At 43.1% G+C, this 143,378-nt stretch overlaps 2 protein-coding genes and 1 non-coding gene across 7 annotated transcripts; all 3 read left to right on the forward strand.

Moving 5' to 3' along the window:
• The first annotated feature begins 2,097 nt into the window (after positions 1-2,097).
• Positions 2,098-78,285, forward strand: TOPAZ1 (testis and ovary specific TOPAZ 1). 2 transcript variants are annotated; one of them, XM_078151201.1, is made up of 20 exons: positions 2,098-2,824; positions 3,185-5,642; positions 25,270-25,337; positions 28,546-28,673; positions 30,861-30,925; positions 36,888-37,027; positions 38,726-38,811; positions 39,539-39,667; positions 44,669-44,732; positions 52,699-52,850; positions 53,070-53,162; positions 57,879-57,994; positions 60,013-60,079; positions 62,099-62,273; positions 62,853-62,953; positions 65,207-65,372; positions 72,075-72,239; positions 74,321-74,524; positions 75,028-75,211; positions 77,991-78,285. In XM_078151201.1, exons 1-20 carry the CDS (start codon positions 2,254-2,256, stop codon positions 78,202-78,204), a joined length of 5,346 nt encoding a protein of 1,781 aa, XP_078007327.1. In that variant the 5' UTR covers positions 2,098-2,253; the 3' UTR covers positions 78,205-78,285. The 2 variants fall into 2 exon arrangements, with proteins under 2 accessions (XP_078007327.1, XP_078007328.1); XM_078151202.1 differs by lacking the exons at positions 2,098-2,824; positions 25,270-25,337; positions 28,546-28,673; positions 30,861-30,925 and having other exon boundaries at positions 3,192-5,642.
• Positions 78,286-84,361: 6,076 nt separating this feature from the next.
• TCAIM (T cell activation inhibitor, mitochondrial) lies at positions 84,362-121,190 on the forward strand. 4 transcript variants are annotated; one of them, XM_020993343.2, is made up of 11 exons: positions 84,362-84,523; positions 90,879-90,951; positions 92,886-93,021; positions 94,339-94,492; positions 96,641-96,893; positions 109,804-109,926; positions 113,075-113,172; positions 113,477-113,568; positions 117,656-117,888; positions 118,227-118,358; positions 119,220-121,190. In XM_020993343.2, the coding sequence occupies exons 2-11, from the start codon at positions 90,923-90,925 to the stop codon at positions 119,443-119,445; spliced, it is 1,476 nt and encodes a 491-aa protein (XP_020849002.1). In that variant the 5' UTR covers positions 84,362-84,523; positions 90,879-90,922; the 3' UTR covers positions 119,446-121,190. The 4 variants fall into 4 exon arrangements, with proteins under 4 accessions (XP_020849002.1, XP_020849000.1, XP_020848999.1 ...); XM_020993341.2 differs by having other exon boundaries at positions 84,438-84,523; positions 118,233-118,358; XM_020993340.2 differs by lacking the exon at positions 84,362-84,523 and adding an exon at positions 85,154-85,345.
• Positions 121,191-136,471: 15,281 nt separating this feature from the next.
• On the forward strand, positions 136,472-136,601 carry LOC144455212 (U6atac minor spliceosomal RNA). Its single transcript, XR_013483928.1, has one exon. It is a non-coding gene; the product is annotated as a U6atac minor spliceosomal RNA (small nuclear RNA).
• Positions 136,602-143,378: the final 6,777 nt, after the last annotated feature.

The following is a 143,378-nucleotide window of genomic DNA, read 5'->3' on the forward strand; positions in this document are numbered from 1 at the left end:
GTAAGAATAAATTTTTTAAAGTATAAAAAATATCTTCTATTCCCCCCTCCTCATAATGGAGAAAAAAATTATGATTTTGGCAATTTGTGACTAATTATGTTTGGCAAAATCCAGGAATTCTGTATGACTCAAACTGGTTAAAGAATATGAGCACTAACTGCTCAACATTACAATAGCTTCTTTATCTTTCACATTCAAGTCCAAGATGGCCTATGTAGGTCCAAATAAAGACGTGTGCATTAACGAACGCTTTTAATATTTAGCAAACATTCATTAAGTGCTTACTTTTCACAGCAGTGTTTGGGGCTAGATGGGGAGTTGGGACAGAAAGGAAATGCAAATTAAGATAGTTTCTGCCTTGACCAACTTCTTCCAGAGGATGTAATTAGACATACACAGCTCATAATTTATATTTTAATTAAATGCACAAGGGCTATGAAATCAGATAAGGTAGGAATTTCATTAAGTCTGGAGGATCAGGGAAGGGATTCATGGAGGAAATTACATTTGACTTGGTCTTAAAGCATGATTTGAACCTTTCTTTTTTTCCTTTTTAAGGCAATTGGAGTTAAGTGACTTGCCCAGGGTCACAGAGCTAGTAAGTGTCAAGTGTTTGGTCTGAAGTTGGATTTGAATTCAGGTCCTCCTGACTTCAGGGCCAGCACTCTATCCACTGTGCCACCCAGCTGCCCCGATTTGAACCGTTCTAGGTGGGGATGTTGGAGACGGAATGAGAAGGCACGGTGCATGTTGTGCAGTTTGGCTAGGGTGCAAAATAAGTGAGAGATGAAGTGTGAGAAGGCTGCAAAGGCAGATCAGAGTCTGCTTTTAAAAAGCAGGCCAAGATATCTGAACTTTGAGGAGCCAGTGAAGGAAGAGAAGAGTCACCTTAGTGGTAATAATTCAAGACCCCGATTTTGTTTTGCTGGTTTCTTTAGAATGGGGGTTGGGGAGCTTGAGTTTGCGGACCATGAAATGAGATGGTAGCAATGTCCCGAAGAGGGTGGTCCGAGGCGCCAGACCAAGGGTGCACAGGTGCTAGGCGGTTCCCCCGCCTGGCCTGGCGGGCGGGCTGGCTGCGAATCGAGGGAGCCCTCCCACAGTGGCCCCCATGCTCCTTTGCAAAGTGGGAGGGCCTTGGGGGGGGAGGGCTTGTGGAGAAGGCCTTAGCCGGCGCTAGGGGTGGTGCAAAAGGAGCCCATGAAGGCCGCTGGACGGCAGTGGGCACAGGTGAGGCTGCTCAGCACCAGCTCATCCCGGACTCCGCTGTTAGGGCGTGACTCCCTCCGGCAAGGACTGGTGGCCGGGAAGTGGAGAGCGTGGGGAGTGGGTTCCCCAGGGCGGGAAGAAACGAGCATTTATTAAGCGTGCAGAGGCCTGTGCAGGTGCCCGGAAGATGGAAGACTGCCAGGGTGAGTGCGGGACTCCAGGAGCTCTGGGCAGGAACGGCCAGGAGGGACAATGGAGGTCAGCCAGGACCAAGCTCTCCGGGGGCCAGCCCGAGGTCCGAAGGACCCGGATGGCGGCGGGCGAGGAGTGAGGGTGCGTTCAGGGCGGAGCCTCGGCACTGTCCACCTGCCAGCCCCCTGCGGGGTCCAGCCTGGAGAAGGTGGGGGAGGGGCTGAGATGCCCTAGGACCGAGAGAGCCGGACTGGCGCAAAGGCTCCTGGGGACGCCCGGGGCCTGGCTTCCCGTGCTAAGCCAGATGAGAGTCCGTGCGTGTGGCCTCGGGCACACTCGGGCGCTTAATAAATGCTTATGGATGGATTCTGGGCCTCAGTTTCCACCTCTGTCCAAGGAGAGGGGCAAATTGGGTAAGAGATACAGTGTCTTCTCGGCTGGGGCTCCCGCCCTGGCCTCGCTTTCGCTCGGGAAGCCGCCTGACTGACAGGCCTCCCTCCCGCACCCCCCCCTCTACTCCACCCCCATCCCCCACCCCGCCTCCTCCCGCTGCGGCCTCGATTTCGCTTCGGAGGCCTCAGGACAGAGGGGGCTCCCTCCCTCCTTCCCGCCCCCCTCCCCCCCCCTGCGCTGGCCTCGCTTTGGCTCAGAAGGCCACCTCACAGCCCGGGGTCCCCCGGCCAGGCTGGCGGGGCAGGGGGTGCCGCGCGTCACTTCCGCTTCCCACTGCCTCGGCCTCGGGGTGTGAGGAGCACGAGTGGCGCGCGCAGGAGTGAGGCTGGCGCGAGGCCGCGGCTTCGGCAGACGAAGCCGCCACGTCGAGGCGGAGGCTGCTTGAGGGCGCGGCGGACTATGCCGCGGTTACGGTCGCGGGGTTCGGGACCCGCACGGCCGGGCGACGACGGCGGCAGCGAAGAGGCCGAGCGGGAGTCGGCGTCGGGCCGCCGCCTGTGCACTCGGGCCTCGGCCTCGTCGGCAGGGCCCGGCTCGGAGCCTGCCTCGGCCAAGCAGGACTGGAGGCGGCGGCAGGCCCGGGAGGCCGTGGCGGCGGCGGCCGAAGCCGAGGAGGAGGCGGTGCCGCTGCGGAAGCGCGGCCGCAGGCCCGGCACCAGGGAGGCCCCGCCCGCCGCGGAGCAGCCGCAGCACCGGGAGCGCGGGCCTGGCCGAGGCCGCGGCCGGAGGGGGCCGGCCGCCGCCCTGCCCGCGGGGCCCTGCGGAGCCGGGGATGAGGCGTCGGGCGAGCAGAGCCTCAGTGACGGGGCGGGCGAGGAGAGGAAGGAGAGGACGCGGTGCCGGCGGAGCCGGAATCTCGGGCGCGCCGGGTCGGGCGCGGCCCCCCGGGCCTCGGAGCGGAAGTCGCCGAGCCCGGGCCAGGGGGAGGCCCGGGCCGCGGCCTGCCCTAAGCCGAAGGCGAAGGAGAAAGGTGGGGTCCCCTCGGAACGCTGCCTCCTCCTCCCCATTGTGCAGAGGAGGAAACCGAGCCTGAGAACTTGGGTCAGGGTCCGGGGGGGGGGCGGCGGCGGGGGGGGGGTTCTGCGACGGGATGCGTCCGGGCTAGGGTGCTCCTCCGGGCTGTACCCGCACCTTGGAAGCAGACTTTAACCAGAATGTCCCAGAGCCCTCTTGTAGAGGGAAGTGGGCTCCGTGAGTCAAAGTTGGCCTTTTTTAAAATACTGATCTCAATTCAGCCTCCCCTTTTTTTTTTGATATTGTTACATAATCCTTTAAGTTGAAAATTAACCTCTTTAAAAGCCATCTGAAATGTGTTTTGTTTTTTATTTAGTAAAGAAAAAAAATAAAGAAGGTTCAAGTGGAAAAGGTGAACTTCAGCCAGCGACTGACTTGAATTTGCCTTGTGATTGTAGCATGAAGGAATCATTAATCAGTTCTGAATCTTTTCAGACAGTGGAGTCCAGTGCGTTTAAAAGCATGACTTTAATGCAGACTTTGGGCAAGGAAGATTTGGTACAGTGTAATAAAAGAAAAATTAGAAACGTAAAACCTAAAGGTTTAGAAAAACCATCTCCCAAAGTAACTGAAAAGAAGGATGTACAGAGTATTCTAGCCGAGTTCCAAGATGGGCTGTGTAGGGAGAGCTCCAGGTATTCTCATGACAGCCTGTCACCTACAGTAGAGACATGTCCAGTGATTAAAGGTGACTGTAATTGCCAGCCCTTTTTGAAGGATTGTCGTGATGAAAGGAAACTTGCTTATAAAAGTGGCGACCATGTGCATGTAGCAGAGAATGAGGAGAAGAGTGATGTGAATGGTCCCCCTCATCTTCTAAGTGAAGAAGATATCGTGGGAGTGAAGAAAGTGTTGCTAGAAGGGAACAAAGAAGGATTATGCCGTAATAGAAATAATGGCACATTTTCTTGTTTTCAAAATACAAAAAACAAACACTCCAAAGAAGTAAAAAGAGGAGTTGGGAGAAAACCCAGGAAAAGGATGAGATTGTCTGAAAAAATGGATGAAACAGTCACCGAGATAAGTTTCCCAAATGTGGATAACAAATCAGATGGATTATGGTTGCAAGCAAAGCAAATGTTCACAGAAAGTAAAGATACTTCAGAGTTTAAAACAAGTTCAGTTCTTTTAAGAAAGGGTTCCTCTATAGTAGATAATTCTGTTAGTCCTCAGGAAGTCACTGAAGAGAAGACTCACAAGAAGATGAGTGCAAGACACCATGCAAATGATGCATTTGAACCCTATGGTAGAAAAGAAAGAAATAAGACTATTCCAGAGCCCCTTGACCATAAAAGCACAAAGCCATGTGAACACCTTAAGTTGGTGAAGAGCCCCATAGTGAAACTATCTCAAGATGTATTTGATGTTCCTGATTACCATTGTGTTGAAAAGAAAGCCTCAGAAGACTTAAAAAGTGAAACTGAAGAATTAAAATTAGGCTGTAGAAGAACAGTGCCAATGACTGGCAAAAGAATTTGGCCTTGTTATTCATGTGCTAGGACATCTGTTTGGTCTCATAAGAAGGGTGTCTTAATTGAATCAAATGCCTTTCCTTCTGGGTCTCAAGAAAGTTTATGTCAAGATAATTCTGATAGGCTGCTTCTAAGTAATGAACTCTTAGCTGATAATTCTAAATTAATGTTACACAGTTTTGTTACAGAAGCAAAGAAAGCACCTTCAAGTAAAGAAAAAGTGGACATAGAAGCAGGTTTTTTGCCTTCTGTTACTGCACTAACGTCTCCTTCAATGGATATAGAGGAGCATATAAACAGCAGTAACAAAAAAGGGAAGTCAGAAGGTCTGAGTAGAATTGAATCAGAGGTGACTTCTAATGGTGGTGAAAATTCTCATTTAACTGATATGACCGTACACTTGGCAGTGAATCCAAGAAAAGATAAAGGAATTTCAGCAAAACTTAATCTGTCTACTTCTCAAAATAATCAGGATGTAAACAATGTTGCAGGCAAAATTATGAGTAGGAAAACGGCTCTTGCCCAACACACACTTGCAGTGCCAAATTTAGTGAAAATGCTAAACACCAGGCGACTGACAAACTTTAAAATTCCTTTGCTCAAGAATAAGACGGAATCCAAAAAGGAGGTAAATGTTAAATCAGAGAAGGAAGCCTATAGTCCCCTAGAGCTCCTTGACAATTTCTCTGCAGCAGAGATTAGACAGAATAGGATGAAAGAAATTGACAGTACAGTAAATACAGATTCACAGTCTCTGTGCATCCCTGCTGGCGTGCCACTAATACAAGCCAATCCTGATGAGATCTGCAGCAAAAACTCTAGTACTGTTTCTCGGAGCTTCTTGAAACAAGCTAAAACCAACCCATCTAACCAGCTTTCTGAGGCTATCACAGATGCTATACCTCCTACCTCTGAAAAGAATGATTTTTCTTCCGATTCTGGTTGTACAAAGAAAAGCACTACATGCTCACCTTCCAGGGAACCTCACTTGTTTGATTCTTTTATTTCATCTGGAGAAGTTGGTCAGGAAGTATCCAGAAAAAGCTTTGCAGAAATTAAAGTTGAATTTCCAGATATACTTCAAGCTTATGAAAATGATGTCCTTGTAATTGATGTAATTCAGGATGATCCAGAACTCTTTGGAGTTGAAGGGGAACGTTTATTTACTTCAGGTGACGCTTTTAAAAACCAGGAACTTAATGCTGCTGAAGACTGCCAAGAGATCGATTTAAAGCCTATGAAACTGCCAGTGAAAAGAGAGCCAAGCAATGACTCTAGGTTTGCCTGTCAGCATGGAAAGAGGTACCATTTTAGTTGCAAAATATTGTAGAAGTTCAGGGTTTTTCTTTTCTACTTTTTTAGGTTATGCTAATGTGTTTACAATTACCAATGAGCTGGGTGGTATGTATTGGGTTTTTGTTGCGGGTTTTTTTTGGGTGGTTTTTTTTTATGTTTTTCCCCCAGACCTTTAATATAATGTCAGATCGCTGCACTGAGCCTAGGAAAGAATTATGATAAAAGCAAAGTAGAAGTAAAGGTTTATCTGAATCTTAGAAATCAGGTTAGCTAAAGATATCAAGTATACATATGATAGAAAACCTTTTTTCGATTATGCAGTTGCTGCATTTGGAGAAGTTTTACAAATCAGTAGTGAATATTAAAATTGTTTATGTGGTTAATAGAAAAAATGTTAAGCACTAATAGCAAGTAGGGTTCCCAATGTACTTTAAACTGCTATCCTTTTTGATGCTTCTGAACTAATACATTTCTTTTCCTGAAAAGTGCCTTCTCCCTTGACACTTAACTTTTGTTGTTGGTTTTTCAAATATTTAATGTTCGTGAAGTGGCTTTTCAGTGGGGAAAAGCCATTTATGTTAAGGGACAGGTTCTATCACCTATTTTGCTTTAATCCATTAAGTGAATTGAGCTTAATATTCTGTATTTAGCATAGATAAAAGTATGAAAACAGATGGAGGTATGGAGTTATATTATAGACTTTATGTAGAATTAATGTATTTGAAGCCTGCACTTACTGTGGTGAATTATTTCTCTTTACTTACTGCCCCATAGATTTCCTAGGAGGTCAAATTTAATAAATACTCCACTTTAAGTAAACATAATTATGGTGAACTTTCTCATTTTCTGAACAGAATGTTGACTTCATTAAGCCTAACACATGGTAGTAAGTAGACGCACAGAAATGTTAGGTACAAATATATCTCATATTCTTAACTAAGTACTGACTTTGAGTTGCTTCTCTGCTCTAGAGTTCAGGTTAGAAAACAGCACCTAGATGCCTAGCACTGTTCTTACCAAGGATGTGTATCTAATAGATGTTTGAATTTCATTGAAAACTACAGGTACGGTATAATCCTAATCTTTAAGATTTAAACAACTTTTTTTAGTTGTTACTGCATTCTGAAGATCGTAGAGTTAGAAAGGACCTTACAAATGACCTAGTCCAACCTCCTTATTTTAGAGACTGAGAGGCTGATTTGCCCAAAGTCACATGTAAGAGGTAGGAAAGCCAAAATTTGAAAGCAGATCTTTCCCATCTTTAGTGCTTTTTTTATACTAGAGTATTTTGCGTCAATTCTGAGAAAGCCCATGAGCGTAGTGAATTTTAAAGACAGTTTTGAGTGAACTGTCATCTCTTAATGATGTAGTGTAAAATATGGAAATAATCTCACATTGACTGCATTTTACTAAAATACGTCATACTTCATGCCTTAGGAGAATTCTCCTAAGTTGGACTGCCCCACCCCCCTTTAAAAAACACCTGGTTGTCAACCTGCATTATATTAGGAAAAGTACTTTTTCTGTATGTCAATAAGTTAAATTATTTCAGTGGTGTTTTCTAATGGTAATCCCAAAACAAAATTCCATACATTCAAATGCATTTCCCTAGCTATTACCCAGCATAAAAACTGTGTAACAAACTACATCTCCTATTTTTGGTGGTTGAGGGAAACTGGGGTTTGAAGAGTTAATTTTGTAGAGGAGAAAAGCATTAGCCTCTCTCTCCCTGCCTAAATTACTGTACTGTGCAGTATTCCTATTTTAGATAGTCATGTTATAAGTGTAAAACTAGGTGTGTGAGCATTATGTTAACCTACCCTGGACAGTTACCCTAGCTGTCAGGTAGTCATTTCATTTTTAGTGTTCAGCAATTCAGTTTCTTAATGATTTGAAAGTACAAAATTTTTATTTCTAATTGCATTTAAATTGAATGGTGCTTCTTTTGTTTCCTTCCCAGGCTCTGAGTTTTGTATTGGCCTAATCGTGACATTAGTTAGTAGAAATAGTGTAGCAGGAATACCTAATTGTCTTGTAAGGGAAGCTTACTAGATGGGGATGATCAGTTTCCCTGCTATTCAGATACCTGCCAGCATGTACAACTTCATATTGTGTCTTTTTTATTGTTGCTTGTGTTGAATTTTTTTCTTGTGTAAATCCTTGGACTTAGAATTAAAGAAGAGATAATATTGACTATTTTTAAACAGGTCTTTTATTTCCACACTAGTGTTTTTTTCCCAACTTTATTTTATTTTACTTTTCTTAAAAAATGCATGGTATGGTATTTATAATAACTTATGTTTTGAGGTAGAAAAAAAAACTGAATGATCCAATGTTACAGCTGTTGCAGTCTTTGTTTAAGCATTCTTTCTTGGTTTTGTGGATTGCTCTTTCAGTCCAGCTTTATTCGATGTAACCTCAGTTGGTTGTAGGGCAGCTAGGTGGTATTGTGGATAGAGTGCTGGGCCTTGAGTCAGCCACTTGCTAGCTCTTTGACCCTGGGCAAGTCACTTAACCCTTTTTGCCTCAGTTTTCTTATCTGTAAAATGAGCTGGAGAAGAAAATGGCAAACTACTTCAGTTTCTTTGCCAAGAAATTTTGCTAAATGTGGTTACAAAGAGTTGGACATGACTGAAAAAGGACATGACCGGTTTTACTAGAATCTGCTTAGTTAGGAGTACTAACATTTCATCAAAAAATCTATACATTTGTTTAGTACATATTTTAAGGGGATTTTGAAAATATCAAATACTTCAAAGTCATCAAATTGTGTCAACCTGCTAGGTTCTCATTGTAGTTTCTATGGTATTATTTAATTGCAAGACTCTTCAGATTTTTAATATCTGCCCTTTAAAACTGTTCATTATTATCATGGCCAAATCTCACATTTTTTTGTATTGTGAGTTAATATTCTTCATCCTCATTAGTGTAGTCTGCAGTTTCTTTGCCTTTTTTTTTTTAAAGCCCTTTGCTAACTTTATTTGATCCAGGTGAAACTCTTGATTTTCTCAAGAATGGATTAATAGCATTTACTGACCTAATAGTATATAAATGCTAATTTCTGATTTTTGTAAATGTAGTAAGCACCTTTAGTTTTGGTCTTAATATGAGTGACTAAAGTAGATGATTATCGGGCTTTATCGTTTCATAGACATCATGAAGATGCCTCTCCCTCCAAGCAAAGAAGGAGAGATAAGGGGGAGAAATTCAAACAAGAGCTTACTTGGCTGAGCTGTAGTGTCAGATTTCCTCAGTAAGAGCAGACATTCTCACTCCTGGCTCAGATAGGTGCCTTAGTTCCTTGCTACTTTACACCTATAGATACAGGCAAAGGAGCCCTATCTTCCTGGCAATAGAGAAGAAGGCTTCTAGGACCCAGATTATGAGGGAGACCGAATCAGAATTTGAGATGTGGAAGAGACCTCTGTAGTCATCTGATCCAGCCTACATGATAACTGATGTGAGTTGTTGTCCATCCTCTGCTTGAAGAGCCTCCAGGAGTTGAAACCTGCCACTTTTTGATGCAGCCCATTCACCTTTTGAGAAGCTGTAATTTGCTTCTAGTTCTACCTCCTGGGGCCAAACAGAACGAGTCTAATCCCTCTGTATAACAGCCCTTCGGGTCCTTAAAGATAGCTACCATGTCACCCTCTGTCTTCTCCAGACCAACTGATCCTCATCTGACATGGTCTCAAAATCCTGTAGCATCCTCCTTACCTTCCTGTAGATACATCATCCTGGAGGTGCTCTTCAGCGGCGGTACCCAGAACTGAACGGTGCCAAAGTGGGTCTGAAGGGCAGAGTGCAGCGGTGCTGTCGCCTCCCTGCTCCTGGAAGCTGTGCTCTTCATGCAACTTCATTGACTGTCTCCCATCACACTACATCCACAGAACCCTCAAGATCACTTTTAGACAACCTATTGTCCAAGCATGCCTCACCCTTCTTAGACTTTTTAACGTTGTTTTTTTTATCCAGGTTAATATTTTGCATTTATCATGTTATTTGGTTCAGCTCTGTGCTCTAGCCCGTCGAGATCTCTCCTCCAGTAGTGTTAGCTATCTCACTCCACTTAGTATGATTCGTAAGGTGTTAGCACAGAGATGAGCACAGATCCTTGGAGGCACTGTACTGGAGACCTACCAGATTAACATCGAGCTATTAACGATGACTTGAGTCTGGCCGTCAGACCAGTTCTGAGTCCATTACATCATCTGTCCAGTATACCCCCTTCTCTACTCTGACACTGCTACCACTTTGGTTCAGGCTCTTGTCACCCCATTACCATGTAGCCCACAGCTTTACATCATCTCCACAGGTATAGTGTGAGACCTGTCTCATAAATGGATTAATAGATGGTGGTGTCCCAGCACCATAGGTAAAGAAGTCCCAAGGTAGTATAGTGTTGAGACCATTTCACTTGGGGAACATGAATGCTTTGCCCTTCTGAATCGGAGACATCTAGCTAGGCCGCATCAATGATATCATAATGGGCTTGTTTTTCTTGCCATTAACATTCTTTCCATGCAGTCATGTTGCGACTCTTCTTATAAGGAGAGTAGTTTCTGCTGCTAGAAATTCAGACATCTGCTTTGGAAGTAATGACACTTGGGTAGGACAAAAGATATAATACAGTGTGTGCTGTGTCTGTGTGTAATAGTAAGGTGTACCACATACTATATGGTGTAATTTTGGGTTGAAAAGTTATTCAGCCTACCAAACTACCCTCTAGAGTTTGCAGTGATCTTATTCCAGATGTCTGCTTTGACCCTCCTTCCCCCAGAAATATGGCAGATGTTAATCAGAGTCTGAATTGAAAGGGTACTTATGCCAACTGATCAATACCTGCCCAGAAATCTCTTATATATAGACTTTTCCTGGAATACTTCCAGTGAGGAGAAATCTACTAGTCCTTTGGGCAGCCCATTTCACTTTTGTACATCTGTGACTATTGGGAAACTTCTTTACCTCAAGGATGATTTTTATCCATTGCTCCTAATGCTACAGTTGGGGCTAAGGGAAACAAGCCTGTTTCTTCTCCCACAAGACAATCTTCCAAATACTTGAAGGTATTTTATCGTGTTTCTCCTTCCCTTATTCGTTTTTTTTTTTCAAGGCTAAACATCCCGAGTTCTTTCAGCCAGTTCTTCAGAGATGTGACTTTGAGAGCTTTCACAGTCCTGGTTGCCCTCCTCTACTTATCCTTGCCCTTCTTAAAATAGGCTATAAACTAGATGCAGTATTTCAGTGTGCTGATATCTACAGCATTCTACTAATCTTGGTCTAGTAACTTGCCCCCCCCCAAAAAAAAGGAAGTTGGCTTAGTTCCCCATGAAGTATTGCAGCATTTCTTGTATGTGCTCCCTTCTCTCCTGCTGCTACCCCCACTCAATTACAGGCCTGCCAGTGGATCTGCCTGCCCCAAGTTTCTCCCCACTCCAACCCACCTCTGTTCAGACACTGTAGTGGTCTTCCTGAAGCACAGGTCTGACCAGGTCACTCCTTAACTCAAGCTCTAGTGACTCCCTCTTCCCTCTAGGATTAAATACTACAATCTCCTTTGTTGGGCATTTAAAGCCCTTTACAACCTGGGACCAACCTACTTTTTGAGGCTTCTTTCACTTTGCTCCTCTTCAGTCCTCGGTGGTCTAGCCAGATGGGCTGTGTGTGTGTGTTGGGCAATTGGGGTTAAGTGACTTGCCCAGGGTCACACAGCTAATATGTGTCAAGTGTTTGGTCTGAGGGCATATTTGAACTCGGGTCCTCCTGACTTCAGGACTGGTGCTCTATAAAATGGGATCATTTCACTGGTCCTTTCACATAGCACTCCATCTCCCACTCCCCAAACCCTGGGGATACACCCTTATCGCCTTCTTTCAATGCTTCCCTCAAGCTTGGAGAAAATTGGTTTCCCTCTTGCCCAGAGACGAGCAGTCAGGCAAGGGTTACGATGAATGAGGATATGTAGGTTCTATTATTTCTCTACCCCCCAATTATTGTGGAATAATTAGATCACCAGCTGTCATAAATATAAGGGAGATAGAACAAATATTATTGCTCCTCTGATACAGATCAGGAACCTGAGGGGAAAATGTAAGATGATATGCCTGAGGTCTTAAGAGTTAAGGGGGGGGGGGGAGAAGATAAGGGAAGACCGAGACTTTGATTATATTTGATCTTTTATTTTGAGGATCCTTCTTTTTCTAAGTTAAATTCATACTTGGGGAAAGGGAAGGGGGAAGCATTTATGAAATGCCTACTGTGTGCCAGGCTCTGTACCAAGCATTTTACAGATATGATCTCATTTGATCTTCACAATAGCCATGAAGTAGGTCCTATTGTTATCACCATTTTACAGTTGAGGAGACTGAGGCAGAAGTTACTGGCTTGCCCAGGGTCTCACAGTACCAGTCTGAGGCCAAATTTAAGCTCTGGTCTCAGTGTCTCCAGGCAGCCAAATTCTTTACCCACACTTTGTGTGTAGGTAGTGGGAAATGAAACTGGAGAAGAAGGTTAGGGGCAAATGATAGAGGCTTGCATTTAACTAGCCAGCTAAGGACTTTGACACTTGCTCGGTTAGCAGTGGGGCACTCCTGAAAGAGTTCTGAGCTGATCTGGGGGCCAGTGCATAAGACAGTTTGAAGAAGGGAGACTGAAGGCAGTTGAGTTTAAAAGAATATTACAGTGGCCCATAGCAAGAGGTAAAGAGGGCCTGGGAAATGGAAAAGGAGAGAAAGGCAGAAAAGCGTTGGTGGAGTGGCCACTGTGGCCAGCCCAGGATTCAAATGGGAATTGCATTTATAGACAACCTGGCCAAATAAGAGTAAGACAGCCCTGTTAGGTACAGCTTTCTGGACGGGGATGAGCCATGGCCATATCATAGGCAGATGAGATTAGCCGTAAGGAGAATGGAAAGGAAGTGCATGTGGCCGTGTGCTGACTCTCCAGTAATGCAGAGGACAAGGTGATGGGATCAAAAGGCATACTTCCCAGTGGCTGCCGCCTCTCCCAACCAAGAAGACCAGTAGCACTGGAAACAGGGTCAGTAGGACTGAGTCAGCACAAAGCGTGCATCTAAATCTTGAAGGAAGCCAGGGCAACTAAAGAGGCGGAGGTCAGGAGGTAGAGCATTCCAGGCTTGGGAAACAGCTGCTGTGGAACAGCCAGTACAAAGGTACACGGATGGGAAGTGGAGTAGTGTGTGTTAGGGACAGCAGATAGGTCTATGAGGCTGAACTGGAGGGTTTGTGATGGCGAATAAAGTACGAGACTGAAATGGTAAGGGGCAAAGTTCTGAAAGTAACAGGGCCATTAGAATTTACCGAATGATTCTGTGTGTGATGAGTGAAATGTGGTCTGACCTGTCCTTTAGGAAAATCACTTTGACAGCAGAGCAGAGGCTGGCCTGGAATTGAGAGACCTATTAGAAGGCTCTTTCAGTAGTCACCAGAAGAGCTTATGGGGCTCTGAGGGCAATGGAGGTGAATGGAATAAGGGAGACCCTACGTGAGCGATGTTGTAACTGATTGTATGCGTACAGTGAGTGAAAGCAAGGAGTTGAGGATGATGCCAACTTTGTGGGCCTGGGTGACTGGGAAGGTGCTAGAACCCTCAACAGAAATAAAGAAACAATACTCCAGGACCCACAGCAGTAATGAGGAAGCACACTTCACTGGGCATTAGTCTTAGAAATGTGAACTAAGACCTAGGCCCTACTGTCCTAGGAGCTTATGGTCTAGTGGGAGGAGAAAGACAAGCCCAAAAGAACTCAAGTGAGAATTGTAATTAGTGCCTACAAGAAATCTGAGTGGGGCTGTTTGGGGTATGGAGGTAGCGCCTGAGCTGGGGCTTAAAGGAAAGCAAGCTGAGGATGTTGGGGGAAAATGTTCCAGGCATGAAAGACAGTGTGCAAAGGTACAGAAAGAAGAAAAAGGTGAGGCATGATTAGGCTTCAGGAAGTAGCTGTTTTTATCTGGGAACAAAGTGAATAAGGAGGTTTTATAATTGGGAGCCCTAGAACTCTCCAGCAGGTAGTTGAAAATGTAGTTTTCAATTTAGTGTCATCTACAAAGATGGCAACAGTTGGGAATGACTTTGCAAAGGACTTGACTTGCAAAGAGAGCACTGGGGGAGAGAAGAGTGTAGGGAAGAGGTCGAATGAGGTTTGAGTGTATTTGTAGAAAGGTGGGAAGGAGGCAGAAGACAGAAAGGGAGCATAGACTCGTTTTGGGCTTTGTCTTTTCTTGGTCTGGATATATTAAAAAAAAAAAAACACCTTCTCTCTCCCAATGGGAAACTGGAAAGAACCTAGACCAGAGTCATACAGCATCAGCAGGCATCGGCTGGGCTGCAGTGAGATCCCAGAGCCATTGGAGTAACTGTAGAGTCGTTGTTCCAAAGCACTCGCTGCCAAGGGGTGGCTTCAGAAACAGTTTGCTGATGTCAAGAAAAAAGCCACTGTTGTTTTAAACTGTAAATATGGCATCTGAGAACAGACAGCTAACTGTTGGACTTGGGGTTTAACTCCATCTCTGGGTTTGTCTCAGCGTTCAGGTGGGTCGTGAGGGCCTGTTTGTGAAAACGCTTTCTTTTTGCTTATACTTCCTTTGGTATAGATTCAGATTTTATCTGTTTTTATTGCCTGTCCATCGCATGTTCACTGATCTAGGGAAAACCACATTCTATCTGTTCTCCACCCTTTGATGATATAACGTGTGTGCCATGATTGTATAAAAAACATGCTCTTTGTAGTGCATGACCAGTGAGTATTTAACACTAGTCTTGACAGTAAGGAAAAGTTGATGGTTTTGTTGAGTGTCTTCATAGGAAAAACATTTCTGGATTTTACTCAGCCAGCTGGGTGTTAGCTCAAACTGAACTTCCCCCAAGTCATTCATCCTGTCTCTGCACTATTTTCCCCTTCACACAGACTCAAACCCCAGAGTAATCAATCAGTCAGTAGACATTTATTGTTTTTCAGATCTCTCCATTTAGAGATATTGGAGTGGTTGGCCATTTCCTCCTCCAACTTATTTTTACACATGAAGAAACTGAGGCAAACAGGGTGAAGTGACTTGCCCAGAGTCACACAGCTAGTAAGTGTTTGAGGCTAGATTTGAACTCATGAGCACGAGTCTTCCTGACTCCGGGCGCAGTACTCCAGCCATGACGCCACCTATGCCGCATGCAGGACTGAGTGCTAGAACCCTGAGTTTGTGGTAAGAATCTGGCTTCGAACCCTGGCCCTGCTGTTTCCTTTCTGTAGGACCCTTGATCTGTCTCGCCACCTTTCTAGACCTGTTTCCTCGTTGTGTATATGTTCTGTAAAATCCCTTCCAGCTACAACATGATCCCTGTTACCACCCATGGGGTTTGAACCCTATCCAGTCAAGAATCCCATCACAGTTTTTCTCCTTCCATTTCCGTTTTGATCTTTCCTCTCCATTTTTGCTACCTAGTCTTATCACCTCACACTCAGATTACTCTAATAGCTTTCTGAATGGTCTCCTTGACTCCAATTCATCCAGCAGATGAAACATGTTCAATATGTTGTTTCCCTCACAGTCCTTCACAGGCGTCCCATAGAAAACCTCAGCGAGAAGGTGTCTGCTGTCTGTCCGCTGCCTTGGATTCTTCTGTGGGTTTTCACATCTAGATTTGCCCCACATTCCCTGGGCCTTCCCATTTTCTGGAGCTGGAAGAGCTGTTATATTGTGCCTGTCATCTGGGTGTCTAGTATTTGGCCTCGGTTTTAGGAGGACTTTACAAAGCCCTTTCATCAAACACAGAGTATGAGCATTTTATAGTGGAGAACCCTGGCACTCGGAAAGATTAAGTGACTTAGTACAGATCACTTAGCTGTTGAGGCTGAGCTGGTGCTTAACTTGTTCAGGCCAGATATTTCCGGGTGTTACTCTGCCTTCTCTTAATGAAAAAGGTGAACCCAGCACCTTGTGGAGCCTGCTTGGGTTACATCGGCATCTTTCAGTGGCCATAGATTTCATTTCTCTTTATTCATTAGAACCCAAGCTCTGCAGTTTGACTCTGCTAAAACTTTTCTTCGTCAGCTTTGTTCATTTGTTGAGCAGAAAAGACTATCCTAGATTTAATGAATGATGAAGTTTTCCCAGGGATCTGGCTCCTGTGTCTGACCCTCCAGGCACATGCTCTTTTCCTTTCCCCTGCTCCTCCTCTTTCACTGCCCACTGGTCTGCTCACTGCTACATGGTCAGGCACATTTGTGTCTCTTGCTGTGACTTTGCTCATATTCTTTGGACCTTGAATGACTTCCCATTCTTTTTACTTTCTCAAGACTTCTCCAGCTCTAGCTTTTCATAGAAAACCTTCTGATTATTCTAGCCTTCATTGCTCTAAACTCCTAAAGTGCTTCTGTTTTACTTCAATTTAACACTTAAAACATTATGCTTATGTTGCCCATTATATTGCTTATTCTGCATTAGTCATAGCCTTACAATTAAATTGTAAATTCCTTGAGGGCAGGTAGCATGCTTTATGCTTTTCTAATCTCTGCAGTCTGTAAAATAATTAAATTTAAATTTATTAAAATAAGCCTCTTTATTCTATTAAAATGGCTTTTCATATGCAGTAAATGCTTTTGCTAAAATAATTTGTTTTACGTGTTTTGGCTTTGAGTTCGTAAGATTTTGACACATTCTTTAATCCTTCATCATGAAATCACACTTTTGTTATACTGGATATTAAGTGTATCTTTGACAATCCAGTTTTTCAAGTCTGGCCTTGCTTATAGGCCATAGGTTTGCAATGGTATTTAAATCTGAGTTCTTGGACCACTCAAGTATGCATCTCCCTATCTTAGATAAATTTCATTGACACGTGATATGGTATAAGGTGATATTGCTGTATTCCATCTCCATTCGAACATTTCTCTAATGCTGAAATAATTCTGCTTCTCAGTGTATCAGTATTTATCAGAATTCATCATCCTCTCAATGGGGATGAGACTTCCAGGCCCGCTGGAAGTTAATCTCTAAAACTTTGGGGATGGTGGGTAGTGTTTTTTAGCAGTCTAATGAAGGTATTTTGATCTTATAGGTTGACCCACTTGGATTTCTACCATGTTTTGGTGTAGCCTTAAATGAAAAGGTTGATTTTATCAGTTAAATATTTTCTTTTCCCTAACTTCAGTACTCCAGTCTTTGTGTTGTCTTGCACATGACAAAGGTTCTTTCCCAGACAGCATTTAGTAGCTGTTTGGTTTGGTTTGGTTTGGTGTTTTCCCTCCATTGGTTTTCCTTCTGTTCTTCCAACCCTGAAAAGTCTACACTGTGCTGCAGAGGAATGAACTCCTCTAACTAGCAGATTCCTCTGAACATAATCGGGCGATTTCACAATAATGGTTGGTCAGTTCTTGGTTTTTTGTTTTCAACCACACTTGGCACCTAAGTGTGATTTGATCTCATTTCATTGTGGGCTCAAAACACTTGGCTTCCTCCCAGCAGCAGCTGCTGCAGGATAGGATCTCTGATAGTCCTTGACTTTGGCTCCTTCAGGGATGCAACTCTGGCACATGCCCCTGGAGTGATTGCCATTTGAACAGAGTATTAAAACGAGAGAACAATTGAAAGCCCCGGTACAAAATTCTGCACGCCCCTGAAAAGGCTTGACCAACGGAGGGAAATAAGCTCAGTCATGTTTGATCTTGTTGAGGTCCAGCATTCTGAGTTAGCCTAGTGTTATCGGAAGCATGCATGACCACTGCTTTCTCAAAATGAAACCATGAGCATCTTTGTTCCCCTCCCCAAGTAATTCAAAGCATACTCCCGTAACTCAGTGCTAAGGAATAACTGACTTTTATATAGCACTTTAAAAATGTGGGAACTGCTTTACATCCATTATCTCATTTGAGCTTTGCAACAACCCTGAGAGTTGAGTTTGTTATGACAGGAATTAACTCCGTTTTATAGGTGAAGAAACTGAGATAAATTATTCTTGGAGTGTGAAGTCTTCCCTATAAAGATAGCTCTTTAAATTGTCTGGCTAAACAACTTTCAGTGATGGCTTGCCACTTAATTAAGCTGAGCAGTCATTCTTCTAAGATTGTTTTCCTTACATGGTAATCACCTAAGACCATTATGCACTTGAGGGGATAGTTTTGAGATTTAACAAGTGAAGAAACTATGATTCGATCTACACTTGGAGTTCATCGATTCTCTCTGGAGGTGTTTTTCCTCATTCTTTTCTTCTTTCACTTCTGTCGCTTTTCACAGCCCTTCATTCTATGAATACTCTGCTCCCTTGGCATTCAGTGTTTCTGTCTGCAGCTGTTCGATCATAGATGGTCATTCGTTTCTCTGTGTTCTCTCCTTTGGTGATCTCATTGGCTTCTAGGGGTTTCTTTATCTCAGTGCAAATGATTGCTAAATCTCTGTATCTAGCCAGAATCTCTCTTTCTCGATCCCTAATTCTGCATACCAACTGCCTATTGAACATCACCACTTGAATGTCCCATTGGCATTCCAGACTTAGCAAACTCACATGCCACCATCCAGGTTCACACCCTTGGAATCCTCTTTGGTGTGGAGTTGAGTAGGAGAGAGTGGTTTATGGCCACTGAGAATCTGTCCAGTGTCCTGAAGATCATCTTCTATCTTTGTTGATTTTTATAGGCACTAAGAAGGCTAGAGTTGTGCACTGTTTTCCATTCTTGGTACGTGACAGGACCCCCTCCTTTTTTTTTTTTTTAATCATACGCTTCCTCGAGAGCCTTTATGGTGAGCAAACATTAGAAACATTTCGAAGTGACTTCTGGGCCCCCACGACTTCGATTCTTCAGAAGTGGGGTAGTGGCATTCCAAGAGTCACAACAAGACAGTGCCACCAAGAGAATGGGTGACAGATCTCCTTGTTTTATTCTTTGCTTGATGGTAATACTCAGAGGGTTAGTAAACAAAGTTCTCCCTCTGGTTATTTGTATCAGGGAATCTCTTGAACTCCCAGGTCCTTGTTGCTGATTATGTCCAGACACAGGCCCCAGCCTCGGATCACTCTGACCATTCGTCATGGCCTTCGTGTCTACACAGGGGCTGCTGAATGGAGTCTGGTACAGATTTGTTTCATAACCTCACTGGGCCCTCGCTGCTTCTGGGCAATCCCACTATTCTTCCTTTACCACCTCCCTGTTCCACCTCCTGTGGCTTGTACCCTTCACCTTTCCCCTGTACCAAGCTGAGAACCTTGCCTCATATTTTATTAGAAAAAGTTGAGGCCATTCACCATGATCTCTCTCTATTCTGGTGTTCCTCATCTGTCACTCAGGTGCTTTCTTACTACTTTTTCCTCCTTCACCCCAGTCTCACATGAAGTGGCCAGCTCTCTGCATTTTCTCTGGCTGTCCCCCATACGTGGAATGCTCTTCCTCCTCTGTGCCAACTACTAACCTCCCTGGCTTCCTTTAAATTTCAACTAAAATCCCACCTTCTTCAAGAAGCCTTCCTCAGCCTCTCAATTCCAGTGCCTTTCCTCTGTTTTCCTATACATAGCCTCTGCTTTATATACAAATATACATTTGTTTGAATATAGTCTTCCCCATTAGATTATAAACTCCTTGAGGTCAGGGACTGTCTTTTGCCCTTTTTTTTTTAAATCCCTAGAACTTAGCACAGTCCCTGGCACATAGTAGGCACTTAATGAATATTGATTGGCTGATTCTTGTATTGTCTTAACACACGCACAAACTTTTTCTCTCTACCTCAAATATAAACAAAACTAAGCTGCTTTTACTAGTTTGTCCCCAGTTTTTACTTTTAGGCAGTTTATTTTTGTGAATGTTTTTTAAAATCCCAACCTTAGAATAAGCTATAAAGCAGTATTGTGAGACATGGAATTAATACTGGAATTGAGTAGAGAACATGGTTGACCTTTATGAATAGAGCTTTGGCATATGCAGTCAATGTGTTATAATTTCTTCAGAGCATTTTTGGGCATGTAATTTCAAGTGTTCTACCATTACTCTTGTAATTTTTTCCTAGAAAAACCAATGAGTTTAATAGCTCTAAATAGGAGAAAATAACTAACCCTAGAACTTTAAAATCTATTTTAAGATATGTATGTTTATAGTGCCCTCCCTCTGTCTTTTTCCCCTAGACCTGATTTTAAAACGAGTATAGATTTATTTTTCCTTCCTATAACTAACTTTCCCTTTAGCAGGCTGCTAAGTGTCCAAAGAAGTCCTGACTTACGAAAGGGAGTGGTCAGTGTGGACTAGTTCAAAAGCTGTCTCTATCTTCATTGTATAGGTGACCAGGTCTGTAGGTATGAAATCTTATGTATGTTGTCAGAAGCGGTTGATGTGGTGGTTTTGCAGAACTGATTTCTATCTTTTTTCTTTCCATCTCTGTTATCTAACATTAATAATCTGTTCCCTGGGCCCACCAGGCTTGAGTACTATATTCTCTTTTCTCCTTTAAGGAGAAGCCAGTCTAGATGCCGTTTTCCCAATGTCCTTAAACACCCATCACCATGCCCTGGTTGTGGTTTACTTGTAACTTAGGTTTTTAGGCTTACATTTAAGATTGCTGCAGAGGGAGGGAGTAGGAGAAAGGTACTCGGTATCCAAAATGTTTCACATATAGGACCAGTATTTTATGTCTACACACAGATGCTAAACATGAAAGATTCACAGTACATGTTTGGAGAATGACTTAACCAGATTCAGTCATTTAACTTATAATTAATGTTACAGTCTGTGGGAGGATGCTGCAGACCAAGAATAACCAGGCCAGTCCCCTGATAGCTTAGTGCAGAGATTATAATGAAATGGAACGTGCTTCCAACAGTTAACAAAAGGAGAATTTCTTAGCTATCGTAGGGGAGTTATAGTTCACAAAGACATTGAGCGAGAACAAAGCCTTGGTTCATCTGTGTATGGCCAGGATGGTCTGCTGCATCAGGAAGGAGCTAGCCCGGCCCATATAGTGGGAGATGGGTAGACATTCCTGCTGCCACAAACTTCAGAAAAATCTTTTCAGAGACTTTCCCCCACTGAAGTGGCTTTAGGGCTGTTATTGGACAACCCCAACCCTGGAGATTTGAAAAACCTTGTAGAAGTAGCTCTGAAAGAAGAAAATTAAACTGGAAAAATAGTAAAACCAAAATACAAGCAGCAATGTAATGGCCCCTGAGAGAGTGGCTGAATTAGAGAGAAAAAAAGACCAGAAATCCCAGGCTGCACTGTCCCATTTTTGAAAGATCAGGTCTCACATCTGAACAATGTGGCCTAGGTGGTGGGGGATGCCAAATCTATGAGGATGACAGTGGTTCCTCGGTTGTAAAAGAATGACCAGAAGGAGCTTCTGAGACATCGTGGTTACAATGAAGAAGACGTCTCCTGTCTACACAGGGTTGGTTGTAAAAATGGGCCTCTGAGGGAGGGGTTCTGAACCTTTTGTGTATTGTGGACCACTTTGATTATCTGATGAAGCCTATGGATTCTTTTCAGAATAATGTTTTAAATGCATAAAATAAATAGGATTACAAAGGACACCAGTTAATTGAAATAGTTGTTTTTTGGTTTTTGGTTTGTTTTTTGTTGTTGTTTTTTTAATTTTTAAGTTCATAAATACCAGGTTAAGAACCTTACCCTGCTCTCAGCCCTCCCTGGAATCGAAGTCCAGTGACCACTGGGTAGTATATTGATAGTGTGGAGGGGCCCTGTCAGGTTAAAATGACTACACTAGACTTGCCCTAGTACCCTCTCTGCTGCTAATGGGACCTGCTTCCACATGGGCTAGAAGCGAACAAACATTCATTAAGCACCTACTATGAGCCAGGCACAGTGCTAAGTGCTTTACGGATATCCTCTTTGACCCTCACAGCAACACTGTGAAGTCAGTGCCGTTATGCCTGCTTCACAAGAACCTGAGGCAGAGTTGAAGTGACTCACCCAGGGTCCCAGAGCTATTAACTGTGATGCTAGATTTGAACTCTGTCTCCCTAACTCCAGACCCAGCACTCCATCAGCTGTCTAGCTGGATAAACAGTTTCACCTTTGCCTGCTACCAGAAAGCAAACTGTCTCCCAACAGCCATTTTTTTGTTTTCCGAGCCCTCCCTATACTGGCAGGAGTATAGAAGGACTTTCTGGATTACATTAAGCAAAGGGATACACTGGGCCAGCCTCTGTTGCTGCCCGTACCTCTGGGAGCTGTGCCCCTGGGGCCTGTAGTGCCATCTTTTGTGATTGGGACCAAGCACTGCCTTCCTTTGCCAGACCTGGCAATCTCCCATCGGTGTTGGGACTTCAATACTCCTATTAACCACCACCCCCCGTTATCCTGGGAAGGAAAGAAAGTATCTGTTATGTGCCAGATGCTATGCTGAGTGCTTCACAAAATACCTCACTTGATCCTCTGGGAGTTAGGCACCATTAATCCCATTTTACAGTTGAGAAAACACACGGGCATTGCTACTACCCCTAGATCCCTAGGTACTCTAACGTCTGGGACTTGAGTTCCACCTCTTTTTACCCAGTGACACAGACTGGTGACACAAACTAGAGTGTCACTACCCCAGCTGATCCACCGTATTAATGAAGTTAGCCATGCTCCTAATGGCATAGGTGACTCAAAAAGGTTTGACCTGCCAGGCCAGAGCTTGGATTTCTGTTCCTGTTGGTGGTCGTCATTGCCAATGCAAAAAATGGGTCCTGCTGACTGCTTCCATTGAGGGACCCACATTTTAAAATTCTGGGGCTGTTGCTAAGACTAGGGATGCCCAGGTCCTTTTATGCACAGAGAGATGCCAAGCAAAAGCAGACATTGAGCTAAAGACCCCTCGAGGCGAGTACATGGCCTCTATTTGCCATGTGTAAACGGTTGCATTTTCTGCCAGAGGCTGAGAGAAAGGCAGTTGGTGCCTGAGCTCCAGAGAGACCCTGGCCCTTCCCTGGAAGTGAGTGAGACATGACCATTAGAAACCATGAAAAGTCATCTGTATCTTTAAACTGAAACCTGCCAAAGCATCTTTTTTGTCTCTCATTGGAAAGATCTAGGGCTCAAGATGGATATCTAGCATTAGCAGTTCAAGTGCCTCCCTAGTGCCTTGAGTTCCAATAAAATCCATGTGTGAGAACTTCCAGTGGCCTCCCCAATGCCACATGAAAAGTCCCCAAGTATTTCCTTCAGCAGTTTTTTCAAAACCATATTACCCCATTCACACAAATCTCACAGTATTTGTAATCTTACTCAGTATTTGTCCAAATAAAAAATACATTCCTTTTAAGATAACATCGTACAGGGTATCAGTTATATTACAGATAAATCACCTAATGTTTGGAGAAGTGTCAGCTTTTGTCTTTGTCTGATTGGAGGAAGACACTTTCCATCCCCCAAATAATTCCTTCTTTACTGTTTGAGAGAGAGAGAGAGAGAGAGAGAAAACAATCAGCAAAACTGATCAGTACATCCAAAGAATCTGAAAATATATGCAGCGTTCCTCACCTCTGCAGATGAATAGGGGTTATGTCTTCTCAAATCACTTCTTTGAGGCTATACTTCTTTTCTTTTTGCAACATTCACTTTGTTTTGTATTTGGTTTTGATTTTTTTTTTTTGGCTAGGCACTGGGGTTAAGTGACTTGCCCAGGGTCACACAGCTAATAAGTGTTATGTGTCTGAGGCCCGATTTGAACTCAGGTCGTCCTGAATCCAGGGCCGGTGCTCTATCCACTGCGCCATCTAACTGCCCCTTTGTTTTGTATTTGTTATTCTTTCCATTTACACTATTATAGTTGTATGAGTTGTTTTCTTGGGTCCACTTAACTTCACTCTTTATCAGTTCATCTTTCCATGCTTCTCAGGATTCCGCATACCTTGTGTATTAGCACAGTAAAAATTGTTTTGCCATTCTTCAGTCCATGGACATCTGCTTTGTTTGCATCTCTGTCAGGGAGTGGGCTGGGGTGTCTTCCTATAACTTTTCTTTGAGGCCATACTTGTACTTGGTCATTTTGCAGCATTTACTTGATTGTTTTGTGGTTTTTTTCCCTTTACGTTGTTGAAGTCATGTATGTATTTCAGCTGTTTACTTCACTCTTCATCGGTTCATGTATGTCTTAACACGCTTCTCTATAGTCATATTTGTCATTTGTTATAAATTGGTCATACTCCATTGATCTTTTACAACGGGCCTAGCCATTCCTCAGTCGGTGAGCCTCTTCTTTACTTCTAGTTCTTTGCTACCCCAAAATGTGCTGTGATAGATATTATGGTGTACGTGGGGACTGTCTATTAAATGTATAAATAGATTTTGTGATTGACTCCTTTTTTGTATTAATTTCTTATTGCTACATCTCTTTGGGGTATCTGCTTAGTGAAATCTGGGTGTGGACATTTTGATCACTTTATTTGCATTCTTCCAAATTTCTTTCCAAGATGGTGGTGCCAATTTTCAGCCCTGTCAGCAGTGCCCTAGTGTGCCTGTCTTCCCACAGTCTCTCCCCAGCATTGATAAACAAAAGGAAAAGAGCTAGTTCAGACTGCAAGGCAGGAGGTTATGGTAGCCATGCTTTCTACCGCATTAGAGCATAAAGCAGTTTGTAGATCTGCTGTTTAGGCTTTTTACATTTCATCTTTGTACTGTCCAAACAATTTCTGGTACGTGTCTGCTGTTAAAACTGCCAGGCTTGGGCCAGTCCTTTTGTTGGTGGCTATCCTTTCCAGTGCAAAAGCTTCTCTGCCACCAGTTAGCTTCACTGATTGGACCCAGGAATTGTGGACCTCTTGAATTCACAAGTTTTCCTCTGTGCCTCAATCCATGCATTCCAGCCTCAATACTCCTTGATCAAAGAGCAGGAAAAAATAAACACAAAAAATAGGCTGCCAGGGACCCCCAAACATAAGCACTCCTAATTGAGTCTCCCTTCACTGCCACGTGGATAAAATTGCCCTGATATTGGACTGAGGTGGAGAGAGGTCAGTCCTTCCCCACCAAGGACTGGAAATCCAGAGGTGTGTGTTACCATCTGAGAGGTGGAACGAAGGGAGCCAACTGGAAGGTCTGTATTAGGCTGGATGGGATGGGTAGGGGAAAGGAAGAGAGATTCGGAAATGAATGTGACATAAAGGTATCAATGTGAGTGTCTACTATGTGCATGGGAGAACAAAGATTTACAGGACAAGGGCTCCTCTACTTCTGAGCAATTAGAGACTCATACGTAAAATCCTAGATTGAGAACTGAAAGGAATGACGGGAAGGATGACTGAGAAGTCATCAAGTTCAGTCGCTCATTTTACAGATGAGGAAACTGAGACTACAGGGGGCTCATGACTTGTCCAAGTCCACATAGATAATAAGAAGGTAAGTGGCAGAAGTTTTGATTTGAACCTAGGTCAGTAACTGGAATTCATGTAAATGCTTTATACTCCTTCATATGTTTCCATGCATTTTTTTATTTTAAAAAATCTACGATTTAAATGCCAAATAACAGTATAGATAAATGTAATTCAAAGGATGTGGAGATATTTCTGTAGACTGGAGTAATTGGGTAAAGCTTTACAGAGGATAAGCATTTGAGCTAGGCATTACAGCACTGTTGTAGCCAGTGATAGGTATCACTTAATTATAAATTTTGATTTTCAAATTTTATTTGCTTTATAATAGAGAATTTCCTGCACAGGACCATGGATCACTGACATCAGAAATCTGCTCCAGTGCATCATTAATAGCTGGTAATAACTTAAATTTTCAAAATTTTCAAAATTATAATGTAATACTGAAAAAGGAATTTTTGAATCATTTTCAGGCTTGGTCAAAAATTAGTTCATTTAACTTGGACAAATTTGTTTTAGAACCTGTTGAGTAGTTGTGATCTGAAAAGGGCTTTTTCAAAGTTTAATCTTCAAGAAAACTTTCTAGATGTTCATTAAATTATTTTTGTGATTTTTTTTTAAAGTCTTAAAATATCTTAACAGCTTTATTTTAAAATCTGACATTGTCTTTGAAAGACATGGTTTAGGGGGCAGCTAGGTGGCAAATGGATGGAGCTCTGGCCTAGGACACTTGACCCTTACTAGCTGTGTTACCCTGGGCAGATCACTTAACCCCATCACCTAGCTCCCCCCAAAAAGACGCAGTTGATTATACTTTCTTGGCTACCATATTTAAAAATATTTTGAAAACTGCTTGACCTTACTAAGGTCATATGATCCATTGTTACTGATATACTGTTAAAGTAAGTTATGAATTATGTCACTTCACTTGCATGTCTGTGCTATCATGCAGATACTCTCCCAGATGCTGCTGACTAAAATCCATTTGTACTTGCCCATCCTTTGTGACTTTTGACCTTGTTATCCCATAACTTTCGTAGGGATTTACCTGGTGTCCTTGGGAAGAGCCTTCTTCTAGTTCCCTTGACATTGCAGAGAGATCAGTGGAATACATTGGTCAGCCCTCATTTTGGGATTAGCCTTTTTTTTTTCATATTTATCTTTTTACTGATATCCTTTATACCATTCATCTTGCCCAATTCTTGTTTATAATGTATTGCAAGTTCTTCACACTTATCATGGGTCTTTCCATTGCCCTTTAGGTAGCTCTCAAATTTAATTCTTTGTATATATTGTATCCCATGACTTATAGTCACATAGCATCCTTGACTATTGTTATTTTTTAAATGAGCCTTTGTTTTAGGGAGAAACTTGGAGTCATTAAAAGCACCAGACAGCTCTCCAGAGACTGTCCAACCCCTTCTACCTTGTGCTCAATTCTAAACCTATCACATTGTCCATTTCCTGTGTTTGTCTGAGATACATGTGTACTGACAGTGCACTATGGAGTTGTCACTCTAGCTTCTCATAATGGTATATACAGTAAGCATTCTTCATCCGCTTGCTATTTCTTGTATGGATAGTTAGGCCCAAGTCTTGAGCATTTACAGATCTTATCTAAAAGGCCTCTGTAGTGTTCTAGGCCTTGGAAGCAATCAGCACAATGATATCCTCAAAAAGGACTTATCCAGAGGGCTTCCTCCTCAGACTCTCCACCAGACTTCCTCTCAGCGGTGAACAATGAGTCTCCCTGTTTTATTCCTCTCTTGATATCACCAGATGGAAGGTTGTTTAAAAAAATAAGTTTAATGTACCTTGCAAGGCGTCTTGTGATTTTGACATGGCCTTGGGAGACTCTTTGTGAGCCTTTAAGGCTACATTTTGCTTTGCTTGATCAAATGCATTTTTTGGATTTGGGAGTGGGGTCCAAAGCTATGACTTTCTTGGTGTAGGGAGCACCCTGCAATGAGGGCACTTTCTCTACAGTGCAGTTTAGCACCTTCTCAGCATCTGACTAGCTGTAAACGTTGCCCGAGGCACTGAGAGGCTAAGAGCGTAGCCAGAATTACTTAGCCAGTTACCTTTCAAGGTGGTATATAAACGATATCCTCTTAACGATCTTTTTTTAAATAGTCAAAAACCCAGTAGCCCAGTTGAATCCTGTATTTCTTCTCTCCCTCTCCCTTTCCTTAAGTTTTATTGCAATTAACAAGCACTTATTTTCTCCACCTTCCACCTGCTGCCCTTACTGTAAAAAACAAAACCCTCATAAGGAGATAACACATCGTCAAGCAAACACATTTTGACACGGCCACTGTCAGAATTTGCCTTATTCTGAATCTGGAGTCCATTACCTCTCTGTCAGGAGGTACGTGACAGTCTCCAGTCTTGGTGCGCTGCAGGCTTCGTTGGTCATTGCACCGATTGGAATTCTTGAGACTTCCAGAGTTCTTTGTCTTTATGTTGTTGTTGTATAAATTGTTCCCCTAGTTCTGCTCCCTTCACCTTGTGTGGGTTCGGACAAGTCTTTTCCGTGAAGCCATACTTTTCATCATTTCTGTTAGCACAGTGGGATTCCATGAGATTCCATTCGGTACCTCCTTAGTTTCCAGGTCTTTGCCACTTCAAAAAACTATTGTAAATATTTTTGGATATATAGATCCTTTCCCTCTTTCTAGCTGTTTGCTTGGATTTCTTCCTCTGAAAAGTGCCTGTTCATTTCCTGTATCCATCGGTGAGTGATTTAATTCTTCAGATTCCTATGCAGCTCTCTAAATGTGTAATTTACCAAAAAAGTTACTGATCTGCATTGGAGGAAGTTTCCATACCAGGAGTTCCTTACAGTGATGAAATCATAGGTCCAGAGCAAGAAGAAACTACGTGGTTTTTTATCTTCTTGCCAGGCAGTTGGACAGAAAAGAAAATGAAATGTTTGCTGGCTGGTGTTTCTAGTCCTTTTTGGTCTCCTTGTTATGGTAGTTGATTTATGCATATTAAACTTCTTTAGAAGATGATGATAGCTTTTCTGTAATCTGTTTTTATCTATTTCCTTTTCTTTTCCCAATTGATAGTCTGTTTAAATAGGTCATATTGGATTTTCCTCAGATGCACATTCATATCTCCTTTTTAATTTTGTGTTGAGTTTTGCTCTGACAAATCTTTGGTTGGCTGGATAGAGACAAGTATTTGCCTCATCAGTATCCAGTTTTTTCCTGTGTGTGAAAATGTAGTTAACTTAATTTTTTGTAGTTTTATGTTGTTTTCTAGTTTGTTACCTTTCTGATTCTTTTATCAAAGAAAATCCATACTATATATATGGATATACTGTATAGCCATACCGTATAAGCATGAAGTGTTTTTGTAGTGTCTCCAAGCTTTTGACCTCTTTTAGTTTAGAACAGTTATATTACACTATTGATTAATTATGAAGACCTCTACCTGGGCTATTTGTCTAGAGGAAATCAATTATAATTCATATTTAAATTATTAATCCATTAAGTCTTAATCATTGAGTTCTTGGTTCATTTGAATAACATTCTTTGTGCCTTTAAGTAACTGGGTCTCTATACTATTGAAGCTTTTACAGTTGAATATTTCATCTTTCCAGCAAATGAAATTAAGCATGATTCTCTAGTTCTGAGTAATTCTTTGGGAAGAATCACTAACGAGCCCTCTGAGGACGAAAAACCAGCTGAGTTAGAGGAGCATAAAAAAGGGCTGGACATGGATGAGAAGGTATTTGGGGAAAGTTTGGCCTTTCTTCTCTCTCCTTAGTCAAAATGCTACATTAGAAACCTGTCAGCAGGGATAATACCCACGTCTAGGTCTGGGGAGATCTTGGTTCTACTTAAAAATACCAGCTTGTCAGTTGCTTTGTGTTTGGTGGTACAGTAAACTGAGCTCTGGGCCTGGAGTCGGGAAGACCTAAGTTTAAATCCACCCTCAGACGCTGATCTGTGTGACCGTAGGCAAGTCAAGTCACTTTGTTTGCCCCAGTTTCCTCAATTGTAAAATGAGGGTAATGGTAGCACCTACCACCCAGGGTGATTGTGAGGATCAGATTAGATAATAATAGTAAAGTGCTTCGCATAGTGCCTGGTACATGGTAAGCACTATAGAAATGCCGATTTCCCTTTAGGATCCTATTTTTCCGAATGCCAGGTAACTAAGATGTCTTTATGGTATTATGGAATTCCATGTTTCATAAAAGAAGAGGTTATAAATTTTTAACTTCTAAAAATCAGTTTAAGGTGTCATGTACATGTGTCAGAACTAGGGGCAGCTAGGTGGTGCACTGAATAGAGCACCAGCCTTGGAGTCAGGAGGACCTGAGTTCAAACATGGCCTCAAATACATAACACTTACTAGCTGTATGACTGGGCAAATCACTTAACCCCAATTGCCTCACCAAAAAAATTTTAAAAAAAAATTAGTGTGAACCTAATGAACAATTCTTAGTAAAAATTTTATGATCTAACTTAACCTTCTAACAATATACATATAATATACGTGTATATATGTACAAACATGTATGTACACATATATATTTGTTTAGCTTCAAATCACTGGGCTTTGACTTTGTGTAGGAATCAAAGTAGAGGATAGAGGTGTTTTAGTTACATTAGCTTATCAGATGTGTAGTAATTGTTAGTATACTTGCTAATGGACATTTTTTCAGCTAAACTTTAGTCTTCAAAAACTTTTAATAGCTCACATTTATTAAAGAGTTTTAAAGTTTACAAAGTGCTTTACATGCATTTTCTCATTTGATTCTCACAAGCTTCTAAAGATGGTTTCCATTTTTATCTCCATTTTTCAGATGAGGAAACTGAGGCTTAAAGAGATTAGGAGTCATATAGCTAGTAAACACCTGAATTAAGAGTTGAGCCTAGGATCTTCCTGATGCCCAGTCCCACAGTCTTGGGTGCTGTGCCATGCTGCTGAACCTGTAGTGAGGCAGCATTTTTCAGGTTTGCCAGCCCGTTAACTCTAGCTATGACTTAACACTTTCCAAAGAACAGGTGTCCTTTCAGAATCCTCCTCTGTGTCCTTATTACTTTGCTTTTTAGAGACTGTGTATATCCTGTAAGTGTTGATTTGTGGATGCAACCTTCATATAGTCAAATCTGTATTTGACAAAGGAATAGGTAACTACAGAACTTACCATATTTAAGTCCGAGGTATGTAGGGTGGTGTCAACTGTCAGCATTCCTCTTGCTGTCTAGAGTGGTTTTTATTAGGAAAAAAGTAAAAAAATGACCTGCTGGAGCTTTCCTTCCTCACTCTTTTATGCCTTACAGTTAGGAAACAAAACCAAAAGACAGAAACCAACCCCGAAGAGCTGTAGTCTCATTACCTGTTAGGCACATTATATTAACGAGAGCCTCTGGTGCCTAGCTTTAAAAATTTCTAAGTTGTTGACAGTTACTTGGAGCAAAATAATCATACAATTAAACAACTGTAGTCATGAGTTGTTTTTTCTTTCCAGTAAAATGTTTTCCATGTTATCTAAAGGTATTTAAATATTTCTAGTAAATTATAAATTTCACAGGTTTTTGAAAAAGTAAAAGTAAAATTGACCTGACTTAGCATTTTGTTTTGAATGTTAGAAATCAAACAACCTGATTGATCAGAACTTTTAAATTTTGGCTTTTGTGATCGAGGCTGAAAGTGAACTTGAGAAATGCTTTCCTTCATTTGTGACTACTATTTTGCTTCAGCTAGCTGTGTAAAATAATGGAAAGATGCAGTGATTCTCTGACTTTTTAGAGCTGTATAGAAATTAATTCTTGAACTTTGACCAATTGTAGCTTGGTAATTAGTTACTTTAAATTAGCCTACTGTTAAACATAGCTTTTGAAAATGACACTGATAATAACATTCATTTTCATCTAAATGTGTTTAACCCTGATCTCTTCACAGTGTACATTTTCAGGTAGCGTGGCAATAAAAGAAGAAAAAGAAAACGTTTGTGAAGTTGAGAAAAGGTTTGTCAGAATATTGTAAAAGCACCATAATTTTCCATGATATTTTAAAAGGTATTAATGCAATTTGTAACTTAAACAATGTGCCAAATATGGGACGTAATTTGTTTAACATGTCAGAAAATGAGTATAATTACACACTGTGGTAATTGTTGCTATTTACCAAAAGAGAATTAGAAGAGTTCTTGAGACTAGCATGTATGTAACTGAGGCAGAAAACACTGCTAAAGAAAGACGGACTGGAAGAGGTGTTAACTAATACTACAAAGGAAAATGTATAATCTTCTAAATGTCATAGACACAGATATAAGGACAGATAAAAATGGATGACTTTGTCTTCCAGACTGGTGTTCCCCCAATATATCTTGAGGAGTACATGTAGAAATAATAAAATTTAAAGCTGGAATAACTTTACATCTCCTAATTCAGTTCCCTTATTTTACTAACGAGGAAACTGAAGCCTAGAAGAGCAAAATAGCCAAGAAATTAGAGAGAATTATTATTGAAAGAAGCTGGGTAAGAGCTAGGTTGGTACATAATATTTAAGCTTCATAAATTTCCATATAGCATTATAGAATTTTAAAACAAGGAGGCATATGAAAGGTGAGTCTAGCCTGTTTTGTAGATGAGGAAAGAGAGGCCCAGACATAAATGACTTGACCAAGGTCACATTGTTAACAACCCAGTTCTTTTGCCTGCAAATGCAATGTTCTCTCCCCTATTTCATGCTTTTCATGAGTTAACCAATTGGAGAAACTTAAAGGGGAGAAAATTGACCAGAAGGACAAACTTCAGATTTAGAGAAACTGAGCTTTAAACCAGAACAGTATATATTTCTTGTATGAAATATAGGTCAGCTTGGCTCTGCCAGTACCTAACTCTTTCATTGTGGGCAAATTGCCTACCCTTTTCATGCCTCAGTTTCCTCATCTTTATCATATGGGATTGTTGCTATCTTCCAAGTTCAGATTTTGTGATTCTAGCCTACTTTAAATTAGGCTCGTACTTAAACCTACACTAATTTTGCCCAGAGGATCAGGAACCTTCTCCTACCCCAACCTGGCTTTTCACCAGGAGTGATTAGATAGGGAAGTGTGGACTGATAAATTCCTTGTTATTAAAAACAAACAAACATGACTCTTATACCCAGCTTTCCCTTGTTCCTCCTTGTGACTTATTTCCATCTCTTTGCTATTTTCAAAACTTTGGTGTTACTTTGGACTTCCTTCTCTTCTCATTTCTGGCCTATTAGTAAATAGAGGGAGGGCCAAGTGGCCACTAGTTGGGAATGTTCTGGATTAGATTGTGGCTCAAGTACAGGGGTGTCTAGAGGGACTTGTGGGCCCTTCCAACTCGCAAATTGTTGTGTTTCTGTGAGTTACCAAGTCCTGTGGGTTCTGCCCACCTCATACTTTGTGCACCAACCCTTCATCCAGTGTCCTTGTCACTGTCCTGACTGGATCCTCCATTGCCACTGGCCCAGACTGTGGCCATAGCCCACTCACAAGTGTTGCGACCTCTTATCCTTCAGCCAGTCTTTCATGTGACTGTCAGACTGCCATCGTCATTCTTGTTCAGAACACTGAAAGGTTGTCGGCTTTCTAATCCAGCTCAATCCCCAGTGCTTCCCAGTATTCTCTTTTATCCCCTTCACTTAAATTCTACAAGCACTTGTAAATGCCTGCTTTGTGCCTGGCACTGTGTTCGGTGCTGGGGCACAAAGGCCAAAACCAAGTAGCCTTTGCCTTCAGAGAGCTGGAGATCTCTTTGGGGAACAGCATCTGCTCAAATCAAAAACTGTAACCTCTGCATAGGGAGTATGCACAATAGGATGTTTGGGGAGGGTGCTGGCACCTGGGAATCAGGCGAGATTTACCCTACAAAAGAGTACTGACAGGGAGCTGAGAAGGAAGCTGGTGATTCCGAGAGGCAGAAGTGAGGTGACAGGAGAGCATTTCACATTTGGAGAACAGCCTATGCAAAGGAATGGAGCCAGGAGATGGAATGCCTTGTACAGGAAGCAGCCCAAAGGCCAGTGTGGCTGGTGTCCATGAAGGGGAGTAGTGTGTAGCTTCCCAACCATGGCTTTGGTACCCTCCACAGGAAGTGATCAAATAGTCTTCTTCCCTTGTTCTGACTAGGTAATCTCCTATCCTGATGGTACATGTGGCTCTCTTATCATTCTTTGGGGGAGAAAAGAATCATCCATCTTCCTTCTTATTAAAAAAAAAATTCTTAACAAACCCCAAATAAAAATAAGCATTTCCAAATACAAAGTAGAACAAAAAAGAGGATTATACATGAAACTGTTCCTGTCTATCATGTACAGTTCATTTTTTCCTTTTAAGTATGTAATAAATTCATCATATAACTTTCAAAACTGTGTTTTGCTGTGTTTGCTTCTGGCCTTCCTTCTGTTATATTCTAGACTATTTTTTTTACACACTTAATCTCATTTCTTTTTTTCTTTTTTTTTATACACCTATTACTATAGGCTTCTCTCTTTCCCAAAGTTGGGGGAGAAGGAAGAAAAAACCAAAATTAAAACCCTTGTAACAACTATGCGTAGTTAAGCAAAACAAATTCCCACATTGGCCGTACTCAGATGTATGTCTCCGAGTCTTGAGTTCATTACTTCCCCATCAAGAGGCAGGCAGAACATGTCAGTAGTGGTCCTTTGGAAGGAATCGCAGCTGATTTGTTGCATGAATCAGTTCTTAGTCTTTCAAAGTTGTTTTTCTTTAGTGTTGTTGGACTTGTATAAATTGTTCTCCAGATGTCGGTCACTTGTCTCTGCATCAGTTAATATAATTCTTTTCATGCGTCTCTGAAACCTTTCATCATTTTGACTCAGTAAGATTCCACTACATGTGCCATAATGTGTTCGTTGCCCAGTGAATGAATACCCTCTTAGATGTCTGCTGTAACAAAGAGAACTGCTCTAAATGTTTTTGGATAGAATGGATCTTTTTCTTGCTTTTATCTGTTTGGGGTTATAGGCCTAGTAGTGACATAGCTAGGTCAGTAAGTAGACACACTTTAGTGTCTTTTGGGGGAGCTAATTCCAATTTGCTTTCCATATTGATTGGACCACTTCACAGCTCCACCAACAGTGCATTGGTGTTCGGTTTTCCCACAGTCCCTGCAGTATTGTCATTTTCCTTTTTGTCATCTTTACCAATCTAATGGATGTGAAATGGAATCTTGGAGGTGTTTTAATTTGCATTTCTCTTATTAGTGAAACTTTTTTTATGTGGTTGATCATAATTTAGCTTCCTTTAGGAACTATCTGTTCATATCCTGCTGGGAAATGACACTTTTTTCTTACATTTAAATCAGTTCCTTAAATATTTGGAAAATGAAACATTTGTTAAAGAAATCAGCAGAAATTTTTTTCTCCAATTAATGATTTTCCTTCTTTTAACTGCATTAGTTTTATTTGTACAAAAACTTGTAAATTTTATGAAATCAAAATTGTCCATTTTATCATCTGCAGTCCCCTTTTCCCTCGTTTGGTCATGAACCTTTCCCATAGCTATAGTTGGCAAAAGGTATTTCTTTCCTTCCAAGTTACTTATGATGTGACTTCTTATATCTAAGCCATATATCTGCTTGGAGTTTATCTTGGTGTGTAGCATGGAATGTTGGCCTAAACTTGCCAGTTTTCCCAGCAGTTTTTGCTGAGAAATTATTTCTTACTCCAGTAGTTTGGGCCTTTGGATTTATTGAGCACTGTTCATTTGCTCCTGTATGTTCTGCACCTATGTTCCACTTTTCAGCGTTTTAAAAGAAATTTTATTTTTGAGCTCCCAGTGTTCAGTGGTCCTTCTCCTTCCTTCTTTGTATAAGTCTTCCATTTTCCAACCTTCTGAAGCAGGTCAAGATTCTCCTCAGCCTCTTCAGATCCATCTTCTGCATGGGGCTTTTGGAATGCTTTATTCTCCCTCCTAACCTGGAGTGTGCAGTTCCTCAAACCCTTTCCCCTTTTCTTCCAGGGGAAAGACTGATGATCCCTTTCACTAGAGATAGCAGTCCCTGGGCTATGGCAAATAAAACTGTCCACACAATCACCACAAGACCCTGCAGGATTCTTCTTGCTATCTGCTTCCTAGACAGGAGATCCTCCGGCTTTTTGTGCAGTGCTTGTGGCTCACCTCTTTGACGCTTCATCAATACCTTTACCACCTCTTCAGCACTTCTGAAGAGCCTGGTCTCCCTCTTTTGTTTCTCTGCTTTCACTGGCCTCTTACCTTGTGTCACCAGGTAGTTTTACTTGCCATTTCCCCCTCGCTTTTTACTTTTCCTCCTCTTCTTTCCTGGGATCCTTCTCAATTGGTCTCCTTCCAGTCTTTCTTAATTTCCCAAGATCCGGTCTGTGGCCTTCATGGTTCCAGAGCCCTGCAGATGACCTTCAATTACGTCTTCATGTTCAGTTCTGCTCTTCTCTTCTAGCCCTGTCTTCCACACAGCTTTCTCTTGGGGGAGTTGAAGTTGGTGTTTTTACACCCAAGTCGAGCACTTCATTTTTACCAGTAGGAAATTTGATCTCACTAGGAGGAATTCATTGCTTTATCCTTTCGGCATCTTTTGGAGTCATGAGGCTGCCATTTAATGGGGCATGCTGTTCTTCCCTGGGTCTGAAATCATACAACGCCACATCTGTCTAGCTTGTTAGCAAGAGAGCAGCCCCCGACTGCCCTGAGTTTTAAGAGTTTTACTGCACAGTGGAAAAGAGGACTGGTCCAGGAGTCGTTGGCAGTGCTGGGACTGGAACCCACCGAGTACCAGACAGGTCTGATACCCCCTCCCTTGTTTCCCCACGTAGGAAAATCATGGGGCTGGTGTCTGTTTTAGTGGAACTGTATACATTGGTTTTGTTGTTGTTGTTTTGGTCAGCTGTCTTTTCTGGTTGTCATTGTGTCTGCCTGCACAGGAGAAGGTAGGAGAAAGGGTCCAGATAGGAGTCGAAAGGGTAACAGAATCAGAACCTTGACAGGCTAGAACAATGGATTAAATCTAAGAAGATGCCGTGTTGGAAATTTTTTGCTTTAATTTACTATGAGCTGGGAAAACTTTTTTGCTTTTTGGTTCACAAGTGACTTCCAGATAATTAGGATCTTGCTGTAATTGGCAGAGAGTAACTGTACTCTCTACCAATGTCATGCTATACAGTTGTTTAAAATCTTGCAAGAATAGGAGATCGGTATGTTCAGGTGGTTTTCGTATGCCTTTGTTTGGGAATGGCATATGTAGAATCCCTGAAGAATTCAGCTAAGTTAGGCTCATTGCTTGGTTAAGTCCAGGGGTGGGGAACCTGCAGGTTCCCCACCCCTGGTTAAGTCAATCATTGGTGACCATTAGAATCTCAGTGAGGCTTCTCACACCATTTCCTGTCTCACACCCATAATAAATTCAACTCACTTTTTAATTCCCTCCAAGAGTTTACTCATTCCTTTTAAAAAGTCATTAATCTTAGTTTATCTTAGCATAAATTTTCTAATACAGTGTTCATTTGGTGAGAGTGAAACAGTTTGCTTGTTATTAGATAATTACTTCAATATTTCAAGGCTCTGTGATTTTTTTTCTCATGTACAGATACTCCCTAACTCATTAAGTGGTCTTCAGAAGCATGCTGTAGTGCACCTGGCAATTCACCTCTCTGAATTTAGCTGAGCTGGTCTTTGCAACAACCCATTTTGTGACCCTGCCCGTACGCCAAACCTCTGCCCCACATTAGGGCCAGCCAGACCTTATGCTCTCTCCTGATAGCTTCTTTAAGAACCCAGGGTACCTTTGGACCGTTGTAGGGCCATGAGGATAGGACTTTAGGAAAGATAATTAAGCATAAAAAAAGGTTATTTTTAAGTTCTAAAGACATTTGGCAAAATGTAGGATACTACAAGTAATACCTGATACTTCATTAAATTAACAAGTTTGGGTCACAATTTGTTTTCTTTTACTATAGCAAGGATTCTAAATATGCAGAGATACCCTCAGGTGAGCATCAGTTAACACCTCGGTGTCCAGCAGTTCCGTGTCTGCCAGCACCTCCTTTGAATCTAAAGGCTCATCCAGATGGCACAACCCTGAAACCCTGGATGAATGGTATTATTTTCCAAACAAAAATAACCTATTGTCTTTGTGTCATGATGCAAAACAGTCTGCACTCACAGCTTAGAAAATCACTCCAGTAAGACTCATTTTAAAATCAAAAAGCTTCCATACAGTGGCTTGATACTGTTGACACAGTGAAATCTTGATTATGTATAGCAGGGTAACGTTGCAATAGGGCGAGTGAGTTGAATTCACAAGACTCATCTTTATAGATTATTTGAAGATGAAGCTGCATGATTTAATAGGAAGGGCGCTAGATTGGAGTCAAAAGCCTCCGATTCCGACCCCGTCCCTGACGCCTGTTAACCACACAACCCTGGGCACAGTCACTGAAGCTTTTTTAGCCGCCAGTTCATCATCATCTGTGTTTTAGAACTAATGGAGCTGCAGGAGCTGCCTCACTAGTTTGACCAAAGGATTAAATGAGAGCATTTACCTAAACTGCTTCAGGTGGTTCTTTTCATCTGGCTTCCTCAAATTCATAATGTTTCAAATAAAGTCATGAAGCCACACCCACTTGACTCAGGAAGCACTTACCATAGGTTCCCAAAGTAGGCAATGCCACTTCCTGGAGGGCGTTGGAACAGTAGGAGGGGAATGGGGGGGAGGGGGTTAGTAGCCTCGGGTGTAATTGGGGAGTGTTTAATAAAAATAAAGGGATGGTGGAAACATAAGGAAAGAAGAGAAAAAGAAGATTTTGAAAGAACATTCATACATATTTCACCTGTTGTGTAATGGAGTTAGTCATAGTGATTATACCATTTTCCAAATGAACACACAAAATGCAAGTTATAACTATCATAATATCAGTGATCAAATCCTCCAGCAGGTCTTAACAAGCAAGTGTTGACAGACAAGTGTGTTTTGTGTTGTTGGGAAGTCCAGCATGCATCGGCAGGAAAATGTGTGTGTAATGACTTGGTTCCAATGATACTATACAGTTACATGATGCAATATTATGTCATCAAAATTTCAATACAGGAAAAAAACAAATTTACAATAAATTATTAAATTTAAGATGTCATTTTTAAAAAGATTTTGTATTTTTTGAAATGATGCAGATTTTTAAAAAAGAGTTGAAGAAGTGCTTGAGTAATTTTTTTTTTTTAAGCAATAGGCCAAATAAGTTTGGGAACCTCTGGTAGACACTGCCTTGCTCTTTTCATTCAGCCCTATTGTTCTGTGCCTCTTTCCTCTGGATTCCACAGATACCACTTCCTAAAGCAGGCCTGCCATCTTACTTGCTTTGGGGGAGAAAAGAGATAATTGTTGTGGTAGGCAAAGACCTTTCCAGTAATAACGATTTTGATATCGTTTTTTCTGCTTAATTCCTTTAAATTGCCACCACAGTTTTGTGCTGCATGTAATAATTGGTTATTGTGTGTGTGTATGCATACACGTGTATGCATGCATATATATGTGTATATCCACACATACATGTATTTCATCAAAGTCTTACCATCACCTGCCTTTCCTCTTCTACACACACACACACACACACACACACACACACACACACACACACGAAAATTTGTCCTTCTGTGGTAGAATAGATTTCAGTATCCCTGGCTCCTATATAGAAACTGATATTCTGTAAAGTTCCAAGAAAATCTTCAATATATTTAAAGGAAGTTTTGTGCATATGAAAGAAAAATGATAGTAACTGATTTCTATCTCTTTTTTTTCCAGATTTTAGATTTTCAGGGAAATACCCTCTCCTGATGTTGCAGAATCCTGAAAATTGTGAGATATTTAAAAGGGAAAAAACTGCAGGGGTGAGTATCTCAGCTTTTTGTATGAGCCTCCACTATAGGACTTTTCTGTGTCCCTGTTGATGGTATTTCCTTGCTTGTCCTCGTGTAGAACAGAGACCCAAGCAGGAATTTACTGGGAGAGTCAAGCCTGGTGGTGTAGAGGTCCTTCCTGAGGAGATAGCCCAAGGAGGACTAGAGACAGGGTGCAGAAGGACAATACAGAGTGGGGGGAAGGGTCATATCAGTAAGCAGTGATGTCTGAAGGAGGCACAGCTCTGGTGAGTGGGTTGGTGGGGAGAGAGGGAGAGACAGAGAATATTATCAGGTGGGAGAAAAATTTGAGTCAGTTATGAGAAGTTGCCTCTTAGAAATACTGAAGATAAATTTCCTTCATTTTCATTAATCTTCTAATGATTCTATATCAAATTAAGTGTCATTCGTTCCCTTCCAGTTTTGTTGCAAACATCCAAATACATGTTAAATAATATGTAGCAAACTTGTCAGAAATTTTATTGGGGAAAGTGTGGAAAAGCTAAATTTTTCTTTTACAAATATAAAATAGAAGTTGAGTTTTCTTATTAAATTAGCCCTGGCTAATCTTGCTCATTTGTATATATGTAATATTCCCACCTATTCTTAATTTCTCGTTCCTTCCCTCCCATCCTCCATAGAAATAGTTTCTATTTTTTACTAGCTGAAAGCATTTATCCTGCTTTTTTTCTCCCTTCCTTTAAAAAAAAATCCTTAGATGTTCCAGAAGCCCCTAGGATTGATGATGTTACCCCATGGATATTGCAAATTTCATTTTAATACATTACGTGGCTGTGAGCGACCATTGTGTAAATTTGCCCACGTTCCTGAACAAGCAGATGAAAAGGTACAGTCTCTAAGGGTTTGAAACTTTAAGGAGAAATGATTTGTAGTAAACATTGAAGAAAAATAGAAGTTTGATTTTTACCTGTATTTCATTAAAAATACATGGTCCTAAAATGATGTGTTTAAATATTTTCTATACCACTAAGAACTTTTTTTTTCTCTTGAAAGTTAGTCATTTGTATAGGCTACAACAGATAGTAAAATGGAAGTTGCATGAATAAACCAATGGCCACAGATAGTAGTTACTTCAGTCCTCAGGTGTGAATTCTCTAAAAGTTTTTCATTTTCCATTTTATTGAGGAGCCAATTCTTGAGCGATTATCTGATCTAATCTATTTCCAAAAATGTATCCTGATGAGTCCCCAAGCTGAACAGATTTTTGTAGCTGTAATTGGGCCTTCCAGCTATATATGTCATCCTTTTAAGTTTAAAAATCATTTACAGAAAGATTTTGACCTACAAGTGAAGTAACAAATGAGAAGCTCCTTAACTTCCTATTCTACCAGTGAAGGAAAATAAATCTAGTGTTGGTAACAAGCACAGGGCTGAGGAGCCGGTCTGAGGCCACGCAACAGAATCAGCCCAGATCCAGTAGACACCTGGATTTTATTGTCAGGGTGTCCTGAGCAAGTTGGAAGGTTTGGAAAAGTTGGTAGGGATTGGGCTGTGGTGGCCTGGGCTCCCCTCCCTTGTCCTGCCCAGTGTTGCTGTGCTGGCCCCTTGCCTCTGTCTCAGAAAAGGCGCCAGCTAGTTTCATGTCTTTCTGTAGTCGTGTGTGGTTTGTGGTAGGGTTGTGTACTGCTAGACAGCCAGAACAGAAGAACCTCTGAGGGCTCTTCTGCAGTGCACCTTTAGCTGCAGAACCCATCACTGATTCTTCAGGGCAGGATTCAGATGACCATCACTAGAGAACTGTGATCCAGTGACGAGTGTCTGTGGGTCAGAACGTGACACACAGTAAGGAAAATGCTTGTTCTGATGCAGGTCCCTTCTAGCCAAAAGGGAAATATTGATCCACAGTCAGTCAGTTATGATTGGAGCAACTGCCCAACAAGGTGTTGGGTCCAGAGAGAAATGCCGGCTGGTTTTTGTTTGGCAAAACAAAAGCACTTTCTTCTGATCTTTACTAATGGAGTGATACTTACATCACAGCAAAGGAAGCCTCCAGGGGTTTATCAGATCAGGGAAAACGTGTGAAACTTGTTCCCAAGTACTGAAGGAAAGGGCTGGGTAGCCGAGCAAGTTCAGAAGCTCTGTGTTTCCTGGCACTTACTAGAGGTGTGCAGTCTTGGCGGGACAGCCCCAGTTGTTAAGGCTGGGCATTTACTGCCTCAGTCTTGCCCACTCTCAGGGATGTGCAGAGAGTCTTCTGAGCCAGGGCCCAGTTGCAGAGTCAAATGAAACACTGACAATAGGAATCCAGTGGGTCTTGGCCCTCTCGCACACATGAATAACTTACAGAACAGAAAATCCAGGCTCCCCCACCACCTTTTTATCTCGCATAATTCTATTAAAATTAGGGTTCTGTTTGAAATTTTTACCTAGTAGGGTAGTGAACTGGAAATGACAGCTAACTTGGGTTTGGTTTTTGTTGTTTTGGGGGAGCTTTGTCCCAGCAGATGTTATCTTCACCCTGGATTTGTTTTCGTGAAAAACATTTTATATGGAAAAAATTAGGGGTCAGTCTTTGTGTAGTATTGTTTATGCCCCATGATGTGGGAAGGTTACTTCTCTCAAGGGAGCAAAAAGACTTTTAGATTCTTCAGGCTTGTTTTTGAAATTGCTACTAATTTTTTTCCCTGATGCTCACAAACCAGTGCTTAAACTTCACAGTGAAAGAACTTTGGATTCTGAGCCTATCATAGTCTAGTCTGCCTATTTCAGTTCCAGTAACCACTTCGTCAGATATCAAAACCTCACACCATTGAAATGGCTTTCCATCTCCTTATTTAAGTCAGAATGCTGGTAAGCAAGAAGTGAATAAAATGCTGGACTTCAAGTCGTAAAGACCTGAGTTCAAATCCTACCTCAGATACTTATTAGCCATGTGACCCTGGGCAAGTTACTTAACTTTCCTCAGTTTCAGTTTCCTCATCTGTAAAATGGAAAAATAATTGTACCTACTTCACAGGGCTGCTGTGAGGATCAAATGAAATAATGTGTAAAGTACTTTGTACTACATAGATGCTTAAAGCACTATGTGAATGCTAGCTATTATTAAGATATTTTCTTCTTTGTGTTAAGAGTGGCTTTACTGTGGAAAAATAAGTGTCATGTGACTTGGCTCACTTTACAGAAGAAAAGACCTCCTAGGAATGTGAACAGTTTTCAAACAAAGAAATGTAAACTGTTAACCATTGGGGAAAAAATGTTCCCAGTGACTATTAAGAAATGCTTATTAAAGCAGCTCTTGAGTTTTCAGTCAGATCCATCAACTTAACAAAGATAAGAGACAGAAATAGTGTTGGAAGGGCTATGGGAAGAGATGACTGGTAGAACTGAATTGGTCTGGCTAGTCTAGAAAACAACTTGGAATGATTGGAGGAAAGTCAAGAGGTCAAAGGCAGCCTGGTCCCTTATAATGCAGTATTAATAAATGCCTTTGTGGTAGCAAAAAGCTAGAATAGCGGTGTTCAGCTGGCGCCTGGCTGAGCAAGTCGTGGTGTAGGAACTTGATGATATGTTAGCTTACGCTGTAAGCAGTTACCAGTCTGAGTAATTCAGATGGGAAGGTTCAGGTAAAGGGAGCCAAACCCAGAGAATGATATGCAGTGACCACAGTTCTATAAGTAAAAGGCTGTGAACTTGGGTTAAATGCAGTGATAAGTCCGAGTCCAGGTGATTAAAACACACTTCCTTTTCTTTTTAGTTTGGGGATCTGGTGGGCTGCAGAGCAGGCCTGCAGAAAGCTGCACCCACGGTGTCTGCATGAGTTGCTGTGTTGGTTGGCTTTGCTTAATTGTAGGGATTGTCTCACGGTATTTGTACCTCCATCGCTTAGCAGAGTTGGGGCACTCACTGATTGTCATGTAGACAGGTTGTCCCTCCCTTATAATAGAAGATCTTTGGGAGCAAGAATTGCCTTTTTTTCTTTTTTTTTTTTTTTGGTGTTTTTCTCCCCAGGTCTACCACAGTGCCTGGCACACAGGAGGCACCTAATAAATACTTCTGTTGGGTTGATTCTGCTGGGCCCTAGAACTGGCAGCAGTAAGTGGAAATTGCAAAGAAGCAAATCAAGGCTTGAGATAGGAGAAGACATCCTAACAATTAAAGCTAGACAAAAGCAGGCTGCCTTCTCAGGAGGTAGTAGGTTATTCCTCTTTGAAGATGTTCTGGAGTAGCTAGATGGTGCAATAGATAGAGCACTGGCTCTCGAGTCAGGAGGACCTGAGTTCAAATCCGACCTCAGACACTTGACACTAGCTATGTGACCCTGGCCAAGTCACTTAACCCTGATTGCCTCACTCAAAAAAAAAAGTTCAAAGAAAAGTTAAGTTCTATGATCACTTAGTCGTTGGACATTTATTGAGCACTCCTTTGTGCTGAGCACTGTACTAGGCCCTCGAGGTACAAAGACAAAAGTGAAATGTCTCCTTTCCTCAAGGAGCTTATATTCTCTCTGGGGAGACATAAACAAAGTCAGCACAAGGTCATTTCAAGGAGGAAGAACGAGGCGCTGCAGAGAGCAGGAAAGGCTTTATTTGGGGGTGAAATCTTAACTGAACTTGGAAGAAAATGAAAGACATGAAATGGAAGTGAGTGCTTTCTAGTCATGCAGTAGGGAGGGGGATGGTGAGGTGGAGCAGACTATGCAGATGCCTCCTCCCCCCCTCCCCAAAGGAAATGAGCAGAGGAAAAAAGATCAGTATGAGAGAGGTTAAGTACGGGTAGATGGAACAAAACTTGGCAGCTGGTTGGAAATGGGGGTGAGGGAGCATGGGAAGTCAAGGATAGCTGCAAGGTAATGAAACAGGATGACTGGAAGAATTTCTATAGAAATAGAGATGTTAGAAAGAAGGGTGAGCGGTGGGGAGAGGAGATGAGTTCTCTTGACATTGAGTGGGAGATACCCGTGGGTATGTCATATGAAAGATTCTTGTTCTACTGTGTGTGTCTCACTGAAAGGCCTTTTGAGATCCCCTCCAACTCCTTCTGTGGTTTGGCCTTAGTCTCTTAACAGTTTTTACAAATTGGGGTTCTGTCATCCAGTCTAACACCTGTCTAGTATGGGAAAACATAGGGGCTTGCTTGCTGTAAAGCACTGCAGCCTATAAAGTATTAGCCTGTGGCCACCAATGATGTAATCGGCCTCTACTGTGCTGAGGATATTCAGTTAAATTTGTAATGAACGTCCAAAAATGCTGCCAAGTAGAACAATCTATAATAATGCTTATTGTAAATTGAAATGAGAAAAGTCTTATTGGTTCAGGAACTAAAAGCTAGAGAATTATATTTTTCTTTTCAATATAAGAGTGCTTGTGAAACCTAGTTACTAAGTTTGAGATCAAGACAGTCTCCCTTTGGAAAAGTCAGTCTCTTTTTTGAAAAAGTCAAAACCCCCATTATACAGCATTAACTCTCTTTGGAAAGCTCTCTAGAGGTAGAGAAGGAATTCAGTTTAACCCTAACCTTAACTCTTTTGGCCTTGTTACCTAAAACTTTTTAACATAAACTCACATTTCACTTTCTATGAATTTAAATATTTAAATGTTTTAGGTACATGCCTAATAAATTATTGCCTGATACTCTGAAGTAATAGGAGAGTTTTGATTTTTTAAGATTCATAACTATATACTTTTTAATGACTCCTACTGATAGGTCTTTAAAATTGGCTTTTTTCTTCCATGTGTCAGTATGAATTAAGACCGTCTTTTTCATCCTAAATAATTTAAACTTAGGCAAAATGTGGAGTGGCCAAGAAGATAAAAGTACTACTTATGTAAATTTTATTCTTATAGTCTGTTCAGGAATGAATCATAACAATTTTTCATGGTTTCTGCAGGTTTGCATGGAAATACTTAAGAAATATATAAATATCGGTGAGGTGTGTTTGCTTCAACGTGCAGGTATGAGACAAACTGCTGAAATGTAACTCAGTAATGTGTATATTTCAAATGGAAAGTTCAGTTGCATGTGTTAGACAATAAATATTATGTCCCGAGTATAAAAATGACATGACTTACTAGAAAAGGTTCTCCTGATACAAGAAAATATTAAATTAAATGTGATATTTTATTTGTTTTAAAACTTATCTGGCCCTACCATGTTATACCATAAGTCATTATTAAGCACTTTTTTTTTCATTATTTAAACATTTTCCATACCCACTCAAATTATGGAAAGAGATTTTGCTAAATAATGCAGTTTGCTTACATATAAAATATTTATGTCCTATGCTACTAGAATTACATGTTAATTATTTTATATAAACATGCACAAATTGCCTCATGTCTCCCAATGGCTTATGCATATTCACTCTTTATCTCTTTTGCCCTGGAGAATTTGGCAAGTGGTGTTCTTATTTTATGAAGATGGAACACAGGTGAGACAAGATAGCCTTCTCAAAGCTATGTAAAATATGCAAAGAGCACACAGTTAACTCATGTTAGGACTCCTAATTCAAAAGTTACCCCTCCACTTTTCACCTGGGTTTTTATTTCTTAAATAGCATTCAAAAATAACTGGGTAAAAAATTGAAGAAAAAGTGTCTGTTACTTCTTGATAGTATTCTTTTCTGAAATCTACCATTTGGTCAAATATTGTGATCTTTGAACAGTAAGAATACAAGGGAGTAATGTTTCAGCATCCTCCAAGAGATAACTATCCCCTCAATCTCCATCCCTCCACCAAAATGCTGGGCATAGCCCAGAGGAGCTGGAAGCTGGAGAAGCCCCAGTGGCACTCGGGGAGACTTGAGAGCATAGCAGCCATTAGGAATGACTGGCCCATAACACGTACCAAAGAAATGACCGCAGGGACAACTGAAACTCCCCTGACACCCTAGTCACAGTGCCTGCAGTCTGACACTGACTCGCCCCAGACTGGTGGGCTCCCAGCGTCGGCTTCAATCCTGGGTTGTTGAGAAGTCAGCTGTCTGGAGAACCCATATTGGAGCAGGTTTTAATCTTCTTCTGCAGCTGCCTTGAGGTCCTATTGTGTGAGGCCCAGAGACCCACAGCTGGATGGTACCAATATGCAGAAATCTTAAATGCCTGGTTTTTCGGCAGCTAGAAACAAGAGCAGCAACTTAATTGTGTCTGAACACTAATACTCCCTGGAATTTGTCCTAATGTTAGTAAATCAGATTGCTTTTTCCTACGTATTACATAAAATTGTTGACCAATCCCATATGTGTTGAGAAGTCTTTACAGTAGAAAATAGATAACATATATTCTTAAGCTGTCTGAACACCACCAAATGATACAAATCAAGTCATTCTTTATTATTGCCTCCTGTCATCACTGGCCACAGTTATATCCCCACAAAGTTGAATAACTAATTATGTACGAAAACCTACCATGTATCAGAAAGAAGGCACTTTCATTGGGTATTTTTTTTCTCCAGTAAGGGACTTGGATGTTTTATGCAGAGCTGTCACCTGTAGGCACTCCCATATTGGCACAAGCATAGGAGGAAATTGGACACCAGAAGCTTGCCTTTGGCTGGCCCTTCCAGGATCAGTTGTTTTGAATGGAGGAGCAAGTAGCCATCTCTCACACTTTCTTAATAAATGCCTAGTAAATTTAGTAATGTCTTCAAGAAGTCCATAGCATGTTATCTTTTCTGTAATCCTTTTTGTGTGTGCTAATATTATAAGGAAGTTCTCCCATTAAAGAGAATTGAAAGTTACTGAATTTAACCACTCGGAATAACTGGATAGAAGAAAGACAGTTTGTGACCAAAGGCTCTGAACAATGAGTTCTCAAGCACTGCAGCCTGCTGATAGCCATAGGAAAGCGTGGTCTAAATCACTGATGAGAAGCACACACCTGAACAGCCCTGGGGATCCTTTCATCTCACATCCAGCAGACTAGCAAAGGTGATGAGAGACGGCGATAGTCGTTGGAGGTGTTGTGGGAAGATAGGCACGCTCAGTGCGTCGTCGTTGTTGGAACTGTGAGTCTGTGCAGTTGTGGAGAGTAGTTTTGAGTCATACAGATAAATTAACTCAAGGGTCACATCCTTTGACCCAGAGGTTCCACTGCTAGGCATATTCCCCAAGGAGGTAAACTGGTAAGAAAATCCACATAGATAGCAAAATGTTGAATGTCAGCACTTTCTATGGTAGCAGAGAACTGGAAATGGAAGTAGATGCCAATCAGTTGGGGAATGACTAAACAAATTAAGTAAGGGCCACGAGTGTGAAGGAGAGTTACTGTGCTGCAAGAAATGACAGGTCTGGTGAGAAGCATGGAGAGGTCCACGTGAAGTGAGGCAGAGAGAAATCGTCAGAGCCAAGAAGACAAGGAACATGGTGACTGCAGTGACGGGAATGGAAAGAACAGCCACAGAGCAGTCGAAAGTGAACGTTGCAGAATTATGAGGAATGAGGATGGCCGCAAAGAAGAGTTGGGAGAAGATGCCCTCCATCCCACATCTCTGCAGAGGCGCAAGCTCCAGGATGAGTGTGAACCCTTGCATTTGTCACGCATTGATCAGTTTTGTGGCTCTTTTTTCTCTTCCTCTTTTTTTTAACTTTAAGGAAATTATTTGTTATATAAAGTAACCCTTAGGGAGGGAGGATGCTGGGAGAAATTTTGGCAATGTAAAAACGACATTAATAAAAATTTATTTTTAAATAAGATACTTCAGTAGTTGTCTACCTATCAAAATACAAAATTGGTCCCATGAAATGGGTTTATATTTTTAATTTCCCCACTGATCCGTTAGCCACTGGTTCACAAAAAAAAAAAGTCTTGCTGATACTAATCCCTGATTGGTTGAGAACAAATTGCGTCGTTTGGTATATACTGTTCAAGGTACAAAGGAGAGAGTAAAGCAGTAAATGAGAGTCACTTTAGACGGCCAAAAACCTGTACTTTCAGAACAACCAGAGGAGAATATGGGGAGATCTGGTGTTAATGATGTTGTTGTGTGAAAATAAGCCACATTAAAACTACAAGGAAGAAAAAAGTGGAAGTACCTACAGGAAATTGCATTCTCTGTTTTATAAAGCATTGTCTCTTTGGCAGTCTTTGAAACTCTACTGCTATGTATTCTGTCAATTAAATTTTAAAGTAAGTAGGAAGGCAGTGAGGTTCAAATATTCTGATGGCTAATTACATAGATGAAGGAAGTTTATTTTTCTAATCTATTGTCATATTTCATAAAGCCTGATGTTTACCCAAAAAAAAAAATTGGATAAGGACCTACCTTGACAGAAGAGGGTAATGAATCATTAACTAGGATTTGTTTCTTTTACCTAAGTCATTAAAGAAATAAAATGATTGAAAACATCTGTTTTTTCCACCAGTTATCAAGGAAGATTTTCTCTATCTTTGAATCTGTTTCTTTGAGCATTTGCCTTCCTTTTTTATGCTTCAACATTTTCATGACTATATATGATCTCATTGATGTAGCTATCCCTTCCACAACAACCCGCCTCTTCGGTAGGATTCTTACCTGTGTTCTCCCATGATTCTCCAAAGAGGCTCCAGCCACATGCTTGGTGGCTGCCTTTGCATGTACGTGGGTCCAGGAGGTTTTTTTAACATTCTGTGTGCAAAGATATGTATAAAAAGTTATAAAATGATTTACAAGTGCCTGCCTATACCCTTCTCCTATTTTTCATCGAAAGTTCCCTTGGTATATGCATAGAACATTCTCAGAAGGATTTTATAGTAAGAAGAGAGTAGGCTTTGGATCAGTAGTTACTAATGCCTTCTCACGTTGTCCTTTTTTGTGGTGGTACTTTCTGTGATATTTTCTCCTTTTTGATATACTCCTTTTCAGACTACTAATGAATGAATGAAAAATATCTATTAAGCATCATGTGCCAAACATTGTAATACAAATACTTTGCCTGCTTTCAAGTAGTTTACATTCTACTAGTGAAAGACAACATATATAGAGTATTGACCAAGGAGGGGTATCTTGGTTTGGGAAGTGATTGGGGATAATAAATGGAGCAGTAGGGGAAGTGATTGAGATGTTCTATCCAGCAGCAGTGTTAATATTGATCTGATTACAGTTCTGTCTAGAAAACACAAGGGAGCGAGGTACCCATCTGATGGTGGGTAAATGACCAGGTTACGGTGGTCCGGAAGGGTCAGTGGCAGGCGGGATAGATGTGCCATTCTGTCCTCCCCCCCCAAAAAAAATGTGACTAGGGTAGACTATGAAGCATGACTGGGACCAGCTACATACAGTGTGCTATTTGACATGCAGGCCTCAGGACAAGAATCCTTACCAAATGGTCTCTCCCAGCACAGAGTTCTGTGTGCACTTGGTCTGGTGGGGCTGCTTTTTCCCCATTTCATCTTCTATCCTGTGCCCTCATATCGTATGTTAGGTACTGAGGTGCTAGTATCCAAAAATGGTAGTTCTGCTGTCATTCCACTAAGAGTAGAGCGCTCTAGAAATATTTTCCTTCCAGTGTCCGAGTCTTAGCTGGGTCTTATCTCAAGCTTTCTACGGAGCAGGATTCCCTTTCACTGACTTTTGCTGTTTTGTGAGGTGAATAGTGCTCATTACTGTCCATAATATTAGGGAAAAAACCAACAGAGCTAGATTCTCCAGGACAATATGGAAGGCATTAGTGCACAGACTTCACAGCAGCGCAGTGCCCTGTGATCGTAGAGGTCGGGACCTAGGAGAAGCTACATGAGGTTTTGCTCTGTTGAGACCACTGAAGGATCAGCTTGATAAAAGGGAAGGTTCATAACGTGGACAAGTAGAAAAGAATAAGCCTAAGTAGGGATGACTGAAGGCATAGTCCAAGCCAATCTCTAGATGTGTTTGATGAGTAAAGTTGACATTAGAAGAGGAATTGCCTCAAAACTCTGCTTGTGACCTTAGAGGAGACACCATCTTGGAACAGCACACTGTGTTCTTTAGAGGCAAGGCTTTTACTCTGGTAGGAATGGGAGAAACTTCCTGTTATCGATAAAATTCTTAAGGAAGTAGGCAGTCTCTTTAAGAGATTGTCTGTGAGAAGCGGAGCTAACAGACTGCATGGGACAGAGGATTTCTGGATGACCCCTACGGAAGATCTTCATGCCTTTAAACAAGGATATATAGCATTAAAATTACCCAAAGGGGTAGAGTATGTGTATGTGTATGTGTGTGTGTGTAGGGTTTTTCAGTGTGTTGCCAGTTTCTGATGTCCGACACTGAATTATCATTCTTTCAAATCAAGGAAATTCTTAGTAAAAACTCATACTTTGTTATCCAGAATATAGGTGCCTAGATGAAGATGGTTTTGCATGTGAAAATCTTTGAGGTTTACCATTGAAAATGGCTTGCTATGGATTAGGTGAAATTATCATGAAGAGAAGCCTGAAACAATTCTATTCAAACTTCTTTTTCTGACACATTTTAAAATGTTATCTTGAAATGAAAGTACTATATTACAAACTATAAAATAGACACAAGAGACTATTAAACCCATCGGATCAATAGCCAGAACGTGTCCACTAATATTGGACTCAATACCTGGCAACGTAGCAGATGTTTCAATGATGTTCTTTTTGTTTTTTTCCTCTTCGCTAGTGACATTACAAGATGTTTGCATTTAGTGAGTGCCTTCTATGTACAGGCACTGTGTTGGGTGCTGGGGATACAAAGGCAAAAATTAAATGGCCCCTGCCCTCAAAGAGCTTACGTTTTGTCAGAGAAGACAACACATACACATAAGTATAGACAAAATCAGGTGATTTGGGGATAGCATAGGGGTAGACACTAGCAGCTTGGAGCCTTAGGAAAGGCCTCATACAGGAGGTGCCAGTCGGACAGATTGTTGAAGGAAACGAGGGATTCTAAGGTGGTGAGGGTGAAGGGAGTACATTCCAGGCACAGAGACCTCAACAAGGAAGAGGGAACACTGGGTTATGTGTGATGAACAGTAAGGGGAGTTTGATTCAGCCGTAGAATTCAGGAAGGGGAACAGTGCTTAACAAGGCATTTCATAAATATCCTCCTGCACCACTTCTTTCCCTTTCAGCAGAGAATTCCAACTCCTGTTTTTCCAAAAACATAGGCCAGTCATCCATTGTAAGCTGCTGCTTCCTCTCATATCCCACTACTCAAAACCTTCAGTGAATTCCCACTCTTTCTTCCTCGGTTCCAGTCTGTAATTGGAAGAGGTGCTTTTCTTTATCAGGACCAGTGCTGCTCACCTCTCGTTTCCTCTGGCAGTTTGCTGCTTCAGTCACCCCTGCTCTCTAACTTGGAGTATCTCCCTGTCTTCTAACGCCGCCTCGGCTCCCCACAGACCTGGCCGTGCCCTTCTTCCCCATTCTCTGGGATCTCTTCACAAGACTAGTGGCGGTGACTCGGCAGTCCCTGCTTTATCTGTAGTTTATCTAGGCTGGGTGACGGGAAGTCATCGAGTGCCATTCCTGGGGACTCCCATCGCCATCCCTGTACCTGGGGCGTCAGCTCCTGCACTTTCTGCATGAATGAGGAGCGGGCTATGGCTTTGTCTGGAACGCAGGCTCCTCGTGACTAGGGAGTGCTTCATTCTTTGTCCTTGGATCCCCCGCCCTTAGCACATAGCGGGCGCTTAGTAAACGCTGTTTGATTGGTTTCATTGTGATGAGGAAGACTTGGTGTGGAAGCTCTGTCGAGTTCAAGTCCACAAGCCGTGTGTAACTGGTAGTCTGAAGAGTTACCTGCAGCCTTGAGAGACGAAACAGCATGCCCGTGTGTGTCGGGAGCAGGACCTGGCCTCGGGTCACCTCGACGCCTGCACCAGCGCTCTGTCCTCTGGTCTTACTGCTTCTCTTCAGGCCCTGGCAAACTCGTTAGAGCCTGTCTCTCCTGGTGCAAGTCAGAAGAGACCTGAGCAGGAGCAGCTCGTCCGCCCTGTCCCCTGATGCCATTCACCCATGCTTCTCCCAGCTCTGGTCTTCTTCTCTAAAACGGCTTTTAAAAAAACAGTTTGGGGGCAGCTAGGTAGCACAGTGGGTAGAGCACCAGCCCTGGAGTTAGGAGGAAGCGAGTTCAAATCCAGCCTCAGACACATGATACTAGCTAGGTGACCCTGGGCAAGTCACTTAACCCCAATTGCCTCACCAAAAAACAGCCAAAAAAAGAGTTTAGGGTTGTGCTATATTTGCTCATCCCTCTAGGACTTTATGCTTTTTGTGCTCATTCATTTTTTATGACACAGGGTGCCAGAGTGGAGAATGTCGCCCCTGAGAGTCACGAATGCCTGAACTCCAATTCTTTCTCTAACACTTGCTGGCTCTGCGATTTAACCACTCTGGGCCTTGGTTTCCTTGCCTATAAATGATTTTCTTTTTTTTTTGGTGAGGCAGTTGGGGTGAAGTGACTTGCCCAGGGTCACACAGCTAGTGAGTGTTATGTGTCTGAGGCTGGATTTGAACTCAGGTCCTCCTGACTCCAAGGCCAGAGCTCTATCCACTATGCCACCTAGCTGCCCCTAAATGATATTTATAATATATACCTACAATGGTGGCAAGACTCAAATGAAATAATATGTTAAAATGCTTTGCCCTGTAAACACTATAATTATCAGGTATTATCATTATTATTATTATTATTATTACTTGGTAATCAAAATTATTTGAGATTTGTCTACTTCCAAGAACTAGCATCTCCAATGTAGTAATACAAAGAATATAGACTGTGGAGTCACTTGGCCCGGGTCTTCTACTTATGGTGCATGTGGCTGTGAGGTAAGTCAGTCTTTTGAGGCCTCAGTTTCCTTATTATGAAATGAAAAGGGTAGACTAGATCACTACGGTCTCTCCAAGATATAGATTTTTTTTTAATAAAGCTTAATGAATTGTGTTTAATTTCCAAATGACAATATCCTAAAATCCTATCATCTAAATCTTACATTTTCAGCAAACCTGTTTATGGAGTACTACAGAAAGTTTCCTCCTGGGGTACATTTTGAATCACAAGTGTTAAATGATCTTCTGATTTCTTTACTCAAATGCTGTTTATTGAAAGAAGTATTTCAGGTAGTAAACATCAGCATAATGGTCAAAATGCTGGTAAGTAACCTAGAAATACCTTTGAAAGTTTTTTCACTAAGTGAATGTTGTTTCCTTATGCATTTGTTTATGTAATTTAGTGGCTTGATGTCTATGTTTATTAAATACCTCCTAGAGAACAAGTGCATTTTGAGCCTGAATTAATTTGAGAAAGCAAAAGTATCCTGAAAGAGAAGAAATTGTGAAAATGAGTGTGCATCTTTTTTTTGTTTTATCCAGCCTGCTCTAAAAGTATTAATAAAAGTATTTGAGCATGTGGAATCTATGAACTTAAGGAATGCTGTGCCAGCTCTAATTGATATATTTTGTAAGGTATGATTTCTTATTCCTCTCTTTTTTTTGTTGTTTTTGATTTAAAACATTTATTAAGCAGCTGCTGGTACTGGTGATAAAAAAAAGAAAAGCGTGAAGTGGTCCCTGTCTTTATCAAACTTACCTCCTTCTAGGAGGGTATAACATGTGTATGAATAAGTAAATACAAGACAGGTTGAGGTGGGAAAGAAGGGGGGAAATGAGCATTTGCTAAGCACTGTACTAAACACTTTCCAAATATTATTTTATTTGATCCTAACAACCTTTGAGGTAGATACTGTTATCATTCCCGTTTTTACAGTTGAGATATCTGAGGCAAACACACATTACGTGCCTTGCCCAGAGTCACAGAATTAATGTCTGAGGCAGATTTGAACTCTGGTCTTCTGGAGTCCAGTACCAGTGTGGCTGTGCAGTGCTGCCACACAGTTGCCTAATTCTAGGGTAGTGAGCTGGACTTAGCAAAGCCCTAACAACTAGGAGGATTAGGGAAGGGCTTTCTGTAGGAGGTGGAACCTGAGGGATTCTGAGAAAAACAGGTTAGAGGGAGGATTCCAGGCTCTTGAGACGACCTGTTCCAAGCAAGAAGATGGAATGTCAAGTTCAGAGATTGGCTGGAACATAGGGTACTTATAGGCAAGTAATACGAAATGAGTCTGGAAAGGTAGTTGAGAGCCAGATTGTGGAGGGCTTTCAGTGGTAGGCTGGGAAGTTTGTATTTTGACCTAGGAGCAGTAGGCCAGCCACTGAAAATAGAAATAGAGGACTGACATAGAGCTACGTTTTAGAATTGTCAATTGGACGTTTGTGTAGAGGAAAGCTGGATAGCTGGGTCTGATTGCAGGAAAATTACTATGGAGACATCTTTGTAGACCAGGTAAGAGGCAAAGGATGTTGGCACTGCAAAGTAAAGGCTATGGAGAGAGAAGGGAGAAGCTATAGAACATTCTGTGGGATAAACTTGAAAGGATGTGACAGTGATTTGGGCAGGAGAAAAGAGTCACTGAGAATAGCAGGAAAAAGACTTCAGAATTTCTCAGGTCATAGCCCTGGGTCCCTGAAAGGACAGTGGAGCCATCAACAAAAATAGGTTTTGAAGTAGGGTGGGATCAGAGAAGGAATGTGAGTTAGGGACAGCTTGGGGTCCAGGTAGATGCAGTCCATGGACAGTTGGTGTTGAGGCCTGGAGTTGAGGGGATGATGAGGACTGAAGATAGTGAGTCACAGTGGGCGGGCGGGTATAGACATAGTGTGTACGTATATGTGGATAGGAAGCTTCTGGGGAGTTCAAGCTATATAAGAAAATCGTAAGACAGCATCAAGTTGCCTTTGATGAAATTAGGTCACCTGAACCAGATGAACTATTTCCTCTTTTTCTGGAGGAAAACCCACAGCTGGCTTTTGCAACCGCTCAGTCACTGTCAGCAAGTTTTGAAAGACCATGGAAAACAAGAGAGCTGCCACCGAAGTGGAGACGGGAAATAGTGCTGACTGTTTCAAAAAAGGAAAGAGAACTAAGTGCAAATTACAGGACAGTGGACTTGACGTTAATTCCTGGGAAAATCCTAGATGTGGTCCTTGAGAGAAAAGGTTAGAGCTAGAAAAAGAAGGCGTGATTACAGAAAGTACGTACGTCTTGGTGAAGAGCAGATCGTGCTCGACGTGATTTATTTAAGCAGGGTTACTAAACTAGTGCATCAGCAGGTCAGACTCTCGACTTCAGTAAAGCATCTGATGTAGTGTCTCATTATTGTGGAAGAGACAGAGAAATGAGGGCTAGACGATAACACAGTTAGATGGAGTCAGAATCAGTTGAATGGTTTGACTCAAAGAATCGTGATTATTGAAAGAATGAAAGTACGGAAGCAATCTCCTGGAGCAGATAGGATAGAATGGGTTCAAGAATACATGTAGAGAGGCTTGCCGTGTCTCCTGTGAGGAGATGGCCCTTCTCGTTACCAAGACTTAAGGAAGAGAGAGTGAGAGAAGACATCTGAGTGTGTGAGATGAGGGAGAGAGAGCAGAGCTTGTGCTGAATGTCCTCAGTTTTTTCAGTGAGTGTCCTGAGGGGTCGGTCAGTGGATGACAGCTCCCAAGACCTTGAAGAAGTGATAAATATGGACAGAATGAACCTCAAAGAAGAAGTTACTGACTTGATAGAGGGAGAGGGAGAGTTTGGAAATGGCAGTGGGGAACAAGGAGCATTCCGCACTAGTGATATGAGTGAAAGTCCAACCAGTGCTGGAAAGGGTGACCAGGGAGGTTGCGTCATCAGGAGGGAGCCAGGTCCCAGTGAATGCCAGAAGATAAAGAGGTGGGGGAGTTTTAAGATAAAAATGAGCTTTTTGTCAGAGAGCACAGAACAAAGCAGAAGTGGGTAGCTCTAGAGTGGAACACGGTGAGGGGAAGGAGCAGAGGAGACAGAATGGAAGTCTGCATTAAAGGAAGCATTGCATCCAGAGATAAGAATGTGATACAGTCAGTCCCCAGTGTACTCTGCCATGGCAGAGCTCATCTGGAATATTATGTTCAGGTCTATGCGCCACAGTTTAAGGATATTGGTTAGATTGAAAGCATCCATACCACATGAGGATCAGTTGAAGGAATCGGGTGTTTAACACGGCGAAGAGAAGACCCAGATGAGACATGATAGCCGTGTTCAAGTATTTCAAGGGCCGTAGTGTAGAAGAGGCGTGAGACTCATTCCGTTTCGCCCTGGGGGCCACAGATTAATAGCCAGAAGTTAGAAGGACGCCAGGTTGGGCTGGATGTCAGGGAAAACTTAACAATTAGAGTCTTCCGAAAAAGCACGTGCTGCCTGTAGAAGTCATGAGTTTCCCATAACTGGGAGTCTTCAAACAGAGGCTGAATGGCCATTTGTTGGATATTTTGTGTAAGGAATTTTTGAGCAAGAATGGTTTGGACTAAATGACCACTGAGGTCCCTTCCAGCTCTGAGATTCTGTGAACTTGAAAGAGCTGATGAGTTCACCAAGAAAGTAAGTAGAGAGAGAGGATGGGAGCCTCACGACCTGACTTTGAGGGGCACCAACAACCAGTGGCCATGAAATGGAAGATTCGATAGCCCCCCAAAAAAGGTAAATGGAGTAGAGTGTGGGCATAAGTAGGAAGAGGCCATGGGTGTTACAGAAGGGGAGAGTGGAGAGGTGGAGAGGTTGGCCAGCAGCATCAGATGCTACAGAAAGACCAGGCAGGACGAGGCCAGAGAGAATGCACAGAGCCAGTCATTTGAAATTGTTGGCAATCTTAGTTTCAATTAAGTGTTGAGTCTTGGAGATACATAGCGTTTGAGAAGCAAATAGGAGGTGATACCATGAAGACAAATAACTATGTTTATGGACAGGAGTTTGACTACAACAGGCAGAAGAGAATGAGGAGGTTTGAATGGATAGGAGAAGGGTTAAATGAAGAGTTGGTTTTTTTGTGTTTCTTTTTTACTATTTAAAGAATGGGAGACCTGAGCACATTAGGCAGGAGCCAGGGAAGAAGCCTCTGGAAAATGCAGTATTGGTTTAGATTCTTAAAATCTAGCCAATAGCTCACTAATGATCAGATTCCTTAAAAGTCTGCCCAGTATGGCAGATGTTGTAATAAACCTTGTCTTTGGCTGGGGAAAAAAAAAAAAGAAAATGCAGTATTAAAGATTAGAAAGAGCCAGCAAGTGATAGGGGTAGCCTTAGATTCAGGAAGACGTAGGTTCAAATCCACCGTACATTTCTGTGTGTCCATGGGCAAGGTACTTAACCTCCCTGAGCTTCAGTTTTCTCATCTATAAAAGAGGGGATACAAACTCTAGGGTCTGTTTCATAAACCTGCTTTTTGGTTTTTGTTTTTGGTCTAGACCTGTGGTTCTTATCTTTGTATTGAGCTCCATGGTATAGAAATTCCTTCCTGTGATACAGAACACAACTTGTCTAAAACCCGTCATCTTAGAGTGTTGCCTGAAGTACCTAGAGATGGAACAACTTGCCCAAAGTTGGGCAGTTAGTGTGTGTTAGAGGCAGAAGGGGCACTGTGAGGCTGGCTCTCCACTCACCACTGCACCAGGCTGCCTTTCCAGAGGCATATTGGGAGATTCAGATGAGCTACTATGTGCAGAGTGCTGTGAAAACAAACTTTAGCATTCCATATGAATGTACCACGTGTGATGGTTTGGAATAGGGTGAGATTGGGGGCAGTATGGGGTGAGGGTGAGGCGGGAATGGAGGTAGGCGTTAGCAGGAGAGGGGCCACTTCTGCAGAATCTGGAGCAAAGGAGGAGAGTCTTACTCCCCAATATAAAATGCTTATATTTCTGTAATCGAATACATCCAATTAATATACTATCTATATTGTAGTGCGTGGATAGATAGACACCCTCCTTATACCGTGTAGGATGTGTACACACACACGCATGCACACGCAGTACTTGTCATCACATTCTGTTTTCAAAATGGCCTTGCTGTCTTCAGAGGCTTCCTGGGCAGATTTTTTTAAACTAGCAACCGCTTCCCCTTAAATACCATAATTATTTGGCTAATTCTTTCCTGGTCCTGGTAGGCTCCATCCTCATTCTTTTTGGCAATTTTTTTAAAATACACTTACACTGTGATAATTAACAGCTGAAGGAAAGGAATGGCTGAACATGTCTTATGTTTTATCTAAATCTTGCAAGTAAAATGTATTGTAAATATTTTTTTCTCTTCTTACTTTACAGCTTGTAGAAGCTGGGATGATTCTTGACTCTGAACATTTTAACTATCTTATTAAGCTCTTGTATCAAGTACAGGCTTCCAAACAAGAAATAAATGCTGTTTTAGAAATGAAATCCAGGTGAGAAAGTTGTTCATATTAAAATACCAAAGATGTTTTTTATTTCAGGCTTGAAAATAAGTTCGGAAGTTAAGACACCAGCACAATTTTAGTTGGTCACAAGTCATTTGTTCTCTCATCCAAGTGGGCCTCATACTCAAGGCCCACCCAAGTGGCAAAGGTATAAATTAAGAAATGTCGCTTGCCTGTTGCCTCCTCTTTGTTCACCTCCCTAAAGCAAACTGTTGATCTGCGTGCCCTGAGCTGACGGTCCTTGCTGGTGGCCGTCTTGGGCACTTCTCCAACCCTCGAGGCTCTTCCTGTCCCACCTCCTTTCTTTCCCCTCAGTAGAATTTTACATACACTCGCCTTCCCGTTTTCTGTTTCCTACCACTTCATGGTTTAGGTACTTGTTACTTTTAGTCCACGTGGGTACCCAGACGTCCCCTCCAGAATTACTGTAAATCATCATCTGTCTCCTCATCCACCTCTCATCACAGTGCTGTTAAAGGTGATAGAAAAAAAAGGATTGCATATACCAAATTGAATAAAACCGTTCATTGGCATTATAACTATGCTAAGTTGAGTCTTTTCTGAATATATAAATATAAATATATAAAAATATCAATATAACAAATCCTCATGAATTCAGGAATGAAGTAAGACTTCACAGTCATTTAGTTACCCATTTAAGTGCTCAACTTCTACTGAACTCAGTGGTAATATCCCCCATCCTGAATGGCAAGATGGATTGGTTTCACAGAACGAGGTTTTCAAACTAGTAGTAAGTATGTTAACTGACATTTTACTAGTTTCAAATAACTATGTTTTCTCATAACTTGGACTTTATGGATTTAAAAAAGTGATTTCTGCCCATCTGTTCAAAAATACAAGATTGTATTGATGATACACCCTTGGAAAATTGGTTGCAAAACACATTTCTGCAAACTTAAGCATATTTTCCCACTGATTTATTTAACTAAAGAAAGAAAAATAAATCCCATTACAAACAACTTTCATGTTTCTAAGGGAGAATTCTTTCTGAGTTCTCAACAACTGACTAAAAAATGAATTTTTAGACTATAGCCTACTTGTAAGTCAGAGAACTTTTGAATATTTTCCTCATCACTATACACTAGTGATGCAGATGTCACCACCATCAGGCCATTCACACAGTCAGCCTCATTTGAGCCAGTGTGACATTTTATGCCTTCAAGAGTGACTGTCCCACACCCTCAGAGCCAAAGGAATGTGACCAACCAGATGTAAAAAGCTTTTCCCTGGAATACACAAATCAAGTTTCCATCTATGTAGCACCAAGTCATAGAGAGAGATACTGATGAGCAGCCCCATCCTTACCCAGAGACTCCTTTGTGAAATATTTTTAGTTAACAAGCATTTTTACTTTCTCCCTCCTGCCTTCCCCTTGTTGAGAAAAGAAAAACGGGAAAACAAAACCCACGTGACCTTCACAGTCAAGCAAAACAAATTCCCCCATTGGCCGTATCCAAAAATAGACATCTTGCACCCCTCACCTTTCTGTCAGGCAGCTTCCCCATAACTTTCTAATCTGCTGTAGTCCTTAACCACTGCAGACCCTTCCTCCTTCCTCCTTCCTCCCATAGCTGAAAACCATACTAATTTTGAGGATTCAGTTTTACATCAGGAAATCGTAGTTATTAATCACCTTAAAATGGTGACTTCCTATCTTTTTGGCATTAATATCCTTTTATTTTTTCCCTGCAACATTTTTGCAGGCCATTCTATATCAACGAGTGCTGTGGTATGTGTTATAATGAATTTTATTTTGAAATTTCCTGATAACTGTGAAAAATATTTCTCGAAATACTTGGGTCTGGAAATTACTGATTTGATAACTGATTGTTTTTTAGAGGTTGGAAACTTGGTAGTATCCTGAAATGTGTCTATTTAAGGTGAAACACATAGGAACTTTTTAAAATAGTCACCTTTGTGGCCAGGATATTTAGTAACTCTTATTAGTGAATATAAAAGTAATTAACCTTTTTCCATTGTTAAAGGTTACGGGTGAGACACTTTAAAAAGAACTGGCTCTCTGACTTAAATTCAGCAACAACTGAAATAGAGGTGAGTAACCTGTAGATTTAGGATTTTTGCTTGTTTTTAGACCGATTGCTTATTCTCTACACATACAGTGAAAATCCAAAGAAAAAATTCAATTATATCTATAAGTTAAAATTTTTGGAGAGGAGAGAATAGTCAGATTTTTAGCAAACCAAGATTGAATAACTGATTTGGAACATACTTCCACTTTCAACGCTAATTTCTGTATCTTGTAGGTTTTTTAAACTTGAGAAAATAAAATTCATTTTAACTAGAAAATATATTCTATTAAAGAGAATAGTCAGTGGGCAGTTTTAAGCTTCAGGATCTACATTTTTTTCATTCTGATGACCTAGCAATTGACTTAGTTGTAGTGTACGTAAGCCGAGTTGGTGTTACTTACACAGTTGTGATTTGATCACAGTCACATACCATCTAATGTGATTCTGTGAAAATGGAACATTAAATGAAACATTACACATTATAATTGTTCCAGGAAACAATATTATAAACATTTTAAATGGAGGATCAACTGAACAATGTCAAAATGGGGGTTTTGTTGTTCAGTTATTTAAATCATGACTCACACTTTGATGCCATTTGGAGTTTTCTTGGCAAAGATACTGGAATAGTTTGCCATTTCCTTCTCTAGCTTATTTTACAGATGAAGAAACTGAGGCAAACCAGGGTTAAGTGACTTTGCCCTGGGTCACAGAGCTAGCAAGTGTCTAAGGCTGGATTTGAACTCAAGTCTTCTTGACTCCAGGCCTGGCACTCTGTTCACTGTGCCTCCTAGCTGCTCTGAAGTAGGAGTTTATGACATAACAAATATGTGGCCAGCATTTTTAGGGCATGCTTGTATCACTAGGTAGAAGTATCTTGGCTCAGATCTTTAAAGTATGTTACACAGGAATTTTGACTTAGTACATTTTTCAGTGTGGAATTTATAGCAAACTAATATTTTATCATTAAGTATTCAGTCATTTTTCAGTCATTTCTGACTCTTCATGACCGCATTTGAGGTTTTTTTGGCAAAGATACTGGAGTAGTTCGCCATGTACTTCTTCAGTTCATTTGTAGATGAGGAAACTGAGGAAAACAGGGTTGTGACTTGCCCCGGTCATACAGCTAATAAGTGTCTGAGGTTCAGTTTGAACTCTTGAAGAGGAGTCTCCCTGACTCCAGGCCTGGCACTCTATCCACTGAGCCACCTCGCTGCTCCATCATTAAGTATACTCTTCTCTTGGGGCAGCTAGGTGGCGCAGTGGATAGAGCGCCAGCCTTGAAGTCAAGAGTACCCTGAGTTCAAATCCGGCCTCAGACCAAACACTTGACACTTACTAGCTGTGTGACCCTAGGCAAGTCACTTAACCCCAATTGCCTAAAAAAAAAGTATACTCTTTTAAAAAAAAAATTACCTTTAAGGATGAAATAAATACAGTAGGTGTTTTTAAAGAAGAATATATCATTAAATAGAAGCTTCTCTTAAAACACCTACTGTATTTACTTCATCCTTAAAGGTCATTTTTATGTCTTCAGGTGACTTTTTTCCCCCATGTTAATGTAAACTCTAGTTATGTAATAGAAATTAGTTGAAAAAAATGATTGTTTGCAGAAATGTGTTTTGCAACCAGTTTTCCAAGGGTGTATCATCAATACAATCTTGTATTTTTTAACAAATGGGCAGAAACCACCTTTTGTAAATTCATAAAGTCCAAGTTATAGGAAAACATAGTTATTTGAAACTAATAAAATGTCAACAGTTTACATACTTACAGCTACTCTGAAAACCTAGTTCTGTGAAACCCATCCCATCTTGCCCTTCAGGAGGGGGCATGCCATCAGTAGAAGTTGAACTACTTAAATGTGTAATAACTAAAATAATTAAATGATGGTGAATTCTTACTCCATTCCTGAATTCGTAAGGATTTATTATATTCAGAAAAGAGAGGTGTACCTTAACTTAGCATAGAGTTGTAATGCCGGTTAAAGGTTTTATTCGATTTGGTATATGTAATCATTCTTTTCTATCATCTTGAACAGCATTGTAAAGAAAAAGGTGACTGGACCAGTTTGGGAAATTTGTACATTAATGTAAAAATGGGTTGTGAAAAATTTGCAGATCTTCAGAGATTTTCAGCATACATTGCTGAAGCATTAACAAAAGATTACAAAGAAGAAAGACAAGGAGTTCCTTTTTGTGAATTTGCTGATGCAGGTAAAAGTTATTATTGTGGAACTATTTTATTGAGAACTAGGTAATCCAAAGGTTGACTCTACATTTGGGCGTGACCAGAGGAGAGCTGGTGGGACTCTTTCTGTTCGGTAAAGTAAGAAGGAAGCAGGCTTGACACAGCCTGCTCCTGCCTGCGTATTTTGCTTCTTTGAATGACACATACTAACTACAAATGGATTTTATAAACTAAATGACATGAATAATAGCATTCAAATCCAAGATTCTGGAGTTCTAATCTCCATTGTTTCATAAGCTTTTATTTTTTCTTTTCATTTGAAGTAACAACAGTGGTGCTAGTGATTTGGAAAAAGCATCCCAAGTTTTTTTAAGTTCTTGCCATTGAGAGCAAATCTCAGAGTCTCTTCCTAATTTAATTCCCCAGTAACTGGAGTAAAATTTGAGGTCTCACCTAATTTTAAGTTATTTGCGATCATATATTAATTGACTATGAAATATTAAAATGTTGGTGTCCAAATATTTTAATTTACCATTTTAAAATAATTTGTACAGGTTAAAGTTGCTATTTCATATTATGTTACATTATAACTATTTACTTTTCAGTTAGCAAAGATCCCCAAAACAGCGAGATTGATAAAATTTTGCTGGGAAGAATTGGCATCAGTGCAATCTACTTTTATCACAGACTACTACAATGGTCTAAGGTATTTACAAGGATTATTTTGTTTTGGGAATGAAATGTGTCAGTTTTAAATTTTTGGATAATAGTTTCCATGCCCAAACTCAATACTTTCTATGGGAGATAAAAATGGTGTCCAGGAAGATGGCGGATGAGTTGGAGAAGACCAGGGATATAGACAGGCCTGAAAAACAGTGCCCTAAATTGTATCTATTTTAAGGGGCAGCGAGGTGGCGCAGTGGAAGGAGCACCAGCCCTGAAGTCAGGAGGACCTGAGTTCAAATGTGTCCTCAGCCCAACCACTTGACACTTACTAGCTGTGTGACCCTGGGCAAGTCACTTAACCCCAGTTGCCTAACAAACAAACAAACAAACAAACAAACAAACAAATAAATAAATAAATCGTTATCTATTTTAAATACCCTTCTGTTCAATTCTAGAATCTTAACCCCAAGTATGGGGACAGATAAGTTTTATAAAGTCATTTTTATAATATCACCTTTCTTGTGAGGTAATGCCAAAGATAGTTGGGCTTGGTCCAAGTGACTGGAGGATAGTTGTATTTTTCCCTAAAACCTACCCAACACATACCTTGGTGTTAGAGATTGGCTTCTAGGATCAAAACAGAAAGCCTTCTTTCAGTGTGGTGCTTAACCTGGTAATTCTGCATATTATAATGCCAGTCTCCTTAAATCCTTAGGAAGGGCAAGCCTGCCCTTTGGGATAAAAAGACCCTCAACAGTCATTTCATTGAAGTGGGAGCCATAGAATACAGAGCAGGGAGGGGAAACCTCAAGAGAAAGTAGGAAAGATGGCGACCTTCCCTAGGCCAGGTGCTTCAATGTCTTGTATCACTGCCCTCACCATTAAGGCTATTTTGTACTCTGTAAATTGCCATGTGCTATGATAAACCTGAGTTCAAATTCTACCTCAGATGCTTAGTAGTTATGAGACCCAGGGCAAATCACTTAGACTCTCTTTTCTTATCTGTAAAATGGGAAGATTAGCCCCTCCCTTACAAGATTATTGTGAGGCCCAAAAGAGACAATACAGGTAGAGCACTCTACAGATCTTATAGCAGGTAGAAACGCCACCTGTTAATTGTTATTAAACATATACGTAGTCACATTTCTCTCATAAGAAATAAAACCAATGTTTAACAAATGTAGCATATTCATGAGGTTACTCTGGGATTGTTTAAGTTCACACTGATTGCCTTTTAGGGCTAAAATCCTGACTACTTCAAATCCAGGCACATTTTAATAGTTTAAGAACCTCTTTATGGAGAATATTTTAATATAACTTTTTTGTAATAGTACTATTTTAATAGGACTGTATGGTTAAATTCCTTGTTTATTTATCTTGATATTTGATTGTTGATTAAGGTACATCCCCGTTTCCTGGCTTTTTTCAAGTCCCAGCTAAAAATCCTGCATTCTACAGAAAGGCTTTTCCTTTCCCCCTCCGTTCTAGCCCCGTCCCTGCTGATTTATTGCAGTTTGTTCTGTATTTAGTGTGTTGTCTTCCCCTTTAGACCGTGAGCCCCTCAAGGGCAGGGACTGCCTTAGGTTTCTTTGTACCCTCAATGTGCTCTAATTACCTTTGGTGATTGGTGTTGCAGTTAGCCAGTTGAGTACAGTCTGGAGGTCAGTCCTCTGTGGTGATCCTGGCTTTCCATGGATAACTTACTCTGTGCTGTAGTTTTTAGGGATTTCTGTGTAGCCACAAGTGTTCTGTGTCCCTCATATTGACCCCCCACCATCTTTGAGATCCCTTCATAAGAGCTGGTAATATAGTAAATAACTTTTTAGAATTTATATGCCTCCATACTAGAAGGAAATTTTTTAAATGGCTCAATTTGGCAATACTCGTGATCCTCTGCTGAGGAAAATACCAGTATACAGATTTTTGTTGTTGTTGTTATCTAGACTAAAAGAAAAGGATGATCAGTAGTAAATAAGAAACACAGATAATCTAAAAGTGTAATTTGGGCTGTCGTTCTCTTCTGGTAGACCTGTATCTGAACTGATAAGAAAAGGTAAATTTTTGTAACACTTAGTTATTTTGGCTTTTTTATTATTTGAGTAGCTCAATCTACCCTTTGACCGAATAACCAGTTATTATTGAAATGCCTTAAAGGTTAAAAAAAAAAAAGAAGTAAAGTTAAAGATAGTAAGGTCCTAGATAATTCACAAATTAAGTAATTTTACCAGTGATAAATGAGTAACTATTACTGTAAATACCTATAGTGAATTTGTTTTCTGTGTTTTCGCTACAGGGAAGGAAGGTACTTGATAAACTGCATGAACTACAAATCCATTTCACAAGATTAAAAGGACTTTCTGGCCCTGAAAAGTTAGCATCCCGGTGCCAAATTGTTAATGTGGCAGCAGAAATTTTTCTAAAAAGTGGGAGTATGGATGGTGCCATTTGGGTACTGAGGGGTAAGTTATGCTTATATACTTCAAGTATAAAGGAATAGAGATTGTACTCCAATTGAATGGCAGTAATGCTGATCTGCTTATTGTTCCTTGAGTAGCAGGGCAAATGACAAGATGCAGCAGTGGCCTAGGCCCTGGTGGTTGGTGAAAGGCTGCATGGGATGGTCTGGGGCCTCCAGGTTTAGAAGGCTGAGGCTAAGATTGACCCTGAATTGAATGGATTCAGTTTGAACCAGTTAGTTTTATCTAAGAATGGAGATTAGATCCTCCCATGAATCAGACAAACCACACCTAATCTAAATTAGATTGATTTCAGTGATTTTCCCCTGAAGTTATAAATTACTTGTTGAAAGTGTCATCCACTTGTAGAACAATGTGGTTTGGCCCAGGGAGCCTCTAGGGTCCCTTCCTACATAACAGCAGTCCCCATTCTAGGGTTAAAGTTGGGCAGGGCTCTCTGGCCTCTGGTGAGCATCTGTGAAATCCGGGTCAGATGGCACGGCCTTCGTTGTTGTCTTTTGTTTTCAAAGAGGACCAAAACGACACCGCTGTGCCGGAGTCGGGTTTTAGTGTGTGTGACTGTGGCTGATCAGACCAATGTTAGCTCGGAATGTTCTACCACAGGTCGGGCACAAATAGTTCGTGTGAACCTTTGGGGTGGGTTCTCTAAGTTTGTGTATCTTGCATTTCTCTCGAACTACCTCAATTCTGCTTTGCTGAGAGAGCACAGCACTTTCTCTGATGTGGGCACACCACGCTGAGCGGTGCTGGGCCAGTGTCTCCCATGTCACACAATCACTTCCAGAGTTCTTAAAAGAGATCTTGAGAGTGTTCTTGTATTGCTTCTTCTGACCACCATGTGAGCACTTGCCTTGTGTGAGTTCTCCCCTAAAATAGTCTCTTTTTGGCATGGTACGTTTTGAATTGCACTCTCTGAAGTGGAGTTTGAATGCTTGGCAGTTTAGCTCGAGAAAGGACCTCAGAGTCTGGTATCTTACCCGGCCAGGTGATCTTCAGAGTCTTTCTAAGGCAATTCAAATGGAAGCGATTCAGTTTCCTGGCATGGTGCCCGTAGACTGTCCAGGTTTCACAGATAATATGACGAAGCAGGTGTGCAGCAGACAGACACCAGAGGGTATTTTAGAGACACCACTGAGAAGTGCCAAGGCAGAGAGAGCACGAGGTGAGGATTAATACTTCACAGTGAGTGGAAACCAAGACCCAAGGAAGACAGCACACCACCGGAGGTAGGAATGCATGCTGGAGATGTAGAAGCTGGGACAAGGACAGTCTCTCACTGTTAGCTAAGTGGCCAAGTAGCCAGATGTACCAGGAGAAAGCCAGGAACGGAACTTAATTCAGCATCTGCTTCACTGGAAAGCCTCTTTGATAGCAGACCCTTTCGTGCTGGTCCCAGGAGCGTACGTTTGAAGATGGAAGGATCTTAAAGGCACAGTGATGCCATTTGTTGAGAGCTACATACCTGTTTCTCAGATGATCACAGAATCACAGGGCGGGGGAGCTGTAAGGGACCTCAGTGGCCGTGTAGTCTGACCCATATGTGAAAAGAGCCCTCCCTGTAATATGCCCGAGTGATTGTGCAGCCTCTCCTGCACTAGTAGAGACCACAGAGGCTTACACTTGGGAGGTTAATTTCAGCCTTCCACTGCTGTATGTAAAGCCATAGCCAGAGTTCTGCTGATTCTTTCCATAATATTTCAGGAATAGATGCTTTTCTTTCATTTCTAAATGGCCGTAGACCCTCGTCACCTCCTGCTCACTGTGTGACAACATCCTCCTGATCAGCTTCTTTGCTGCCAGTCTTTCTCTGGCTCTTCCCGCAGTCAGTCACTAAAAGCTTATTAAGCACCTACTGTGTACCAGACACTGCAGAGTCAGGTCTGGAAAGATAACAGGTGGTCTCTGCCCTTGAGGAGCCCTCACAACCTAATGGTGAGATAGCATGGCTGAATAAGCTATAGACAGGCTATATTGGAAGTCATCAGCAGAGGGAAAGCACTAGAATGAAGGGGGATTGGGAAAGGCTGCCCATAGAAGGGGTCATTTTAGGTGGGGCTGGAAGGAAGCCGGGAGATGTTGATGAGGAAGAAGAGCATTCCAGCCAGAGGGAATGCCTGAGTTGGGAGATGGAGTATCTTGTTCTGGGAACAGCAAGTAAGCCAGTGTCACAGGATTGCAGAATAGTTGGTGAGGGGTGGGGGTGTAAGAGAACTGGAAAGAGAAGGAGAGAGTGGGTTATGAAGGGCTTGAAATGCCAGAGGAATTTGTATGGGATCATAGAGGTGACAGAAAAGCTGCTGGAGTTTACTTGGAGGACAGGGAGGTGATATGGTCAGATTTGCCCTTAAGGAAGGTCTGTTTACCAGTTAAGTGAAAAATGGACTGAGGCAGGCAGACCCCCCCACCCCCAGCAGTCTGTCGCAGTGGTCCAGGCTTGAGGATGTGAGGGCCTGTACTAGAAGGGTAGCAGTGTCAGAGGAGAAGAGGTTATGAAGACAGATGTCATTAAGGTAAAATCAATAGGTCTTGGCAACAGATTGGACAAGGCGTGGTGCCCTTGACACTAGTAGGGAGGTTTGGAAGGGGACAGGGAATGGGAGGAAAGAAAATGAGTTCCATTTTAGACCTGTTGGGTTTCAGATGTCTGCAGGACATCCAGTTGTCCCATGGGCAGTTGGAGATGCAGAGACTGGAGGTGAGGAAAGAGGTTAGGATTGGATAAGTAGATTTGAGAATTATTAGCATATGAGTGAAGTGAGCAGAACCAAGAGGACTTTGTACACAATACAGCCACGTCATGCGATGACTAATATTGTTAAACTGAACCCTTCTCAGCACTGCAAGGATCTGAGACATCTCCAGAGGCCTCATGATAGAAAATGCTGTCCGCATCCAAAAAAAGAACTATGGAAGTTGAATCACTATCACTTATTTTTACCTTCTGTTGAGTTTTGTTTCATCTTTCTGATGGTTCTTCCTATTGGTTTTAATTTTTACTTCACTAATGTGAAAATATGTTTAATAGGAATGTAAATGTAAAGCCTGTATGAGATTGTGTGCTGTCTGGGGGAGGGTGGGGAGGAGAAAGGGGGAGAAAAATTTTCAACTCAAAAGCATATGGAAGTGATCGTTGATAAATCAAAAGAAATTAATAAATTTTTTTAAAAAGAGAAAATTATTAGCATAGAGATAATAATCGAATCCATGAGAGCTGATGAGATCGCCAAGTAAAACAATATAGGAGAAGAGATGAGGGCCCAGAACAGTCCTGTGGAATGACCAGGATGAAGATCCAGCAAAGAAGACTGAAGAGTGGTGAGACAGATAGGAGAAGCAGCAGAGAATAGTGACCTGAACACCTAGAAAGAATATAATTTCAAGGAGAAGAAGGTGATTGGTGGTGTCGAAGGATACAGAGAGGTCAAGGATGAAGATTAAGAAAAGACCCTTGGATTCTGCAAATAACAGATTGTTAGTTAACTTTGGATAAAGCAGTTTGGGTTGAATGATGAGCCTGGAAACCAGAATGCAGAGACATAAGAAGAAAGAGAATGAGAGGAGAGAAAGTGGAGGCATTTATTGTACATGGCCTTCTCAAGAAGTTTAGCCACAAGGGGCAGCTAGGTGGCGCAGTGGATGGAATACCAGCCCTGAAGTCCAGAGGACCTGAGTTCAAATGCGGCCTCAGACTGAACGCTTGACCCTTACTAGCTGTGTGACCCTGGGCAAGTCATTTAACCCCAATTGCCTAAAAAAAAAAAAAAGAAAGAAATTTAGCCACAAAAGGCAAGAGAGATATGGGGCAATAGTGGAGATGGCTGCATCAAGTGAGAGTTTTTTTTAAGGGTGAGGGAAATATGAGCATGGGTGTAGGTAGGGAGACATTGAAGGTAAGTGAGAGAGTAAGGGTGATAGAGGAGGCAATATGTTGGAGAAGCCTGGAGTAGAATGGGACCACTTGTGCATTTAGAGGGGTTTGCCTTGGCAAAGAGGGCTGCCTCTTCATGTGAGATAGGGGTGAAGGAGGAAACAGTGGCACAAGGCCTCTGGGTGATGGGAGGTCAGGAAGAGGGGAGAAAAGGGACCTCTCAGCAAATGGCCTCCTTTTTTCCCCCCAATACAGCGTGAGGCCAGGTTGTTGACTAAGAGGGTCGGGGAAGGTTTGAGGAGGGATGAAAAGGTTTCAAAGAGTCTCTGTGGTGAATGAGTTAATGAGGAAGGTGTAAAAGGTTGCCTTGCTGTGTTGGAAGCCTGGTTGAGGTTATGTAGCATAAATTTGTAGTGAACACAGTCAAGACATTCACATGATTTTCTCCACCATCATCATTCAGTAGCGCAAGCCTAGGAGCAAAAGCAGCAGATGGCGAGAGTGATCCGAGGCTGAAGCTTATCAAGGCAAGATAGGTGATATGATGGGTGGCAAGGGACTGAAGAGAACAGCATAAAGTTGAAGTGGATTACCAAGGGATCAAGATGGAGGAAGAAGGACAGTGGAGCTAACACAAGGGTGGTAGCCTGGGAGAACACTGAAGAGTCAAGGGATCGGAGGTCACGATGTGGACAAAAAACAGGGTTTGGGATTGGAAGGCAGGGTGAGGAGATGGTATGACAAGACTGATTGAATAAAGGAATTTCAGAGTTCATGAATGTGGAAGTGGCAAGATCAAAGTCATGTCCATGTTTACGCGTGGCTCAAATAGAGCGGAAGAAATAAGTAAGTTGAGGAACTGTGAGGTTAGGGTGTTAGAGGGAGTATCAGTATGTATGTTGAAATCCCCTAAAATAAAGGCAGGAGTCAAGAAGGAGAGAGCCAGGTACTGAACTCATTGAGGAAAGGAGAGTGTCCTGGAGGGCAGAAGATGAGAGCTGCCAGAATTTTGATTGTGATAGATGGGGGATTGAGTGAGGTTCCTGAGGTATAGTGGAAGAGGGAGAGCCTGGAAGTGGAGATGGGAGCCCGGGCTAGAAAGGTGACCAAGGAAGCTGTGTTATCAGGAGAGAGCCAGAAGATGGAAGGAGTGGTAGAGGGAAAGATTTAGGACAAAGCAACTTTGGCACTCGTACCGCAGGTATTCCAGAACGCACAGGAGAGGGAGGTGGCTTTGGACTGGAACATGGCAGGGGATGGTGAAGGGAATGAGAACGAAAGATGGGGAAGTGTGTAGTTTTCACGAAGACCACTCAGGGTTCAGAATCCCTAGGATGGTGAGGGCTTGACCAGGGGAAGGTGTGTTAATCCTGTATACAAATACCTTGTAAAAGTCCATCTCCCACACTTCTCCTTAGATCTCATTCCTCAAGAACCAGTATAACTGTCAGGTGCTCATCCTGTCAAACCTATCAGACTTTGAAATGAAAGCTCATTTCCAAGTACCACTCTGCTCCCTTTGTGCTGACTCAGGATTCAACAGCCCACCAGCATAGATACACAGCTGTGTCCGGGATGTGTGACTCCATCAGGATAGAGAGCACCTGGCTTGGGAAGTCCTTCTACCAGCTGGCAAACTGGTACTCAATTCTGGCAAGTGGCCTGAGACACACAAAGGTGAAAGGACTTGCCTCTCTTCCAAATTTCCCTATTTGTGGTTAGGGCACCAGCTCTTTCTGTGCCTCCTCAGGTTTGTAACCTCAGCTCTTGACTATCCCTCACACAACTCACAAAGATCAGAGGCTGGTTTTGAACCCAGCCCTTCCTGATGTCAGGACCATTCCTTTATTTTACCACATCACACAATCTCTTCCAGTATACGTATCACTAATTAAAATGTTTTACTTGTCATTCTTTGCCATCTAGATTAGCTCTGTGTGTGTGTGTGTGTGTGTGTGTGTGTGCGCACACACACACATACTCACACACCCTACCTTTGAGCCAGTCCACATGCATTTACATGAAGATCCAAATCAAAAATTTTCTTTAGGATACGACTGACCACACCTACTCTGATTGTTCCTCAGCATTGTGGACAAATAGTTTACATAGGATTTTAATTACACATTCTTTCATTTGATCCTTCCAGCAGCTCTGTGGGGCATAACTAAGGTTCAGAGGTTGTGACTTGACCACCTTTTACAATAACTAGTTATTGGCAAAATTGGGGTATCAAAGCCAGATACTTTGAGTCGAATATTCTTCCTTCTCTGCCAAGTTGTATGCATGTATGTATGTCTAAATACATAGCTGTATTGCCATGTGGTTGTTATCTATCAGTATAGACTTGCATGTTTTCTCTCTTGTTAGTCTGTGATTTCTTGGAGGAAACGCACACCTCCATTTGTGCCCCCCATTCCCTGTAATTGTTAGAAAAAATATCCAAATGAATGAACTCACAGTTGTGTTTTGACATTCGTGTTATTTCAAGTCCTAATAAACATTTTTATTTTTGCCATAGGAATGTGATGCTAAGAATTTATATTGTTTGATATCAGTGAAAAGCTATAGACTTTTTAATGAAAAAATATATATATTTAGAATAGTGATCACTACTTATAGTACTGCTATAGGAATTGTTTCTTAATGATTTAAGCCCCTTTTGATTAAGCACCAATTAAAATTTTGCCATTTTCCTCAAGAAGGAATTTATAAAATGTTTGCAAAAATTGTTAGACTGTGGATAATTGAATCTTAATAGCCTTAATTTGCATGGATGAGATATTCATAATTAAATACTTTTTTCTTTATTTAAGAATCAGAATGGATAATAAATACACCACTGTGGCCATGTGACAGGATGGATGTCCTCAACAGACATAACCTGCTCTGTACAATTGCACATGAGATCTTGGCCAAGAGCCTTTACCGGAAGACATTTGAAGTTCTCCAGAACTTACCGGGTTTCCAAAATTCTCAAGGTATGTTTTGGAAAAATCCATGTCTATTATCTCCTCTTTAGATCTGTTCTTACATGAGAGTAATTCTTAAACTCCAGCATGGTTTCTCCATCTGTCTCACCTTTCATTGTGTCCCTTCGCTTTATTCAGCAATTAAGTGGTCCCTTTTTTTTATAAATTAAATCATGCCTTCATACTTATATTAAAATTTCAGATATGTTTATCTTTATTTTAAATTGGTCTTCATTCATCAGTAGCTTCTAATACTAGCTTCATTTTCAGCTTTCCTCTTTCCTAGCCACTCTATCAAGTAGTGACTCTATAAATAGAATGTTTAAATATCCTAGGATTTGATATTTAAAGAAACATTTTTATAAATTGAACAAGCCTGCAGCATCAGCAATTATCCCCAATGTCTGTTATGTAAAAAATTTAAATGCAGTCTTAAAGTTGGGCATACGTCTGAATATTTAAGGGTGATAATGCTGATTTTAGGTTATGTGGTTAGTTACACTATTTTTTCAGTATTACTAATGCTTTAAATTTTGAAAGTTTAATCAGTTGTAACAAAGTGGGTTAGAACTTATAAAAGTGGGTTAGAAATTATAAAAGTGAGTTAGAACTTATAAAAGTGGAGGAAACCAGAGCATAAAAAGAATTGAGATACTTATTTTTCACCTGTCTTCAGATCCCTCCCTCATTTTCAGAGCAGAAAGTAGCCCTTTCATGTATGTCCTTAAACCCTTTCCTTCTGTCTCCTCCAGGAACCCACTGATCAGTCCCACTTCCTTTCTTCTCTTGAGTTCCTTCCCCATCTGTCTGGCTGCAGAAATTCTCAAGCCTCACATGTCCGTGAAGACGTCCTTCTCTTGACCCTGCTGTCTCTAAGCTTTCTTCATCTTTCCTGTCTCTTCTCTTAGCTGCCTCCTCTTCCTCATTAGCCAGTCAGTCGCTCCTCCTCCTCCTTTACATTATGGCTTCTGAGCCCCACACTGCGTTGACCATACTTTCTTCCAAGGTCTCCTTCTACCTTCTCTTTTCCAAATTCAGTGAAGTTGGCTCATGTCTAGAGCCTCTCCATAAAAGCCAAAGGGCTCTCAGCTGTCCTTCGAGTACCTAGGCTTGCAAAAAGCCCTTTCCACAGAAGATTTGCCCCTGAGCCCATAAATGGTCAAAACAGCCCCCCTTGTTGGATGAGCCCTTTGTAGCCCTCCAGACTCGTGGTTCTTCCTTGGAGGCTTTTCTCAAGGTTGCTGGAGATCGCATTCTCCCAGTCCTTAAGAGTATCCATAGTACCAGGAAAAAGGGAAGACATAGATCCAGTCCTCAAGTACTGGTGAAAAAAGGACCTGGGTTTGAATCCTGATCCTGCCACTTACTACCTATGTGACCTTCAGCAAGTCCCTTGGCCTCTCTGGGCCTCAGTTTCCTCCTTTGTAAAATGAGGGGATTGGATTTGATGTCCCCGAAAGGTCCCTTCCAGCTCTAACCGCTGCTCTCTCTGATGGTGATGTGGTTCCCTGGAGTCCCTCCATAGAGAAGCTTCCTTCTAAAGAACTAAGCTCTGTGTGTCTTATTTCCAGCTTATCTCTGACCTCCCAACTGTTTCTGTCTTCCCAGTGAGTCTCCAGCTTTCTCTTTGAACTCCAGCCCCAAAGATACGGAGCTCAGATATGCGATTAGATTTAAATCATTAGTCAGTCATCTTCAGTGTAATGTCCTTTGGGCTCCCAAGACCAGACAGTTCACACCTTATGAAAAAAGTAACCTTATGAAGGAAATTCTACACCTTGTTAAGGACCAGGGGCATGGGGAAGAGGCCGGGGAATGTGGCATCAGTGCCCAAAAGAAGGGCTCGTCAGTGGGATAACAAGGCCCCACCATTGACACAGAAAATAATTATGGTACAGTCTGAGTGCTAGGACCATACAACCTACAGAAATTAAGGTGACATCCCTGTGGCCTAAAGGAGCATCGAATGCTTGGAGGGGTGGGAATGTGGGTAGGATTTGAGGGGTGATCATGGTTATCCATGGGAGAGAAGTTTGAGAACTACTAAATCAGACAAGTTCAGTATATGTAATATCCTTTCTTCATTTCAGAAACCGTGGAGGTCTCGCAGTACAGCCTTCTTTTTAACAAGCTTCTAGATGCTTGTGTAGAGAGTAACAGTCTGGGGGTGTCATGCTCCGTAGCAGAATTCATGTTTTCAAAGAACATCCCTATCGATTTTTCTTTCCTCAGAAGATTAATTACTGCTTTAGGGAGACGTTGTTTATGGCCAAAAGCCAGAGCCCATTACAAAAGTAAGTTACAATTGAAATCCATATGAATCTTAAAATCTCAGATGTATTCTTTATATATTTGATGTTTTTTAAACTATTATATTTTAAGGTACATTTGCCAGTTTTGAAATTAAATGTTTATTTTATTAAAATAAAAAGATATATAAATGCAGTTTTGAACTATATATACCATACTAGCCTAAGAAAAGATGTGTGAATTTATAGTAGAGAATTAAGTTTAAGGGACTGAACAGTCTTTTTACAGAAAATGTTTGTTGCTTCATTTTACATTAAAAAATTTTTAAATTGGCTCATATTTTAAATGTACCAGGAAGAATTACTTAAAAGAAATACATAACATACTTTTATGGAGAATGGCATTACTTTGTAATGCAAATAATTTATCCCAATGTATATTTTAGACATTAGGATTTTTATATTTGCATATATGTATATGTGTATATCTATAGATACAAAGTTTTTGTAATACTTGGCCTATAATGAATGTATTATTTAACTTTTAGGTGCTCTGTCATTGGGCTGTTACCCATCATTGGAGGGAAATTTGTACCGAAAACTTTTGCTGATTCCTTCATACCTGTCTGAGATTGAAATGCTTTTAGCTATTGAAATTTTTCTAGTATCTAATGCGAGTAGTATTCAGAGTCCTGGTGCTTCTTCACAGATACTACAAATAGTCCTGAAAAGGTTTGTAGAGCTTACTTTATATTCCACTGAAAACAGACAAGGAAGCTAATCTTTAGGCCTTTGAAAATTGGACTGGGGGGGGGGGGCAGCTACATGGTGCAGTGGATAGAGCACCCACTCTGAAGTCAGGAGGACCTGAGTTCAAATCCAGCCTCAGACCAAACACTTGACACTTACTAGCTGTGTGACCGTGGGCAAGTCACTTAACCCCAGTTGTCTTTAAAAAAAAAAATTGGACTAAGGCTACTATGTATATAATTATGTATATGTGCTGACTATGCACAAATTTTGAAGACTCTTCCACCCCCAACCCAAATCAGCCACTACCACTTCTTTTAACAGAATCATAGACTAATCAGTTCCCATCGTTTGAAGAAATTGAAATCTTTAAAACATTAAGGATCTTATCCAATTGAGTAACAGGATCACGTTGAGGATCAGAATCATGTTTAATTCCTTGTCTTCTGTTCCTTCCTATCATTGTACTTCATTGCTTCCCTTTTTGTTTTGTTTTGTTTGATTTCATTTGGTTTGGTTTTTGCTAGGCAGTGGGGTTAAGTGACTTGCCCAGGGTCACACAGCTAGTAAGTTTCAAGTGTCTGAGGCCATATTTGAACTCCTAACTCCAGAGCCGGTGCTCTCTCCACTGTACCAGCTGGCTGCCCCTGCTTCCCATTTTTTATGCCACTTCTTTCAGATCTGATTAAAATAATCTTGGGGGATTCCTAGAAAAATTGTGTTTCTCTCCCTCTCATGACCTGTGATTCATGTTTTTGGGGTTCCATCTGATTTCTCTCCAGACAATAAGATTGGCTTCTCCCAAAAGAAAAATGGTTTCTTTCATTTTCTTGCCTGTACTTGGGATTCACTGTTGTCTTAGGAGAGGCAGGCCTCGAATCTCTCAAGGCTGTCCTACTGGGCCAAAGGAAGGCTAGCCAAGAGGCCAACAGTTGTCAAGAGAAGAAAGTAATAAAATATCCTCAGCTAATAGTCATAACTTTGTGGGAGGGTGGGAACCTATTACCAAGTATGACTAGTATTCAAATTAGTGGTATAGTTATACTTGATAGGTTTGGTGTCAATCCCCTTTTTTCAGTAGGTCCAAACAGACTGGAAACTTAATATTTCACTTGTCTAGGCAACATTGCTATGACTTTTTAACTTAAATGTTCATTTAAAACTAAAAATGGTGAAAGAGTAGGTTGGAGAAAGAAGAGGCTAGAAGCAGGGTGCCAAGTTAGAAGGCTGTGGTACTAGTCACCAGTAATCTCAGAGTGGGAAGGGACTTGTGAGGCTGTCCTCTCCAACATCCACCTGGACATAATAGCCAACAAAGATTCATCCAGACTCTGCCAGGAGACCTCTCTTCAGGGGAGCCAGGTGCTTCCTTGGGTAATTAATTCTACTTTGTGATAACTATTGGAGGGGTGGGAAAATCTCCTGACAATCAAAGCTGTCTCTTTGACGACATCTGCTCATTGTTTGATGTTCACCTTCTGGGGCCAAGAGGAGTCTCTTCCATGGAGCAGTCCTTCAAGGACTTGACATGCAGTCATATCCCCTCTAAGCATTTCAAATCCCTGGTTCTGTCCATTGATCCTTATAGGACAAAACTCCAAGACCTGCTTTCTAGCTGGATCAGTGGCCTCCTGGTCTGGCCAGAGCCAAATACCATGGGATTCTCCCCTCCCTCGTCCTGAACATGCTGCCTCTCCAAATGTAGTCCAGTCAGGTAGCACTCATTGAGAATTTATGAAGCACTTACACATGCCAGGTTCTGTGTCAGCCTAAGATCACAAGTGTTTTGGCCTCCATCCCATCACATTATCTCATGGAACTTGAAGTTCACTAAAGCCTTCAGGTCTTTTTAAGACAAACTGCTGTAGGATTGGGGGTTTTTTGGGCCCAAGTGTAAGATTTACCTTTTTCCCTATTAAATTTCATTGTATTCAGTCCAGTGTTTTAGCCTGTCAAGATCTTTTGAATCCTGACTTTCATCTAGTGTGTTAGCTTGATCTTTTTTCCCCATCTTTGTGTCATCTGCAAATTTGAAATGTCGTCCAAGACATTCATGAAAATGTTAAACAGCACTGGACCGAGCACAAATCCCTGGGGACTCCACTGGAGGCTTTATTTCATGTTATGATGTGAAATGTTCATGAATACACGAATGACTGAAAGAGAGAAAGGACAGAGCTAGGGTGGTGCGTCAGTTCAAGTGGAGACAGCGGAAGAGATAGATCCAAGCAACGTGAGCAGGTAGAATTCATCTGTAAGCACCAGGAAAAGTATCATATTCATCATTGGCACAGTACAGCAAGCATTAAGATACACTTGCCAAATCTGAAGCAGTCCCAGATTTTTAACAGTGACTAATAACATTTCTATTCTGTGGGATAGTTTACAAAGCACTTTCACATTCATTGTCTCAAATGAGCATCACCTCCAGTCTGTCAAGTAGGAAGACAGCACCCTCCCCATAGTAGAGTAGATGGAACTCAAGGTTTGCTGTTGCAGAACCTGGGTTTGACCAAGCCCAGCTCTGCTATTGCCTAGTTTTCTGTGGCCTCAGCCTGTATTTTACAGATGAGGAAGTGGTTACAATGAGATGGAGTAACTTGCCCGAGGCCTCTGGACTCCCGGTCCAGTGCTTTCTCTGCTACATCCTGCATGGGAGGAAGCTGGGTGATCACACTGCTTTGGTTGTGGCATCATATGAAGGAAACAAACTTTATATTGCTTCTCGATCTTTGCGCTTGATGAAATGGTCCTTTTACAGGTGTGAAGAAGACAAAGGACGGAGTAAAGATGACTACCGAACAGCAGTGGAAAGACTAATCAGGGCTGCTCGTATATCAGACCCAAAGCTTTTCATTAAGCACATGACCGTGAATATTACTATGGAGCAGGTTTATAGTTTGGAACATTGTTCTGCCCTGAAATGGTTGAAAGAGAATATGAAATGGGCTGGGAAGATTTGGCTTTTTCCGTAATTATTAGGTTATAAAGACTTTTTTTTTTAAGTTCCAGTAATCATTGTTCAAAATGAATGGTAATAAAGACAGTTCTCACTGCGCCCAGCCTTGTTGATTTATCTGCATGGTACATTTAGCTTGCACAGTTTTGACCACTACCATACCTTTGGTCTGGACCTGTGATTTCACTGGTGTAAGGACCTCCTGGGCATGGAAAGACTCCATCTTATGAAAGAGTAGATAAGCGTTGTTACTGACCTGTGAAACTAAACTGGTTCACTTATGAACCAGTCTCTTACAGCAGTTCCCACCTTCTGCTTTTCATTGGGCTTATAATAAAACTAAGTCATTTCCCATTTATCTGGATTCCAAGCAATCTGAATACTCAAAAAACTAAGTATTTTCTGCACAACATTTTCACAAAGGTAAATAAGCTAATAACTGCCCTTTTTTGTAATTTTCAAAAAAGGCATTCAAGGTATGTGGTTGGGCTAAGTGGGGCCTCTCTCTCCTTCACCTTCTTCATTCTCCAGTGATGCCCACAGAATTTTGTAAGAATCTTAGAGCTAGAAGGAGCAGAAGAGATTATTTCACCCAACTTCATGCTTGCCGTTGAAATGTTGTTACAATATAAAGGCCGTCTGGTGCAGTGGACAGAGCATGAGATTTGGAGTCCTTGAGGCTTGGGTTCAGATAGCTCCCTGCATACCTCTGAGCTTGACTGGAAGATCTCAGAAGCTCCTTCTGTGACCCTGTGAACCCTGCGGTCATCCAAATTCTGATTTGATGCCTTCAGTGATGGTTCAAACTGCTAAGAAAGTTTTCTTATTTTAAGCCAAAGTCTCCCTCCTTTCAGAGTCTACCGACAGTCCTGTTTTCTCCTTTCCTTGATCATGAAGTGTTGTCCCTATTGCCCAGCACTTTTCCAGCAAAACGTTTCAAGTTCCTTCGGCCTCTTCTCGTGCTTTGATTCCAGATTCCTTTGGCATCTGTTTCCCTTGATACTTTGGGGTTTTGATGGTCCAGAACAGAATGTAATGTGCTGGATGGTGTCTTACTGTTGCAGAATACTGCGGTACTCTTGTTAATTCCTGTTCTGGACATTTTACTTCGATTCATTAGTTTGAGATTACATTAGCCTCTTTACAAGTGGCATCACACTCTACCCAGCTTCCAGATAAAATCACCAGGTCTTTTTCACATGAATTGCTATTGAGCCACTGCTTCCCTATCCTGTGTTTGTTGGCTAATTTTTTGGAACCTCAATTCAGGACCTTGAGTTTAAAGCTCCTAAATTCTTTATTATTAGATTTGGCTCATTTAAGTTTGCTGAGATCTTTTGGATCCAGTTTTGAAATCCATATACTGCCTTCTTCCTCAGATTCAGGTTAGCCACATATTTGATAGGTATGCCATGTGTGATGTCATGTCAAGTCAAGTGTTGGAGAAACTTCTAGAAAGGAGGAAGAATGGAAAAACTATGATCCTTTCAAAAAATAACTTAGAAACACCAAAAAGAAATATAGCCACTAGACAACTAAAACATGCACATAAATGTACTGAAGCATACTGTGCAATTCAAAATACAGTACCATAATGTGAGGGATCTAAGGGTGAATGTGGGTACTCTCCCCCACTGTGCGGGTCACGATGCACAGTCTTTGCATCCTTTCTTGTCTGTGTTCTCCCACAGGTCCTCTACACAGTCCACCTGACGTGCTGGAGTTCTGCTTCTCTTCTTTTAGCATTATGTGGATACAGACAGCTTCCTATGCCAGTCATCCACCTTCTATGTAGTATCTTTTCTAGATTTGAGATTAAATTATGTCACATTGATGTTTTATATTGAATCCTTCCACAGCTAGGCAATATACTGAAACACACTCATGTTCTAGTTACCCAGCAGATTATGATCATTTCTGCCTTACGAACTCTACTAAGGCTCTGCATGTGCCATCAGAGGACAGATATCTTTAAGAGACAGTCTGAGTAGTCCCGGCTATTGTTTACACCATAGCACTAGAAGCTTTGTGCTTAATGAGCCAAATAGTATCAGGAGCTTGGAATATTGAATCGGACTGCCGACTGTGTAAGGCGTCACTCCACTCCGAAGTTTCCCAGGTCTGAGATGGTTTGAAGTGCACTGAACGGTCCTCCCACGTTCCTCCTGTGGAAAGTATCTTTCTCTAGCATGAGTCTTCCAGCATTTAGTCAGCTGTCTCAAGTCGTTCTTCTGTTATCCCTCACCTCTTCACTTGTTTCTCATTATCCCTACCTTGTTTTAAATCAGAGGGGTGAAAAGTACCTTGTGCATCTTTCAGTCATCATCCCCAAGGACGATTCCTCTTAAAGACCTACCTCCTTTGGATTTTGACCTCAGTCTCTCTCTGCCCTGAGGTTAGGAAGCTTCTTCAATGGCTCAAGCCCTAATCCTCTGGAGCAGTCGAGTCTTTTAGAGAGGAAACAGCCAAGGCTAAATGCTAGAAACCCTGGTAGCTCCTGCTCCGACCACAACTACTAGACCATGACTGCCAGCTTCACGATCTGTTTCCCAAACTCCTTATTTCCTCCTTCTGTCCAGGTGGTTTATAGCATAATTTGATGACAGTATTGTTTTGTTTTGTTTTTATTTCCACATTAGTCATGTTGTAAGGAAGAATTAGAAGCAATAGGAAGAACCACAAGAAAGAGGAAACAAAATAGAAGGGAAAAAAAGAGCAAATAGTATGCTTCCGTCTGTATTCAAACTCCATAGTTCTTTCTCTGGATGTGGATAGCATTTTCCATTATGAGACTTTTGGAGATGTCTTAGGTCCTTGCATTGCTGAGAAAAGCTAAGTCTATCAATCGTCACACAATATGATTGTTAATGTGTACAATGTTCTCCTGGTTCTACTCATTTCACTCAGCATCAGCCCATACAAGTCTTTCCAGGTTTTTCTGAAGTCCGCCTGTTCACCATTTCTTCTAGCACAATAAATAGTATTCCGTTACATTCATATGCCACAACTTGTTCAGCCATTTGGGCAGCCCCTCAATTTCCAATTCTTTGCCACCACAGAAGGAGCTGCTATAAATATTTTTGTACACAGGCGTCCTTTTCCCGGTTTTGTGATCTCTTTGGGACATAGCCTTAGAAGTGCTATTGCTGGGTCAAAGGGTATGCACATTTTTATAGCCTTTTGGGCATAGTTCCAAATTGCTGTCCAAAAAGGTTGGTTCCTCTTCTGTTAATCTGGGCAATTTATATTTTATAAATATTCATCCATTTCCCTAAGATTATAAAATTTATTGGCATAGAGTTGGGCAAAACAGTTCCTAATTATTGTTTTAATTTCCTCTTCATTGGTGGTGGGTTCATTTTTGATACTGGTAATTTGGTTTTCTTCTTTCTTTTTTTAATTAAATTAACCAAAAGTTTCATGTTATTGGGTTTTTTTTATAAAACCTGCTCTTAGTTTTATTTATTCAATAGTTTTCTTAATTTCAGTTTTATTAATCTCTCCTTTGATTTTCAGTATTTCTAATTTGGTATTTAATTGAGGATTTTTCATTTGTTCTTTTTCTGGGGTTTTTTTAGTTGCATGCCCAATTCATTGATCTCCTCTTTTTCTGTTTCATTCATGTAAGCATTTAGAGATGTAAAACTTCCCTCAAGAACTGCTTTTGCTGCGTCCCATAAGTTTTGGCATGTTGTCTCATTGTCATTCTCTTGAACGAAGTTAATGTTTCTGTGATTTGTTGTTTGATCCATTCATTCTTTAGGATTAGATTATTTAGTTTCCAATTAATTTTTAGTCTATCTTTCCATGGCCCTTTATTACATGTAATTTTTATTGCATCTTGATCAGAAAAGGATGCATTCAATATTTCTGCCATTCTGCATTGGATCGTGAGGTTTTTATGTCCCAGTAGTTGGTCAGTTTTTGTGTAAGTGACACGTCCTGCCAAGAAAAAAGTATATTCTTTTCTATCCCCATTCAGTTTTCTCCAGAGAAATATCTAACTTTTCTGAAATTCTGTTCACCTCCTTAATTTATTTCTTGTTCATTTTGTGATTAGATTTATCTCGTTCAGAGAGGGGAAGGTTGAGGCCCCCCACTAGTATAGTTTTGCTGTCTATTTCTTCCTGTAACTCCCTGAACTTCTCTAAGAATTTGAATGCTATACCACTTGGTGCATATGTTTAGTAATGATGTTACTTCATTGTCTGTGGTTCCTTTTAGCAGGATGTAGTTTCCTTCCTTATCTCTGTTTTTGCTTTGTCTTAGATGAGGATTGCTACCCCTGCTTTTTTTTGCTTCAGCTGAAGCATAATATATTGTACTCCAGCCTTTCACCTTTACCCTTCTTGAGATACTTCTAAGCTTCAATCCAATTTGAATAGATGGGAACCAACTGATTGCGGTGGGAAGGGAAAGTCAGGAGAGGAAAGGAGTGGATGTGTATTTATAGTAGGCTTCAGCAAGAGAGTAGATGTAGCGGGAAGTTGTTGTTAGGAAAGAGGAGCCCATCAGACACCAGCTTGATAAAGCTTACAGCAGGTGAAAAGTAGGACTGAGTCTCCTATCCAAAGACTTGTATCCCAGGCAGTCCAACTCTAAGAGCAGAATTACGCTTTCTCAGTAGCAGCAGAGCAGTTTTACCCGGCAGCTAAGGAGGGTGAGCCAACAGTAGGGAAGAAATGGCTTCTGAGGTAAACAGCAGTTGCAAGGGGGTATGGGGGGTGCAAAGGACTGCTTAGATTAAGACAGAGCTGCATGGAGAGATATTCTAGCCACAACACAAAACTTCCATTCATCAATGTGCAATGTGAGTTTCTGTAATATCAGGAGGTGTTTCATGTCTCCATTGTAAGTGGAATGAGTTTGTGAGAGCTTGTTTTCAGTACTTATCTAGCCTAATAATGATCTTGCTGCTTGTTTTCCCTCAGTGTATTTTGCTAATATATTTTGACTAAGTCAGGGGTTCTTAACTTCTTGTATCATGGAGCTCTGACAACCTGGTGAAATCTATGGACCCCTTCTCAGGGTAATGTTTTTAAATGCATAAAATAAAATGCATAGGATTACAAAGGAAACCAATCATATTGAAATAGATGCAGTTAATTTTTTTTTAAGTTCACAAAACTGGAGGGTTGGAACTCTGATTTCAGTGCTTTTGCTATTTGTAGCTCCTGCCTGGTATGTGAATAGAAACTGCATTGGTTGGAGGCGCAAGTCACATGTGTTTTCATATGACATTGAATATGATTAAGATGGGGGATTATAGTTGAGTGGAAATTTTGTAGCCATATATCATATTTTTAATCTGGTCATTAAAGGGGGGAGATGAAACTAAAAAAATTTTATGAGCAAAGACAACAAAACTATCAAATTTTGCATTTGATATGATGGTTAATACTTAGAGAACCCTAGAAAATAAACTGAAAATTGAAATAACAACTTCCGAAATGCAACCATATAAGTCATTCACATTTCTACATATAACCAACAAAACCCAGCAGGAAGAGCTAGAAGTTCCATTCAAAGTAATTAGAAAGCTATAAAATATCTTGGAGGGTCGAGAGGGACTATGTGAACCTAAGTATGAAACACCTTTCAGAAATAAAGATAAGTAAATAACTGGAGAAGCAGTAATGCTCATGGGCAGGTCGGGTGAGTATTTTTAAAAGATAGCCTCAATTAATTTATGTGTCCAGTGTCGTACTAAACTCTCAAGAGGGCATTTCACAGCCCTAGAAGAGTGTTTGGGGATGGATGGGGCGTCAGTGACGCGAGGGAAGAGCAGGGGCACAGCGCTGGAAGACCTAGCCCCAAGCCCCCGCGAGAAGGGCTCCGCGACAAGCAGCGTTGCGCGGAAACGCCACGTTCGGCACAAGTGAAGTTTAGACCGGCTGTGCACACCACACACCAAGCCACGCCTTCGGACTATATAAGGGCAGGACCACGCCCAGAGGGGAGCGCTGCTAGGATACGCCCGGGCAGCCTGCTCGAGTCACGGCAGGCGAACATAAACAAATCAAGTTCCAAATCTCGCCCAGCAAGTGCTCTGGAGGGCGGGGCCGGGGGGCGCCACTGCGCAGGCGCCGAAAGGCCGGCTCTCGGACAGCCCGCACACCTAAGACCAGCCAACCAATCGGAGAAGCGAAGACAGGCCGCCCCGAGCGCGCAGGCGCAGGCGCTACTCCCCGCCCCCGCGCTCAGCCACCTGCCGCTCGCGTTCCCCCGCCCCCGCGCGCGGGACCGTGAGGCGCGTCCCCGTCTCCCCTCCCCGCGGGCTCACTCTCCCTTAAACCAGACGACGGGAGTGGGCGAAGCTCTCCCGGGACAGGCTGGTAAGGGGACCGGGCAAGGGCAGGCCGAGGGCTGCGGGCAGCACCAGGGTCCCCTACAGGGAAAGGGATGAAGGAGAAGCACACCGAGCATCCGCCAGAACCGGTGGGTGGGAAAAGACTGGCTGAGGAGGAAGGGCTACTGGGAGCAGCTTTAACGGGTCTCAGGCTGTGAGCGCCGTGGAGCAAGGCCTGGCACGGCTCAGCCAATGGGTTGCACAGCTCCCGCAAAAGCGTCCTCCTGGGCCTGACGCAGCCCGACCAATGAGCACGCGGAGGAGTGGATTCCCACGCCGACCGCTTTGTCCCTCTCGACCTGGAGCGGTCTGGGGCGGGGCCTGGTGCAGTTCAACCAATGACTGGGCGGGGCCTGGTGCAACTCAGCCAATGAAGTGTAGGGGATGTCTTATCCTCCCCGCCGCCTCGTCCTCATAGACCCTGGATGGGGCGGGGCGAGGTCTAGCACATCTCAGCCAATAGGCGCGTACGTTGGGGCCATTTCCCCGTCTCCTTACCCCCCACCCAATGCCTTGGCACCTTTTCATCCTCTCCACAAAACACTGCGGAACGGGGCGGGGCCAGGGAGTGAGGCGGGGCGCGGATCAGCCAATGGGAGCGCGGCCCGGAGGCTCCTCCCCCACCCAGTGCCCTCCTCCCGGGACCCCGAAGCTGAGCTGGGGGCGAAGGCCAAATGGACTGGCGGGGACCGTGGTCCCGCGTGGGCATCGTTACGCGTGTGAATTGGGGTCCCCGCCGTGCCGTCTCGGGGGAGGGAAGGTGTAATCGTGTGAGCCGCGCGGCTGCGGGTCCGGGCGTCCGGCCTAGGTGAGCCCCCGCCGCCGGGGGTAAGGGGTCATCACCCTGACCTTGATCATGACCCTCTCGTCCCCCCGCAGCCGGGACAGTCCCTGTGAACCTCGCCGGCCGGCCTCTGCCCCTGGACAGCCCAGGAAACTGAGGCCCCGAGGTCTCAGGGCGGCGTGGAAGCTCAGGGTCACCCCTGGCGCTTGGGGGCGGGAGGCCGTGGAGACGAGAGTGGGGGAGGGGTCCTCCGTGGTTTGCATCTCGGTGTTTCGTGCACAAGCCCCGAAACAAACGGGAAATGCCTACGCTTCCCGCGAACTTCCACGCACAACTCCCTTATCCACGAGCAGGCTTGCACACATCGTGCTTCGGAGCCTCTCGGCCCGCTCGCCCACGAGAGTGGAAGGCCAGCTCCGTGTCACCTTTGCATTTGTAGCCTCAGTGGTCACTAAACGTTTGTCAGGAGCCGCCTGCCCTGGGCCAGCGCTGGACCGGGCTCTGGGGATGCAAGTACAAAGAATGAACCGATCCCACCCTCAGTGAGGGAGACACCGAGCACACAGTAAACTGCCCACACCACCAAGCGAACCACGGAATATAGCCAGGAGTCACACAAAGTGGTTTGGTAGGGAGAGGGGCTAAGCAAGTGAAAGGCCCCTCGAGGCCGGAGGAGAGGGCAGGGCAGGTCCAGGAGGGAGCCAGTGGAGTGCGGCAGGTGGCAGGTGGTCAGAGTCAGCAATACATTGCAGCTGGTGTAGAATGGATAGGGGGAGAGAAACTGGAGGCTGTCGCAGTAATTCAGTGAGAGGCCGGCAATGAGAGCCTGAATGAAGGTGGACAAAGAGGTGAGAGACGCCTCAGCACGGAAACAGCAAGATTGTGCCCAGAAGGAGGCCTGAATTACAAATCTGAGGTGTTAGAAAGATGGTGCAGGAAAGTGGGAGGGGATGGACCAGAGTGGGTGTTCAGAATAAGATCAGGAGTTCTGTTTGAGACTGCCAAGTTGAAGGTCTCTCTGGGACATACCGTTTGAAAGGTCCACTAGGCAGTTATGATGCAGGGCTAAAAAAAAAAACTCAGAAGTCACCTACACAGAGATGATGATCACCAAGAGGGAAAAGAGAGGAGAGCCCAGGACAGAAGCTGGGGGAGCGTTCTGGAAGTGTGGAAGATGAGGCGAGTACCCAGGAGAATGTGAACAGTGTCAGAGGCCACAGAGGTGCAGGAGGATCGGGACTGGGGATATAGAGCTCCTTGTAACTGGAGTGCTGGTCTGAAGCCAGATTAGGAAAAACTGAGTGAAGAAAAGGAGAAAAATGGAGACCACTTTTTCAAGGAGTTTGGCTGACAAGGGGAGGATGGATATGAAATAAATAACTCAAGGAGATGTATGTGTAGCAAAGTTTTTTTTTTTTTAAGGATGGAGGAGATTTGGGCATGTGTGAAGTCAGGAAGGAAGGAATCTGTTCACAAGGAGAGATTCTGAAAGTTAATATCACAGTTCTAAGTTGGGAGAGGTAAGACTAGGAAGCAGTCTGTCTGAAAAAAATCTGGATGGTCTTAGTGGACTGTAAGGTCACTGTGGGCCAAGAGTGTATTACTTGGATGGAGTCATGATCTCATCAGTTTGAGTATTCTCCCCAGGGACACGGCTCAGAGCTGCCTGTGGTGACCTTTGTCCAGGCCTTCCTATAAATAGGTAGCTACCCCTCCCCCCTCTGCTGGATGTCAGCAGAGGCCACATGGTCCATTCCTCCCTCAGGCCACATGACCAGCTAAGCTCTTCCAGGCGGGCATTTAGGGTCAGGATGCTCTCTCCTGACCTCCATTAGGCCTTTGTTCTTGCGCAATCCTTGAAAGTCATGTATTTAATGTGTTTCTGTCTGCTCATGCCCACGCACTTCTCTGGTGCCCTTTGGATGACCCATAACAGTAAACCTTCAAAGTGTTGTATTGCACGATTCATAACCCTGCAGCACCAGAGGGAAGATGTTGCTGCCGGAAAATGGGCCTTTGTTTCATGGCAATCTGTGACAGAGCGTTAGAACTTCCCTGAAAGTTCACAGAATGCCAAGCCGCATTAAAAGAGGAAGCCGGTCTAGGACGAGGGAGGTGAATGTGGTTCCATTAGTCTTGGCCTGCCAGCTGTACTTCCCTTGTGGTATGTGAAAACATTTTCATGGTTTGGTTCATCCAACTGCAAATCAGTCCCACTTGTGGCCAGATTGTTCACGCGTTAACCTTTGCCCTCTTTTCTTTTCAAATGAATGATTGTCTCACATAGAAGGGTGCTGGGGAGATCAGAGTTGAGAGTTTGGTGAAAGGTTGGGTCTCCACTTTGTGCTAGAGTGGAAGCGCCCTGAGGCCAAGGACTATGTCTTATTGTTCTTGTGTCTTCTAACATGACTGTCTATTGAATGAATAATATGACTCTACCTAGTCTGTGGAAGTATTTGGAAGTTATGAGATCAGAGGTTTATTGTTGTTCCAGAATCTTAATAAAGCGTTGGCATTAGGCTTTTCAAGAAATGTAAAAATGATAACAAGCCAAATTTGCTGTGCAAAAGAAATTAATTGAGGAACACCTTGGCACCACTGGTTACCTGAAATAAAATCTAGCGTCAGTAAGGGCAGCTAGATGGTGCAGTGGATAGACCCCAAGCCTTGGAGTCAGGAGGATCTGAGTTCAAATCCAGTCACAGACCAGACACTTGACACTTACTAGCTGTGTGATCCTGGGCCAGTCACTTAACCCCAATTGTCTCACCAAAAAGAAAAAGAAAAAAAGTCAGTGCCAGTAGAAGTAAAAGTACAGTTGGTTTTCATTTTTCTTAATAATCTTGTCTCTAGGATAAACTCCCACGTCTGGCTCTTAAAGATTCTCCCAACATTGCCATACTTTGGCTGTCTTCCCTATGCGCCCCTGTAGCTTTCTTCTCCCATTGGTGAATTTGCATGGGAACCTCCATTTCGTGGAAAGGCCCATCCCACTATCCTTTATTCCCCAGACTACCTTCTCCCTTTCCTTTTCAGTGTTATCTTATCCAGTCAAATGTAAGCTCCTTGAGGGTATGCCCAGCACTGAGCTCAGTGCCTGGCACATAGTAAGAGTATAATAAATGCATCTTGACTTGTCTTGACAACCTGACACCCCCCCTGCAGTCCCGCCAGACACGACTCCCCTTCCTGCACACACTGGGGGATGCAGCCAACCTGACTTCTCCGCTTCTCACAAATGACATTCCACCTCTGTCTCTCTTGACTGGCCCCTGTGTCTAGAAAGGACTTCCTCTTGCCCTTCTAAACTCTCCTTTCAAGATGGAGCCCAAGCATGTTCTCTTTATTCTGTGGCTATTACCTGCTGCCTCCCCTGATCAAGTAGTAGAGATGCATTACTCTTCTGTATCCTCAGGGCCCAACCTTGCTGCTTAAGGCTTTTTGATAGATTGATTGATTAATAGGATAAGAACCGATCTGTACTGGTGCCTTAAAGTGTGCAATCCTGCCTGCACTGTGGTACGCCTCTCCTTCACAGTTGTTTTTAGTCTAGACCCGGGAGGTCTTCATTGCAGACTGCCCCCGGCTCTGCAGTTACAAGCCTAGCAAGTTGTTTGGGGCACTAAAATGGTAAGTGACCACTGCAAGATCACACTGCCAATGCTGTCAGAAATAAGACTTCAACCCAAGGCTGCCCCGCCTTTCTCTCTGTTCTACCACACTGTAAACATAACACAAAACAGATTTAACAGAAAGTGCATGAGGAGATGATTACGTCCATTGTAGAACAATTCTCACTGCAACTCCTGACAATAGCTCTCTCTTTGTAGCTCAGCTCCTTGACAAGGCCATCTGTAATTGGCATCCGCTTCCTTCCTCTCACTCTCTGGCTTCTAGTTTTATCCTTCAACCCAAACTTCCATCTGTGGAATTACCAATGGGCTCTAAGAATGTTTTCTCCGTCCTCACCCTTCTTGACTCTGCAGCCTTGAACTCTGTCACCCAGGCGCTGCCCCTTGATGCTCCTCTCAAAGGTTTTGTGACATGGCTCTTGCCTGGTTCTCCTTCCATCTGTCTGACCACTCCGCAGTCTCCTTTGGGGAATCTTCACAAAGATCATGCCCATTAACCGTAGGTGTCCCACACAGTTCTGTCCTGGGCCCTCTTCTCTTCTCCTTCTATCCTATTTGACTTGGTAATTTCATTTTTGCCTGATTTTAATGACCATCTTTATGCAAATGACTCAAATCTGCTGCTTCTGCCCCAGCCTCTCAAGCATCCTCCATTCTCGTATTTCCAGCTGCCTGCTGTATATTTGGAACTGGATGTCCTGTAGACATTTAAACTCGACCTATCCAAAACTGAATCAGAGTCAGAATTGGTAAATATTTATTAAGCACCTACTATATGCTGCTCTGTCTCCCTGCCTCAAGGCTTTCCCCATTGCAGTCCATCGTCCATTCGGATGTTAAATCGATCTTCCCAGGTCTGACCTTGTCACCCCCTATTCCATAAACTCCAGTGGCTCCCTGTCATCTCTAGGACCAGTGTGTTTGGTTTTTAAAGCCTTTCACAGCCTGGCCCCTTCCTACCTTTCCAGTCCGTTTCCATCTTACTCCCTTCCGCACACTCGCTAGTCCAGTGACATCGGCCACTTGGCTACTCCATCTCCCAACCCTAGGCGTTTTCACGCTGTTCTCCATGCTTGGCATTCTCTGCCTCCTGGCTGCTCTGGCTTTCTTAAAGGCTCAGCTAAAGTCCTTCCTTCTCCAAGACACCTTTTCCAGTCATCCTAAATCTTAGTGCCTTCCTTTGGAGGTTATCTCCAGTGTGTCCTGTATGTACCTTGTTTGTCCGTAGCATGTTGGGGGCTGGCTTTTGCCTTTTTTTTGTATCGCCAGGGCTTAGCACGGTGCTTAGCATGTAGTAGGAACTTAAAAAATGCCTCTTGACTTGGTTTTTTAAAAAAGAATTCACCTAAAGATGCCTATAATAAAACTATCAGTTTTCCTGGCACCCTTAAATGTTGTTCATCCTTCATTTTCAAAGAGGACCAGTGACATCATGGGTGATGAATTGGATTTAAGTGAGGCATTTGCACAAAGTTGTCAGCCTCACTGTCTGTCCCAGAGTCACCGGTTGGGAAGACACTTAAATGGGATTTCATGAGCATGAACATGAAAGTCACATAAAGCAAGTTCTAAGTGTAACATTAATTTTGAATGGTAAGATGATTATGAATTCTAGTCTAAATAAACAAACAGGCCCCTGTAATGCATTAGATGAATTGTCAAAATCACAATATCTTTTTTATTAAATCGCCTTTGTGGAAGGTTTCAGTGTGCTTTTATCCTATTCATGAATCAAATTTCTGAGGTGGCTTTGGAGTTTTTTATTTAGGACACTTTAATATTGTCATGCTTGATGCTATAGTATTACATTCTGAGGCAATATTATTTCAAGAAAATGTTCTGCTTTCTTTGTAAAGGATTGGAAACATTCATGCAATATCAGTTTTTAATATTCTCCTCTTTCTATTCTGTTTTGATTGTTTTAGCGATTAATGGATTCCTGGACGTTGACTTGCAGCAATATATAGAAATGTTTTTCTATATGAGACCCATAAGGAGGTAAGATTGGTTGTCAGACTTGTCTTAATATTAAAACATGGTCATTATTTTAGCTAACTTACAGTTGTTTTTCAAATTTCTGAAGGTTTTTTATTATTATTATTGGGGGAAAAGTCTAATGGGAAAGCAAGGATGAAAGGCAAAAAGAAAAATGGCGTCTAAGCCTGGCCAAGTCTTTGGAAGGCCTTTTATAGGAGTTAGGAGAAAACAGACTGTTATGTAAAATACTTGGTTATGAAAAACATGCAGGGAAAAAAAGCACTTTGTTAAGCAAACATTGCTATTAATCATCTAGATAGATGACAGATTAAGTGTTTATCAAATACCATGTGCCAGGCACTTTGTTAAGTAGTAGGGATACACGGTGCAGTGGATAGAGCGCTGGGCTTTCGTGTAGGAAGACCTAAGTTCAAATCCAGCCTCAGACTCTTACTGTCTCTGTATGACCCTGGGCAAGTCCCTTAACCTAGTTTGCCCCAGTTTCCTCATCTGTAAAATGAGCTAGAGAAGGAAATGACAAACCACCCCGGTATGTTTGCCAAGAAAACCCCAAATGGGGTCGTGAAGAGTCAGGACTGAACAATAATAACAGAGGTTACAAATACAAGCCAGCTAGGCAGTTCCTTCCTTCAAGAACTCAACATCTAGTAGGGGAGACAACAAAGGGGAGCCAGAAAGCAGAAGGGGAGGCAGGGAGACGGGTTCCCCTGGCAGGGCAAGGCCATTGTCAAGGAGAAGTCCTGGGAGCAATGGGAGCACGACTGGGGTCCTTTGTGAAATGGAATCTGGACTCCAGGCTCGCCAGTCAGATGAGAGGGGCTCAGGTGGGAGCTTTCTCTGCAGTAGAAAGGCTGGTGCTGGTCAGGAGACAGGGAAGTCCCAGGAGTGAGCCAACGATGTGCCAGCGTGGCGTGAGTGTGACTGGGGCCCTTGTGAAGTGGTCTGTGTAAAGGACTCCCCATTCAGAAAAACAGGCCTTGCTGCCGTCATATTTTAACAGATGAGTTTGAAATGGAAGCCGGTATTGCCCATAGCTCTCCATTTGAAAAGTGAGATTTTTTTTTTAATAGAATGAATCGCTCAGCAAGGGTTGATTGAGCACCTATATGTGCTAAGCACTGCTTTGCCAACCATTGTCCCAGGGGGTGCAGAAATGAAAATGAAGCAGGCCTGCCATCAGGGAAAAATCCCTCCTGTTCCTACATGGCAGCAAGGTCATCCATTGGTGATGAAGCCATTTCTGGACTCTTGGACATCTTGTAGCAACTACTTTATATCGATTTTGATCATCTAAGGAATGGTGATACTCAAAGTCAGGGTGTGTACCTTTGTTTGTTTCCATTTTTCTCTGTCATCTGCTTACTCCAGTGACTCAGAGTGGAGTGTAGCTGTAACCATAGGCAGCTCCTCATCTTTAGGCTTTCTTCTCATTGGACGCTAATTTTGACTGTCCGTGTGATGGTGACATGGCCGTACGGATGGATGACTCAGAAGCAGCCCCTTCTTTGTGCCTGTTACAGTAAAGTCTTTTTCAGGCATGTTGTTCAGTACTTGCCACGGCCGATGCCTTTCGACCTTCTTTTTGAAGAAAGAGATGGTAGCCGGGCTTGAGGCTTGTGAGTATCTCCCGGAATTTGTCTGAACCCAAACCGTATTTTCCAGTCTGTTTTGTGGCTCTGCCCTTCCCTGTGCCAACCTTCTTATTAAGGCTCTGGGCCTCCAGGTGAACGTCAGCTCAGTCTGGAGGATCTTGTCCAGTTTGTCCTAGATTTCAGAAGGAGAACGTTCATTACTTGGACTGCTCTTAGAGGCTATATTACCTGGAAATAGTGCTTGTGTTTTAATCCTGTGTATTTGAATCATGTTGTAGACCTTTACTTTTACTCTTCTTGATGCCTCGATGGATAACAGGCCTCTTTTTGTGTACCTGTAAGGTTATGTCTAGAGAAAATCTTGCCCCCCTGGCTTCTTCACTCAAGAACACTCTCCGGAGCTGAGGCCGTAAATGCTCTGAGACCTTTCTATTTTGCAGTGCACCCAGATTTCTTTGGGCAGCATCCCAGAGAGAGGGTGAGCGTTTGTCCTTGTCCTTTCGCACCCGTGGCATTTGTTGGGTGGAAGGGTGGTAGGTTTGGGTTTGTCTGTTGGCGTGGGATCATTCTTTTGTACCTAATTGAAAGGGTATGGTAGTGAAACTTTGAAATGCCATAAGCTAATTCCCAAGTTTTACTTGTAATTACATTTTGTAGATTTTTTTTTACAAGAAAAATGGAGAATTTTAAAAATCCCTCAGATTGACGTTCCCTGAGTGCAGGTGTCCCAAAAGTCTTGGTGCAGCTAGATGCCTTCGTCAGCCTAGAACAGCACTAAGACTTTTGGGACATTCTGTAGAGTCCCTTCTTGATTATGCCAGTGGGGGCCATCATTTTTATATATTGTCAATGTGTGTTTTTTCAATATCTCAAGATGATGGGGCAGCTAGGTGGTGCAGTAGATAGCGCACCGGCCCTGGAGTCAGGAGGACCTGAGTTCAAATCCTGCCTCAGACACATAACACTTACTAGCTGTATGACTCGGGGCAAGTCACTTAATCCCAATTGCCTCACCCACCCCCCAAGGGAAAAAAACCCCAATGTCTCAAGATGTTTTCCCCTTAGTATGGCACAGTGCAGAGAGGTCTGAGTTCAAGTCCCAGTCTAGACCCTGGGCATGCCTCCTACCTCCTCTAAGCCTTCATTTCCTTATATGCGGAAATGACCTAAGGTGGGATGAGGACCAGAGGAGAGAAGGTCTAGAAGTGCTTTAAAACGTTCTTTATTCTCCCAAGGCCAGGAGAGGAGCACAACCAGTCAGACCGAGACTGACTTCCTTGCTTGTCTTTAAGAGAATAAAGCGTCTCAAATGTGCTGCAAGTCCCTTTAAAACTAAGAATCTTCACTTTGCCCTTGCTGTGCATGTAACTGAGCTGCGTACTGTTAGAAGAGCCAGCCTGGGGATGACTTGATCCTTAACATACCCTGTTTGGCTTGGCTCACTGACTGGCTGAGATCTGTGAAGAAAAGGCCACGTGCTCCAGCAGGTCTCGGGCACCTGTGATGGCAGAGGACCGGGTACACGTGGTGTATTTCTGGGTCTATTTGCTGCCGTGGCCATGCTGCCAACCCCCAACTCAGAACATTACACTGAAACTCGGGGAGACACGTAAAAGGAGCAGAAGTCACTAGTTTTAGTAAACTCCTAGAATCATTTTCAGATTTTAGGACCCGAGTACATAGATTGTAAATTTTTAAATATTATTTAAGCCCTCAGATAGTGTTGACACATAGCATGAATACAGTTCTCATAGTGTTTCCTGTCATATATGTGACTACTTCTTTTCTCCCCCAGGAAGTCAATGAAAATTCTCTTAAGAAGTTAAGTGCCTACTTGGAAAACCTCCAGAAACCGGGCTTCAAGTCTTTGAAACCAACTCAGCTTACTTTTTATGTGAGAGAGACTGAACAGACGTCCTCGGATGGCCATGAGTCACTGAACGCGCTAGGTGCCTTGTCTGTTTGTATGATGCTTCTGACGAGTTTCACCCACATTGTACAGAGTAGTCATAAATGTGGAGGGAAGAGTCTTTGAAAGGAGCCTCTGTCCTAGGAAAGCAGGGTGGGTCATTGACCTCAACGGCCACTAGCTTTGGAATCCCGAGAGCGGGATTCTCTGCTCACTTTAGAGATGGCTTTGAGCAAGCCCATATCTGTCTGTTAGACCACGTTCTCCACATACTTGAAGGGTTTTGAGGTAAATGAAAGAATATTTTATATTTTCTGTAATACAGGACAGCTTTCCTTTTGTGTCTTGTATGCAAGATATCAGCTATGTTGATGTTTAAAGATGGGTCAGGGATAGGGACAGAGGAACCTGATTCGTACTTTACTTCTCTTATAGCCAGAGTAGGAAAGAAAACTGATGTGGCCAGGCTGTCATTGCTTCCACTGCTCCAGCCCTGGCCCGGCCCAGGTAGGTCAGGGTTTCCCCACAGGAGAGGTCAACGTTTTTAAAAGAACACGTATTTTTGCGCACCAGGTTTCTTTTAAGAAAAGAGCTATGTAAGGGGCAGCTAGGTGACGCAGGGGATAGAGCACTAGCCCTGGAGTCAGGAGGACCTGAGTTCAAATCCAGCCTCAGACACATAACACTTACGAGCTGGGTGACTCTAAGCAAGTCACTTAATCCCAATTGCCACACCAAAAAAAAAAAAGAAAAGAAAAGAAAGAAATTTCATGTTTTAAAAAAAGTGCTGTGTAAATTAATGGAGGGTGACAGATTAATTGGACTTTTCATAATTTTGTTAGTAATAATATTCCTAAGCCCACTTCTCTTTCAGGCAGAATTCACTGTGTATGTGGTGGCTGGGGTGGGGGCATGGGAAAGGGGTGACGTAGAAGTGTCCTGAGTAGCTGCAGGCTGATTTCTCTGGTTCCTCTACATTCTCCATTCCAGGGCCCATATCCAGGGGTCCCCTCAGGCCATGGTCTGTCCTAACTTCCCTTAATTTCCCCTCCTCAAACTCTTCAAGATAAAAACCATCACAGTCAGAGAAAGGGAACCTCATGCCTTTGGCTGGGCAAGACCCAACTCATCTTCTTCTGAATATTTCAAGGAATCTTTAAGTTAGGAGGAGTCACTAAGACCCAGAGAAGACAAAAATTGGATTTAAGTAATGGGGAGAAGAACGTCTCTGAATAGTGGTAATACCAAATGGAACCTTCAGGTGTTGTGGAACAAAGCAGCCCTAACTGCCAGAGGTAGCTCTAAAGTAGAGGGGAGAATAGAGTGCTATGTGCCCTGCCTTGACTCCCAAACCAGGGCCTGCCGTTCTTTGGTGGCGTGTTTTACTGCAGTGGTGCACGTGTTTCTTCCATAGACGTGTTCTAGAAAATAAGTTTCTGATTGATCATTTAGTAACTTTGGTCACAAGGCTTAGATCAATGACTGTGCCAAGAAGACAGTGATTGATCAAGCAGTCATACTCAGCAATCACGGTGATCATGGAACCAGCAGGCCCTGGCCCTGTGGGAAAGCAAGTATGAGGTCAAGGGGAGCACTTTCCCGCCACCCAATGAAAGCTTAGGTCTCCATGGCTCGGTGTGCCCCGAGACAATTTCCAAGAGAGAGAGCCTGGCCCTGTCCTTTAGCACTGCCAGGACTGATGGTACCACACGGCGCTGGCCCATGAGGAAGTCATTTGTGTATTCTAACTCTTAGGACAGTTTTTTTCATGACTGGGGCTATTGGTATTGACCCCAAACTTGATCCATTGAGTTGGGATTGGTAACCCTTAATTTCTAAGGTGCCACAAGCTAGCATGCTGCCCTTTAGCTATAAAGGTTTTACCAGCACTCAGTTTTGTACACCAGCAATGAAACTGAAATGAGAGGCTAAGGGGAGTACACGAGCAGGTATAATTTGGGGTGTGTGAGATGTTTTCGTTTTTTCACAAATGTTTTGCCATGAAAAATAATTTAATTTTAAAGTATTTAAGGAGAATTTTTCATTACACACTTAGATTTTATGAACTGAATGAAACACGCATGAATTTTGATTTTTTTGAATGGAAAAAGATTCCTTTTTTTTTTTTAAGCAAAGATGATATTAAACTGAACCGAATAGTAATTGTTAAGGGGTTCCCATTTTTTAGGGTTTCGGGCCGTCACTTTGACTTTGCATAGCAGAGATCTCCTGAGCACCGTCTTAGATATTCTCAACTCCTGCAGTTTATCCACTGAGCACATCCCAAGCTCCAGTGCTAATGTGGCTTCCCAACCACCCAACGGGGGAAGAAGGACATTTGACAGACCTATTAAATGGAACAAGACTTACTACTCCTTTACTGGATTCAAGGACCCTGAGGAAGAACTGGAAAAAGCCCAAAGAATGGAAACTTCTCTCATGTATGTAAATGCTTTTACTCCATTAAGCTGACACTGTAGCACATAGCTCAAATTAAAATAGCTTTTTTTTACAGAAAACTGCTAAAAATAGTCTCAAACTGATTCCTTCATCCAGCAAACAATCTTTGAGAAAATGCATAATTCAGAGCCTCGTCGGTGTCTGTCTTTCATAACTTTAGTCTTCAAATTGCAAGAATCATTTGAGGAACATTTCTGAGCCTTAATTACTTTTGAGAATTGACTTCACATGGGTCTTTTGAAAAGGTTCTTGTAACAACCTTTTTTTGTTACTTGGTATCTTGAGTAAGTCATATTAAAGTGATCTTTAAAAGCAGGAGGTCTGATAGCATCAAACATACTGTAGGCAGTACAAACCCACCAATAGATTAGCTGCTTTTCAGATTCTGTTTGCTGATCGGCTCTTTCCGGGTCCCAGCTGACCAAGAGTAATACAAAGCATACCCAAGAAGGGGACGAGACTGTTAAGGGGAGGGGAGGAAGGAGACTTCAGCATTTATTAAGCACCTACTATATGCCAGGCACCTAGTAAGCACTTTAAAGATATTCTTATTTGATTCTCACAATAGCCCTGGAAGCTAGGTGATATTTTTGTTTTGTTTTGTTTTTAGGCAATTGGGGTTAAGTGACTTGCCCAGGGTCACACAGCTAGTAAGTGTCAAAAGTGTTTGGTCTGAGGCTAGGCTACCATCTACCTGCCCTAGGACGCTAGGTGTTGTAATTATCTCCGTCTTATAATTGAGGCAGGCAGAGGTTAAGTGACTTGGCCAACATTCACTTGGCTAAGAAGTCTCAGAGGCTGAGTTGGAATCCAGTTGTCCTTAATTCCATGTTGTGTATTTCCTGTGCTTCTTACCATTCTGCCTCTTGGTTTAGATTCATAATCGTGTAAATCCACAGGCATGGCGGCCGTGAAAATCCCTGGCCCCTCCTCATGTGAACTATGGGTACACCAGCTGTCTGCTGTGGGCAGCATTGTTTCCAGCGAGTTGAGGAAGATGTGGGTCATGGTAGGTGAAGTTAGTGATGGACACTGAGTTAACTAGCAGTCAGCAGAGCTACAGAGAAGAGCGAAGGAGGGCGCGGCTGGGGGACCAGGGCATGAGCCGAGGAGGGGCCAGCGAGGCGCAAGCCCTCCCATAGGTATCCATGAGAGTAGGAACACTTTGATGGTGAGCCCAAAGGCCCATATGTCAGAATGAAAAGGGAGTCAGTCTAAAAACTAGAACAAGATTTCTGATGGAAATTGACCCAAGGTGAGATGGCCAAGAAGAAAGTTGTTGAATAACTTCAGGGATCTGCCATTTTGACCACCCAGGGTTAGAGGTTTGAACTGGAGACCAGCAGGTGACCCCAAGCACGAAGGCTAAGAATCAGCAGGCTGAGGAGGAAACATCAGAATTGTTTACTCCAACATATTGACTAAGCTGAGTAACTGTAATTTGCCCTTCTGAAGTTTGTTTTTCTCCTGAAATTCCTTACCTTGTAGTAGAATTTGTGCACAAATGGCAGGAGGAAGTCTGAGTTGCTGTGGCAGATTTGGGGTATAATGACAGTGTTTCTAGGGCTGGTGATCTCCCCAAGATTGAGGTGTGCAGAGAGTGGCAGCACCTGACGTGACCAGCACAGAATATTAAAAATCTTTTTGACGGTATCTTTGTAAATTTCCTATTTGCTGAAAAATGTTCTTGGAACAAGAAATGCAAGGCGTCCCGAAGGTCCTTAATATAAATTTATTTATATTATTTTATTTATTTATTTATTTATTATTTAGTATTATTTATTTATTATTTATATTATTTATTTTTAGTTTTCAACCTTCCCTTCCACAAGTTTTTGAGTTCCAAATTTTCACCCCATCTCCCCCCTCCCCCCACCCCAAGATGTCATGCATTCTGAATATCTCTTCCCTTACTCTGTCCTCTCTTCTATATCTCTCCCCTTCTCTTATCCCCTTCCCCTTCTATTTTCCTGTAGGGCAGGATAGCCTTCTGTACCCCATTTCCTATATTTATTTCCCAGTAGCATGTGAAAACATTTTTTTTAAACATATGTTTTTAAAACTTTAGGTTTCAAATTTTCTCTCTTCCTCCCTCCCCACCCACCCTCATTGAAAAGGCAAGCAACTCAATATAAGTTGTACATGTGCAGTTATGCAAAACACGTCCATAGTAGACATGTTGTGAAAAACTAACTCTATTTCCCTTAATCCTATCCTGCCGCCCATTTATTCTATTCTTTCTTTTGACCCTGTGTCTCCTCAGAAGTATTTACTTCTGATTAACCCCTTTCCCAATCTGCCCTCCTCTCTATCATCCCCCTGCTCTCTTGTCCCCTTTCCCCCCTATTTCCCTGTCGGGTAAGACAGATTTCCATACCCAATTGAATGTGAATTATTCCTTCCTTAAGCCAAATCCTATCAGAATAAGATTCACTCATTCATCTCTCACCTTCCCCTGTTTCCCCTCCATTGTAAGAGACTTTTCTGGGTTTTTTTTGTGAGATAATTTACCCCATTCTACCTCTCCTTTCTTCTTCTCCAAGTATAATCCTCTCTCATCCCTTAATTTTATTCTCCAGATATGACCCCTTAATCTTCAGCTCACCCTGTGCCCTCTATCTATCTATCTACATATACATACATATAATTTTTTTCCTCCAACTACCCTAACTGACAAAGGTCTCATGAGTTATAAATATCATCTTTCCATGCAGGAATGTAAACAGTTCAATCTTAATAAGTCTCTTATGATTTCTCTTTCCTGTTTACCTCTTCATGTTCCACTGAGTCCTGTATTTGAAAGTCAAATTTTCTATTCAGCTCTGGTCTTTTCATCAGGAATGCTTGAAAGTCCTCTATTTCACTGAATGACCATTTTTTCCCCTGAAGGATTATACTCAGTTTTGCTGGGTAGGTGATTCTTGGTTGTAATCCTATCTCCTTTGCTCTCCAGAATATTATGTTCCATGCCCTGCGGTCCTTTAATGTAGAAGCTGCTAAATCTTGTGTTATCCTGATTGTGTTTCCACAGTACTTGAACTGTTTCCTTCTGGCAGCTTGTAATATTTTCTCCTTGACCTGGGAACTCTGGAATTTGGCTACAATATTCCTAGGAGTTTTCCTTTGGGGATCTCTTTCAGGAGGAGATCTGTGGATTCTTTCAATTTCTATTTTGCCCTCTGGTTCTACTATATCAGGGCAGTTTTCCTTGATAATTTCTTGAAAGATGATGTCTAGGCTTTTTTTTGATCATGGCTTTCAGATAGTCCAATAATTTTTAAATTCTCTCTCCTGGATCTATTTTCCAGGTCAGTTGTTTTTCCAATGAGATATTTCACATTGTTTTCTAATTTTTCATTCTTTTGGATTTGTTCTACTGTTTCGTGATTTCTCATAAAGTCACTATCTTCCAATTGCTCTATTCTAATTTTTAAGGAAGTATTTTCTTCAGTAAGCTTTTGGACTTCCTTTTCCATCTGGCCAATTTTGCTTTTTAGGGCATTTTTCTCCTCATTGGCTTTTTGGACCTCTTTTGCCATTTGGGTTAGGCTATTTTTTAAGGTGTTATTTTCTTCAGTATTTTTTTGGGTCTCCTTTAGCATCACTCTCAGTTTTTCCTCTACTTTTCTAACTTGCTTCTCAAAATCGTTTTTGAGCTCTTCCATGGCCTGGGACCAATTCATATTTTTCTTGGAGGCTTTGGATGTAGGGGCTTTGACTTTGTTGTCTTCTTCTGGTTGTATGTTTTGGTGTTCTTTTTCACCAAAGTAAGATAATATAGTCTGACTCTTTTTGCGCTGCTTGCTCATGATCCCAGCCAACTAGTTGAGTTTTAAACTCATTGTTAAGGTACACATCTGCTTCCAATGTGGAGAATGTACCATCCCAAGCTTCGGGGTTTGTACAGCTGTTTTCAGAGATAACTTGTAGGGACCTGTAAATTTTCAGTTCTTCCGAGGTGGTATGATAAGGGGCAAGGTGTTTACTCCTTTCCTGGCCTGCGACTACAAGTGCTCCTTTCTGTCCTGTAACTGTCCTCTCCACAACCACTACAAGCTCCACCAAGCCAGCACTCCTCCTCACCCCAGCACCCTCTGCCCAGATCCAAACACGGGCAAAGCAAGAGATTCCTGCCTCAGCACTGGCAAAGAGATCCCTGCAATCCCTCTCTGATCAGCCACTGGATTCCCCCTCAGTCTGTGGGCCGGAAGCTCGGGAAGCGGCTGCCCCCCCACAGGGCCATGCTCTTGAGGAATGGAGCTGAACCCCACCTTCCTTTCTCAGGCACCGACAGAAGCAGACTTTTCCCACTGACCTTCTAATTTGTCTTTGGCATTGGTGGATTGAGGAGTCTGGAAGCCTCCACAGCTGCCCAAGATTCAGTCCTCTGAGGCCTGCTCCAGGTTTGCTGCAGCCTGCGCGCCCACACTGCAGCCTGTGCACCCACACCGCGCTGCGCTCCCAGCTCGGCACGATACACCTTTCTGATCAATCATCCAGGTTGTCTTGGTCTGGAAATTTGTTTCACTCTGTCTTTTTGTGGGTTCTGCTGCTTCAGAATTTGTTTAGAGCCATTTTTTATGAGTATTTGGAGGGGTTTGGGGGAGAGCTCAAGCGAGTCACTGCTTTCACTCCGCCATCTTGGCTCCGCCCGGTCCTAGGGTGATCTTAAGGGCCCAGGCTGCACTAAGACTTTTAGGACACCCTGTAAGTCTGACATAAAAAGGTTTTGCATGTATCTGCTTGTCTCCCCTAAACTCCTTATTTCTACTAAGGTTCCCCTTTATGTTTTAAACAAGCTCATACTTGGTAGTGGTTGTTATAGGTTCAACACATGTCATTTGGACAGGTTAAAGAAGGCACCCCTTCCCTTACACCTCCTGGATACATGACCCTGGGCAAGTCACCTCAGTCTGCGTGCTGGAGAAATCTCAGGACTTCCACTGTTAAAGGGAGTTTCCTTAGGAGAGTTGCCTGTCCAGACAGTATCTGGGTCTAGGTCCCGGTCCCAACTGTGAAGAAAACAGCCATCCATTAATCAATTAAATTGATCAGGAGCTTGACACCTGAACATTTGGCAGAAGCATAGGCCCATTTGCTGATTGTTGAACATGAACTGATTTCCAGGCACCACTCTCTCTTAGCAGACGCTTGGATTCATTTGGGTGCAATGGTCAAGTAATCATTCGCTTTTGTTGAGCATCAGGCTCTCACCACCTGAGCTGGGGGCAGGGACATGAAAGCCAGAAGAGAAACAGTCCCTGATGTGGAGTGGAAAAGGGACGTGGCGGGTGGGGTGACAGGGTAACTAGGAAGTGACTTTGAGGCAGAGCAGAGGAAGGGAGACTGCGGAAAGGCCTGAGGCAGGCAGCTTTGAGTTCAGCTGCTCAGCCTTGAAGACGAGGAGATGGGAAGGAAGCACATCCCAGGTACAAAGGTCCTGAGGTGGGAGGCGGAGCTTCTGTGGGGGGAAGGCCAGTCTGGCTGGACCGCAGGGTGCCTGAAGGAAGGGGAGGGTGGGAGCCACTTAAGAAGGGCTTGGAATGCCTGAGGAGTCTGTTTCATGCTTAAGGTGCTAAGGACTGTTGGAGTTTGTCAGCCCTCGGGTCTGAAGAGCTTACCGGTTTGAGGCTTATTGAGATGAGGAATTTCTCATTTTCCACTCTACTTATGTAATGTAAAAGGCTTGCAGAGGTGTCCACTCTTTGCCCTTTGGTCTGGTGTGAATTGTGGACACGACTACGATGCTAATACTGTGCCACTTATGTTCTCTCTGGCAGATTGGACTGGGGAAGGGGGGGGCAGTGGCAGTATCAGAAAGGTCTCTGCGTTCAGTGGAAGTCTACACTTTTGAAGCGCCTACTATATGCCAAGTAGAGAGCTCAGAAGTTGGGAGTGCCTTCAGAGCCCTCTCTCTCCAGGGGTTAGAAAAGGCATAGACGCAAATAACTGTGTGTGTGAGAGAGGCTGGGGGAAGGGCAGGTGTAGAAGAGGGTCAGAGGCTAACCTCAGAGGAGAGGAGAGGAGGATATGCTAAGGCTGGGGAGACCCATTGTGCGTCTCTTCAGATCAGATTCATTTAGGCCAAGTAGCCTAATCCGGTTTGAAATGCAGATACCATTGAGGGTGGTCGGTTACTGCTATGTAGTGCTTTAATCAGGTAACCAATGCTCTGGGAGTTTTGACTGAGGCAGGAGAAAAGTGGAGGCATTTTGGGGGAAGCTTGTGGCTGAGTGAGGTCCAGTAGACAGGCAGAGGATGGCCTCGGGTAGCTGAGGGTAGGCCAGGGCAAAGGAGCAGAAACAGAGGAGGTGAGTGGGGACCAGAGGCCAGTGGTCGCCTGCCTCGGGGTTTTGCCTGGTGTCTAGGTGTTGGCCTGTGTGCTGCTGAAATTCTCCAGTGCTGCTGTAACAGACTCACGTCCCATTGCTTATGCCCAGTTAAGAGATCAAGTCCAGTAGCTCTCTGTCCAGCCCTCATCCTCCCACGCCAACAGGAGGGAGAGAAAAATGGGAAGAAAAAAAAGAGGAGGAGAGAGATGTACTTGTGAGTGTTGTGTGTCCTTGCCGCCTCTTTTCTCTATGAAACCCACAATATTGTGGGCTGCCTTCCCTGAAGGTATGGGACTTCTCTTCCCCCTTCCCCCCAAGAAGGCTGAGAAGTTGCTGTATAGTAAGTGTCATCAATGTGCAGGTCCTTGGCTGGTAATCCTGTGCCGTGCGATGGCGGGCACCCTATGCATTGGAGCCCCATGATGGGTCCAGATCATACCAGTGAGACTCATTCAGTGCAGCACTATGACCAAGGAAGAAGGTCTGCCCTTCCCCCAGGGTTGCGGTACGAATTCCAAAAGGGCATATTCTCTTCTCTTCCTAGCTGTGCAGTGAGAGCCACAGTTCCATTTTCCATTTATAGTTTGGTCAGATACTCAGCTAACCTAATAATGAATCTAAGGTAAAATGTTGGGCCATTGCCGCAGTAACAGCTGCTTCCAAGGGATATTTGACAATAATATGTAACACATTGCCTTGGCCCCAGACATTTAGTAGCTGTGTGATCCTGGGCAGGTCACCTCACTCTGTATGCTGGAGAGGGAAATGGCAAACCACTGCAGTATCTCTGCCAAGAAAACCCCAGATGGAGTCAGACATGACTGAAGAATTACTAGACAGTGGAACAGCACTGATACACGTGACCTTAGCAGTGTAAGTGGTGAGAAGTGGGTTGCTTCAGTAATTGAGGCCCTGTTACCTTCTGGACGGCCGGAGGTTCAGGATTCTCGCGTTTTGTCTCAGCTTCATGTAACTTGGGTTCTGACCACCTCTCCCCTTCTCTGTATTGGAGAGCAAACAGGGTTCCTGCCGACGGGTTTGGGTGTTTTTATTAGCTGAGAGCAGAACATGATGAAAATCATCAACTCTGTTGTGTGTTACCATTTTTCAGCTTCCCAGACTTTTGGTGTCTAAGCATGAGGCTTTCCTCATTCTGCTCCATCAGATGAATGACGGGAAGAGTTGATTCGCTGTCCCAGCAGGCACTGGGCGGAGGTTGGCACTCCCATTTTTTAGCATACCAACAGTGGTAGGAGCAGGAGACTACCATTTATCTAGTTAATGCCCTGAAAGCAAATTTCCGTAACCAGGCCAAAAAAGAATGCTTCCCGTCTGTTAGTTATGGTAACATAGTATATTATAATACTCAGCCTGTGCTGAGATTTTTTCTTCCAGTGCCATCATGCTTTGCACATAGTAGTGTTCAAAATGAATTTGAATTTGTCGTTCCTTAGAAGCTTTCGTCTTGCTCCTGGAAGAATATCTGAGGTCATTGCTGGGGAAACCTGGCAGAAGGCTGATTGAGGACTCCAGGTTATTGCATGTCTGAAGTTAAATCAGCTCAGGCCTGAGGAGAAAAGGGAGGAGGGGACATCCGGGGGCCCTCCTGGTGCACTCCCATGGGCTGGTGGGCAGAGGTTAGACAGGGGCATGTCAGAGCATTATTGAGGAGATGAAGAAGAGGGGTCCCAAGTGCTGCTCTGAGGGAGCCTCGTGGAGCCAATGCTCACCAGGCTGTAACAGATAAGGCCGGGAGATAGAGCCTCTGGTACGAACAAAGATCCCTCAGTCTGATTCGAGCTAAAATTCTTATGAGGCTCCCTCGTACGATCCTGGGGAGGAACGGCACAGACCTGAAATTCATCAATGTGAATAACTCCTGGCAGGGAACTCAGTACCCCAGTGCAAACCAATAGCTAATCCAGAGTGGTCTTAGAGAGGCCTGGGCTGGGCCCTGAGAGCTTCAGAGCCTCCCTGGCGTGTGTAGAAGGCAGGGCTAAGCGAGCGCTTCCTAATTCAAAGTTTGGCCCTGCAGTCTCTCCATAATATAGGGGTTCATTGGGGGGCCACAGATTACAATACAGAGTCTACTCATGAGAACCAGTGAAAATATGTCTGCTGAATTTCACCATTTTGATCAAAAAGGCTTTAAGAAAACTGCCCCCACTGTCTGCCCACCATCATCTACAGTGAAGGGAGAAGAACAGGAAGAGATGACCAGCTCCCAGGAGACCGTCCCTGAGAAGAGAGCTGTCCTCGGGTCTGTTTGAATGTGCCAGGTCAGGAGAACGAGAAGGTGAACCAGAGATTCTAATGCACCTGATTTCATAGGCATCACCAAGCCTTGGCAGGATCAGGCACAGAGCTCAGCTCAGCAAGCCAGCTCAGCTCACACAGCAAGACACCTTGAGGGAAAGCTGGGAGGCGGCATGTGCCAGGAGAACCAGACCACCGATGCAGCCAACCCAGGGCCCAAGAGCAGTCCCGCTCCCTCCACCTTGGAACTGTGGGGTCATTTTTAGGCCTGGCCAACTCTTCGTGACCCCATCTGGGACTTTCTTGGTGAACACACTGAAGTGGTTTGTCATTTCCTTCTCCAGGTCACTATACAGATGAGGGAACTGAGGCAAACAGTGAAGTGACTTACCCAAGGTCACACAACCAGTCAGTATCTGAGGCCAGATTTGAACTCAGGAAGATGAGTCTTCCTGACTCCAGGCCCAGCGCTCTGCGCGCTCTGGTGCCACCTTGCAGCCCTAACGCACAATAGATAAGCTTACAATCACTGTGGAATCATTAAATTGCGTTTTTCCTTTTCAAAAAGTTATCTATAAAAGGCATTTCTTCTGGCTCCCTCCCCCCACACATACTCCTTTTGGTCATGTCTTTTACCCTGTCCACTAAAACCCTGGAATCTTAACCACCTGATCAGTGGGAGCAATAAAGAGGAAGTCACCATTTGGGCTTAGAGTTGTGAAAATGCAACAGAGAAAAAACGCCCTTTGATAAAAAGGGATAAAAATATACATCTGCATATGCAAAGGGTTAACTGTATACATAGGGATGTTTTCCCCATGGAAGCAGATAGCCTGACTTAAAAATGAGATGCCGTGCCCCTCGTATCCAGGGCAGGGAGTTAAGGTTCATCTCCATTGAAAATGAGGACAAGAATTTTGTGAATGCCTGTGCTTGCAAAAATTTAGGTAAGAGTTCAAACATTTTATACGCCAAATTCTAAGAACATTTGCCCATTTTAAAAAATGAGTTGTTTGATTTTTGTTTTCTTAATTATGAGCAGCTGATTATTGCTTATGGAATAAACTCAACCTTTTCTCTAAGTTCATCTGCCTTCTCCCCCTCATCTTTCCCCAGCCAGGAAGATTGTTTCACAATTTATATGGAGCCATTTGTGGTTTTACCTCCTGGATGCGTGGTATCATTTGTGTGAAGCTGAATGGTAGCTTAGTCATTTTTGAGATCCTTGGCATCAACTTCTGACAGCTGGGCGGGAATGACTCCTGGCTGGTTCCCAATTTTGTTTCAAGTTTTTGATTGGAAAATTGATCACATTGAATTAAAAGATGTTCAGCCTATCCCTAAGTTATTGGTTAAGTTGTGAAATTTGAAGTTTGATGGTTGCAATCAGCATGGCTAAAAATAAATGTTTAAGTGATGACTTCTTAAGCTTTTTTCCTTTTGTCCAAGGCCTTCTGCCAGCAATTTTGGGGTATGAATTAGGAATCCTAGAGCTGTTGTGATATAGGAATCACGGACTATGATGGCCTGAAGGGCTGCCTGGCATCCTGAGGGCAAGGCACAGCAGTGTGATAGGGCTTTGGAGAGGGATAGTGGAGTTAATGAGGGCCACAGACCAACGGGGTGGGGAGGCTGCACCTTTTGCTGCGCATTTGTGATGAATTAAGAAAGGCATTCCTCTGTTTCTGTCTGCATCATCCAGCCTTATGTGCTTTTGAAGTGTTGGTTTTGTGTGTTTTGTGCCCAGCACAAAAAAGTTGGAATTGAAAAGGGAAACAATGCACCACCACCTATCCATGCGGGATGAGGTGGGGGGGCAAGACCAGGAGAAATCCAGCAGCTGCAAGACCCGAGTGAGAGTTCTCTCTAAAAGTCACTTGGCACGTGGGGATTATAACAGTGACATTTTTTAAGACTATTTTCTTAGCGAAGGTTTTTTCTTTCCAAGTTTCTTAAGCAGTGCCAGCAGTTTGTCTTTTTTTTTAAATAGAAGTGATTCTTTTCCCCTGAGTGACTGAGCTGCAATAGTCTGCATCGATGGGTAGGACCCACGTCAGGGAGGAGAAAGCAAATCCATCGAGTATTTGAGGGGCAGACCACTTCTTGGACAGGAGAAAAGACTATGCGAGACATTTGGAATGTCCAGAAAACTCAGTAGTATAGTGGGATAAAAGCCTGGTGGGCTTAATAGAAATCTGAATGTATGCACTGAGGTTTGATGTGATTGAGCCTGCTTCCAACTCTCTAGTCACATGTCTTTTAACAGTAGTTTCAAGCTAGATGGCGCAGTGGATAGAGCTCTGGCCTTAGAGTCAGGAGGACCTGAGTTCAAATCTGGTCTCAGACACATAACACACAACACTTACTAGCTGTGTGACTGTGGGCAAGACACTTAACCCCAATTGCCTAGCCAATAAATAAATAAATAAATAAATAAATGAGCAATAGTTTTACAACTCTGAGGTGCCACCTCCCACCTATCAGATTGACTGATGTGACAGAAAATGATAAACGTTGGTGGGATGTGGGAAAATTGGAACACTAATGCACTGTTGGTGGAGTTGTGAACTGATCCAGCCATTCTGGAGAACAATTTGGAACTATGCCCAAAAAGCTATAAAACTGTGCATACCCTTTAATTCAGCAATACCGCTCCTAGGTCTGTATCCCAAAGAGATTAAAAAAGGGGAAAATGACCTATTTATAAAAATATATATATCAGCTCTTTTTGTGGTAGCTAAGAATTGGAAGTTGAGGGGATGTTCCATCAATTGGGGAATGGCTAAACATGTTGTGGTATATGATTGTGATGAAACATTATTGTGCTATAAGAAATGACGAGCACGATGCTTTCAGAAAAACCTGGAAAGATTTACATGAGCAGATGCAAGATGAAGTGAACAGAACTGGGAGAACGTTGTGCACAGTAACAGCAGTGTTGTGTGATGAAGAACTGTGAATGACTTGGCTCTTCTCAGCAGTACGGTGATCCAGGACAGTCCCAAAGGACTCATGATGAAACGTGCTGTCTGCCTCCAGAGAAAGAACTGATGTTGTCTGAATACAGACTGAAGCGTGCTGTTTCTCACTTTCCTTTCATTCGGTTGTTGTTCTAGTCTCCTTGTATAAAGCGACTAATTTACATGATTGCACATGTATAACCTGTATCAGAAAGCTTACTGTCTAGGGGAGAAGGGGGGAAGGATAGAATTTGGAACTCTAAACTTTTTTTTAAAATGTTCAAAATTGTTTTAACATGTAGGAGAAAAAAATGAAACATTTTTTAAAATTTATTTACTTTTGAGTTCTAAATTTTCCCCCTCCCCAAGATGACATGCAATCTGATATGGGCTGTACATGTACAATCATGTTAAATATATTTCCACATTAATCATGTTGTGAAAGAAGAATCAGAACAAAACAAGAAAAAAAAATAAGAAAATACTATGCTTCAACCTGTATTCGGACTCCATAGTTCTTTCTCTGAATGTGGATAGCATTTTCCGTCATGGGCCTTTTTGGAATTGTCTTAGATCATTGCATTGCTGAGAAGAGCTAAGTCTAACAAAGTCGGTCATTGCACAGTGTTCTCCTGGTTCTGCTCACTTCACTCAGCATCAGTCCATATGAGTCTTTTCAGAGGGTCACCTAGGTGGCACAGTGGATAGAGTACCGGCTCTGAAGTCAGAAGGACCTGAGTTCAAATCCGGCCTCAGACACATAACACTGCTAGCTATGTGACCCTGGGCAAGTTACTTAACCCCATTGCCTAGCCCAGAAAATAAAAAGTCTTCTTTTCAGGTTTTTCTGAAGTCTGCCTGCTCATCATTTCATATGTAACAATAGTATTCCATTACATTCACATGCCATAACTTGTTCAGCCATTCCCCAATTGATGGGCATCCCCTCAATTTCCAATTCTTTGCCACCACAAAAAGAGCTGCTATAAATATTTTTGTACACGTGGGTCATTTTCCTGTTTTGTCATATTAGCCGATCTGGTAGGTGTTGATGTCACTTTAATTTGCATTTCTCTAATCAGTAGTGATTTAGAGCATTTTTTCATATGACTTACAGAGGGCTTAAATTTCTTCATCTGAAAACTGCCTGTTCATATCCTTTGACCATTTCTCAATTGGAGAATGACTTGTAATCTTATAAATTTGACTCAGTTCTCTAATGTATTTTAGAAATGAGACCTTTAAAAATGAAATATTATTTTTAAAAAATAAGAGTTTTAGCTTTCTGTTCTATGGGAATAAATGGACAGTTCTAATGGTTACATGTCTCTTTCTCTTTCTAGGTCCTGGTTAGATAGTAATGAAAAAAGTGCCATTAAAAAGCTGAACAGTAGTTTGCCACTGAGAGAGGAACTAGACCGTTTGAAAAACCAACTGTCTCGTCAGCTCCTGCTCTCAGATATCAGGTAATGATGCAGAGGTCAAACTGAGCGTGTGCTGCCTCCTGGCCCAGCTTCCTTCCCTTCAGCTAAGAGGTGCATCTTCAGCTTTATTCTGTTGGTCTTCAATATCCTTCCATTTTATTTCATCGGTAAGAGCTGCACATGTATATAGACAGCACGTAAGTGTTTCCATAGTGCTCTTCAGAGCACCCTGTGGGATCATGGTGTCAGAACTGGAAGAGGGGTCCTTAAGGACAGTCTCACTAGAGGTCCCAGGACCACCCGGGCACAGGCGGGATTCAAATTCAGCTTCCCTGACTCCAAGTCTAGACTCTAACCGTTTGGCAACACAGCCTCTACATTCAGCACACTCTGCGGTGCTGTGCAGCAAGGACCATGGGCAGGTTTATCTTCGTTTTATGTATTGGGAAAGGGGGCTTAAAGAGGCAACAAGGTTTGTCTAAAGTCATACAGTTTGGTCCCCAGTAGGATTTGAACCCAAATCTCTTTCAACTTTTCCATGTTGTCTTCTATAAAAAAGCTTGTGACCTGTCCTCTAATACCAAAGTTCTAGGCTTACACAGTGGATTCTATCTTGGAGGCTACTCCTATAACGTGGCTCTTTAGCTCGTGCCTACATACATAATTTGCGCAGAAGCATCATTACTTGACTCTACAACCAAAGGAACAAGGTCCTCAGCTCCCGTGCAAGCACTCAAGCTAACAATGCATTAAAATGTAGGGCAAGCATTAGGTCATCTGATACAGAGGCTGTAGACAGCCAAGATAGCTCTCTTTCCCTCTCTGCTACTGTTCCACTTCTCTAGGGACTTACAAAGTCATAGAATCACAGAATTTGAGTGTTGGAAGGGATCTCAGTGGCTTTCTAATCCAGTCCTTACGTAAAGAGTCCCCACCATAGCATACTGGACAACTCTGAAGGGAATAGACTAGAAGAGATCCTGCCTCCTCTCAGAAGCAGGAAGTCTTGGATTCAAGTTCACCCTCTGATGTGGGCATGGCTGTGTGACTGGGTAGGCCCTCCAGGCAACTCTCTCTAAGGCCGGTGTGGGTAGAAGAAGTTTTCTCCGGGGCCTTTAGTTCTCCATGCTAAAGACAACAGATGGAGCCGGTTAGAACTCCCACGCCTACCGCCATTGAAATCAGGCTGTGCTTCCCCTAGAGAAAGATAGGGAGACTACGTCAGCCTCCTAATTAGGGGGGCACCATGGTCTTTAGTTATTTGTGTGTCTGATACTCATATCCCAGCCCTCTGAGGGCAGTGTGCCAGTGAGCCAGCCACCCAGAGGGTGTAGAGGCTACAGAGCTGGGCCTGGAGTCAGGAAAACCCGAGTTCAAATCCAGCCGACCCAAAAGCAGGATTAGCTTGAGGAGAATGGTACTTAACAACTTTCTTATTTGTAAATAGGACATTAAGCTGGCCCGGGCCACACCTCGGGCTTCTGTGGGGAGAGCGATGACACATCCCTCAATAATTTACAGTGGGAGAGAGCTGTCTGGAACACACCGTTGTGTGACCGAGGCAGAGCTTGGACCCAGGGCTTCCTGACTCAGAGCTGCGTCTTTACTTTATTAAACTACCAGCATTAAAACGGAAAGCTGATGCTGCTCAGAGGGTTTTCTGAATGATTTTCCTCATTGAATAAGAGGGTGGGAAGTAACAAATCACAGTCTTCCATTGTGGTTAAAAAGAAAGGACTAAGAGGGGCAGCTAGGTGGTGCAGTGGATAGAGCACCGGACCTGAGTTCAAATGCGGCCTCAGACCAAACACTTGAGACACTTACTGGCTGTGTGACCCTAGGCAAGTCACTTAACCCCAATTGCCTTAAAAAAATAAATAAATAAAATAAAATTTAAAAAAAGAAAGGACTAAGAACGTCATAAATGCAGTTCATCCGTGTCAGAAGGACACAGACATCAGGTTTAAGTTTGCCTCTAAACCTTGGAAACCATTTCAGATGTTTTGGTTTGTTTTTTCAAATTGTTTGGTGTTTTTGCTAGGCAGTGGGATTAAGTGACTTGCCCAGAGTCACACAGCTAGTAAATGTTATGTGTCTGAGGCCAGATTTGAACTCAGGTCCTCCTGAGTCCAGGGCTGGTGCTGTATCCAGTCATTCCATATTGGTGTCAGTATGGAAAATCATGGACTATGAGACCATATACCTTTAAAATCATTTCTCTGAAAGAAATACACAATAAAAAAAATCATAGTTGTAGACCACAAGCAGGTTTTATTCAGTCCAGATTTATTCAGACTAACAGAGCGTGTAATATACATGAAAATGACTTTCCACATCAAAAACTCATTTCTGTAAGGTAAGATTTTTAGAATGTGGTGTGATAAGTTTTCTAGGGATTATTAGGAAAATGAAAGGATTTTATTAAGAAAGTAGAAAGTAATCATTTTTAGTCTTGACAGAGAAGAAAGACTAGACATTTCAGATGGGAAAACTACCAAAGTAGGCCAATACTTGCTTTGCAATTTCTCATCTGAGAGAGCTGCCTGGGCCCCTGCAAGGCCAGGTGACTTACCCAAGGTCATACAGGCAGTCTAGGTCAGGGGCTGGACTAGAACCCACGTGTTCCCAGCGCTGAGGCTGTCTCTCACTCTGTTGCCTTTCACTGCCTCTCAATCTTGGCAAAGCGTATTTTTACTACTTTTCTGCCTTGCTTTATAAACCTGTATTATGAGCTTTAAAATGTTGGTTTGTTTATCCATTTTTCAAATCTGTAGATTCTTGGGGCAGCTCGGTGGTGCAGTGGATAGAGCGCTGGCCCTGAAGTCAGAAGGACCTGAGTTCAAATCCGGCTTCAGACCAGACACTTGACACGTACTAGCTGTGTGACCCTGGGCAAGTCACTTAATCCGAATTGCCTAAGGGGAAAAAAAAAAAACAAATCTGTAGATTCTTCAACCCAGCTCCCTTCTCGATTCGGGAAAACAGACCCAATTCTATAGTTTTCTCTTTGGTTGCTTTCTCAAAGGCTCTTGACAGAGCTGGTGTAGAGACACGTGTGCACTCAGGGCCTGTTACACACCTGCCTCCAAAGACTGCTCTTTGCGACTTCGGCAAGCCATCGCCATCTCCCACACGCACCTGATTCCCCTGAATGTGTTGGTGACGTTGTCTCTGTGCTCTGTTTATGCAGGTGGCAGAGGAGCTGGGGGATTGCTCACCGCTGTGGCCAGCTGCATAGCCTGGGTCGCTTAGCTCAGCAAAACCTGCAAGTCCTTCAGAATGTTAAAGGTGCGTCTTTGAGATCACTTCTCCCGTGACAGAGCTGAGAGCTTTCTTTTCTGAGTGTTCTTCTAAAATTATTTTGCTGCAAGTGCCACATTTCACACTCACAGAGAAATGCACATGTGTGTCTAAAAGTTGGCATGGGTATGACTGTTTCCACTGGGGAATCTCACAGTGGGAGCCTTGGCATAAAATAAGGGCTAAGTCACCTACTCATCTTGATGCCAGTTCACTATACGTGAGGTAGCAAGCTTAAGCTAAGCACCATGCGGACTTGTGTGTGATAAAGGATTTCTGTTTCTGTTATCAGGTTGTACAGTAATATTCACAGACCGGTCAGGTATGAGTGCCTTGGGCCATATCATGCTAGGAACCATGGACGTTCATCACCAGTGGACAAAAGTAAGGAAAACCTGAAAGCAAGAACATCAGATATTTGCAAAGGCATCGGTATAATTTTTGTCTAAAATACGATCTTCATAAGTGCAGAATGTTCCCAGTGATCAGTTCTGTAGCCCCCAGTGGCTGCCTTTGCAGCACCATCGTTGTATCACTGTCTAACGTGTGGGTAAAAATTTACTGTGTCAAGATGTCCAGATTTGGGGCATCAAGTAGGCAGGATAATTGGAAGAAGGCCTTGGTTTGTTTTCCCCAGTTTTTGTTTTGAATTTTCACCATTTTGTAAGCACAGCCCGAAAGCCTTCACTCTGTTTTAGCAGACTCTGCTTCTTCAGCTGTCTTTGCCACACCATGGTTTTTCATTGTTTTGCCTTTTCTCTAAGTAATGAATGGCAAGATACATCTCCCCATTAGTTCTTTTCATTTCTTGTTGCATTTAGTAAGTTTTTCTCTCTCAATTATTCCATTCATTCTGATAAACGTTGTTGGGTGGTATTTTCTGTAATTACTGTCGAGAATGGTCACCTGCCCAAATAAGCGCCCAGGATGGCTAGGACAGCCAGTCTCTTGCCATTAACTCAAAATTTGTTTAAGTCAGTTTCTCCTATGGCTAGATGTGGGAATTTTCCATTCCATGCTCGTGCTCTGCCGTGATTGGATTGTTTAAAATCCATCGAAGAAAGATCAGTAAAAGATTGTAGAGGATTTAGGATTCTCTAGACGCTTCTATTTTCTCTGTGCTTTCTGGATAATGGTAAGTATTTCCTTGCTTCCCACAAAGCCAGTTCCAGGCCTTGCCATCATTTTGTGTTGGGAAATACATAGACAGTTCAGCTATAAAAATGCTCACTTCATAGTGTATGTTTTTGTATACGATGACCGTTCGGATGCAGTAAATAGATGTTCTGATGCACGCTCACGTCCTTAGATTGTGATCTCATCACGGTCCTTGCTCAGCGACTAGTTCTGGGCTGTCCTTGTCCACAGCTGGCTGAGGGGCCATCCTCATGGTCCTTGCTTTGATCCCAGAACATCCTCAGACTGCGTACTGTCCTTCTGTCTCATCACATGATCCCCCCACCTTCCTTTCTCTCATTTTTGACATATTTCATACAGTTTGCCCAGAGCAAGGCAGCCTGCCCTGTTTCTCGTCTCACTGGGGTCTCAGCTTAGCTCGTGTTCTGTCCACAACGTACCCGTCCACATATAGGTTGGTCAGCAACCTCAGAGTGTCCACGTGGCCCCGTGGCATGGTCCTTAATCCACATGGTTTTTCCTCTTTAGTTCCCAAGGTTGGTCTCTTCTCCCTTTTACTTTAGTGATACTCTTGATGTACGCACAGACCACTCTCGGGCCTATTTCAAAGACATGGGAAAGAAGACGTAGGCTTGGTACCTGCTGGGGCCTCCCCCATCGTGTCCATGTCAAAATGCATCTCTTCCTTCGTTCTTCAGAAAGCCTTTGCTCTTTCTCCCTAGCTCTTAGTGTCCTCCCTCCCCAGAGCATTTCTTGTGTCTGCTTAGAGCCAGCTGTCTTCCCTGGTAGGATGAAAGCTCTCTGAGAGCAGAGACCACTCGTCATCAGTGCGAGTGATGCTTCCGTGCCTCTTCTCCCCTTCTTCCCTCCCTGTGCCCCTGTCTACGCAGTGGTGGTGGGGTGCCTTCAGCGGGGCAGTGCCTCCCTCCTTCCTAATGGAGCGCACCGAGTTCAGAGGCATTGGAGGCCACGCACGATGGTTCCATGGCCCTCAGTACGGAGCAGAAATCTGTCCCTTCTTCTGTATGTTTGTGGTCCCTGCCCCAGCCTCATGCAGATGCTCTCAGGGTCACCCTCCACTGCTTTGCTGTGGAGTACTCATAAACTCCCTCACTCCCCTTGTCATGTCCTGCTGGCTACCGTGTCTCTTCTCTCCACCTGCCAGGAAATGAAGGAGTTTCCGGCCTTCTTATTGTTGGGACCTCAATTAGAATTCTCAGGAAAACAGTTCACCGCTTAGTAATGGGACAAAGTACAGCGAATATGTCTTTCTAGGAGTTTAGCACTTAAGGACAGGAGAAATACAGCAGGACGGCTTAAAGATGCTGGCAGGCAGAGGGCGTGAATAAAACCGCGCATCCCCTTTGACCAAGCAGTGCCACTACTAGGTCTGTATCTCAAGGAGACAAAACCAGAAACAAAAAAGACCTGTGTGTGCAAAAATATTTATAGCAGCTCTTTTCTGGTGGGAAAGATTTGGAAATGGAGAAGATGTCCATCGGTTGGAGCATGGCTGAACAAATTATTGTATATGATTGTAATGGAATACTGTTGTGCTTTAAGAAATGGTGAGCAGGACACGCTCAGAAAAACATGGAACAACTTACGTCAGCTGATGCACAGTGAAATGAGCAGAACCAGGAGAACGTTGTACACAGTAACAGCCACATTGTACAGTGATCTCTGTGATTAACTCAGCTATTCTCAGCAATACAGTTGTCTGAGACAGTTCTATAGGACTTCGGATGAAAGGTGCTGTCCATCTCCAGAGAAGGAACCAGCAGAGCCTGAATGCAGATTGAAGATACTTTCTTTTTCTTGTATTTTTCCTGGATTTGTTGGGGGTTTTTTGTCTGTGTTTTCTTTCACAGAATGACTTCCTTGGAAATGTATTTTGCATGACTACACGTGTATAACCTATGTCAAGTTGGGGAGAAGGGAGGGAGGGAGACAACTAGGAACTCAAAATTGAAAAAAAATGTTAAAATTGTTTTTACATGTAATTGGGAAAAAACAAAATGTTAAATAAGATTTATTTTTTTTTAAATGTCGATAGGGTCTCATTAAGCATTTTAGGATAGGAAAGATTTAGGCATATTGATGGTTAAAAGAAAAAGAGCCAGCAGATAGGGAGAAATTGATAAGTGGGTCGGAATCTAAATCAGATCCCTTAATAACATTTAATTTTTAAAAAATTATTTCAGGGCAGGGTCAGGCTTTTGGCAAAAATAAAACAAGCAGTGGGGTGTTCTAATTCAAGTTAAAATTCAATTCATCAAGCATCTATCAGGCAGGTGCTGTGGTAAGCACTTGAGGTACAAAGACAGGGAAAAAAAGCCGTGCCCTGAAAGAGCTCGCTGTCCAATGAGGAAGGCCCTGCGCAAACAAGATGCACGTAGAATAAAGTAGAGAAAGGCGAGAGTTTCAGATGAGACGCTGAAGCCTCGTGCCTTGCATCATCAGCTCCCAGCCCAGCCTTTCTGATCAGGGCTGACATCTTCCAGACCCAAGATCAGCTGTTAAAATTGAACAGGATGACTAGAAGTAGATCATCCCTTATGAGAATGTAGACATTGACATACATGAATGGCTGAAACAAGATTAGATTAGAAAAGAACAGAATGATTTTTTTTCTTCCCCCAAAAAAATTAGTTATGGGGGAAATTAGGCGGCACCAGAGTGCACAGAGCACTAGGCCTGGGGTCAGGAAGACTCATCTTCCTCAGTTCAAATCTGGCCTCAGACACTTCCTAGCTTGTGACCCTGGGTAAGTCCTTTCACCCTGCTTGCCTCTGTCGTCTCATCTGTAAAATGGGCTGGAGAAGGAAATAGCAAAGCTACTTCAGTAGCTCTGCCAAGAAAACTCCAAATGGCACCACAAAGTAGTTATAGACCTTTCTTTTTCCCTCACAGTTGCTAATGCTATTCCCAAGACATATTTTTCTCCACATCACTGTGTTACAGTAGATCAAGTCAAAAAGATGAGAACTCGAATCCAGATTCTCTTTCCAGGGCCCTTGTCCCCATTTTCAGCCGTCCAAAGCTAAATTAAGCCCCTCTTGTGAGCATTTCACTGTGTCCTGGTTCCCAAGGCTGGATTCCCCAGAAGCTCAGTCCTGTGTTTGGGGAGCGTTGCCCTCTTCTCTCTGGCACACTTGCTCTAATCCCAAGATCCCCATGATTACTCATTTCTTGGACAGGCTGCCTGCATTCTGGGCCGTCCTTTTACACGCATAATTCCGTTTTGTTGTTTTTCTGTGTCTTGGTTGCATTTAACCAAAGCTCATAGCTGTACTGATCAGGGTCAGCTCACTTCTCCCTCTTTGGGCCACAGCTCTTTGAAAGGTTGCCCAGTTACTTCGCCCTCCAGAGGAAGCTGGTGCTTTTAGAGGACCGGATCAGCTACCTGCTGGGCGGCATCCAGGTGGTCTATGTGGAGGAGCTGCAGCCGGCACTGACCCTCGAGGAATACTACTCTCTCCTCGACAGCTTCTATAACCGGCTTCTGAAGAGCAGGCTCCCCTTCCACCCTCGCAGTCTCCGGGGCCTGCAGATGGTCCTGGACAGGTGAGCCTGGGGTCTCTCTGCTGGGCCCGTTGGAGGTGCTAGGTTTCTACATCATGGTCACATGCTCTTAGTTAGGAAGAGGGAGCCAAGTCGTGAATGCTAGCGCGGCCGCCCTGGCCAGCAGTGAGAGGCCACAGGATTGCGTCACTGGCCAGGGCACCATCCTGCGCAGATGCCGGTGTCCTACTGTTCTGATGACCTGGCCGGGTGGACAGGGCTGGGGGGGGGGAGGCTTGGAAGTCTGAAATGGAGCTTTCTCTGGCTTGTTCCTCCTCAGGTAGCAATGAGAAGGTCTGAGGAAAAAGGTGGTGCTGTGTTTCATTTCCCTTTCCCTCCAGCGACAGGTACTCTCCCAGCCTGCATGAACTTGGTTACTTCAGCATCCCAACACTGTGTGACCCTGTGTCCCTCCCATGGTTTATTTTCACCAAAGCAGCCCAAGCCAGAGAAAACATGAAAAGAAAGGATGAGTAAGTATTTGTCTTCTCCTGTGAAAGGGCATCGTCCGCCTCTTTTTAACATTTGCGACTTACCTGGTCGACCCCAAGGCCTGCATGCAGGGATTGAAACCTAGAAAGGACCTCCGAGGTCATCGGCGGTGGGAGGGCCCCAGGCTCCACAGAGGGGCCAGGACCTGGGCACAGTCTGGCCGGTGATCCCCTCCGCCTCTGCTCCTTCTCGAGATTAGAGGTGCTTCGGGCCTCAAAGGAGTTAGGACTGGCCCTTTGGCCCTTGGAGGCTGACAGTGCCTTCTTTGTGCCTCCCTCAGCCCCGTGAGAAGAGGCCGCGGTGGTTTTTATGCCCATTCCGAGCTGAGGAGGCTGAGGCAGAATGGGGAGCAGGAGGAAGGGTGTTCCAAAGAGCCCCATGAGGCAAGGGCCTTCCCGAAGGCTGGACGCCCTCCACTTGCTCAGGGATATTGTAGAGGGTCCTTCCAGACCCTTCAGCCCAGAGCCCCTTCGGAGTTCACCTCTGCCTTCCAGTGCCAAGCGGAGCACCGTGTATGTAGCAGGTGCTTAATCAGTGTTTACTTGAATGGAGTCACACAAATGGGGTACAGCCCCACTCTCAAGTCAGTGGGTAAATTACTGATCCTAGGGCCTATGGGGTTTCCTTACCGTGTTCTGTGTAGATGTTACATGGCGGGGCCTGGGTTCGATTTCAGACTTGGTGACTTAGACCGTGTGACCTTCAGTAAGTCACATGCCCTTGTCGTCGTCTCCCAGCCCCAGACAGAAGCTCCTGTGATCCTTCCCACTTCACTCTCACACATTTTCGGTTGCGTTTCATTACGTTCATGACTCCTGATGACTTTCTCATTAATATCTCAGGTTAAAGGTAATTGAAAATGAATTGATCCATTCGTCTATTAAGAAGTTTTCTCTGAAGAAGCTGTACAAGGAGCCCAGCGTTTCAAGTGCCCAAATGATCGACTGCTGTGAGCGACTCCTTGAGCAGTCCCTGCCGTGTCTGGAAGGGATGCACGTCTGTGTTTCGCATTTTTATTCTGTCCTGCAAGATGGCGACCTTTGTATTCCCTGGAATTGGAAGAGCTGAGGCACTGCCTTGGGAGGCGAGGTCACCCCGAGATGACTTTTAGACTTAACTTGTTTAAATCTACATGTTGATACGTCAGCGTCGTCATGCCTTTTGCCAGAGGGGGACGCCTCATTGCTGCTTCGGAAGTAGGACTTGTGGCACCCGCAGGAAAGCTGCTTGTGTGTTTCCGGTTCTCATCCCTCACCTTCTGTGGCGTCCAGAGTTATAGACAGGTCTAACTTAGAGGTATTGGAACGAAAGAGGCCATATATATTTTTAGTAGTGGGCGAAAGCCGCTTTTAAACGAAGCGAGAGTTCTACAGAAGAAAAATGATCTATTTTTATATGCACGGCTGCTGGGGTGGGACATTCAGCAAAGGTGAAAAGTCTCAAGAAAGGAACAGATGCATAATGAGGAACGCAGAAACGAGTTCTTGTTCCTACAAGCACCTGGCACGCTGCCCCAGATGTAGTAGGCGCTTAATCGATGTTTATTGAAGGCACATTTCTCGCCTTTCTTGTTAAACCCCATACCTACATGTTTTGTCACTAATGGTGGACAGCTGGTATTATCCAAAGAGGGAGATTTTTAGGAAGCAAAAATAATTTGTCCATTTTGATTCAGAAAAAGGTTAGAATTATGAAAAATGATGTAGCTATTATATATGATGTCCCTTTGACTTTTTTCATAAGCTATTTGGGGCCAGTATATTTGTCACAGTATTATCCACTCTTGATGCTGGAGAATTTAGTTTTTAGATTATTGCTCACGTAATTAAGGGTTTCCTGTCAATTTGTAGCATTCTGTGATTTAGAATCCCATTTCTGGCTGCATGTGAGTCGAGGGCCTGTTTCCTACGTGGGAAATTGTTCCAGGAGGACTCTGGGCACAGCCCTAGAGGTGACTGGAGGCCCAGATCCTCAGCCCAGGCCAAGGTCGAGGGTCCCTGCCAGGCCTTCCCAGCCCAGGTTTCCTGTCTCTCTCCAGGTGCCAGACACTCGCCTGATGTGGGCAGCCACCTCTGGGTTCCTGCTGCTCTCACACCATGGGTTTGTCCCCAGGTCACCGATGCCATGTCCCCCTCCTGAGTAGCCTGCAGCATCACCAGTGACTGCTCTTCCTAGAGCTGAGTGTTTTTAGGATGGCATCTTCATGTATTGTGTGGCTCCTCCCTCCCCAGGGTCTCCCGAGAATATTGAGAGCCAGGCCTATTCTCCATGGCTGATCGCCATCCACAGACACTCCCTGACAGGGAGGGCAGGTAATGGTCTGGCTCAGATTCCCTGGGTATTGCTGGGGCATCACTGAAAATGCCTATTTCCAACATGTGTTGTTAGACTGAGGACTTTGGAAGAGATTAGGTCAAATTTAAGTTCATCTGAAACCTACATTCAGAAATCAGAATCTGAACAATTCAAACAAAAATTGGAAAGTAATTCTGGATTCAAAGAAACTGTTGATTTGTACGGTTAGTGTTTGTAGATGCCAACACTGTCCTTTTTACCTCTGCACAAATCTGCTACAAAAAAACCTTCTGTCTTTTAGAGTGAATGTCTGCTGCCTCGGAACATTTGACCAAACCTGCAGATAACTCAACAACTGCCGTCTTATCACTAATTTTTAAATGAAAAAAAATTAGATTATTCCCCTTTGTAAGATTAATTAAAATGTAATTTCCAGTAGTATGTTTTGAACTGGATTTCGCCTCTAAGAACTGATAATTGTTATATAATAAATATAATCTGTGTTAACCATATAAATATGTTCCTTACTATTTTGTTATTAACAGACTGTTTTCTATTCATTGAAAAGAAAAGATGTTTCTTTTATTTGACAAATGCCTTGCCGATAAGTTATTTTCCCACCCACTCGGTATTGAATCAGCACTAGGCTAGTTACTGGGGTGGCTGGGGAGACAAGAAAGCTTGACCCCGGCCCGCCATTTCTCACAGAGGAAGGATGAACACACATGAAGACAGCAAAGGTATGACTAAGACAAGGCATCAGTGAGTCATCATGGCATGGCGGGGAGAATGTGGGACCTGGGGTTACTGCCTGGGTGTCCCTGGGCACGTCGCGTTGACTTTCTGGGCCTCATTTTCCTCATCTACAAAATGGGGATGATGATACTAGCACTAGCTAGGGAACCTTTGAAGAAGATATTGCCCATGTGGTTATCTCCATTTTACAGATGAAGAAACTGAGACTTGAAGGTGAAGGCAGCAATTTTTTTTTAACAGAGAGAGGTTCAAGGATTTCCATTAAGTGGTGAATTTCTGCAACCTGACCCAAACCTAGGTCTCCAGACTCCAGGTCTCCAGCCCTTTTCCATGAGCATCATGTTTATAGGTGCAGAAAGACTCGTGTACGTACCTCACGAATCCCAGAAAGTACATTATCTGGTCCTGCCTTGTTCTTTACCTACTCCTCATTTAGGAATTCAATTCAGTTCAGTTCAAGTCACCAAGCATTTATGAAGTGTTTGCTATGCGTAAGTAATTTACTCTGTGTTTGCACTGTGCTCAGGTACAAAGATAAAAACTAAATCCATGGCCTTGTATGTTCTACTGCAAAAAGCAAAGGAAGGTGAGTAGACAAAAAATAATATTCCCTGAATCTAAGTTCAGAGCTTGGCTTGTTAACATGGTAATAGTTATGTTATAAATTAATGTATTTAGAGTATCTATCCATTGGAGAATAGCTGAACGAACTATGGTCTGTGAGTATTAATTGAATACTGCTATTTTATAAGTAGTGAGGGGTAGATAAAATTTAAAAGTCCACAAGTAAAACCAGTGCAGCTACAATTAGAAGGAAATCAGGTAAATAGGGAAGATCTTGGCAGCAAATTACTCTGATAAAGGTCTCATTTCTAAGATATACAGGGAATTGATTCACATTTGTGAGAATAAGAACCATTCTCCAATTGATAAGCATTTTTCAGAGAAAGAAATCCAAGCTATCTATCCCCATTGAAAAAATGTTCTAAATAATAAGTAGATAAATGTAAATTAAAATATTTCTAAGATTCTACCTCATACTGCTCAGATTGGCAAGTCTGACAAGGAAGGAAGGAAAGAAGGAAAGAAAAAAGAGAGAGAGAAATGACATGCTGGAGAGGCTGTGGGGAAACAGGAATATTGATGCAGTCCCTCTAGATGGAGATGTGAACTGTTCTAGCTATTCTGGAAGAAGCTATTAAACCATGCATACCCCCTCACCCAGCTATACCACCAATGGGTTCATACTCCAAAGAGAGAAAGAAAAAGCCAAAAGGACAAAAATATTTCCAGCAGCTCTTTTTGCAGTGGCAAAGAAATAGAAACAGAAAAGGAATCCATCAGTTGGGGAAAGCTGAGCAAGTTTTAGAAAATGTGATGGAACATTATTGTGCCATAAGAAATGATGAAGAAGGGCAGCTAGGTGGGCAGTGGATAGAGCACCAGCCCTGGATTCAGGAGGACCTGAGTTCAAATCTGGCCTCAGACACATAACACTTAACTAGCTGTGTGACCCTGGGCAAGTCACTTAACCCCATTGCCTAGCCAAAAAAAAAAAAGTGATGAAGGGAACAGTTTCAGAGAAACCTAGGTAGATTTATACGAACTGATGCAAAGTGAGATGAGCAGAACCAGAGGAACAATTTATACAATGACATTGTAAAGACACGTAACTTTGAAAGATTTGGGAACACAAATCAATACAATTTACCAAGCACAATTCCAGTTCTCATGATGAAACATACTACCCGCCTTCTGAGGTCATTTACTCAGAGAGTAGATTCCTTTTTAAATAGCCAATGTGGGAATTTGTTTTGCTTTACTTTGTACGTTTGTTACAAGGGGGATTTCCCCCCAATTGGAAGGAAGAGGTGCATGTGTGAAAGGAATGTGGGAGAGAGAGAAAATAAACGTAAGTGAAAATTTTTTTAATTTCTGTAAACACTACTGTGTAATGGTTTTCACAATGGCTCAAGTTTGGCCTGGCCAAAGAATCCCTCAGGTAGGGGCCAGCCTACTGACTAGCCAGTGTTTAGGTTGATCCGTCACAAGCAGACCTCGTTGTCCCCAAGTCCAGATTCAAAAGACTTTCCAGCATGGAAGAACCTGCCATCATCTGCACTAAACTGTTCTAGCTTCCCAAACCCACCATCAGCCCGCCGTGCCGAGGCAGGAAAGTATTCACGCCTGATGATCTTCAGGTTTCGTAATGTCCAAACAGAGGACTCGAGGGGGCCGCACCGTGTTGGAAATGCCTCACACTTCCCTGATTCTGTATTTAGGGTCAGTCATTCTCTCCCCAAAATGAGATGATTGTAAAGCGTTTAGCACAGTGCCCGGCACAGAGTAGGAGCTTAATAAATACTTTTTCTTTATGCCTTCCTTATTCTTATCCTGACCACACACGTCACTAACTGATGTTGCTATTTCTGCCATCTGCCCTCAGCACCTTGATCTGGCTTTTTAAGGTTTTTGCTACAATGTAGTTAATCTGGACCTAATTCTAGTAATTTGTATTTCTTCTGTGCTGTTACTCCTGTCCTCTATGGATTTATACAAAGCAGAAAGTCTAGTTATAAAAGAATTATTGTAAATGATTCGTGAGAGGCAAGTACGGCCTGAGGGTTAGAGAGCTAGCCTCAGAGCCAGGAAGATTCCACTGTCAGGTCCTGCCACGGACATACATGTGCTGGCTGTGTGACCCCGCAAGTCACCTCTCTTTGCCTCAGTTTCCTCAACTGTAAAATGAGTATAACACCACCACCCACCTCCCAGGGTTGCTGTAAGGATCAAATGAGATTATATTTGTAAAACGTTTAGCTCAGTGCCTGGCACACAGCAGGTGCTAAATAAATGGTTTTTTTCTTCCTCTATCTCCCACCCCCATACCAATGAGCTCATGTGCCCACCTCCTGTCCCTGTGGCAGAGTGGCTTTACAGGCAGAGCCTACTTTGTTTGAAAAACAGACAAACTGAAGGAACCATTTGTTCTGATTTATCAACATAAATGTTTTATCATTCAGGCTGGGACCACCAAGATGATCATGTTTGATGCCAGCACATTTGAAGGCAACATTTGCCTCCTGAAGCTTTAGCCAGACCTCTTGGATTAAAAATTAATCGAATGGTCCTTGGGAGCTAGCTCTGGCACTGGTGAATGGATGTCTTGCCATATATTGTCTGCAGTTCTTCATTCTGGGCCATGGGGATGGGCTAACAGTCCTCAAAACAATTATGGCTCACTTAGCAGGGACAGACGCTCTTGGCAGGATTCTCCCTTGGAGTGATTTGGCATATTTTGTATTGTCTCCTAGAAACATGACCGGAAGAAAGGAAGGTGTCATCGAATTCTGAATAAACTTTTTACCCAGAGGAATCTATCTGTTTGCCTTACGCCTACAATATGTTCCAAGTGGAGTCTGCATAAACAAGGCTTTATATCTGTAAATAACCCACAGCAGTCCTAAGATAAAGGTAATAATAAAAAAATAAAATGAAATCTGTCTTGTAACCTGAACATCTTCCTCAGCTGAATCTCCCTTGATCCCTTTAATCATGTCACTCCCTTGGCTCAAAAAATTCTCTGTTGCCTAAAGCAGTGTTTCTTTTATTAGTAGTGAAAAAAAAAAAAAGCACGCACCTCCAATATGTGAATATTTACTTTTTTAACTACTATACTAATAAGTACATTATAAAACTCAAGCAAAAGAGAGAAAATTCAAGAGGATAAGATAAAGATTGGGGGCAGCTAGGTGGCACAGTGGATAGAGCTCTGGCCTTGGAGTCAGGAGGACTTGAGTTCAAATCCAGCCTCAGACACATAACACTTACTAGCTGTGTGACCCTGGGCAAGTCACTTAACCCTGACTGCCTCACCAAAAAGCAAAAACAAAAAAAAAAACAAACAAACAAAAGATTCAATAGTATCTGGCCCTAGAGTTAATAAGAAGCCACTGGGGCTTATTGAATGGGAAGATGACACAGTCAGATTTGAGCTTTAGGAAAATCACTGGGGCATCTGAAGTGAGGCTGGATTGGAGTAGACAGAGGCCAGGCAGGACACCATTGCAGTAGTCCTGGAGGGGAGAGGGGTGGGTTTGGCAGATTAGATCACATCATAAGATCTGGGACTCGTCACAATTCATCTGTGAGCGATTGTCCCATCCCGAAGGAAAAAGGAGAGGTGTTCCTCACAGGCCATTATCTGCCCAACAGGGGCATCTGCAGCAGCCACTGAGTGACCCGGGATGGAATTTTTCACAATGGCACCTGAAGGGTAGCAGTAGAATGCCCTGAAGGCTCAACGCCTGACTCATAAGGAGAGAAGTCAGTATTTGCACAATAGAATGTGCAGATGAGCATGGTGTTGGAAGTAAGCCCCACTACTGTCTAGTCTAGAGAGTATGGGATGTGACCCATCTTTCCACCTTCCAATTACTTAATCATATGCCTTTCGAGGTCAGGCCATAATATCCCAATGGAGTCAGATTATAGCATTGCAGGTGGCCCCTGCCCCCACCTTGGAGACCATTGGTATGAAGCATCGAGTCTCAAGTCTGAACCCTAAGAAGGCAGTGAGGTCCAGTAGACAGAGAATTAAGCCAGGAGTCAAAAGACCTGGGCAAGTCATGTGATGTCTCTGGGGACCAGTCTCCTCCTCTGTAAGGCAAAAGAGTTGGAGCGTTAGCAACTAAAATGTTGTGCCTTCCGAGGTCAGTGGTAAAAAGACATGTATGTCTCATATACACCAAAATATTTAGAGCAGCATTTTTTATAACAGCAAACAGCTGGAAACCAAGTAGATGCCCATCAGTTGAAGCACATGGTGGTACGTAAATGTATTGGAACATCACTACGACACAAGAAATGATTTGATGAATAGAGAAAAACATGGCAAGATTTATTTAAACTCATGCAAATTGAAATAAGGAGAGCCTGGAAAAATTTTCAAAATGATTCCATCCATGTAAATGGAAATGATAACTATGAAATAACTAAAATTAAATGCAATTAAATTATAATGATAAAACTTGGTCCCAAGGAAGAGATATGAGGTGGAGTATTATGAGCACGGATCCCGGCAAACAACGTCAGTCTTAGTGTTGCGCTGATTAGTTTCGCTGAACTGTTTCTTTCTCTTTTTTCTTAATGACAGACAATGGCTCTTTGGGAGAGAAAACTGGAAGGGAGATATCAGAAAATGTAAGTGATGTAAAGACAAAGGACAGCAAAACTTTAGAAATAAAAAATTAAAATATCTAATGCATTCTATGTTTCTAAGGCTCTCTATAATTTGAATCCATCATAACAACTACATATCTAGACCCAAGAAAGTTGAAAGAACACTGATTTACAGTCAGAAGACCTGGGTTTAAATCCCAACTCTTGCTACTTAACTTACGTAAGTTGTTTGATTTCTCCAGATCTAAGCTTCCTCCTCTGTAAAGTGAATAGGGTGAGCTGAATGATCATCGTGGTCCCTTCTAGCTTTAAAAACCCTCCTATCCCCATGTGACATTCTAGCCTGCTTCCCCCACCCCCATGCATACCATGATCATTCCTGGGTCGGAGTCTTTGCCAGTATAACTGCTTGGAATGACCTTCCTTCTATCCATCTATCTAAATCCTTCCCATGCCCCCACCTCCTACATAGTGGTCCTAGACTATCCCAACCCCCTTTCTCATCTTTCTTTTCTGACATGTTCAATCCATTATCTATAACCCCCATTCTTGCACTGGTTGAGACTCTCATGTTAGATTCCTCTCATTTTTCTGTGTGTTTAAATAGGGTCTCCAGATAAATTGATGCTTCCTCTAGGGTAAGGATCAGAGCTTATATTTCTTTTCTCTATCAGCATCCAATCCCATAGTGACCACACCATAGCTATTGATAAATGTCTGTCCAGTTAAATTACAGGGTGGGGGCAAATGTGTCTGAGACTTGCCTCCCAGTAAGAAACCATCAGAGGCAAGTGTGGCCCTGGGCAGAGTTCCCCTAGAGGGGTACAGTTTCCTGTGACTCCAGACCCTTTGCTCAATTGTCATCTAAATGGTCATTTTGGAGTCTTCTTTTATAGAAGATGCTATTTCCCATACCAATTCAGTAGATTATCCATCAAGTGATAACCTTTTAAGAGTGGAGTAATTTGGCAGATAGAACATACAGCAGATAGTACACCGGACTGGATTTGGAATCAGGAAGATGAGTTCAAGTCCAGCCTCTCTTACTTACCAACTGTTAATCTGGGCAAGTCACTTAACCTCTGCCTCAGTTTCCTCATCTATGAAATGGAGATTATAATAGCACTGACTTCCCAGAGTTAGTGAGGATAGAATGAGATAATACTTTTGAAGCTCTTTGCAAACTTTAATGTGAGTTCAGTCATTTTCAGTCATGTCCAACTCTTTGTGACCCAGTTTAGGGTTTTCTTGGCAGAGATACAGAATTGGTTTACCATTTCCTTCTCCAGGTCATTTTACAGATGAGGAAACTGAGGCAAACAGGGTTAAGTGACTTGCCCAGGATCATATATAGTGTAAGTGTCTGAGACTAGATTTGAACTCAGAAAGATGAGTCTTCCTGACTCCAGGCTCAGAGCTCTATCCCCTGTGCCACCTAGAACCCTATTTTTCAAAACATAAAGTGCTATGTAAATTCTAAATATTATTATTAATTGGGAGTGAAGGTTAGTCGATCAGAAATGCTAGATGAATTTACAGAGGTGTATCTACACGTTATAAGGGACATGCAACTTGAGTATCCTAAGTGACGTGATTGAAGAATGAACAAAGTATGAAACTAGGAGTAGGCCAAATGCCCTCTTGTAAAGGGTTGATTTGCCACTTTCAGACTCGGATCTGCCAACCTACAGAAATGTTCACAATAATTCTTCACTCCTTCTAGACATCAATTGGTTGGAGTAATAGGGTGACCCCTGGTGGTTTTAAAAAGCAGAAACAAGCTGTTTCTCTTCTCAGATTATTTTAAACAGGCTGTTTCTTGTGTTTGAATTATTCTTATTAATAGATTATGCGTTTATAATAAAAAAAAACTTCCAAAGTCAGGGGGGAATCTTTGGAAACGAATGTGGGCAATTGTATGAGATAGCGTCAGCAGTGAATGCTCCTTTTGTAAATGAGTCATTCTCACCAGTATGACATCAGTGGATTTCTCTCTTTAAGTGGATTCCCTAGAACCTGACAGTAGGGAGGAAATGGATGAGAAAATTTAAAGAGAAAGAAGGAGCAAAGGAAAGAGAGAGCAAGGCAGAGATACAGAGACAGGAAAACAGATGGAGAGGCAGAGAAACGAAGAGAGAGACATACAGAGAGACAGGCAAAACAGAGAAAGCTAGAGACAGAGAGGCAGAGATGGAGACAGAGACATACAGAGAGACAGGCAAAACAGAGAAAGCTAGAGACAGAGAGGCAGAGAAACGAAGAGAGAGACATACAGAGAGACAGGCAAAACAGAGAAAGCTAGAGACAGAGAGGCAGAGACAGAGACAGAGACAGAAAGAAACAAAGACAGAGAAACATGCTGAAAGCATGAGGTACAAAGAAATATGAGACTGAAGATTGAACTAGAAAAACAAAATGTTTCCCTTCTGTTTCCTTAATACATCTTACACGCTTGATTCATCTGCCAATTAACAGATGATACCTCTCTCCCACTTTCTTGACAAATGCCCCGTGAATGTAGCATGAAGTATTTCTCTCTTTTATCCAGTTACTCATATAAACACAGCCCTCTGTTGCCAGGGCTTCAACAAAATCGCACGTTTGACATGAAGCCAAGCAGCTCTTTACCTAAGCCTGGATGAATCGATTGTGCTTTTCCTTCCAAGCCCCTTTTGCCTTTGGCAGAGTCCACGTCAATGGGGAGGGGGTGGGGAGGCCAACGGGGCTCTCTGCAGATGATATCTAAAGCTAGAGGGCACAGCCTCTCCAGAACATTGGACTTGGAGTCGAGAAGCCTCTATGAGCCTTGGTTTCCTCATCTGTAAGACCGGGAAAGGGATAATTCTTTTGCTACCTGCCTTACCAAGTTCTAATGTAAGCTTATATGTGAATGTGAATGGTAGGTGCTAAGGATGCAAATACAAAAGGAAAGGCAAAGTTCCCTCCTTCAAGAAGCTTAGACTAAAGTAATTCCTTCTCGATGCCACCATCATGTTGGAGAAATAACAATTAGGCAGCAAAGGGGAGAGCATGTGGTGCTTGAAATTAGGACCAACCAGGTTCAAAACCTGCCTCAGACTCTTCCCAGCTGCTTTGTAACCCTGGCCAAATCACTTACCCTCTCTCTGCCTCAGTTTCCTCATCTGTAAAATAGAGGTAATAACAGCACCTACCTCCCAGGGTGGTGAGGATCAAATAAGTTAATTTATGTAAAGGACTTTGAAAAATAAATGCTACTGTTACTATTATGTATTGTTCCCCTGCAGAGTTCCAGATTTAGAGCTGGAAGGGAATATGAGGTCATCTAGTCAAATCCTCCCATTTTACAGGTGAGGAAACTGAGGCCCAGGCAGGGGAACTTGCTCCAGATCAGACAGGTCGGATGGTAGAGCTGAGGTCGGAGCCCAGGCTGGTTTGGTTCCACTATGCCTGGTGCGTTTCAACCTCCTGCCAGGATGAAGACAAGCTGACCCCATCCATCTCTGTCCTACGTGCCTGACACGCCCTATGGGTGCCACTCTCTGTGCTGGAGAGGTGACTTTAAGCAGACTTGTTAAAAAAAAAAAAAACCACACGGAAAGGACACGTGTATCGACAAAAAAGATGCTTCTCCAAACAAGGAATTCACTGGGAATTGGGGGGGAGTTGGAAATGTTCCTCTAGGGCACAAGGGTGAGTAAATACCATGCAAAGGTCAACGGGAAGTTAAAAGTCACAATACCCCAAGAACCACCAGCCTACGTTTACTTGGGTTCCCGTTCATTTTAGAATGTCACATCACTGGCCTTTCCCTCAAGAAAGAATAATTTCACTGTGTGTGTTTACTGAGCCTCTGCTACTCGCCGAGCTCCGAATTGGGCACTGTAGGAGATAGAGAAGAAATAGGAGACACAGCCCAAGGTGGCATAGTGTATAGTGCCCTAGCTTTTGAGGCAGGGGACCTGAATTCAGATCTGGCTTTGCCACTTCCTACTTTTGTGATCTTGGGCAAATACCTTAATGTCTCTGTGCCTCAGTTTCCTCATCTGTAAAATGAGGGGGTAAGACTAGATCTACACCCCAGCTCTGGAGTATAGGTCTAGTTTAGACTAAAGATCCTATGAAACTCACACCCAATTCAGTATCTAATGATAGAGGCCATTAGGAGTCAAAAGGAATGGTCAGGTCAGGAAATGCTGCTATAGGGTGACCAGAGCAGTTGCACCAGCCACTGTGGAAGAGGTGGGCTTGGTCAGATAGTGACCACAGGCAATCACAATAGCAACAATTCGCATTTCTACAGCTTATCGGACACTTTGCTCGAGCTTACAGCCCACAAACCTTCAGCTCTGGATTCTGAGGCTAACTGGGTTCTGTGTGAGATAGGATTATAAAGTCCCTTCTTTGGCTCAGGCCCCTACATGCTGCCATCCTGGGACAGAGACTCTTGATTCGATTCAAACCTGGGTCCCAGAAAGACTATCTTGTCTTTCCCAAGAAGAGAAGGGATTGTGAGTCGGGACCCCATTTGTCCACATCTCTTTATGGGTCACTCAGAGGAGCTGGGATATTAGGAAAGAAAATTACCACTGAGGAGAGTCAGGCTTAAATTTGCGTCATGTCTTAGAGTTCAGCTAAGAGATGATCTTTACACCTCTCTACCTTATCCGGTACCCTCAAAACAACATGGTGGTGTTATCATCAGCCACCAAATCCCATCTATTCTTCAGATAATTGATCTGAAGCTGGAAGAGACTTTAGAATCTGAAGGACCTCGTGGCCCTCTACTCCAGCCTCACCTGCCAAAGAACCCCTCCCTCCACTTTTCTGACTCACCTTCCAGCTTTTGCTTAAAGACTTCCCAGGCAGGAGGAGACTCCTGCAGGTAACAGGACGCAGCATCTCCTCACGAATGATTTCGTGCCACAAATGCCCCAGGCCCTCACAGTGCCTGCCCGCTGCTGCAGGGGAGCTTCAGAGAGGTCAGGAGGGGGCACCAGGCTGGACCCAGCACAGTGTCTGCCATGCTGGTTTCTAGGTGGTCAGAGATCCATTGGCCACAGGGCACCTTTCCTGAAGGAGCACCCCTGAGGGAAACCATAAACCCCCAGAATGGAGTCCTGAAAAGCCAGGGCAGCACACCCACACAGAACCCAGGAGTCCCAGTGAGGGAGCAGATTTCTGGGGGCTCCAGAGCCCCGTGGCTAGGTGCTCCACTGACAGGAAGTGTGGTGTAGTGGCTAGGGAATTGGATTTGGGGTCAGGAAAATCTGGGTTCAGATCCTGCCTCAGACACTTATACCCCTGCTAATACAACCAGCGTAGACCCATGTACTAGAGGGAATCCTAACAAAATCAGGAAAAAACAGTTCATTGCCCCAGGGCTCCTCACGTCCCTCAGTCTTATAGAGTCCCCAGATTTCTTCAGGGCTAACCCTAAGGTTCAGTCATGTCCGGCTCTTTATGACCCTATGGACCATACTGTTTTCTTGGCAAAGATACTGGAGTGATTTGCCATTTCCTTTATCACCCCCTTCCTGAAAGAAAACTCCTTGAGGGTAAGGACTATTGAATTGTTTTGTCTTTGTAGCCCCTGAACCTAGCACAATCACTTGTATACAGTAGGTAATTAATAAATGCCTTTTCCCTCTTGGAATCTCTCCTATACTTTAGACCTCTCCTTTACAGGCAAACATGCTAGAGAACAGAAGACAACCCTTGTGCCTTTGCTCCCCTAGTTGGTACATTGTTAGACACCTGAAGGTAGAGACTCTGTCTGATTTCATCACTGTAGTAATAACAATAATATTAATATAGTACTTTAGATTTGTCTGAGCCTCATAACAACCCTGGGATAAAAGTGCTATCAAAAGTCCCATTTACAGATGAGAAAACTGAGACCTCAGTCTCACAGAGAGGTCAAGTAACTTGCTTAGTAGGGTCACACAACTAGTAAGTGTCTGAGGCAGGATTTGAACTTGGTCTCCCTGACTCCAGGCCCAGCTCTCTATCTACTGTAACACCTATCAACCTTTGGGGTAACAACAGTGCTTTGGTTATAAATGTTTGTTAAATTGCATCCTACCACCTCTTATGGAATGTGACCTTTTAGAGGGACAACATCCTTTCCTATGAGCCTGCCCTCCAACATTTCACAGGGAGAGCCTGTGGCCCAAAAAGGGGGAAAGAGATTTAGGTGTCAGATGACAAAGGAGAGGTGGTGTTTTAAAGAATGTAACCTCAGGAAGCTAACAGATCGTGGCTGGAGGAAAGAGAAGTTTGAAAGGTAGTGGAGTGGGGATGGGGTGGGCTGGGCAAACCCAGCAGGCACCAGGTGAGCATTGGAGGCTGTTCCTTCTCCCACAGAGGCGAGCTCCATATCACCTCTGGATTGGCAGGTACAGAGCAACTTCAGAACCAGGCCTCTTGGTAAAAAGGGTGGTGGACAACTGGTTCAGAGTAAGGCATGCGTTTTTACACATAGTCCGAGTGTCGATTTCTCCTTGACTGTATTTATTTGCTATAAGAGAAGTTTTGAGGTGGGAAGAGGCTGTAGGAAGTAACAGTGATGTTGAAAAAGTAAAATATTTTAAAAAACAAAAATAAAGTGTTACAGCCAAAAGAGCAGTGAATTTGGAGTCCAAGAACCGAGATTCGAATCCTGACTGTGCCACTTTCTTTTTTCTGAAACATTTTTTTCTTTTTTAAGGCAATTGGGGTCAAGTGACTTGCCCAGGGTCACACAACCAGTAAGTGTCAAGTGTTCAGTCTGAGGCCGTATTTGAACTCAGGTCCTCCTGACTTCAGGGCCGGTATTCTACCCACTGTGCCATCTAGCTGCCCCGCTATGCCACTTTCTGACTGATGTTGGACAAGCGACTTCACTTGTCTGGACCTCAGCTTCATGTGTGTGTAAAATGGGAAATCAGAGGGTCGGGCCAGATGCCTCTGATGCCCCTTCTAGCGCTAAATCTGTTATTTTTATCCTAACAGGGCCTCAAAAGGAAAGAAATTAGGCCCATTTTGGCAAAGTTTCAAAAGCAAATGAGAGGACTTTGAGTCCTCTCTTGGGCCATCACCAAAGGTGTTTTCACAGAAACCTTAGAGCTGAGCTAAATAGCGTCCTCTGACCCGGCCCAAAGCCAGAGAGGGGTGGCTGCGATGTTAGCGCAGAGCCCCCGTTAAGTACCTTAGCTAGAAAAACATCGTGGAAAACGTTCTTTCCTCAAGTTTCGAGGGAGGCTTGTTTTGAACAGATTAGGCTGAGAGCTCTGTGTTTACCTAAGAAATTCTAGAATTACAAGGCAAACACAGTGGAAATGTACCGTTTCCCTTCCTAAACCTCATCTTCCAAGTTTTCCATTCTATTCCGAGGAAAGGATTTTTGGAATCAGTCTTTTGCTAACACTGTAACCACACATGGATCCGCCATGTTTCACAACCCATCCAAGTTCCTGTGGGGAGCTCTCCCCTTTGTCCCCCTCCCCCCAATCTCGTTTTTGTGGATTGCATTTGGCTTAATTTCACCCTGGATCAGGAAGCCTCACTCAGCACACGGGGCACACAAGGGCCCCCCACAATTTCCTCAGGTGGTCTGAAAAAGGGCCTTAGTGGCAAGATTAAGATATGTCCAAAGCACTTAAGTTACTTTCAACCCACAAGACTGATAGGCCCGTGGCAAGAACGCTGGATTGGGGGCCAGAGGCCTCTGCTTGCTGTCATTCAGTTGTGGCCAGCTCTTCATGACCCCATTGGGGTTCTCTTGGCAGAGATACTGGTTTGCCATTTCCTTCTCCAACTCATTTTACAGATGAGGAAACTGAGGCAGAGTTAAGTGACTTGTCCAGGGTCACACAGCTATGTGTGTGACCAGATGTGAACTCGGGAAGAGGAGTCTTCCTGACTCCAGAAACCCCAGAGCCCTGTGCAATATGGCATCACCTAGCTGCCCATTGGCTATATGACCTTGGACAAATCACTTTAGCTCCCAATAAACTAATCTGTAAGATATTCATCATTCAGAAGGGGGGAAAGGAGGGCAATTCTCCAGCTGAGAGTTTTAAGTTTTCCCCTCTATTCCAGGGAGCAGCTAGGTGTCAGAGCCCTAGAGCGAAAGGCCTGAAGTCAGGAAGAGTCATCTTCCTGAGTTCAAATCTAGCCTCAGACACTTATTGGCTGTGTAACCCTGGGTAAGCCACTTAACACTGTTTGCCTCAGTTTCTTCATCTGTAAAATGAGTTGGAGAAGGAAATGGCAAATCGCTCCGGTATCTCTGCCAAGAAAACCCCAATGGGGTCATGAAGAAATAAGGCGATCCAATTAGTCCATACTTAAAGAAATCAATTCAGACTATTCATTGGAAGGTCAAATACTGAAGCTGAAGCTTAAATGCTTTGGCCACATCCTGAGAAGATGGGATTCGTTGGAAAAGAACCTGATGTTGGGAAAGGTAGAAGGCAAAAGGAAAAAGGGACGGCAGAGGATGAGATGAATAGAGAGTGTGATGGAAACAATGAACATGAACCTTCAGAGAGAGTGGAGAATAGAAGGGCCTGGCATGGGATGGTCCGTGGGGTCACAAACACTAGCGCAGGACTGAACCCCATTCTCTCTCTTCCAGCCATTGCCATCACTGCCAGGAATGGGGAGGTAGCTGGGGAGTTAAATGAATGTAATCACAGACTCTCTAAATATGGCTTAGCTCAATATTGTACGTTGATGGTGCCGGTTTGCCGCAAATTTGTGCTTGTCTACAGAAGCTTTACTTATTAACAGAGGTCCTGACTTCCTCAAACCTCGTGCATAGTAGGTGCTTAATAAATGCTAGGTGACTGTCTCCTTAGCTGGTAAATTCGTCCTGTTTCTTGCAGTCCCCACCCCCACCCTTTGTCTTTCTGCTGGGCACTTATCTCAGAGATGAGAGAAACCTTCCGGAGGTCAGAGGAGCCTGCAGTGAAGGGTCAATGATTTTAAAAGGCTACAGTACAGCATGTCTGGGAAATGTGACCCAGGGATGGGGGCCACTTAATGAATATCGAGCGGTGGCTACCACAGGCCTCCCTCAGTCCCTTTGTCCCCGGGTTTGCCCTGAGGTTATTTCTCAGGGGTTATTAGTCTCCTCAGCAGGGAAACAATCCAATGCTTCCATCCCACCACTCTCCCCTTCCCATTCCTGAGGAGCAATTCTTCTACCAACATGAATCCATTTTGGAACAGGCAGTTTTATTCTCACAGAGAAAGGGAAATGTCAACAATAAAGAATCATAGAGTCAGCTGGGGGGCACAGTGGATAGAGCACAGACCCTGAAGTCAGGAGGACCTGAGTTCAAATCTGACCTCACACCAAACACTTGACGCTTACTAGCTATGCCACCCTGGGCAAGTCACTTATAACCCCCAATTGCCTAAAAAAAAAACCCCAAACACAATAAAGAATCATAGATTCATTGCAATCACTTGAGGGACTAGTATTGCAGCTCCAGTGGGAGCCTCACAGGGGCTGCTTCTGAATCCTTTCATCTCTATGGAGTACAGTCTGGCAGTGCCAGATGGGCTCTTCTCTCTCTTCTTGGATGACTCTTGCCCTCTTGGCCAATCTGCGTCTGTCTCAACTGCTTTGGTAGCTGACCCTGCACTGCTCTGGTGCCCAGAGAGAGCAGCACACCAGCTGACTTTGGAGACTTCACAAGGCCCTGTTTGAAAAGAAAGAAGACAGAGGCATGAGGTTGTCCCATCCAGAGCATCAGCTTATGGCTTACGGCCGCCCCACCACCCTCCAGACCTCAGTCATCCTCAGATGGCTAGAGGAAGAGGCCAGAGGGGAGGGGCATGTTTCTTTAGTATGTCCTTGGAATTCCAGCTCAGAGCAGCCCGGTTTGTGCTTGTTCTATATGGAAGAAGAGAAGGTTAGCATTCCCCTAGATGAAGATGGAAGAGGTCCTAGTGGCCTTCACAACATACACACAGTTACGTATTGCCACTGTGGGTAGAGAGCTCAAGTAACTCCATTTTGTCTGCCCTGGCCCTGTTTGGATTGCAGGCCCCCAAGCCCCTCCCTAGACCCCAACACATATATCACCACCACCCTCCTTACTGCTGAAACGGCTTTCCTGGTTACTAGCCCCAATAAGGGTCCTGTCCAGTCAAAGGATGCCACCTCCTCTATCCTTACCCTTCAAGCCCCCAGAAACAGGCCTTGTCCAATCCTAAAGTACCCCATACCCAATTCACCTCCTGCCTTAATAGAAGCCAAAAGGGCCATTTCTGTCCTTTTGTTCCTTGGGGGAGCCTACCTGTGTAAGTGGGGCTCCTTTGCTGGCAAATGCAATAGACTTTCATTGGTTCCCAAATTTGTGGTATCGGGTTTGGGTTATGGTTTTGAGGTTTAGGTTCTGATTCTGGTGTGTGGTGGTCCCAATACTTTTACCCACATGATCTACTCTGTATCATCTAACGATGCTTTTCTAGACTCTAACAATATGCTGTTAACAAGAGACATACTTGAAACAGAAAGATACACACTGAGTGAAAACAAGGGGCTAGAACAGAATCTATTATGCTACGACTGAAGTAAAAAAAAAAGGCAGGAGTAGTAATCATGGCCTCAGACAAAGCAAAAGCAAAAACAGTCTTAATTTAAAGGGATCATGAGGGAAACTACATTTTGCTAAAAGGCACTGTAGAAAATGAAGCACTCAGGGGCAGCTAGGTGGTGCAGTGGATAGAGCATCGGCCCTAGAGTCAGGAGGACCTGAGTTCAAATGCGACCTCAGACACATAACACTTACTAGCTGTGTGACCCCGGACAAGTCACTTATCCATTGCCTAACCAAATAATAACAACAATTTAAAAAGAAAGAAAATGAAGCACTCTCAATGCTAAATATATATGCACCAAATGGCATGGTTTCCAAATTCTTGAAGGAAAAGTTAAATGAATGACAGGAGGAAATTGACAATAAAACCAAACTAGTGTGGGACTTCAATTTACCCCTCCTCCTGGTTAAATCTAGATTAAATCTAACCGTAAGCTAAATAAGAAAGAAGTTTAAAAGATTAACAGAATTTTATGGAAGTTAGATATGTTAGACCTCTGGCTGATATTGAATGGGAATAAAAAGGAATACGCCCTTTCATCAACTGTGCATGGCACCTTCACAAAAGCTTCACAAAAGCTGACCAACTATTAAGACACAAAAACATCACAAACAAATGCAGAAAAGCAGAAACATTAAATGCACCCTTCTGGGACCATAATGCAATAAAAATTACATTCAATAAGGGGCCTTGGAAGCACAGGTTAAAAATTAATTAGAAACTAAAAAAATCAAATCCTTAAAAATGAGTGGCCAAAGAACAAATCATAGAAACAATCAATAATGTTAAAAATAATGACTACAATGTGACAACATATCAAAATTTGCAGGATGCAGCCAAAGCAGTACTAAGGGAAATTTTATATCTCTACACATTTCCATCACTTAAAGAGGCAAAGAGCAAATCAATGAACTGAAAAAAAAACCCACAAATTAAAAATCTCCAATTAAATACCAAAACAGAAATCTTCATAATCAAAGGAGAGATTTACAAAATTGAAGGAATAAAAAACCCATCAAACTAATAAATTAAACTAGGAGCTGGTTGGGAAAAAAACCCAATAAAATAGATGAACCATTGGTTAATTTGATTAAAAAATAAAGAAAACTGAAGTACCAGTATCAAAAATGAAAAGTGAATACATGACTAATTAAGATGAAATTAAAGCAATCATTAGGAGCTATTTTGCCCAACAAAATTGACAATCTAAATGAAATGGATGCTTACAAAAATATTTATTATAATTAATTTATAACATTAATAATTCATAATATTTTATAATTTGCCAATATTGACAGAAAAGAAAATAGAATACTTAAATAACTGAATCTTAGGAACAAAAATTGAACAAGCCATTAGTGACTGCCTAAGGAAAAGAACCCAGGACTAGATAGATTTACAAGTGAATTCTACCAAACATTTAAAGAAGAATTAAATCCAATACTATATAAACTATATGAAAAAAAAAATTGGTAAAGGAGTCTTAAGGTTTTGATACCCAAACCAGGAAGAGCAAAAACAGAGAAAGAAAACTATAGACCAATTTCCCTAATTAATATTGCTGCAAACACTTCCAATGAGGTTTGGGGAGGGAGAGAATGAAGGGGAGAGCAAGCCTTCCCCAAGCTTTTTTGAGTTGATTGGGATGCCACCAGAGCCTAAAGGTGGGGTGAGACCCAGGGAACCTGCAAACTGATAATAACTGGTATTTGGCCTATCAATTGTGTGCTTACCAAAGTTTGCTTCTAAAGCATCAGACGACTATAAGCTTTGGAGCTGAAAGGAATCTTGGGGACATGTAGTCTTCCTACACTCTCTCTATAGAGAGGAAGAAATGGAACCCTGGAGAGTTACCAGACTGCCCGAAGATTAAAAGAATGAGAACAGGGTGAAGGTCTGAATCTAGGTCCTCTGACCTGACATCTCTCATTCTTTCTGCTGCACTGGGGTGGTAGCTGATAGCAGCCCCTGTCGATTTGCTCAGCTGATACTTTTCCTGGTACTCTAAAGATGACCTGGAGTTCACTCTCTGTCCAGTGTCTCACGATTCCCAACCCTGGATCGCCCAAATGAATGAGTCTTTACCATGGGTGAATAGGGACATCTCCTGCTCTGTTCTTACCCAGCAGTCTCCATCAGCTTAAGGTGGGAAATAAGAGGGAATTTGGGTCAAGGAGTTGGAGAGCTCAGAAGCACCAGGAACAGGGTTCCTCTCCTTTTAAAAAATGAGCCATCTCCTCTGCCATAGATATTTCAGAATCCTCTCCTTCCTTAAGGCACAGTCACAACCTCCCTGAAGCCCTCCTCAACTTCCCCTGCCCACCCACTTTAAGGAGACCACGTGGTACTAAGGATCTACTCCCTCCGAGGGAAAGTAGCAGTCATTGCCATAGCATGGCCAAGGCAAGTTGGAGAAGTCACCCAGACGGTGCTCCCAGAGAACAGCTTCTGCCTGCCCCCTTCCAAGTCATTCTCCCCTCCCCCAAGCCCTCAGGCTTTCCTCTGCTGCAGAGGGTCTCTTCCCCCAGCATCTCCCCTGCTCCCATCAAAAAAAAAGAGCAAATTTATCCAAACTGAGACCATGGAAGGACAATGAATGGCTCTGAAATATTAATACAATGATAGGAGTCTGAGAAGCACAGCATAGTCTTTATCTGCATGGTTGGAGAGTTTAAGAATCAGACACTAAGTGTGGTTAAATGAATAAGACAAAACCTTCACTGAACTCCTTGAGTGCGCAGGAGGAGGAGATCCTGGGGCTCTCAAAGGCCCTGCCAGGGAGCAGCGAGGTGACTTTCCCATAACTGCTCATGATGGCAATCCCTCCAATGATGCAGGTTGCAACCCATTCATACCTGCCAATCCTGTGGAGCACTAGTCCATTTCCTCCCATGCAGGCAGGAGTGGAGAGGGTGTCCACCTTCTGTGTTAAAGCCAGGCCTCTCCTGATGCCAAGGCAAGCAAGCCCTTTCCCCACTATACCAAACACACTCTCTTGAGAAAAAGGCGTCTTTTAAAATAATCATGTGGATCATATTAAATTAATAATGTAACACATTTTCATATGCCTTTGAAGTTTACAAAACACATTCCCTATAACAATTATGGGGGGGGGGGAAATCAGAATTATGTCTCCATTTTACAGATGAAAATACTGAGTCCCGAAAGGTTAGCTAGGTTGTCCAGGGTTACACAGATGGTCAGTCTTCTAACTCTAAGACCAATACTTGCTCTCCACCACCTCCCCTATCCCCTGATTTGAGGTGTTCAAGCAGGAACATGATGAGCCCTTATCAAAGAGCCAAATGACTGAAGAAACTTCTGATTCCAAAATCCCATGATCCCATACTCTGGTTTCAAAGAGGACCTGGATTCTAATCCCAGCTCTGTGACCTTTGGAAAGTCACTTAACCGTGATGTGCCTCAGTTTCCTCATCTGCAGAGGTGGATGACCTCCGGCTCTAAAACTAGGACTCTCACACCGTGGGACGCCACCATCCGTTCACCTCTCCCGAAGTCAGCGGCTCACGGGTTTGCTGAGCACCAGGTGGCGCTATTACCCTAGGAAAATGAAAGGGGAGGCACCCGCACCTAACAGATAACTGTTTCCACTTATCCATGGATCACGGAGGATTTTTCAAACCTGATATATAATATCTCCCACTCATCACCAAAAAAGAAACATTGTAACCAATATTTGTTGAGGTTGACTAGCTATTCCTGACATCTTCAAATGAGAGGCTACATGTTTTAGCGAAGAGAGGGGATCTGAGTGGGAGACCCATCTCATTAGCTGTATGGTCATGAGCGCACATTTAACCCTTCATAGCTTCAGTTTTCTCACTTACAAAATAGAGATGATGCATTTCTCAGCTTTGCGCTGTGGAAAGCGCTTTGTAAACTATTTAGAAAATGAGCAGTAATAATTGTTATTGCCTATGAAGCTGGCTCAGCTCTCCTTCTCTAGGACAAGCCCAAATGACGAGAATTCAAAAGAGGTGGGGAAGAGACTCCTGCTTCCTCCGTTCCTACAGTGGAGTGTCTAGGAATTGACAGTAATGGCTAGCATTTATATGGCACATCAAAGTTTACCAATGTTAGGTCATTTGATCATCATGACAACCAAGAGAATTGGGTGCTATTATTATCATCATCCCTGTTTTACAGAGGAGGCGACTGAGGCAGGCAGAGGTTAAAGTGATTTGCTTAGGATCCCAAAGCTAGCAAGTGTCTGAGGAGGATTTGAACTCAGCTCTCTAAGCCCAGCACTCCATTCACTGCACCATCTATTAGCCTCTAGCTTTCAAAGAGACTAAGAAGAGAAACTGTCGAGGGAGGTATTTTAAAATAATAATAATAATTTAAAAAACCTCTTCCTCAAAAGAAACCTCCTTGATTCCCCAGGAAAATGTCTTAAGAACCAAGACTGCTTTCTAGGTCTGTCACGGTGCGCCTGTCACTTAGCATGGACCCTCGATGAATGCTTGTGGGATTTACCTGATTCATCCGAACGGAGAGGGGAGTTCAGCCGGCTTCTGTGCCTCCTGGGGCCCAGGCTCCTTTTCGTCAGAGGTGGGCTCATCGCCTTCGTATAATTCATTCCAAGAACCCCTGATCAAGCGTGCCTCGGTGCGCCAGGCTGCTGGATCCTGGGGACACACAGACCGTAACAAGAAGATCCCCCTATGGGGCTCTCATTTCACTAGATCAGGTCATCCCGTGTAATCCCCTCACTTTACAGATGAGGAAACTGAGGCCCACCGAAAGGGTCACATGGCTTGTTGTCATTCTGCCTGAGTCACGTCATAGACTTTTGCCGTGAGCTTTTCTTGATTCTGGAGTGCTTTGCCATTTCCTTCTCCAGTGTGCCCCCATTTTACAGATGAGGAACTGAGACAAATAGGGGTTAAGTGACTTGCCCAGGGTCTCACAGCTAGTAAGTGTCTGAGGTCAGATTTGAACTCAGATCTTCCTGACTGCAAGCCTGGTGCTCTATCCACTGCACCACCTGGCTGCCCCCACTTCACACAGGCAGGAGTAAAGTCTGGATTTGAGATTGTCCAGGGAGGTCTTCAGAGTCCCAGGTCTGGCCTGCTTTCCACTCTCCCAGGCGGTTAATCCTATGCAGGTGAGCAAATGAAAGTCCCTTTAGGAGGGGGCAATCATTAGCAAGCAGGGGGATTGTGGGGATTTCCCACTTCTTGGAGGAGGTGACACCCAAGGGACAAAGAGGGGGATTTGAGGAGGTGATAATGAAGGAGGCTGAGTCTGGGGAACAGAGCTTATGAAGTGCTTTTCTTCCTGGCCCGGCCCGTCTCAGAGATAGAACAACCTGACCCTTGTTTCAAAGGACTTGGGTTCTAATCCTGCTTCTGAAACCTACGTGACCTTGACCCCCTTGGGCCTCAGTTTCCTCATCTGTTAGTGTAGCAGCCGGACTAGATGGCCTTTCACATCCCTTCAGCTCTGGAGGTTGGATCCCGTGAGGAAGTCACTTGATGGCCCTGGCCTCAGTTTCCTCATATGTAAAGTGAAGGGCTTGGAACAAATAAATGGTTTCTGAACACTCTAAGATCTTACAGCCTGTTGTCCCGTGGATGGGAACAGTGTCAACAGGCTGTGGCAGGTACAAGCTTTCTGACTGGAGGTATTTCAAGGTGAGAGAGGTCCTGGGTCTTGGTCTCCTCCTCCCCTCCCCCTTCTTCCTCTCCCTTCTACTCGTCCTCTTCTTCCTTCTCCTCTTCCTCCTCCCCTCCTCCTCCACCTCCTCTCCTTCCTCCTTTTCTTCCTCCTCTTCCTCCTCCTCCCTTTCTCCTTCTCCTCTTCCTCCTCCCCTCCTCCTCCTCTCCTCCTCTTCTTCCTCCTCTCCTTCTCCTCTCCTCTTCTTCCTTCTCTCCTTCCTCTTCCCTTTCTCCTTTTCCTCTTCTTTCTCCTCCTCTTCCTTCTCCTCCTCTTCTTCTTCTTCCCCCTCCTCCTCTTCCTCCTCTCCTTCTCCTTCTCCTCTTCTTCCTCCTCCTCCTTCCCCTTCTCTTCCTCCTCCTCCTGTAACACAATACCTAGGTAGCCAGTGAGGGGCGACCCTCATCTAAGATTTAGAGCTCTCTCTGTTGGCTGGGAGCTGACTGGCTTAAGCTTTCATGGGTTCTATTTCAAACCTGCCCTTTTAACTTCACCTGTGAGACAATTCTCATTGG

Source organism: Phascolarctos cinereus, unplaced genomic scaffold, assembly GCF_003287225.1.
Source record: "Phascolarctos cinereus isolate Bilbo 61053 unplaced genomic scaffold, phaCin_HiC Scaffold_1;HRSCAF=81, whole genome shotgun sequence".
NCBI lineage: Eukaryota > Metazoa > Chordata > Mammalia > Diprotodontia > Phascolarctidae > Phascolarctos > Phascolarctos cinereus.

Excerpts from the sequence above, each read along its gene's own strand:
- TOPAZ1 (XM_078151201.1), top strand. The coding sequence starts at position 2,254 with ATGCCGCGGTTACGGTCGCGGGGTTCGGGACCCGCACGGCCGGGCGAC. Across the intron at positions 60,080-62,098 it reads CAGCAACAACTGAAATAGAG|CATTGTAAAGAAAAAGGTGA; the intron begins GTGAGTAACCTG and ends CATCTTGAACAG. Across the intron at positions 74,525-75,027 it reads AGCCAGAGCCCATTACAAAA|GTGCTCTGTCATTGGGCTGT; the intron begins GTAAGTTACAAT and ends TTTAACTTTTAG.
- TCAIM (XM_020993343.2), top strand. The coding sequence starts at position 90,923 with ATGTTTTTCTATATGAGACCCATAAGGAG. Across the intron at positions 94,493-96,640 it reads TGAGTCACTGAACGCGCTAG|GGTTTCGGGCCGTCACTTTG; the intron begins GTGCCTTGTCTG and ends CCCATTTTTTAG. Across the intron at positions 109,927-113,074 it reads CTCCTGCTCTCAGATATCAG|GTGGCAGAGGAGCTGGGGGA; the intron begins GTAATGATGCAG and ends CTGTTTATGCAG.